Source organism: Ixodes scapularis, unplaced genomic scaffold (assembly GCF_016920785.2).
Source record: "Ixodes scapularis isolate PalLabHiFi unplaced genomic scaffold, ASM1692078v2 PGA_scaffold10__122_contigs__length_95168666, whole genome shotgun sequence".
Classification (NCBI taxonomy): Eukaryota; Metazoa; Arthropoda; class Arachnida; order Ixodida; family Ixodidae; genus Ixodes; species Ixodes scapularis.
The window spans coordinates 34,758,508-34,901,765 of record NW_024609836.1 but is presented as its reverse complement, the minus strand read 5'-3'; the positions used below and the strand labels follow the sequence as shown (position 1 = coordinate 34,901,765).

At 47.6% G+C, this 143,258-nt stretch overlaps 5 protein-coding genes, 1 non-coding gene and 2 pseudogenes across 7 annotated transcripts; 2 read left to right on the top strand and 6 right to left on the bottom strand.

Annotated features, from left to right (window-relative positions):
* Positions 1–66,681: 66,681 nt before the first annotated feature.
* Positions 66,682–67,829, bottom strand: LOC120843155. The gene is made up of 2 exons (XM_040214390.1): positions 66,845–67,829; positions 66,682–66,781 (listed from the first exon to the last, which is right to left on the bottom strand). The coding sequence occupies exons 1-2, from the start codon at positions 67,624–67,626 to the stop codon at positions 66,682–66,684; spliced, it is 882 nt and encodes a 293-aa protein (XP_040070324.1). The 5' UTR covers positions 67,627–67,829.
* A 10,311-nt stretch (positions 67,830–78,140) lies between these two features.
* On the bottom strand, positions 78,141–78,317 carry LOC115312664 (annotated as a pseudogene).
* Positions 78,318–82,531: 4,214 nt separating this feature from the next.
* On the bottom strand, positions 82,532–82,649 carry LOC120843162 (annotated as a pseudogene).
* A 1,048-nt stretch (positions 82,650–83,697) lies between these two features.
* On the bottom strand, positions 83,698–83,770 carry Trnat-cgu. Its single transcript has one exon. It is a non-coding gene; the product is annotated as a tRNA-Thr (tRNA).
* Positions 83,771–90,117: 6,347 nt separating this feature from the next.
* Positions 90,118–109,745, bottom strand: LOC8030504 (CAAX prenyl protease 2). 2 transcript variants are annotated; one of them, XM_029971470.4, is made up of 9 exons: positions 109,544–109,745; positions 108,210–108,315; positions 103,914–103,994; positions 101,530–101,590; positions 101,402–101,460; positions 97,442–97,550; positions 96,598–96,666; positions 96,456–96,518; positions 90,118–94,307 (listed from the first exon to the last, which is right to left on the bottom strand). In XM_029971470.4, the coding sequence occupies exons 1-9, from the start codon at positions 109,657–109,659 to the stop codon at positions 94,108–94,110; spliced, it is 864 nt and encodes a 287-aa protein (XP_029827330.1). In that variant the 5' UTR covers positions 109,660–109,745; the 3' UTR covers positions 90,118–94,107. The 2 variants fall into 2 exon arrangements, with proteins under 2 accessions (XP_029827330.1, XP_029827329.1); XM_029971469.4 differs by having other exon boundaries at positions 101,402–101,590; positions 109,544–109,742.
* A 193-nt stretch (positions 109,746–109,938) lies between these two features.
* On the top strand, positions 109,939–114,778 carry LOC8038830 (cyclin-C). Its single transcript, XM_002412910.5, has 2 exons — positions 109,939–110,659; positions 112,244–114,778. Exons 1-2 carry the CDS (start codon positions 110,126–110,128, stop codon positions 112,550–112,552), a joined length of 843 nt encoding a protein of 280 aa, XP_002412955.2. The 5' UTR covers positions 109,939–110,125; the 3' UTR covers positions 112,553–114,778.
* Positions 114,779–115,449: 671 nt separating this feature from the next.
* Positions 115,450–124,354, bottom strand: LOC8030638 (phosphatidylinositol-glycan biosynthesis class F protein). The gene is made up of 4 exons (XM_029971538.3): positions 124,002–124,354; positions 120,899–120,993; positions 117,941–118,060; positions 115,450–116,817 (listed from the first exon to the last, which is right to left on the bottom strand). Exons 1-4 carry the CDS (start codon positions 124,224–124,226, stop codon positions 116,610–116,612), a joined length of 648 nt encoding a protein of 215 aa, XP_029827398.2. The 5' UTR covers positions 124,227–124,354; the 3' UTR covers positions 115,450–116,609.
* Positions 124,355–130,343: 5,989 nt separating this feature from the next.
* LOC8030621 (ATP synthase subunit s, mitochondrial) lies at positions 130,344–140,339 on the top strand. The gene is made up of 4 exons (XM_029971539.4): positions 130,344–130,611; positions 131,127–131,329; positions 133,148–133,310; positions 140,130–140,339. The coding sequence occupies exons 1-4, from the start codon at positions 130,478–130,480 to the stop codon at positions 140,263–140,265; spliced, it is 636 nt and encodes a 211-aa protein (XP_029827399.2). The 5' UTR covers positions 130,344–130,477; the 3' UTR covers positions 140,266–140,339.
* The last annotated feature ends 2,919 nt before the right edge of the window (positions 140,340–143,258 follow it).

Below are 143,258 nucleotides of genomic sequence, written 5' to 3'. Positions count from 1 at the left end.
TGAAACACGAAGAAAAGCACGTACGCAAGGCATACGCCTAGGCGCAGAGAGGAGAGCAGAGCGACGAGTTGAAGACACCTTATGGCGAACGCGTCGTGTGATTCCAAAATGGCAGATTACCATTATTCCCGACGGAGGGTGAAAACGTCTGTAGAAAATCCTGTGACTGATGATTCGTCCCTCAGTGGTCTTGTTTCCTGTGGGCTTAGCTTCCCCCCTACTTTCGATTTCAACGATCCTCTAGTCGGCTCGTTCTTGAACACAAAACTCGACCTACGTTCAATGCTACCCCAGTCTGCGACCTCTTTACGGGCACAAGAAGATTGTTCGTACCAACTGACTTTCGCGGGCATGCTTTTGAGTCCATAAATACTCTGTCCCATTCAGTCTTTGAAGCCACAAAATCTTGGACCCGGAATTAATAGAGACGTTTGTGGCTGGACCAGAACATGCATGCATACGATCCCAAAATTCTAACCCAGGGAGCACACAGCTCTGGGCCAAAATTTAGTTTTTGTTCGGGAGCTTAGGACCTTTAATTAGCCCGAATAAAGCTAAATTCGACCCAAACCTGACCATGTTTGCAACAGTCTGGATATCTTGGCCCAAAGTTTCCGAACAAGTAACTGAGTTAGGTTCACTGTCTGTTATGCTCCGGCTGACATCTGGCATCTTTGGGCCCAAATCTCCAAACAGGTGCCAAAGTTCGGGTTCACTTTCTGATAGTTCGGCTGTCACCTGGCCATATAGTAGTTGCCAAACAAGTGCCAAAGTTTGGATTAATGCCTGGTAGTTCACCTGTCACCTAGCACATTTCGACTCAAATAGCCAAACACGTGTCAAAGTTAGGCTTTACTTTGTGACAGTTCGGCTGTCATCTGGCATATCGGGGCGTAAATCGCCTAACAAGTGCCCGAGTTAGGATTGCTGTCTAGAAATTCGGTGGAAATCTGACGCCTTTGGTCTCAAATCGCCAAACAAGTGTCATAGTTTTGTTTCATTTAATCCGGTTAGCATCTGACATCTTTTCACCTTTTGCCAAATATGTGCTGCCACTTAGAACGCGACTGGATTTAGAAAAAGTGGCTAGACTCCGCGCCGCAAGACTCTTTGCTCGGACATGACGAAGAAAAGGTAATTTATACTCGGACCGATATTTCCGCAAGGGCAAAGTTAGGCAATCAGGGTGGGTCCCATTGGCGCTAGTTCATTTATGCTAGGGGATAGATGACCGATGAGGTATTGGTAGGGCGCGGGCGGATGCGACTTAATAAAATTCAAATCAAGTCCAATTCTGACCGCAACTTTTTTTTATATTATTTTCGGTGCCTCGTACTTTCTCTACCCCCAAAGATGGGCGAATGTTTTGCCGCGTCTGGACAAGAACGCCAATGTACGGTCGGAGAGTTACACGTTCTCTAACGGGCGCGCCGTGAGACTGGTCTGATGTCACCGCAGCTGCTGCCATTGAGCTAGTGCTGCGCGAGACTGAAGTTCCCAGGTCTACTGAAAGCATCTACTTATTAAGAGGTGTTTATACTCCCATGTCGACGAACGCAACGCGCGCCATCGCAAAACGGCGTTCGTCGGCCACTATACGTCGCTTCACGCCACGCCCTGTTCCATTCACGACAACCTGTTCCATTCTGCGCACGCGCATCTCCATGGCACCCGCGTCGTATCGAGCAGCGTATTTTAGTTTCCAGGTCGGTATCAATCATGCGATCGGTCGCTGTGGGGGTAATGCTTTCAAGCAGAGGTTTGGAGCAATGTTTTGCTGACCGAAGAAAAAAATTGAGATAACGAGTGCATACCAGCGTTTATTTTCATCGAAATGTCAAACAAGTGTCGAAGGAAAAACAAAGTTCGAGAATACACTTAAGACTGCTTGCGTGTAAGAATGCGAAAGTATTCGTTAGACGCAGCTCATTTCTACAACCAGCGCGCCACGTCTTTTTCACACTGCGCACCGGAGGTTACCTCATGCTACTCCGAAAATATCTTTAATCAACTCCGCATAGTGAAACTGATCCTGGTTTGTATATATCCATATATCTGCATATAACTATGTATATAGTTATATGCAGTTACATCTATTTGCACGTTCCTCGTCAGTCTTGTAGACTTCATACTTTGTTTTATCCTATAGACTTTTATCATGCTGCACCCATAACACGCCTACAATTGACTTATAACCATTTAGAACAGATTTGTGCGAATGCTAGCCTTGATATATTTGATGAAAAGCCTAAATTTCGACAGTGTGTTGAGGCTATTGTTCTTTCCTAACGTTTTGCTTTTATCCTGTTTAGCGTTGTATTTCTGAAGGAATAAGTGCACCACTAAGGAGGCGTCAAGCTGTTGGTGGGTCACTGAAAATAAGAATAAACAATAGTTATATGCTTGTTATAAAATTTTAAAAAAAAACTCAACAGTCGCCATGTCGAAAAGTGTGCTAATTTAACAGAAAGGTTTATACATATATTCAACACAAAGTATGAAACCGTGGGAATACCATTTATTAGAACAAATTATGGTCATTCCACAATAAAATACACTGTTCCGATCATACTGAAGCAGCTTAGCTTCAAAAATATTGAAATTAAGAATATATCACTGAGCATCTTACGCGATATGTTTTTCAACCCTATAGTCAGATTTAAACGGCTCCTTGCTAAGTCAAATTTGTTTTGTCTTTTTACGTGTATTGTGTGCGTTCTTATGTAAAAGTTTACCAATTTTTTGTGTTAAATGCACATGAGCTTGGATTTTAAAACGTGCTTTACTGCTGCTACATTTTTGTTGCATTGGCACCAGTGAAGCTGTTAGTAGACAGCTTTTCTTCCTCGGTTCTGTCTCAACAATCTGTTTGACGCAAAATAAAATTCTTAACTCTTGGACAAGAAGAATACAAGCACTGAAATTTTGACACCGGGTATGTATCGTAAGTGCTACGTTCGGGAGGAGAGCAGCAGATGACAAATCCAAACATCCCCGGTGTGGTAGGCATTCTGGAGCCGTACGTTCAGGAGTCGGTAATCCGTGGCGCTCTGAAAATAGATTCCTAGATTGGCGTGACGTCACTGACGATCCCGTGACCTTTGGTTTTACCCAGACCAAGGATAGCAAAGTTCTCTCCACAGAACAGAATAGACCTCTTGCAAAACGAACAGCGCCACGACGGCAGGTAATTTCGGGAACCCTCGGTGCAGATCACGCGCTTTCTCGTTGCGCCTCCGCGACTGCGCGCGCGTCCCGGCAGCTACCGCCTGCAGCCGTTGCAGCCATCCGCCATCCCGCCGTATCTGTGGCAGCGTAAAAGCATCGGGACAGGTGAACTTATTTGCACGCGTTATTCGTCGTAACTTACCTTCACGTATTGAAGTGTCACCGAATCCACTTATTTTGTTGCACCGCAATCGTGGCGGCTTTTCGACCAGGTTCGACAAAGCTTTGGTGCAGCAGACGACAGAGCCGGTACAAAGCAGAGGGATGAGAAAGAGGCAGCCGTTGGCTCGTCGCTCGTCCGACTCAGCTGCTCAAAAGTTGTTGCCGTGGTAACATGCGCTTGCTCGCGTATGTCACGTGGTAGCGGGAGGAGAGACGTTGGGAGGGGCGCACCGAGGACTCCCATTAATCGTCGCGTGGCGCGCTCGGTCTTTTGGGATTTCTGCAAAGGGTCTATTGGCGATTGCTCATCCCGCGATATGTGGGTAGTACGAAAAGTATACACGCTCACCCCAATAATCAATCAATAAATATTCTGTCTAAGATAATCGATCAATTAATATTGCGTCATAGAATTTGTCTCTCGTGAAGCAATCGCCGGTCAGAGATCCTCGTGACGTCATCGCTTGACCCTCGCGACGTCACGTGGTCACGCGAGAACTCCGTCGGCGCGCTGCCGCCAGGTGTCGTATCCCGCCAGTGCGTGGCGGCGCCCTAATTGGCGCATCCCTGACCTCCCAACTTCGCTCAGATTACGGATGGCAGAAAAGGCGAAAGGTCGGAGACTTTTATGACACGTAGGATGATGGGAGAGGTATTTACCTGACACGAACGATCCTGTCTGTGCACTACCGAAGAATATGATTTTTTCTCCCTACCACCGACATCGGTCGCCCTTGAAAAAATGGAATGTTTACAGGTTTTTTTGTGTTATTTTTCTGTCACCACGACAACGCCCATAGTCAGTTATATAAATTCACGTCTCCCCCTTGGTACTCACTTTTACGATCTGAAATCGAGCTTCCGGCACATTCAAGCGGCAATCGTGCGAGCCAATGGGGATCCCGCAAGCAGCGTCGCAACGGACGGAACGGTCACAGACGAGAGCCATACCCATTCAGGCCTTTGGAAGTTCGCTCTTTCAATACCTGCACCTTTATCTGAACAAAGGGTTGTTAACTCAATACGAAAATACAAATACCGTTCTTATTTTTATGTTCCGCTTAACGCAAATAAAACGAGCATGTATCATGCTTTTTTCTTGGATGCTTTACGAAAAAGACCCATTTAATACGCCTGAGAGGTTGGACATTTCGGCAGAGGAGAAGGTTTGCGCCGCTCGTTTCAAGCGTACCAAGGGCTCGACCCTGTGTGATATGTACTCTATACCCGACTGTTTACTGGCTATACTCAGCAAAAGAGACTTCTTCTACACGGGGTTGACATTCGCCTGGTATTGCGACAAAATATTGCCGCGCGCGCAGCTGTCTAAGTAGGCAGCGCGCCCGTGGCCTAACGGTTGTCGTGCTTGGTTCCCACACAAAGGGCCACGGCTTGATTCCTGGCAGCGGACGTACATCTTTTATTATTTCTGTAACTCTCGCATTATAGCACATTCGAGAACCCTGCTGCGTATTCGAGGTCCGAATGTTCTACGCGCCGAATGTTCCACACCGAATGTTCCAGAAGCCCACGCGTTTACATGGGGCTCCGCGTGTCGAGCCAGAGTGAGTCTTGCTGCCCCAGCGTTCGATCCTGCTATTACGCCAACTTCGACGCCCGCGACGCTTAGTTGTTATCTTGTATTTCCTTTGTGTTTTGGGAAGAAGTTCGCCCCATTAAACGTTTCGTTTACTTCAGTTTTCGGCGCCTCATCAATCGTCATTCGTGACATTTTTGGTGGAGGTGCGGGGTGCCGCATTCTATGCCACTAAAACGTACCCCTCTGAAGATCTATCGGGCACGATATTTTTCAAGTCCCGGAGAGCTGATCCCCGTCGACGAGCCCGAAACCCGAGCCAGCCGCCACAACCAAGGTCAGCCCCCTGAGTCTGGACTTTGACCCGAGAAGTCGAAGACCCAGGGGACGACGATGACCCAGCAGAATCCGGTTCCCCCTTCCATCGCCTACCTGCCCCTCGACCCTCGTACGTCAACTCCCTTCCACGGCGAGATCCACGAAGACGTCGAGGACTGGATCCAACATTACGAGCGGGTGGCGCGCCACAACGAATGGACTGCGGAGTAGTGCTTGCAGAACCTCTACTTTTCGCTGGAGGGTACTGCCAGGCACTGGTTCGAGAACCACGAGGCTTCATTTCCATCTTAGGAAATGTGTGTGGCCGAGTTGCATCGAGCGTTCACCACCCAGCACCAATGGGAGAGGGCAAATGATCTTTTCCGGATTCGAACCCAAGGCCCCAACGAAGGAGTCACAAACTCCGTGGAAGATTTACTGCGCCTGAGCGCGCGTCCCGACCCACAAGCCACAAACGACAAGAAGCCGCGGGTCATTATGCGCGGTGTGAGGGACGGCATCTTTGAAGGCATCGTCCGAGACCTGCCGGCACCCGTCGAAGCTTTCGTTCCTGAGGCAACTAACATCGAGCGCGCCCTCCAAACGCGCGCTTCCCACTACCAGCGACATCCAGGCGTTGCTGCATCCACTCCTGGTACGCCGGACTTCGGCGAAATTATTTGGGAGGTCGTCCGGAAGGAACTGTGAAGGCTGCTGCCAACCGCTAGTCGTCCGTCAACCCTCTCAATCGCCGAGGCTGTGCACCAAGAAGTGCATCGGGCGCTCCAACCAGAGGTTCTCGTCACCATGGTGGTGCCAGAGGAGCAGAGCTGAGCTACGCCGCCGTGGCCCGACGACCGCCGCAAGCTCCTTGCCAAGCCCCGGTGCCACCCCGAAGAGACGCCCCAATGCCGCAGTATCCTCAGCGTCAGGAAGAACAAGCCCTCTACATTCACCCGATACACCGAGATAGACCGACGTATGGCGAACGGCCGACCGTGGCCCGGTCGGATACCACTGCGGGGAAGCCGCCCATATCTACCGTGGATACCCCTACCGTCGACTTGGGCTGCGTGGTTTCCACCCGAACGACCCACGTCCGAGGTACGGCGAACGCCCTCGCGTTTTCGAGGAGTACCTCCGACACTCGCCCTCCTCAGCGCCGTTTCTCCGCCGTGAATCCCGCTCACCATCGCCACGACGTCCAGTGTCTCCAGCTCCACGACCCCGCCGAGAGAACCTGTCTCCCCTGAGTCGCGGGGAAAACAAACCGCGGCAACGCCTGGAGGTGGCATTGCCGAAGACAACCAAAGAAAAGAGCCTCAAAGAACGCCGGAGCGCTCCCTCTCTACCGACGCCACGGAGCGCAACGATGATCCTGCAACGGTGCCCAATAACCTAAACATTATTATCGACGGCCACGATGCATCAGCACTCGTGGACACCGGAGCAGACTACTCAGTCTCGAGTGGGAGGCTTTCTCGCCGTCTTCAAAAAGTGACGACACCGTGGGATAGGCCGCAGATACGAACAGCTGGAGGAGACCTCATCACGCCTCTGGGAAGGGGCCATGCTCGAGTCGAAAATCCACGGTGAGGCGTGCCCTGTGAAGTTCGTCGTTTTGCAAGACAGTGCGAGGGGCATTATCCTCAGAATGGACTTCCTCTGCGAGTATGGCGCCATTATCGACCTTGTAGAGAACAGATTAACACTGCGGACGCCTGTTCCGCCTTCAGAGAAACCGCCAACAGCGTCAGCCGCCGACCGAGTCCCTGCCGACCACGCGTGAACCTGCCGACGCGGTCAAGTGTTGTAACCGTCGTGACCGATGCAATGACCTGCGGTGAAGTTGTTCTGGAAGGCAACGTTTAATTGCTCCTGGGAAGAAGAATAGGCGTCGCAAGGGGGGGGGGGGGGGGGGGGTAACTGAACTTCAGAATGGAAGCACTATGGTCCTCGTGACGAACTTCCGACAAGAAACTGAACACCTCTTAAAAAGTACAGCTGCGGGCCACGTCTAGGAACTCCTGAACTTCGCCGAAATCGCCGCGATTACGGAAGAATCCTCGCCACCTGAGCGAAACAGAACGTCGCCAGCGCAGCTCGACATCGATCCTAAGCTTCCAGGCCCGAAACGGCGGCGGCTGATTAACCACCTCACCGAATACCGCAACTGCTTAGCGACATTGTTCAAGGTACGCCAAACCGCTCTTGCGAAGCACCGCATCGTTACCGAGAACGACGCGCGACCTGTGCTTCAGTCGCCGTACGGGGTCTCCGTAAAAGAAAGGTAGGTAATCCAGGAGCACGTTCAAGAGATGCTGATCGACGACATAATCCAACCTTCCAGCAGTCCGTGGGCCTCTCCACTCGTACTGCTAAAGAAGGACGGAATGCTTAGGTTTTGTGTGGACTGTCGGCAGCTAAACGCGGTGACGAAGAAAGACGTCTATCCACTTCCCCGCATCGACGACACGTTAGACCGGCTGGGCTACTCTCGATACTTTTCATCGATGGACCAGAAGAGCGGCTACTGGCAGATCGAAGTTGACGAACAGGACGGAGAGAAGACAGCTTCGTCACGCCATATGACCTGTCGAGTTCAAGGTGATGCCCTTCGGACTGTGCACGGCGCCAGCAAGTTTCCAGCGTGTCATGAACACCATACTGGCAGGACTGTAGTGGCAAAGCTGTCTCTTCTACCTCGACGACGTCGTAGTGTTTTCCGGCGATTTTGACGAGCACTTGCGTCGACTCCGAGCTGTTCTCCAAGCCATACCGACGGCCGGACTCACCCTCAAGCCGTCAAAGTGTCGGTTCGCCTATGACGAACTGTACTTCCTAGATCATGTGGTTAGTAACGAAGGCGTTTCGCGCAGACCCAGGGATGACTCGTGCCGTCGCAACATCTCCAACGCCGATAGACAAGAAGGCCGTGCGAAGATTCCTTGGACTATGTGCGTACTATCGACGCTTCGTCCGCGATTTCGCTAGGATTTCCGCACAGCTCACACACCTCACGAAGAACGCCGAGAAGTTCGAATGGGCCGAGGAGCAGCAGCAGGCATTCGACGAGCTGAAGCGACGGCTCCAGACTCCTCCTGTTTTTGGACACATCGACCAGGATGCGGAAAACGAGATTTACATGGACGCAAGTAACGCAGAACTTGGCGAAGTACTGGTTCAAGTTCAATATGGCGCCGAGGGAGTCATCGCCTACGCAACTAGGACAGTGTCCAAGGCGAAAACAAATGACTCTATGACTTTAAAAGAATGTCTTGCGGTCGTATGGGCAATCACGAAGTTTCGCCCGTACTCGTACGGGAGCCCGTCCCGTGTAGTCACGGACCACCAGTCGCAAGCCTCAAGAGTCCTTGAGGCTTGCGAACCTCAAGGACTCTTCAAAACAACCTCGCTCGATAGAGTCTTCGACTGCAGGAGTTCAACATAACAGTGGTAAACAAGTCAGTCCGCAAGCGCAGAGACGCCGACTGCCTGTCAAGAGCCCCCGTCGAGACACCTCCCGGCAGCAGCGACCATGATGACGACCAGTGCTTCCTATGTGCAGTGAACACCGACGACATGGCACGACGCCAAAGACAATCTTGAGCTGCGCGCGCTAATCGAGCACCTCGAAGGACGATTGTGTACTACCCCCGGCAGATCTCCGGCAGCCGATTCCTTCCCCGGCACGCCGGTCTAGCAGATCGGAAATGATTTGATTGGCCGTTTTCCGCCCTCCACATCGGGAAACCGCCGGATAATCGCCGCCACAGATTATCTCACGCGGTACGCCGAAACGAAAGCCCTTCCTTCAGGAACTGCTTTGGAAGTCGCCAAGTTTTTCATCGAGTCCATCGCCCTCCGCCACGGCGCTCCTGATGTCCTGATTACAGATCTCGGGTCATCGTTTATGGCGCAGCTGATGCAAGAGATCATCCGTCTCAGCCACTCTAACCACCGACGAGCCACAACGTACCATCCTCAGACTAATGGGCTGACGGAACGCCTAAACAAGACCATCGCCGACATGATGTCGATGCACGTCGACTGTCGACGTGGAACACAAGACGTGTAACGAGGTCCTGCCATATATCACATTCGTCTACAAAACAGCGGTTCAGGGAATTACTGGTGTTACACCACTCCAGCTGGTGCATGGTCGCAAGGTGACCACGATGCTTGACGCCATGCTACCTCACGAGCCAGCTGGCGACAGAAGTGAGGACACCCAAGTGGTTACGAATGAGCAGAAGTCCACCAGCTCGCCCGAGTCCGGATCCAAGACCAGCAATGTGTCGACGCTGGCCGCTACAACCTTCGCCGTCTGGACGCTCAATTCCAGTCCGGAGACCGGGTGTGGGTGTGGACACCGATATGACGTCGTGGCTTCAGCGAGAAGCTTTTATTATTTTTGTAACTCTCGCCTTCTAGTAAGTTCGAGGACACTGATGCGTATTCGAGGTCCGAATGTTCCACGCGTGGAATGTGCTACGCCGAATGTTCCAAAAGCCCACGCGTATACATAAGGGGCTCCGCGTGGCGAGCCGGAGTCAGTCTCGCCCCAGCGCTCGATCCTGCTGTTACGCCGACTTTGACGCCCTCTGCGCTTTGTTGTTATCTTCTATTTCCTTTTTGTTTTGGGCACAAGTCTGCCCCATTAAACGTGAAGGGACGGAAGGCTCCTTGAATTTGTTTACAGCAGACGAACGATATACAAGAAGCTATGTAAATAAAAAGACGTCCGAGATCCCCGAACGCCGGTATGCTCCTTCGTTCTTGAGCATTCCCTCGTTTCCTGTCTCTTGTTCCTCGTATTCTTTTGGGACCGGTTAGGTCACCGGCTACAAACACTTAGTTTACTTCCGTTTTCATCGCCTTATCAATTGTCATTCGTGGCAATATAGAAGATTTCCGACACTTGGCAGCTTTGACAATTAAGGGAAAACGCGTTACCCAACTCTCTGCCTGGTTTTCTACATCCAAGGTGTGCAGGTGCTTGTGGGAATCATGATAACGTCTGCAGCCCTCTCCCGCAACCTACCTGCTTCGGGGCTTGGGGGATCAATATCAGGAGTGTTTCTCTGGACGTGTCGCACACCGTTCCCGGCGATCTCTATCCTCATGGGATGCCGTCCAAGGTCGTAGTCGCCTTCGTCAAGAGCGAAGCTTTTCAGGGAAGTCGCGAACAACGATCCCTCTAAATTTGAACATTTCAATTTCAAAACTACCGTTCTGGATGATGCCCGGTTACAGTGGACGGAACATATCGATTTCCAGTCAAGATCTCTGCATGAGAACATATATACGCTTTCTGCATCGTCTCAATTAAAAAGCCTACCCCTTTTTCTAAAGCTGCCTTCTCAAAAGAAGCTTTTCCTTTTTACTACATTTTAACTCCCGACAGAGAAGAACAGAGTTTGTGGCGGAACCTTACAGCAAACGTGAGACTCGCCCTGATTTTTAAGCAACAATTAACTACAGCCGTCACGATTCTCCTTTTTTCCCAAGACGCCTCGTGTTTTGTAAATTAACAAGGATAGAAAAGTCAAGTCCGCCAATTCAGAAGATTAAAGAATACGAATTCTACCCAATGTTTGCAGGGAACCAGTTTACGCGTTCGTGGTTTCACAGCACGTTTGCCTAAGACGAGATTGTTCAAATGATGCCGACGACGGGCTTCTCCGTGGTTAACACTGCGCCGAGGTCGTCTTCTAACGAACACTGGGTTCTCTTTTTTGTGCCCTCAAAGAAGAACAGTATTAATTATTTTGACAGTTTGGGGATGATTCCGGTAAAGGGAGAATCTACGATTTTACTGGCAATGTTTCCAGCTACTTCTACGGCATAAAACGAATTCAAAGATCTTTGTCGCGGACCTGTGGCCTCTATTGTTTATATGTCGGGGCGCTTCTTTCTGTTGATATACCACTCCGAGAATGCCCGAGAAGTCTCCGTCCACCGATTACGAATAAAACAAACTACTCATTTCTGTGTTAGTGTGGAAATAGTTTCCTGTCTCACCGTTAGAGATGTTCTGCTGCAGTACTCTGTGACCTTTATTTTAAAATAAAAATACAAAAACGAAATTAAAAATTAGTTGATGTTTTATTATATTCGCTCTTCAATATACAGAGCAAAAAGGGCAAAAAGGGCGGATGAGGAAGCGGATGCTTCCGGCAAACACTGTGTGATATGCCGCGAGTCGTTTGGCAAGCTTCATTTCATTGTAGCCTTATAAGGCAAACGTTTTTAATCGTTTGATTGTTGCTTTTGTGTATTTATAAAATCAGATGCACCGTTTTTTTTTTTTTGTTTTTTTGTTTTTTTTTACAGATATCATGCGAGATAATGATTGTTTTCTATAGAAGTTTGACCCCTTGACTTTTCACTTTCCACGTATTGTATTTTGAGTGCGCCTCGTGTTGCGGAAGCTCTCGCAGGGCAAACGGGAAAAAAGAAGGAGGTTTTCCGAACCGAAGGAATGCCCTTGTGTCTGTCTCCCTCGAGGTTTTCAGTATTAATTCCATCACATAATACTAGGTTTGTGTGTATGATATTTTGTGCTCTTTAATTCCGTTTATTGTAAAGTCTTCTTGCTCTGTACATAGAAGAGTGAAGATAATAAAATATCAACTCGCTTTTAATTTCGTTTTTGTATTTTTATCCTAAAATAAAGGTTACAAAGCATTGCAGCAGAACATCTGTAACGCTAAGGCAAAAAACTACTTCCGCACTAGCACAGAAATCAGTTGTTCGCTTTATTCGTAATCGGTGATTGGAAACTTCTTGGTGCATTCTCGGAGTGGTATATCAAAACAGAGGAGCGCACCAACATAAGAGACAATAAAAATCACAAAATCGCGACTTTTTTTTTTTTTTTTGTGTTTGAACAGTGACTGTTTAAAGTCATGAAGGAACGCAGAATCCAGAAAAAGGCGTGCGCTGTCAACGTCCTGCGATCCCGACATGGCTAATGTATTGCAGTTCATACTCTGTATGTTAAAATCCCTAGTGGGCACGAGTCTTTGATTAGTTTTGAGTACGCATTCTAGATGGCCCTCCAAGGATTTCATGACTGACTCGGGGCTTTTGGGAGGTCTGTAGACAACGTCAAACAAAGTGGAAAATTTCTGATAGCTGATCTTGCACCAAATGCTTTTGTGTTCCGGAATCTCTTCAGGTTGAACGTAATTAACTTCCTTTTATTACTTTGACTACCTCGCCACCCCCGCGTTCTTCCCGATCTCGTCGTACTATTTTGTGTGAAGGAGGCATAGTTTCGGAGTCGATTATATTGGGTGAGAGCCATGTTTTTGTAGTAGCCAAAATGTAAGGATCATACAGAAGAATCCTATCCTCTAATCGGGATACTTCGTTGATAATACTTCTTGCATTCAGCAATATGATGCGTAGTGTTTTGAACTCGTGTCAGGAGGATGCTTGTGCCGAGCTAAATTGCAGAACTTGTTGTGATCGGGAATTAGTTGGGTGGACTTGTTTCGGTCGGGAATTCGCTTCGTGCCATGCATACACGGCATCATCCACACGTAGCCTGTACTGTACTCAAGGGTAACTTTGCGGCCCTGTGCTTTGAATGTTTTGCCATGCCGCCATAAATCGGAGCGTTTCGGTAGCGTAGGTTTGCAGTAGTCGCGACTAATGGAAATAGGTGAACCTTTTAATGTAGAACAACTCTCCAATACAAGCATCTTATCGTTATGGTAAACACAATTTACCATAACAGGCATTGGTTTATCGGCTTTCTTCTTGCCTATCGTGTGCACCCTTTAACGGTCTTCACCGCTACGCCGAGTGTTTCACAAAAGACTTCCTCAAAAACGTGATTTTTTTTTTTTTTTTGGCGTCCCAGATTTTTGTTTTCCATTTCAAGGAGGTCGAAAATGAGCAGTTGCGGCGTAAACTCCTGTCTTCAAAATCGTCCGGTTTTTTTTTTTTTTTTTTTTTTTTTTTATTTATTTCGATATTATAATTTTTACATACGAAACTTCAGTTTCAGTTGGCTGATTTCTTATGTATGCTATGTTAAGACTTCAAGCGTGTTGTTCGATTCTGGAAATTTGGTTTTCATTGTCTCGTTTATTGCGGACTGATTTGGGAAAATTTTATGTATCGAGTCCTCTAGAGCAGATTTCATATTTCGAAGCAGCTGTTCAATTTGAATAGGCTTGGGATTGCGTTCAACATCGCCAGCAAGCAAAATCAAAAGCACCCTGAACGCGTCGTAAAGGATAAGAAGACACTTTGCCGGGTACGGTCGGACAATAATCCACCTATTTTGGCTCCGAAAACAAGATATGGCGTATTTCGAGCGAACCTGTATGAAGAACAGTAAGGGGTTCGACGGTGCGTCCGAGATGGTCCTGCCGTGTCCTCTAAAGGCATCGGAGCCGAGATCGGGTATATGTCTCCTTGTAGATGGCGCTGTCGTCGAAGTAGATGCCTGGTGAACCGGCTGAGTCACCAGGACAATCCCTTCTTCTGGAGGCACGTGACCTTTCTCCAGGGTAAACGCAGAACTTCCATAATCATTGCCGGACGGGGCACACTTGATTGCTGCACACAGCGTGACCTGTATGAAGAACAGTAAGGGATTTGTCTTTGCATCCGAGATGGCCCCGCCGTGCACTCGTGACGAATGGCACAACCTTCGTTGTACCGTTCGTCACAACGAATGTTCCGCTGTGACGAATGGTCGTGTTTCCTGTTGATCTATGAACAATCGGCCTGTGACGAATGGTCCGCATTCTTAGAGTCACTATATAGCGCGTGTATAAGTGTGGCGCGTGTTAACCTACCCGGCCCTCCAGTTCACGCCGCTTCCTGGCGTTAGTGTGCGGCGGCTTAGTATACAAAAATGTTAGCCCTCCTGGGCCACCCTTACATGCCGCTTCTTCATCTATCCTATATATAATCTCATCACGGGGGCTCCGCCTTCGTTCCCCACTGCACCTCCAGAAAGGGAGCCCCATGCCAAATAACCTGCTCGTTCAGTAAATAGAGTTTGCGTCGACTTGTTTTATTTTAGCACAACATGCGACGCTAATCGCCGAGCCTTCGTCTTGCTGAAAATGCAGCAGAGGCAATTTTAAATTTCACGCGAATAAACACCAAAATAAAAATTTATAAGTCGCTCACTTCTGTGCAAAAAAATTGGGTTGTGTGTGTGTTTATACAGCCTAGAACTTGGTCTGCCTCAGAGGGGCGACGAGTCTCCCAGCTGTAGATGAGAAATTTAGCCAGTGCGGTACAACCGCTAGCCTGGGGTCTTTAACGTGCATCACGCAGTAGTGATACACGACCGCACGCCGGTACGATTCTCATCCAGATCGAAACGGGCAGGGGTGGGGCTCGAACCCAGGATCCCTGGGTTCCGCAGCGGGAGCTTTCGCTCCACGTGCTCCGAGCTGGTGTGCGCTAGACCACTCGGCCACCGATTTTTTTTTTTTTTTCTTTATTGTCGGCCATCGATCCCCCTCACTTCTCCCCCTCACTTCTGTGCAAATCGTGATATTGCTGTATAGTATCCATATAAGGCTGGTTTACTTTATGTGCCATCACTGGGCATTCGAAACGCGCATGCTGCATTGCAAACTTCCCGAGTATAGCGTGAGGGGGGGGGGGGGGGGCTTTGGAATTTGGAAAGGGGTGCGTTTCGACTTCCGAACCCCCTCCCCTCTTTCTGCCTATGCCACTGTACAGGTAGAATGGTCAACTGGTTAATCGGCAATCGGCCATCCACAATCGACGACTTTGGGCTCTCTAAGCCCACGTTTATAAAACCCTCCGAGGGCGAGAAGGCCCGTGCAGAGAGAGAGCAGCCTTCCCCGGGCGTTCGAGTGTTCACGCGGTGCTCGAAGTTCGGGGGCGGCTGATGCAATTTCCGGTTGTTCTATCAACAAGAGGCAGATGATGCAATCCCTCGGCGTACTTCCGCGCTCCTGTGGCTGATGTAAGGATTCCACGTTCTTGCTGAAACCCAACACCGACAGACCCACACACACACGCACGCACGCACACGCACGCCGGTGTTTCTCCTTGCGAGGGCTGGCGGTCCCAGATGGTCTCGCGGCCTTCGGAAGACCTTTTCGTTCTTGGAGCCCTCATCGAAGGCCACCACCGGCCCGATGACTCAAGCGTTGGTCTCGGGAATCTGAGCAAGCGGCTTGGCTGCCGTTGGCGACAGGTGAAGGCCAACTCCAGGACCGAGCCAAGGAAGCCAGTCGTAGCGGGGGCTCCGCGGGGCGAGGCGAGGTCAGTCTCGCCCCAGCGTTCGATCCAGCTGTTACGCCGACTTCGACGCCCGCGATGCTCTGTTATCTTCTGTTCACTTTTCGTTTTGGGCCCAAGTTCGCCCCTTTAAACGTCTCAGTTTCCTCAGTTATTCTTTGTTTCATCTCCTCATCATTTGTGATGAGGTGACGAAACCTCATATCCGAAACGCGGGAGTGTCCCGACAGGCACGCGGTTGAATACTGTCCTTCCAATGAAGATTGACCCGCAGCCCGCTTTTAGCAGACGCTGCTACCCGCGCTCCCAAAGCGCAAAACAAATATACAAAAAGAATGTAAAAAAATATAACTGCATCGTAACGCGGGTCCTGTCCGCATATTATTAATCGAATATTGTCATCATCAGCATGACCAATCTTAGTCCTCTGCTTCATATCTGTGTAATTTGCGTCCTCATGTACAGCGCACCCAGAACTTAACGCCGTCACTGGGTTCCCAAACATCGGGCTCGTGTCGGCTACTTACTGTAAAATTTGTCACCAAAACGTTCGGGATGCCTTCTCAGGATGGGATAAAATCGGGAACCCAAACAATCTTCACATAGTTCAATCGGCCGCCGCAGGGACTGTCAGAAACGGCAAATGCCGTGGCGGCGTTACGTTTGAGACGCACTGTACATTGTGCCCTTTGTCTTCTGTCACTTCCCTACTCCCGGCATTAGTTTTATTTAGGATGCCTCGACGTCCTTCTGTTTAGGGAGATGCCACCCTCTGTAGCACTTGATGGCGACAGCACGCGCTCCCGGGGAAAATACAAAGAAATCGACGAAAACAAAATGTCGCCATAGCACAGTCAGCGCCAGAAACGCGTGCAGGGACACGCTCTTTCACTCGCTTCGGAACAAAAACTTAAAATAAACGTGTGGGACAAAATGGCCAGATGTCTCCACTCTAAGCAAAGCACGCATCAAGGCACCCTAGTTTTATCTTTTACACTGCTCGAACGTGCCAAAGTTTAACGCGCTATGATTTATATCTGACTAGTTTTCTTAGTCACAAGTGTTATGCAATATTATAGGTAGTTAATATGAAATGTTTAATTGGTATACGACGGAAAGGGGGGGGGGGGGGTAGAAAGCGGAATGTATTTTTTTACAAAATCGTGTATTAATTTTTACAAGTTTAATTTTTTGTCATCTTCACAACGTTCGCCACCTGACGCAATGCACTTTACGTGACGTTTTCTGCGCTGCTCAAAAAAGCCTTTAAACTCGTAGATTTTGATGCATTTCGGTGCTTCTGCCGAAAGAAATGCTATCACATTTAAAATATAATTTTAGCTCTATTGAGACGAAAACCCAAAGAGTTAGCTGCTAAAAAAATGAGTCGGAAGTAACAATTGTGCTTCCAAGATGAAGTTGCGTGAGCAACTTGCGTCGGCGGAAACTATTGACCGGTCTAGTTCCCAGAAACAAAGGGTATTGTGAAAAGCTCAAAGATCACAAGTTCAACACGGCTGAGAAACGTGCAAGCAATGAGCGATGACATCTGAACTTTTCTTTTTAGAGAGCAGCTCTTAGGCGCCCGTCTTCGTGTTTCGCGGCGTCGGCGTAACCGCGCCAAATTTTGCGGGAAAATGGACGTCACGTTACCTCAGCACCAATTCTATTCCCCGCTAAGTTTAGCTGGGAATTTTGGGATGTATTGGAGCTTGATCACAATTTTCCCGCTAAATCTCGCGGAGAAACTGAATTTGTTTATATATGACGTGAAACCAAGTCATGTGACGTCCTTTTCCCCGCTAAATTCAGCGGGGGAAACTGAAGTGGTGTTGAGGTCACGTGGCGTAAATTTTTCAGCTAAATCTAACGGGGAAACTGGGAAGAGGGGAGGGTGCGGAGGAGGAGGGCAGGAGGAGGGTAGAGGAGGGGGAGGGGAGGGGAGAAGAGGGGGAAAGGAGGAGGAGAAGGGAAGGAAGAGGAGAGGATGGGAGAAGGAGGTGATGGAAAGGAGGGGAAGAGGAGAGGGTACGGTGGAGAAGGAGGGGCATACCCTCCCCTCCGTACCCTCCCCTCGTCCTCCTCGAGAGGTGCGCTCTAATTTCGCATATTTTTCGCGGTTTCAATATTTCGCGCTTTAGGCCACAGCTGAAGTTTTGGAATAATTCGCAGGTTCTAATTTTCGCGACGCGGTAGGTTCTCAATATAGATTCCAATGTGTTTACTTTTTCCCGGAATCGTTCGCGGGACCTATTTTTCGCGAATTGTAGGCGATTCGCAAAATTCGCGAAAATTAAGTCGTTAACAGTATATATATATATATATATATATATATATTAATGCGTGAATACTCTGTTTCTTGAATCGCTCTTTGAGAGGATCGGACTCCTGGTCAGGGGTTAGTTCTATACGGAATAGATGTCGCTATGATTAAGAACCAATTAAAAGACGATTGAATCTCCTGGCGAGGGGTCGCTCCTCTCAAGAGGTTTTATCCTCTACCCAAACATGGGGTAATATAATGACTCCGCACTTCTCCAGGATGTCAATAATTTTGCACGTAGCCTTAGGCTTCTGGAATTTGCCTTTGATAAGCCCCACCAAACTAAGTCTTCCCTGCCTTCGACATTGTCTGGTTGGACTCCCGGTGCTAACAGAGACAAACATCTAGAGTCCTAGACCTTTGTATTCAGGCGGTTCAAGAGGACATCGAGCCAGCTTAAAAAAATCAGCAGCCTCATAACTACAATATCTTATTTCCAGAACGCAACGCGCTAAAGGCTCTTAGCATTAGAAGGAATTTTATTACGACACCTGCTGACAAGGGAGGCATCACAGGCATACTCAAGATCAGTGATTACCTAAAGGAAAGCTTCAAACAACTCAACGATACCAACCTTTATTTTTACCTACGCAATAATTAAAACAAGCGGCATGTCGAGTTTATTAACGCGCATATCATGCAGCTCAAGACACGAGGAAAAATTACCGTTAACAACTTAAAGGTCTAACTGCCAAACCTGGACGCTTCTAAATGCTACCTGAAATCCAGAAAGAAGGAAATCGCGGCAGCCCCATTATATCTGGGTCAGGAACGCTCACCGAGCCAATTTATAATTGTATTGATAACTTGATTAGAAACAAGTGTCCTACTTTTCCGTCGTAGGTTTGCGATACAAATCACTATCTAAAAGAAATATTAAAAATGAATATAAACAAAGACTCCTTTGTTGAGTCAATGTATGTGTCAGCCCTGTGTAAAAACATTCACAATGAAGAGGGCATAGACGCGCTTGTAAGGGCACTTCACGATTCCACAAAAGACTACTCCACGAAGGGCCACGTTCTGGCTACCCTTCATAGCCTGATTCGTGAATTAAATAGGTTTGAATTCGACCTAGCGTACCACGATGGGAAAAAAAACTGGCCCCAAACTCTGTAAATACCTTTATGGGCGACTTGGGATCAACTTTTCTCGCATCCTGCATCCTCTAAACGATGTTTTATAGAAGTTGCATTGGCGGCGTATTTCTTACCTGGTCACACGCAAAAAAAAAAAAAAAAAAAAAAGACAGCTTCTTTAAATTATTGCAGATTTTAACTCCGCGCACCCTTCTATTCGCTTCACTCAAACATAATCAAAACTGATATTAATTTTTTAGACTTTAGAGTTTTATTTGAGGACACAGGGCTGGTCACTCAACTCTATTCAAAGTCCACATACAGCCAGAAATATTTTCACTTTGAAAGTTATCGACAGTGTCCTTGCAAAAGTGGTATACCGAGCAGTCACTCCCGTAACTTTAAACGGGTATCCGTTGTAACAACGATGCCTTTGACGCCAATACTCATCATTTGCGCGGAGTTTCGAGGGAAGAGAAGTACCCCTAAAAATTGTAAATGAGGTTCTTATTAAGGCGCGCGTCATTGAACGCGACCTCGTGTTATGCGGACGCGGCTCTCAGGTGGAAACATGCCGACAAACCAAACTCGTGCTAAACTTTTCCAAAAAAATTGTCCAAATGTCACTGCTGTATTAAGAAAATCATTGTAGATTTTACAGCAGAGTGAACATCTCGAAAAGAGTATTGCGAGTGTCCCCCGAGTGGTGCACAGACGCTCGAGTAACATTAAGAATGACATAGTTATGTCCAAGGCAGGCGTCGCTGAGAGCAATGGGAGGGGGCCATGCGGAAAGAAAAGATGTGGGGTCTGCAAGCACGTGACGTCCAGAAGCGATATAGAAAGTAGAAATTGCAGCTTTAGTTAAAACATTTATGGTGACTTAAATTGCAACACCACTAATTTGGTACACCACCTTAAATGTGGTGCTTGCAGTAGCAGTACGTGGTCCAGACAGAGACAGCTTTCTGATTAAGTTTTATTAGAGCGCACGTAAAATACATCTGTCTTAAAACATGTGAATATACCTGGACATTTATTCAATAAGCTTGAGGTTACATTCTTAAAATCGGGTTTTAAAACTAACCGCAAGCGCGAACAAAAAGAATCCTACTTAATCCACAAGCCCAACACCGTAGGTAGGTAGGTATTTTAATGCGAAAGCATTAACTGTTCCCTGGAGCGGAGCCGGCGTTCTCCGTAACCGCGAAAAACGGTAGAGAAATTCCCTCCGCGCCGTAACGGCTCTTAAAATGGCTGCGACGCGGCCCGCACGCTGGATACTTCCAAGGAACGCCACTCCACACTCCTGGCGCTGCTCCCGCGCGGCGCCACAGGAGCGCACGCCCGCCGCTACCCAGAGCCCGGCCGGACGGTGTCCGTAGAGGCTGCCCGGCCGGCCCCTGCAGAGGATAGTGCGGTACGCAGCTTGTGGGAATGCACTACGTATACGAATGATTTCGCATTCCTACACTTAAGCAATCTTAAGTGTCCTCCTGTAGTTTTATGGAAAGTTGTCGCCTTCACGGCACTTGAAGATTCTAATCAGAATCTTCAGATTAAAGATTCTGATTGTGCACTAACTTCTCCCAACAATGGCAATGCTAATTAACCTGTACTATCAAAATATGAGACGTCTAAGAACCCAAACAGACATATTTTTTTACAGTGCACTTGCCTGTGATTATGATAGCATTTGCCTGACGGAAACATTGCTCAATAAATCTTGCTAGAGCAGTTCATAGTTTTCAAGTCACTTCTCTGGTTTTAGGGCAGAAACAAATCGGTCAAATGCGGAGCTGGTGTTTTTGTAGCATGTGAATCTACATTTTTCCCGCTGAGGCGAAATTACCTGGTTTATTTAAGTGCCTGCCAACAGCCAAACGGCCTCGGCAGCAGTGCACTGCCCTGTGAAATACAAGTACAAAGGTAAGAGCAGAAGAAACTGAACAATCAAGTCACACAAAACTGTCTACGTTAAAAAGAAAACTAAATATCGAAAGTCTGTTGCAGACGTGTCATGGGGCAAATGGCCCGCCCATCGGGATGAAAGGTGTTTGGGCACTTGGAAGTCTGCCCTTATGGTACACGAAACTTTAGCGCCGTCAACAGTTCCGCGCAGTAAACTCAGCCACGCACAATTTGGCGCAGGAAATGCATATCTCTCGATTTTACGACCGCACAAGGGAAAAACGATCGACGTTCACCACGATATGACTTTTGTCGTAAAAACGACGGCGGCCAATGTGTCTATCATACACAATTCTAATATATTTGCTTTGAACATTTTCAATTGAATTATTGTGCGACACCTCTACATGGTTCCATAGCACTGACGAGAATTCCCAAGGCGGGATCTAAGGAGTGCACAGTACAAGCTTAAAAGACATTCGGAATTACGAAGTGTTCTCGTAAGCCGCAAAAGCCGCAAAATCACGCCCAGGTTGCATAGCCCTTGGTTTACAATGCGCCTGTAGACGGAGATATAATCGAGAATCCACAAAGACATCCAAGATCATGCACGTCAAGCACTCCCCGCATTTTTTTCACAAAATGGAAAATAGTAAACAATTAAGCTCCCTGTCTTCCTAGTAAGGGGCATTACTAGCGTCTTTACTTAGGATTAGTTGGAGCTTACGTATTAAACACCACTGCTCACTCAAGCAAATGCCATTTTGCATCAATAAGCAGTCATTCGCATTGTCTACCCTGAAAAACAGTTTTAAGTCATCGGCGAGCATTAGCGTTTTCAAATTCAAAATACAAGTCCGTAAATCATTTACAAACACCAAAAAACAAGATTGGTCCTAACTTAGAACTTGTGGCACGCCAGATAAAAAAGTAAATGACTTGGACACAAATTTCATAAATCTAACCTGATTTTGGCGACTACCGCTATAACGCTCAAACCATGCGCAATGCAATGGTCATAACCCATATTCTTTCAATTACAACAAAATTATCTGCTGGTCTACCTTATCAAAAGCCTTTGCCATGTCAAAGTAGATTCTGTCCACCTGACTAAGGTTGTGTACGGCAGGTTCGCTGTAACCAAGGAAAGCAGTTAAATCTGTTTCTACTAATCTGTCCTTGAGAAACCCGTGTTATACAGCCTTTTCTTTTAATAGGAATGTCAACGTTAACGAACCACCATTCCAAGAGCTTTGAAAAATCAACCAAAAAGGAACACAGGACGAAAGTTATTAGCATCGCCAGGATTCCCAGGTATTACAATAAATATTTTCGAAGGGGAAGGATAAATCCTATATTGTAAAAACAAATTAAAAATAGATAGGAAGTCAGGGACAAACACTTCAGTACAGCCTTTGATCATAAAACTAGGAATGCCATCAAAGCCAGTCAACAGTTTCGGTTCAAGTTTCCCAACAGAACACACCACCTCATCCTCTGTTACATTTTGGCATGCCAAATAGTCAGCCATACCTTTAAATGCGACAAGAGGTGGCGTACTATAAGGCGTGAAAAAAAAAACTCTAGCTAGTACTCAGCGAAAGTTTTGCTCACTTTATGTGGTTCGAAACAAATCAAGTTATCAAATTTTAACACGGGAGCGCTGGCATTATCTTTGGTTTGTGACCGCGCATAACGCCAAAAACTACTTAATTATTTTCTAAATTTTTATTCCAGATGGCCATGATAGCTCGCTTCGTCTCGAGTATGGAGCTTCTGACTGTCATTCTGCAAATTGAAAAATGTTAATACCAATACTCACTTCTTAATTGTTATAAAATCTGCGGTAAACGTCTGATTTTTATGCACACAATGCTTGAAGTCATATGAAAACCAACTAGGAAATTTGAACTGCCTTGAACTCCGTTTGGACACATTCTTCCATAGCCCGCTGGACTTTTGATGTTAGCCATTCAACACAAGTGTCAGCGTCTGTAAGGCACAATAGGTTAAACCTATCATAATCATGGAGACTATTGTACAGGTCCAAATAGTTGCCACGTGTATACGCGAACTTTGGTATAGCCTGCTCAAGTTATAGTTTAAAAGACAAAAAGAAAGATAAAATAATCGGTGGATGAAAATTGTAGACCGGAAGAAGCGCCTCATGCACCGCATTCACTTCAAAGATGGGCACGTTCGATATGGTCAAATCCAAAACGTTTCCAGCAAAGTTTGTCGTTATATTCTGCTGCTAAATCGCATTAAAATTGACTAAATCCATCAGGGACTGTGCTTTCTCTCGTTCTGCAGCACAGTCACTTTTTCCTGCAGCCTGCAGGCCAGTCGATCTTTGGAAGAATAATATCACCATATATGTGCACTTCCCATTTAAAAAAAGAAATCAATTAGGTTTTAAAGGTCTGCAGAATGGTCTACAAAAGTGATAATAGCAGAGTTCCGCGGAAAATGGGAGCACCGAACAAGATAGTTCAAGCTATAGGCTGGTATTTCCAACCAAACAATCTCCTCATATGTCTCAAGGTAAATCCGTCGCAGCGGGGAAAACGTAGCCTTACATGCTACAACAATACCAACTCGCAATTTTGCCGATTCAGTATAAATTATTTTTGCCCTAAAAACACAAAACTGACTTGAAAACTATGAACTGCTCTAGCAAGATTTATTGAGCCATGTTTCCATCAGGCAAATGCTATCATAACCACAGGCGAGTGTACTGGTAAAAAGAAATATGTCTCGTTTGGTTCAAAACCTAGTACAAAATCGGAATATTTAAAGTGCCGCGAAGGCAACAACTTTCCATAAAAAGGGCGAAAGGCACGTCCGACAGGCGACACTTAAGGTTTCTTGATCAGCTGAAAGAGTTCCTTTTCCGAAGGGATGTGGAAAGAACTGTTTTCAGTTGTCTTGTCCCAAACAAACCCAGCCAGTTGTTTTTGTACATGCGATGGTTTGGTGCTCGTGGCCAGCCGAAAAAAGAAGCCTGTAGCCATGGACGGCTTTGAGGCGACCTCCAGCACGCACTGTTTAGCCGCACTAATCGTGGCAGGAGGCCTTGGTGACCGCCTCTTCGCGCCAGATGAACGGAACAGAAATCAAAGAACCGTTTTGCTGTAATCCAATTTTTCATGTCAATTCTCACGACTTGAAGGCATGCGCTAGGCAGTTTGGATTGGACAAAGTGTTTAGTTCAAATTTTAGGTTAAGTAAATTGACGCCATTTCAAACAGGTGTGAGTGAGTGCCAAAAAGGCCCATCGGGAAAAATCGGTATGTTGCGAGAGTGGTGTCGTGTATGAAATACCATTCAGGTGTGGATTGAAGTATGTAGGACAAACGTCACGCTGCATCGATGACAGATTAAACGAACATTAAAAAATGTGAAGACCAATGCACAAAAGTCGGAAATTGCAAAGCATATTCATGAATGTAGCAACTGCATGGTGCTCTGGTAGGAGCCTGAAATCATACACAAAGAAAGGTACGATGTAAAGAAAGTAGTAAGGGAGACCCTGCGGATGAAGTCGCAAAATAAAGCGCAGTTTGCGGGCCTGTTGCTAGACAAAGAGTGGTGATACCTGCACCCCTGCGCTAAAAGACGGTCTCGCTGTGACAGGTCCACCGAGGATCGGCTTTCAAGGAAAAGCGTTACGTCCAGAATGTTAGGTGGAACACCTCAGTGATATGCCTCGTATGTGACACCTGCCTTCCGTCGATGAAGAAGGCGCCGTACATGATATCGGCGAGGTTCTCGGGAAGCCCCGGAAGCGTCATGGGCGGCAGTGGTAGGCTGTCGCTTGCAACCTTTGGTGGATGCGCAATCTTTCCACCCCTCGTAGCGATCGAGATTGACGTTGTTTTCGTGTCAGCGAACACAGTCGGCACAAAGTCTGGATAATTTTTGTAGAGCGATGGTTTTTTTGTCTTATAAAGCGTCAATGTAACAATCATGCAATTTTCTAGTGCGCTTTTCTGAAGTACCGTTAATGTTATTAACCTGCGACTAAATTAGCTCCGGATACTGTGAACAACCTTATTTTTGCAGGCTTGATATTTCACAAATTTTGGGAATATCTCGCGGGCAGAAACTTTTGCCAGGAGTGGTGTGCTATATCTTCTTCACCATGGTAGTAATATATTCGCAGGATCTGTTTTTTGCGGCAATGTCTAAGTCAAGAAATTCGCAAAAAATTAAGTCGTTTACAATAGTGGGGTATGCTCATTTGCCTCCCAGGCCTTTGTAAGATCCGACGGATCAATCTCCTTCATCGCGCGAATTCACGCCGCTCTTCCATCAAGATCGAATTTCTCCGAAGGAAACCGAAAAAAAACTCGTCCTATACGCTGCCGGGTCGTAGCTGCAAAAGGCGGCGTAAATATTTTCTGCTTGTGTCAAGGGAAAGGCGAAAGAAATGGATGACGCGAGGTAGGCCCTCTCAGCAACATTGTCGTCTCTGCTCTACCTGTCAACCCAGGGTTTTGCAATACGTGGTCACCAAGACACAGAGAGAAATTTGAGGCAGTTGCCGGAACTCCGTATCCCGTCCCTGCAATCGTGACTTCAACGAACAAAATACAAATATATTTCCCATCAGATTCTGAACGAGAACTTGGAGCTCGTGTCACAAGATGTCCTCCATTCACTCACAGATACGCAATGCGTGAGGCGGAGCACATTTCGGTTATCGTGGACGAGACAGTAGACATTTTTGACAAAGAACAACTCTCAGTTTGTTTTTGGGTAGTTACAGAGAGGTTTGAAGTCCAGAAGTTGTTTTTGCTGTTTCTTTAGCACAGTTGACACTACAGCCAGCGAGCCTCTTGTCTGTTCTAAAAGATATTCTTTGTAGATTTAACTTGCAAGTGCCGCGGCCAGTGCTATGACGGAGCAGCAAACATAGGAGGGAACCATAGAAAGTAGAAGCCCTCATGCAAGAAGAACCACGGGCGCTGTATGTACACTGCCTGGCGCACGTCCTCAACTTGGCCTTGCAGCGGACGTCATCCAGAAAATAGACATGTGTCGTGACTTTTTGTACGTTGTCACCGAACTGATAAACTTCGTGGCCTGCACGCCAAAGAGCACGGCTCTCTTCAAAACCTTCGGAGGGAGGAGGATGTGAACTTGCGAAAATTTTGTCCCACAAGGTGGACGTTAAAGGCCGCTTCCCTGCGGTCAGTTCTTTTAAATTATGAAAGTCTTATCACATGTTGCGGGAGACAGCATATAAAGAGCGAAATGAGGCTGGAGCGAAAGCAAGCGGGCTTCTAAAAATGCTCCCCAAGTTTGACACATTTTTCGCACTCAAGCTTCTTACGATGGTATTTTCACGGATGGAAGCCCTGAACACCGCCTTGCAGAAAAGGACGCTCAGATTTCACGAAGCAGAGAAAATGGTGAAAGCCGTCAACGAAAGCATCACTGAACTGCGGCAGATCTTTTCCCGCTTTTGGGAGGAAGCATTGGAAGAGGCAGATAAGTTGGACGTTGAGGATCCTTATGTTATTGTTGTCAGGCAAAAAAAGACCCCACGTCGTTATGCGGAAGATTCTGCTGCTCGTGTATTTCCATCGGCGATGGACATGTACCACCGGTGGTACAACGAAGTGCTTGACCCCGTGCTGTCTTCACTGTGGAACAGGTATCCGCCTGGCGTCTGGCAACATATGGCCCCCACATCGAGCAGTTTGTCGCAGAAAATTAAGATCTCACGTATGTCACGAAATTCCACGGGGACGATCTAGAACCAGGACGCCTGTTGCTACAGAGACATGCTGATGGATATTGTAAAGCATCACAACTCTGCTCACCTACAGACATTCCCCGACGTAGTGCAAGTATTTTCGGGCGACAAAGGAATCTTTTGCTGGAAATGGCGAAGTTAATTAAAATTGCGTTGGCCATACCAGTCACGTCAAGCACCTCAGAGAGGTCATTCTTTTGTCTGCGGCGACTCAAAAGCTATTTACCGTCGACGATGGAGCAGACTCGACTGAATCACCTGGCACTTCTTGACATTCAAAAGAGCTCTCCCGCAAAGTAAATTTAAATGACGCCGCCGACAAATTCATTAACAGATAAACTGTACGAATGAACATGTTCTCCACATCAGCGAAATCCTCACGGACTTTCTGATGCGGCATTAGGCAATAAAGTGTTTGTTGTCCGCAGCGTTTGTTTTTTTGTTTTTTTTTTTTTGTATTACTCTTTACCGATGATGTTACATATATAATGCACAGGCCGCTTAGTAATGCAGCTGAAGCAGTTTACGTTTTTGTTTAATTCCCCAGAAAGATAAATGCAGAACATTTGCAGGTAGTCAAATTATGCCAGTGTATTGCTTAATTTTATATTATTACTTCTAGTCAAAAATTACGCCGTCGTGCAATGTAAAAGGATGACCCATAAATTGGGTATAGAAATTGTGATATCTTCTGCAATGTGTGTACATATGTGATATGTCTTTTTGTGACTTTAATCTTTCTCCGAAAAAGGTTCCATGATCTGTATTCGATGTATGTGTAGTGAGGCCTTCAATGTTGAAGAAATAAGAGCTCCCTCATACACACAAAGCAATGGTGTATTGGTTAGGCTGTTACTTTGTCTATTTTCTCGGAGAGATAGTGCATCCAGCCTCTGCTGCGTCGCGCAATGACAGCACAGCAGAGGTTGGTTGCACTATCTATCCACGGGGCGCGGTGCCGCCCGGGCTGAGATGCGCTCCGATAGCAAACCGAAACCTAAAAACACGTCGATTTTGTGCGGTTTTTCAGAAAGCCGTAAGATGCTTCGCGTGCCTTCTATCGTTCTGCAATTTGTTGATTTACTGTTTTTCTATCATGCTTGTAATGTATCCCGGGCGGAGCTCAAGCCACGACACCGAGGAGCGTCCAGGGGGGCTAAGCTCGGCGCGGCGAGATCGAGGCGAGTTCTCCGCCAAACTCGCCGACCGCCGCGATTGGTCGGCGCCGTGCATGACGACACGCGCCAACACTCCCTAGATCGTGACGTTAAACGGAGGGTTTGAGGCGGTCGGAGAGTTGCATATTCGGAACTCGCGGCGAGATGCGGTGACGTCACTGTGACGTGGCAGAAGCCACCGCGGATAGGAAAAGCTTGCCGGCTCCGATCTAGGCGAGTTTGGGCGAGTTGGGCGCGAGATCAGGGAGAAGCGTTCAAAATGGCAGCGTTTTCGTTCGTGTTTTGCCGTCGGCAGGTATTTAAGCCCCGCCAATGAGTTTGACATGGACGACGTTGATTTTAAACAAAACTATCGCCTCTCGAAAGACGTGGTAAGGTGGCTGTGCGATGAACTGCGTGGCGAACCGGGCTTGAGGCGATGGAGCCGTGAATGAACCGTCGCCCCCGTCGTGAATCCTACATCCAAATTCTACAAAGTGAATCCTAGAAACAAATGTGTTTTTACGGCAATCTGCAACCAGGAACGCAATTTACCATTACCTACAGGCTTTTACAATTATTTTGATGGGTTGCTGTGCTGCGTAGATGCAAGATAAACGCACTTGATAAAATTCAAACTAAAAGAGATGATTGAAGAAAAGCAATATACATGAATGGCGCAGACTAACAACTGTGTAATTTCTTTCTCATCTTTCTTCTTCCACACCGTATTTTGACAAACAAATTGACGGTTAGTTATTTATACAACAGGAGAACATGCCAGAACATTGTGACATTGTCACCTACTGTAGATAAGCAATTTAGCCAGTGCAGTATGACTGCTAGCCTAGGGTCTTTAACGTGCACCACGTAGCAGTGATACACGACCGCATGCCGGTACGATGCTCATCAACATCGAAAAGGGCAGCGGTGGGGGTGAATCCACGATCCTGGGTTCTGCAGCGCGAGCTTTCGCTCCACGCGCACCCTTATCTGAAAAAAAAAAAAAAATATTGTGGCTGTGTGGCGGTGTGGAAGGAGAAAGATGAGAAAGAAATTACACAGTTGTTAGTCTGCGCCATTCCTGTATGTTGTTTTTCGTCTATACTCTGCTTTAGTTTATATCTTTATCAAGAGCGTTTTTCTTGCATCTACGTGGCGCAGCAAACCATCACAATGTCTAGTCAACTAGCCCACATCCAAGCAATGTTTGTATAATTAGCATCCCTGCTATTACCTATTCTTATTTGTCATTTACGATTTAAATAAAACAAAAAACCCTTCACTGCCGAGCGTAGGGAAAAATCGGAGCTACGCTGGGGAACTCGCCGCCGCCGGGGGGGTCGGAAATGTAAGAGGGGGAGTGGAAAACTCGCCGGGGCGGAGTCAAAAGAAGCTCCTCCCCTCCCTCGTGACGTGGCATCGGAGAGATTCCCGCCGGAGGCGAGCTTAGCCCCCCAGGTCCGTGCTCTTGAAAAGCGCGGGATAAGCGTGAGTGCCCGGTGACGCCATCTCTTGGCCGCCAGCTGATACATGACACTTCCCCCTCACTTGGCTGAGAACCCGAATCTTTCTGGCGGCCGTCGCACGCGAGTGCTGGTGCGTATGATCGGCTGGGTGGATCATGAAGGTCCTGTAGGTTGTGTAGGAGCAGTAGCCGGCCCTTGAGGGGTGATTGACACCTCACAAGGCTCCATGGCCAAGTCCCACACAGGTGAAGGTGTAGTAGTCGTTCTGCGCGGTGGCATGGAACTTCTAGGTCGTATATGTTCCATATGTCGCCGTGTCTGCCCCTGATCGGTGTCGATCATCCACGACCGAGGGCCGATGCGTCTAGTGATGGCACCCGCCATCCATGTTCGTCCACTTGAAAACTTGCGAATCCACACTGCTTGTCCCACCAAAAATGCTTCCGGGACTGTCGAACTCGTGGGTTCATAGTTGGGTCCGTGGAGGAGTCTCTCGAGCGGAGACGGCAACTCTCGGCCAAGTAGCATCCACGCGGGAGTTTTTCCCGTCGCTGTGTACGGTAGTGTGCTGCTTGTATAAAAAGCGTGCCAACGTACAGTCCAACGTGCCTTTTCCGCCCTTCGCCAACGCCTTCTTTAACTGCTGGACCATTCGTTCAGCTTGGCCGTTAGTTGCAGGGTGATAAGGGGCGCTGGTGACCGCTGCGATGCCGTTGGAGGAGTAAAATCTCTTAATTTCTTCCGATACAAAGGCGCTCCCGTTGTCGGACATTACTTTCCGTGGTATGCCAAAGGTTGCAAACACGCTGCGCAGTTCTGAAATAACCGTAGATGACACCATATTCCGAACTGCGCGAACTTCTAGCCATTTGGAATACGCGTCAACAATTATAAGGTAGACTTGCCCCTCGATCGGCCCGGCAGAATCTAGATGGATGGTGTCCCATGGTGCCGTAGGTCTTTCCCAGGTTAGGTTCTCGGTCTTTGGTACTGCTCTCTGGTTCACTTGGCATGTGTCACATTGAGCTACACAGAGTTCAATCTCTTTGTCGATCCCAGGCCACCACAAGTAGCTCCGACCGTATGCTTTCATGGCAACGATGCCCCGGTGCCCCGCATGTAGAAGTGCTATGGCCTCAGATCTCATTGACGCGGGAATTACCACGCGCGATCCCCAGATGAGACAACCACGATGAATTGACAATTCTGCTGCCTTGAGCTTGTATGCGACGAAGCGATCACCGTCCAGCTTTTTCACTTCGCCATGTTTGACCGCTTGGAACACCTTAGCGAGTATGGAATCCTCTGCTGTGTTGTCCGCCAGTTCTGTTGCAGTCATGGGAGGTTTCGTGAGCGCTTCCAACATCAAGACATCGCCTGGAGGATGTTGCTCGTCCTCAGTTTCTGGCAATGGCAGTCTGCTTAAGGCATCGGCGTTTTGATTCTGTTTTCCTGCCCTGTAGATCAAATTATAATCGTAAGCTGTCAGCTTAACACATCAGCGTGTCATCCGTGGCGAAAGCACAGTTCGTACTGGAGATTTTTGGCCCATGATCCCCAACAGCGGTTGATGGTCTGTTGTAATCGTCACGTGACGTCCCGCGACGTAGCGATGAAATCGGTCCATGGCGAAAACAATTGCCAGCCCCTCACGATCCAACTGTGAGTAATTCTTTTCGGCTTTGCCGAGCGTTGTCGAGGTGAAAACGATTGGAGCTTCGTTGCCATCGGCATCGAGCTGAGCTAATACCGCCCCCAGTGGCGTACCAACTTGTTTTTGAGTGGGGGGGCAAACCAGGCACCCTGCTACCCCCCCCCCCCCCCCGCCCCTCGGGGCCGGCGGACACTGAAATTTGTTTTTATTAGGGAGGTAGTTTCTATCTACCAACGTTTTTCTAAGCACTGAGGTGAAGACAAGCTTTTACACACTACATAGTAATGGTGGGATGATGACATCTGCGTTTTGAGGAGTATTCGTTTTTAATTTTTACTCGAAACAGCAATTAGGATTTTGAGCGTTTATTAGAGAACAGGATATTACTGATGATCAGATGAACACTTGCACGCGGTTTAGATTGTTTTATTGTTGTTTTTGGGTGGTCTCCAGCACGAGCGCAGCGCTTCCACTTGCCCGTCGGCTCCGCGTCAAGTCAGCGATCTCACACTACAAATTCTACGACAGAAGAACACACGCTCAGGTTTTTTGGTTTGTGGGCAAAATGTTCTTTGTTTTAGGTACTCAGGCTTGGTATACTTCGAAAACCAGAGATGATCGATGTAAAACAGAATGAGGCCTGTTCGTACTAAGCGCAAAACACGCTCACCCTCCGCCTTGCAGCGTCGGATGTCGTCAAATATAGGCGCATTCATTATCAAAATATAGTCGAACGTAAATAACCCTGCGCTTGCATGTTTGCCTCCTTTCGCGAAACAGAAAGAGGACAAGACAACCCTCCACACCCGATGCGTCGCCCTGTTTCCGCCGGCACAAAGAAAGCCGTTTAACGTGCCGCCCTTGGAGCGTTGTGTAATGAGTGTGCACCCATACTGAGCAGCTCCGGTAGCCGTCAGCCATTCTTCAGATACTCTTACAAAAGGCATCCAATGTTTTCCTTTGAGCTCAAACAACCATATTACTGACGACAGAACATAAGCAAGGTAAAGGAATCACGAAAAGACAAAAATCAGAAGTTACCAGCTATAAACAACACTTACTTGGAGCAATCAGATTCCGAGACAGCAGCACCGACGCGATGATCTAGGCGTTGGGACCGAGAGGTTCACCCCGTTGGTGGAAGACGGCTCGGGATGGGAGCAGGATATAGAAGCAGTACTTCTGGAGAGCCCCGCGTCTCGATATAGACACTGCTTAATTACATGTGTACAGTGGTAACGTCAACATCGAAGAGCACATTTCGACGGAGCTCGTTGCTCCTTTTTAATCAGTCTACTTAACCCAGGTCACCAGCTAGGGACTTTAGGGGAGCCAATCGACAGCCTATGTGGGCAAGAGTACAGCTTAGAGCAGTCAGGCTCCGCCCCCATCACTTCCGAAAATACACTCTCGCAGGCGCAGACAAGTAGATGCGTCAAGGACGCGTGGTTCCCCGATGCCGTCGAAATTTGGGAAAAGCGCACGCTGACCTTGTCGGGGGGGGGGGGGGGGGGGGGGGGGGGGGGGGGGGGGGGGGGGGGGGATAAAAGCACTCATCGAGTGGGCCAGCAGCGAGGTCGAGACGAGCCGGTTTCTTCAGTGTTCCTTTGCACAGGCTGTCCAGACCAGGGTGTCGAACCGGAACCGAACCGAACCGAAAACCGGAACAGAACCGTTATTTTTAGCCGAACCGGAACTGAACCGAACCGAGAGCTTCGGCGCCATCTTGGAACTGAACCGGAACTGAACCAAAAAAAAATATAACGGTAACCGGTTCAAAACGGTTCAAGGTAACTTATTTTTTTATTTTTTGTTGGTATCACCAAAATGAACATATGAAAATAAAATATTGGCGGCTGTATTTCTATCTATTGATGAAATTGTCATATACAGAATTGCAACGTGGGGTAAATTGTGGATTCTCCTGGTGCTTTTGTATTGGCGCTATGATTAACCATGTGTCACGTTGTCACGTGACGTCATGGTGTCAATACATATTGTCAAGTAATGTCACGTGACGTCACGTGACTCACTGCAACTCAATTTAATTTGAGGAAGTCACTAGATGTATCAGATTTGTTGACAGCATGACGTAACATGACATCACGATTTCGCTCCGAGAGTCACGTGATACGGTGAGGTAAGCGATTTTCATAACCCCTAGTCGAGTGCTGGGGTTCAGGACAATCAGCATCGGCAAATATTCGGATAACGGCTCATGTCAAATAAATATGATAATCAATAGCCCAACTCTAACAATATCTGAAGCTCAGCCCAAGCCTTTGCTTTCCAAACCCTAGCCGCCTAGGGCATGACTATGATGAAGACTGACGGTATATAATTAGTGTCAGATCACGTAGTCGCTTGTTCAAATTGCGAGTTCAGGAGGGGATCGACAGCTGTCTCTTTCCTTTAATTTTTCTGCATCTGCTATTGCGCGGAAAGGAAAACCAATGGATGTTTTCGCGAGCCATCAACGTCAGTGGTTACTTCTTAACAGTATTTATTGAAAGTAGAAAAAAATGTTGCAAGACCAATTTTACACCGTTGAGGCAGTCAAAAATGTGTTTGTTGTTGCTGAACTGCATCCGAAAGATGTCCCCGAGAATCGAAGTATTGAAATGACTAAATGCGACTTATTAACATGACGTTACATAGAACTACATGTGTGTTCGGAAGGAATACCTAAAAAAAAAAAAGATTTTAGTGACCTCAGAGGGACGGCCGAACGTTGGCAGTCGCCGTAAGTCTTACACGAGCGTGGTTCTCAAGTTACTGCCCAAGTTCCGACCCCCTCTAAAAAAAGGTTTCTATACATCACTAAATTCTACTCTGGATCACTCTCTAACATTAATAACTGACTGAACTTGGCTTCGCTCTTTTTTCTAGAGAATGGCAGTGGCCAAAAAATTAGAGAAATATTAGCATCGTTCATTCGCTCAACTCGGAGCCAGAAGCGGCCACGTGGCCTGGTGCCTGTCTTATGCCGCCAACGTTAATCATACCCCCGCGCTGGGGTTCGAAAGGAAGAAAATGTGTGTTGAGCTCCAGGCATTGTTAGTGTTCGGGCATTCTCATTACCGCAGTGGTTGGACACGAGCCACTACCCAAGTGTCCGCCGAGGCATTGCTTGTTACGAGCCGATGTACAGTGCTCACGTAGTTCTCCTGTCCAATCCATGAGCCGCGCTCGACTGTCGTCAGGCGGGTGGGTTTGATCCCACGATTACGACATCAATCTTTGCGGAGGCAAGACTAAGAGAAATAGTCTGATTTCAGCCTCGCGATTTCACCGCGACAAAGAAGCTTCTGAATCAGTGGCGGCCTGTGCGAGTATACTTGGGTCAGACTAGGACCAGTACGCTTCGGAAAAGTCATGAACATTCCAACCCGATACCCCTTTAAACTTCACGGGATGCAAAATAAAAGCAATGAAGAGTTGCTTTTAACAAGTGACAACTAAAATTGTCGAATTAGCACACACGAACGGAGGAGGCAATTTTTCAGGAATACTATCAGCCTTCTCACTCCGGTGTAGAGAAGTAAGACCAGCGAAGCTGTACTATGGTGGGAATGAAGTAATGGCCGGCCGCAATTCGGCAAGCCAGAGTGGAAAAGCTGTAGGGGTGGCCACCATCTATGCGTGACGGCGGCAACCAGACAACCAGGAAGCCGGTTGTCTGGTTCCCGTCGTCACTTATAGATGTCGGTAGCTGTCCAGAGTTTAGTGTCATCATTTGTTTGCTGACGGGCACGATACTGGGGAAACTAGCCCTTAACAGCTCCACTGTAAAAAGAAGTGTGTTTGTGTGTGTGTGTGTGTGCGTGCGTGTGTGTGTGCGGGGGGAGAGGGGTTAATTTTAAAAACCTACTGTGTTGTAAAGGTTCCTCTTCCCCGCATCTTTGGCTCAGACCAAAAAGCATAACCCCGGAAACTACTTTGTGTGCAAAAACGCTCTTGCCAAAAAGCACATTTTTGTCGTTCCAGACGCTCGCGCCGTTCCTCACGACGATGCACTAAGAAAAATAATACGTGCCTTTAAATACTCGGCTTTCACTGAGCTTGAACCTCCTGCAGCGTGCATTTTGAACCATCGAATTCGATTTTCTCAACAAGAAGAAATCACAATGACCACCAGCCTATAGTGTGATGACGTCACGTTCATTCCATGTTAAGCAGTTCAGCTCTCTGGTGAAATGTGATGTTGGCAACACTAGCAATAGATGACCGAATCGTAAAGTTGTGCAGTTTTTAAAGCAGTCTCGCGATGATATATGGCAGCCTAGAGAAATGTTAGAGCGCATGACTATTCAAGCATAGGGTTCTAAAGTGAGGGCCCAAAACAAGTGCAGCTAAAACCGAATATAACATGAGCCTCCCGAGTCAGCATTTCGCGGATTTTCGAGCTCATGGAAGCTGATGAAATCTGATTTATACTAAAATTTTAAAAATCTTTGGCTGTCCTTCGCCCTATTTATGTAAAATTATAAATTTCATTGCGTGCATCATTACGCATCTCTTTTTGCAGTGAGGCGTTCTGTAAGGGATTATTTAGAAAAATAACATTAATGACCTCTCTTTTTTTTAACATGTTTGTGTATTTGACTTCCAATCTATAATGTGAGCACAGAGCCCCTTTTGGCGTACCCTGCGATACGATGTTTCACACTGCCAATCAGCAAACAGAAAGACACGTTTACGCAGACTCCACAGATAGCGTAGTTTCAACTTTCAAGTAACGTCCTTCCGCGTCGGTGTCAAGCGCTTATGTGAACTTTATAAAGTAAAATTTATTGTTAGTTATAAACATATATTTAATTACTTACTGGATATTTTACAACATAAATAAGTGGCCGACCACCTTAAACCAATGCACCCCAAATCGTCTGAAAAATGTTCTGCCAATCTTTTCCGGCGTTTTTATCGTCGACAGGCACGTTTTAAGTGATATGGGAGAGCCTTACACACATTCCTTATTTTGAAGCTAATTTAAACAACTATATGTTCCTCACAGATATAACTTCTCAAACTTATAGAAGTCTGCTATTGCCTCTTTTATGTGGTGAACATTACTTTTATGTGCCTGTGGGCTGGACAAAAACAAAGTAAACAAGGGCGCGCGGCGGAACTATGACGATTACGCCCGCAAACCGTCAGAAAGTGTCCAATTAACTAGCTGCCATGTCGAGTAGAGCGTGAAATACTAATGCGTTTTACTTAACCAAAAATAATCTTGGAGGACGCTTAGGCTTCGCCTTTAAAAGTGGAACTCGATAACCTTAACGGGCCTCGTTTGCATCGCATTCTCATTTGCCACGAAAGCGTGCCTCGCGTGGCCTAGTCAAAAGCGTCTGACTCGCAACCGAAAGGTCGTGGTTTCAAATCCCGCATAAAATTTTTAATTTTTTCTTTAAGGCATAGGAATTACTTTAAGAAGTGAAATCATGTGAAACATACGGCGACCTTTAATTCGCATTACATGTCATGTTTTAATCACTCTCATTCCACGCGTGATATCGCGTTTTACATGAACATTGTGAGTTGTTTGAAATTCTTGCGCGAGGGCATGTAGCTCTGACGTCATCGCCTTATCGACCAATCAAAATTTTCTAGTCACGCTACCGACATCGGCTTTTCTGCGACATCAGCTTCCTAACGCTATCGCGTTAAAGTCATCAATTAGAAAGGGTGATGCTCATTTGCAAATTAAATTGACCCGGCATCTTGTCAAGAACAAACCTCAACAGCCAGGCTATGCCAGCTTCTCCTGTGCTATAAGAAAATGTTCACTTGGACAAGCGCTATTTTTGGCCAGATTCGATCTGAGTGCATGACTAGTCCTATGAATGCGGTGCTGAGTATGAACAATGTTTGGTTAGAACAACAAGCATTTTGATTGCCGCTCGGTGTTTCTACACAAAAATGTCTGAAAGGAATTATTTAAAACTTTTGTGACATTTTGAAAATTTCATTGCTTTTAGCTCAGTTGTGTCGTCATCTTATACGTATATATTGTAAAGCGTATTTCGTAAACCATATCTCGTAATATATATGGCCACGAGGGGCTAATATTTAATTTTATGTGATGTATTTAATTCTCTTGGTTCAAAGACACAATCACGATTTCACTTTTAATACTGCGACACAACGTTGTACCAATCAAGTTGTACCACGGGTATTTTAGGCGACGTACCACATTTCGCGACAATATGTTATACCGTGTAAATAAATCAGCTTGAACTTAAGAATTTTACTTAAACACAAAGAAAGGACAAGCAAATACAGTATAGTTTTAAATTTCAAGCTGATCGATTTACAGGTATGTACCAACAAGCTCAACTCTTCCCTCTTGTATTTAAACATTTTGATTCAGGTAAAATATATGTTACTGGTAAACAAAAGGATGTTGAGTCACATGAACACGACCTTATGTAAGTTAATGTAGATTTTCTGCTACTCCTGCGTCAAAATTAAATAATTGAATTTCATATTTTGGTATCTAAAAACAAAAGTAAATTGCACGGACGATCGAAGAAACTATATAGTTAATCGTTTCACGGCATAAATATTGTCTATTGATAGAACAACGCGGAAAATATATTTTCAATTTAGCGGTTCAAACCGGTTCGAACCGGTTCGAACCGGTTTGAACCGTTATTTTTTGCTCCCCGGAACTGAACCGGAACCGAACCGAAAGCCGTGAACCCGAACCGAAACCGAACGGATAAAAATTTCGGTTCGACACTCTGGTCCAGACGACGCGGAGCCGCTAGGATAATCCCTAAATTGTTGGGATTTCCATTTCCTCATCCTATGGAAACTCGAGCCGCCACCTTTCGGATTCTTGGCTTAGGCGGCACGAGGTGACAGAGCGCTCTTCCGAACGCTACTCTGCCAAATCCCTTGGGCGCCACCGGCCAGTGCTTGCCCGTCCTATTGTACTCCCTGAATTTTTCTTAAGTTCTTAAATTAGGCGGCGGTCTGGAGAAGAGACACCACGTCGTAGGGCGAACTTGTCAGGCAAGAGCGGCAATCCTCAGCGAAAGACCAACATGATGCCGTGTGGTGCACTGGTCAATAGGTTTTCAGCAGCAAGCTTCCTTGTCGCGGCATTACGTATAGGGTTCGAGTTAATAAGTTCAATACATACTCTTTGTCACTATCCGGTATTAACGTGACATCTATGCACAGGCCCACACTACGGTATGACGTCACGTGCAAGCCATGTATCAGAAGTGGCCAAACTTCAGCTCGCGAGCCGCGTAGGGCTCTTAATTCTCCCGCTGCGCGGGTCTAATGATATGATGGCTCTCAAATTACAATAGTTGGAGCCAAACTCTAAGCTTGTCATAAAAACAGCACACTAAGAAACAGGTACAAAATATGACATACAAAATGACTGGGCTGAAGCCGTGGTTTCCGTTGCTGGTAAGCATATCAAAATAATATTTAATGGTCAGTTTTTAATATTGGTAGGTTTTTCAAGCCTCTCGGCCTGCTAGGTTCAGGCAGGGTTAGTTTCTGAGCGGAAAATTTTGCTCAAATTGGTCTCTGACTCTGAGCTACTTTTGTTAATCGTCATTTTTCGTAAAATGCAATGCAGCTGCCTTATGAAACAAGGACTGTAAAGTTGAAAGTTGTATCTAGCGGCATATCGCATCCTTTTTATTCCGCTTGATAAAAACGTCTGGGTGGCAAGAATTGAAAGTATATAGGCACCAATCAGGTACGAACCACAAGGTAGCTCCGAAAGCATGTGAAAGTGATGATATTCTCATATCCCGCCCCCCCCCCCCCCTTTCTTGAGCACTGTCAGTTTCGCCCCCCCCCCCCCCCCCCCCTTGACAATAATGGCAGCTGCTTTTCCTTGGCAATGCACTCCAAGCTACAGACGACCATGAGCGCGCGCCCAGGGCGCCGATCAGGCACGTAGCCAGGATTTTGTTTAGGGGGGGGGGGGGGGGGGGGGGCGGCGGCCATGGCAAAATGCTGTATGATGGGGAGGGAGAGAGGAGGCCCCATCAAAATGGAAAATTTCGGCGAGGGGGGGGGGGGGGGCGAAGAGCAGGCCCCATGCCCCCCCCCTTCCCCCCCGCCACCCCCTGGATACGTGCCTGGCGCCGATCATATCCAACGTTGCTATACCCCGTTTACCCGTACAGCGCAGCGGAGGCAAAAAGCGTGAACTGGGCGTACACGTCTCGAAGCTGCGATCTCGTGCTTAATAGTGAATGGAGTGCAGGAGCGATCAAACATATGTGTGTGCTCTGTTTGGTTCTTTTAATATGGCAAGAAATGTGTCCCTGAGTACGGGACCGACGAAAAAAAACAGCCTTACCACTTTTCCTAGTTACTGTTACATTTTTCTCAGAAAGGACCTCCACTATTTCAGGGGGGGGGGGGGGGGGGGCAAAACACATACCTTGCCCCCCCACTCTGAGAAGTGGGGGGGCAAGCGCCCCCCTTGCCCCCCCGGTTGATACGCCCATGACCGCCCCCACGCCGAACAATTTTTTTTATTTAAACCATGCCCTTAAACACAATGTTTAAAAAGTTAGTTACGCAAAAATAATTAACAACTTAATTATCCCGGACTTTAATCATTCTCCTAAATGGGCCCCTGGCCCAGGACCAAAACGCCACAAGCCTTTTTTTTTGTTGCGATGAGTAGTTTTCGCAGGAGCGATTTGGCCTGCGTTCTCTGAAACACCCAGTATATATATCTTAACAGGTTTGTTTAAAAAAATCCGTGAAAGTTACACTTATGCGGTTTGCGCAGGAGAGTTATGCGGCCAGTGGGACATAGTATAGGGGGCTAATCGTAACAATCAGTAGGGTAAATAATTAAAATGCGTTAATTAAATTTATAATAATGAAAATAGACTAATGGTTCTAATTAGAAACTTGCTCAACAGGACCGCGGCCGCAAAAATTCACTTCGATAAGGAACGAAAACCTAGAGACGCGCCGGTCTTATATCTTCATAAAAAAGCACGAGGTGCAGCTAAGCACTTCTTATGAGTTGTGGATGCGAAAGCATGCAAGCCGCTCGTTCGCTCCCTTTTTGGTGTAGATCCCTGAGGCGGCGCCATTTCGTCGGTGTTCAGACGAGCAGAAGCACCGCCGACGATGTAGATGCTGGATGCGGCGCCATGTTCGTCGACGACGAGACGGCGGTCGGGGAAACTGACGCGCAGCGCCAGTTTCAACGGCCCGCCACCCCACGGCGCTGCGTGTCCGGCCATTGGGAGCTTCGTCGACGAGCGTCGGCCAATGGGACCAAAGTGTAAAGGGTGCCGTTAGCTAGCTTTGCGTGTGGTTTCATAGCTGGGAGCTGGCGAGGATTTAAGAGCCGTTTGGTGCGGTTTCAAAGCTGATCACGTCAACTCGCTTCATGAGACAGTTAATGCTTTCGCATTAAAAAGAGTTGATTAAGTTGTTTTCGATGACGCTCAGCAAGTTTCTATTTGGGACCATATGTATATTTTCATTAATTAAAAAGTTAATTAACGAATTTTAATTAATTAGCCGACTAATCGTTACGATTAGTCTCTTAAACTATGTCGCCCTAGCCGTATAACTCACCTGCACAGACCGCACAAGTGTAACTTTCACGACTCTATTTTTTTTTTAGCAAATCTGTTAAGTTTAAAAAATGTGTGTGGGGAGGAGGGAGGGGGGGGGGGGGGCGTCCGTGTCAACCTTCCTAGGGGCCCACGGGGTGGTAAAATGGGCCAGGAGCTCGTCCAGTGACTCTCGACAATGAGTCTCACTGCCCGGCGCCGGCTGTGGGAAAGACCCGTGGGCAGGTCCACGAGTTCGGCGACGCAGCAAGCAACTGTAAGCCAAGAGGCCGAGAAGCGAGGGACTACTTTTCGTCTTCGCCAAAAGGCTGAGAAGCCATACTGCACTTGACCTTAGCCGAAAGGCCGAGAAGCGATCGATGTCTGCGTCGACCATTGCTATCCAATACACGTTTCAATTAGTGATGGGACGAATCACCGGAGATTTGGATTCGGACAGATTCGGAAATTTCCGAACTTTCCGCGACGAATATTCGGCAGATTCGTCGCTGGTTGCAGATGGCAGCGTGAACCTTGTCGTAAACCTCGCGAATGCGGCCAGATGCTTTTTTCTAGGTATTGTTTCGAATATAACTAGATTTCGTCTTGTTTATTTCAACGTATGGCATGTACTGTACTGTTATTCTAAACCCTGGCACGCGCCCATTTCCAGCAAGTATTGGTCGAGCTGAGCTGATCGGTGTGGTTGACGTAGGCCTAACGAATGCACGGTTTCGGTGTCTGTGCGGTTTCGGCGGCATGGGCGTCGGCAGGGGGGTGCAAAAGGGGGCAGTTGCCCCCCCTTACTTACCCAGCTCTCTCGTCGTCGTCTGACATCGAGCCATAACTTTCCTAGCAAGCGGAGAAACCGAAAGCAATCCTAAAAATAAAATCCACGCACTTTCGTTTCCTTTGCATCCTTCAGCAATAAATACAAAAAAGAATAAGTTCTCCTCTCAATTCATCGCCTAGCTGGCAACCAGCCGCGCCCAGCTGAAAAAAAAAAAAAAAAAAAAGCACAGGGATGGGCATCCACGGACCACTTCCGAGAACATCGCAGTCCTGAGTTGTCAAGAATCACAGACATTCGGGTGAAAGTCGGTAATAGGCCCCCAAAACAGAGCGTCTTCTACACAGAGCGGAATTCTTCCAAAAAGCCCAACAGAAGAAATCGGCGTAGCTATGAGCTGGAGATAGTCCGCGCTCCCCCTACGCTTCGTGCCCGTCGTAAAACCGTGAGCAGTGGAGCGAGCCGGGGGCGGGGGGGGGGGGGGGGGGGGGGGGGTTCGATTCCTTAAACAGAGCGCTGCTCACGCCAGTGCTTTGTTTTGTATATGTGCCTTTGGGTTTTTCTTGTCCTTTTTCCGTAGTATGTTGTGGTCATGGGAAAGGAGAAGAGGGGGGACAAAATCGGGGCCAGGCGTCCTCTTTCGGACAATGCAGTTCTGCGAAACTCTGTCCGCACCATGTCAACAACGATGCTCCCCAGGGCCATAACTCAAGCGGGAGAGGCGTGTCGGACCGTCCTCGTTGACACCTTCGTGTTCACACACGTGACACTGTCAAATATCTGTGACAGAGGGACACACTTTGCTTTTGCTGGCTCTCTCTTCCTGGCCCAGTTGCTAGAAAGAGCCACAATCCGCACCCAATCCCTCTTCTTTTTTTATATAACCGCGGGCTGATATGAGGGGTCAGAAGTGAAAATGGACATCAGAAGCTTTTTTAAACGGAAAGCTGACAGTGTTAATGACAATAAATCTTGTGCAACGAAGAAGCACGTGACCTCCGAGCCGTGTCATGACCCGGAATCTATCGATGCACCTGCTGTTTCCGTCACTCCTGATCATGCTCCGGCTTTAAAGAACCAACTGGACATTGGCTTTGCCCTCAACTCGACTCTCACAGGTATGTCAAACTCGTCTTTAACTGAGTGTTCATGCAAAGCTGAGCTTGATCAGATATATAAAAAGTGAAAGCCGTTTACAACTCTCTGTAACGCCGAATTGGAGCGCAGCTCTTGAGTAGGAGGAGGGAAGGGTACTGAGGGGAGGTTATATTCCTCCTCCTCCCTCGTGATCATGCCTGCTAGTCCTCCTCCCCTCCTCCTCCCCCTCCCCCCCCCCTCCCTGTCCTTCACCGCCTCCTCGTCCTTCAAGCTCCTTCCGTCGCCTCGCCTCTGTTTCCTCGTCTCTCCTCCGCCTCCTCCTCCACCTTCGTACTCCTTTCCTTCTTGCCGCTCAAGAGCGGTCGGAAACAGGGACAAGAGATAAGAGCCTTTTAAAATAATTTTTCCGAGAAATGAAAATTCGGATTCGTCCGCCCTGCTCATCCTCCCTGCTTTCCTGCGTTCTCCTCTTCCCCTCGCGGGGGCCACGTGATCTCGGGGGGGGGGGGGGGGGGGAGGGGAGGGGGTAGTTGCGTGACCCTCCCGAGTCCACGTGACCCCCCTCTGAAGTCACGTGACCTCCTCCCCCCGAGGTAACGTAACCCCGGGGGGTGACTCCCCTCCCCCCGCCGAAGTCACGTGACGCCCCGCCCAAGGTCATGTGACCCCCTCCCCCCGAGGTCACTTGACAACCCCGGACTGCCCTCCTCCTCCTCCCCCTCCTCCCCCTCCCCCCTTCTCCTCCTCGCCCCCCAAGGTCATGTGACCCCCTCCCCCCGAGGTCACGTGACCCCCTCGGACCATACTACATAATGGGAGGAGGGGAGGAGGAGGGAGAGGAGGAGGAGAGGGAAGAGGAGGAGGGGAGGAGGCGGAGGAGGAGGAGGGGGAGGGGTGCGGTTACGCCGACGCCGACGCCGACGCCGCTCAGGCTGGAAACGGGCCCCTAAGAGCTGCGCTCTAAAAACCAAGGTAAAGATAAGAAGCAGCGGGCTAAAATTTTACTCTACTTCTGAAATGAGACAGAGCGAGCATGCATCTATAGCGAGCCCAATCAATGGCCAAATTAGGGGATGGGGGGGGGGGGGGGGTGTCCTCATTAAATGCCTGGTACATACAAGGTGTACTCGCAAATGCGGGCCCATAGAGTTATTATAATGTACGCTAGAGGTTCAAGTGGCGCTAGTGTGCTGCTGCAAATTGAAGCAGACAGCAACCAGTCTGAAATTGACTTCCGGTAACGCATTTCTATGGGAAAAAGCGAGTGCATTTTCTCGCTCTGCTTGATTATAAGAGCAAATATCACGAATATTTCGTACGTACGGGCACATTGGAACATTTTTCAGTCACGCAGACAAAATAATAGGTCAGTTACGGCGTTTTTTATTTGAAATTCGTGGCATGAAAAACGGTGCTAAAACCGCTTCGTACATGTATTTATGTGCACTGTCGGACACTGTTAGCGCGAACACGGCATCGGCGCTTTCCACCATGGGGGATATACGTATCAAACGAACGAAGGACATGTGGAAAACCAAGAGAGACGGCAAGAACTACGCAGTAACACTGGATATGTAACTCATTGTGCATGCAGGCAATCAAAATAAATTGAAAGCCACGTAATATAGTCCGATTTGCAATAAATAAGTACTGCTTTATTCTTTCTGCTCATGAATATGTGCAAAGATGCATGTTCTGGGTTCAAATCATCAACCGCGCACGCTCTAAATATTCGCAAATAGGGAAAAGTCGGAGAACAGGTGCCCGATAAAAACTGCCCGCCATAGGAGATAATAAAAAGGCACACCTTTCGCAGTCCACGTGCTTTATTTCTTACATTCGAATGTTTTTTTAACCGTCGTAAAGATGCACGACGGAGTCATTTTCATAGAGTGACCGGACGGGCATATTAGCAATATATAAGCGCCACCGCATTGCTAGCGAACCTTGAACACACTCTACATTCTTTTCGATCGTTAGTTTGCTTAGAATCGTCGCTTGTTTTTACATACCTGCCATGGAACATAGGTTTGGGCCTGAAATATAGCGAAGCTTAACATCGTTCAGTGGTAAACAAAATGCTGTAATTAAAGCAATCGCACTTTTACAATATTAATAAATGTACATACTATCCGGTACAACTGAAATAATAAAAGTTATTCATGTTATTTTCCGGCGAAGAGACAAAATGCACGCGCGTTTTCCCATAGGAGTGCACAGGAGCACCGCAAAAGTAGACTGGTTGCTGTCTGCTTCAATTTGCCTCCCGGAAGTTGCATAGACACTAGCGCCAGTTGAACCTCTAGCGTACATTATAATAACTCTATGTGCGGGCCAACTCGCTTCTGCGAAAACTACGCATCGCAAAGAAAAAAAGTTGATGCCGTAGGATTATGTGTGCCAACGGCACACACACACACGACACGACACACGCACACACACATATATATATATATATATATGTGTGTGTGCCGTAAAACCCTAATATATATATATATATATATATATATATATATATATATATATATATATATATATATATATATACATATATATATATATATATATATATATATATATATATATATATATATATATATATATATATATATATATATATATATACATACATATATATATATATATATATATATCATGAAATAAATAATGAAAAACTAATTTTCTAAAACGTCTAAAGATAGATATATATTATCTATCTATCTATCTATCTATATATATATATATATATATATATATATATTAGCGTTTTAGAAAATTAGTTTTTCATTATTTGTTTAGGAATTAACTTTGTATTAGGAACTAGCTCAGACGCCCGTCTCATTCTCGCCTGCCTCCCCCCTGGGAAAGAAGGCGGAGGCAGGCGAGAGAAAGAAGCTATACTCCGTCTCACCTTACGTCCGGACGCAGCGGACGCTACGAGCTATCCCAGCCAATCCTGCTTTGTGAACGTGGCCCGTGATACACTTTCCGCGTGTCGCTGTGCCCCTTCTCCAAGGTCACGTGAAACCCACACGGCCTTGGATTGGCCCCGCTGGGTCGTAGTAGCGCGCGCAGCACCCAGATGTCAAAGCTCAACCTTGTATTGACGTGCTCATTCGCATAGCGAGGCGTTTCTTCTCGCCGGGGCACGCGCGCGCGCGACTTTTCCCATCTTTTCTTACGAGAGGGGAGGCAGCCGAGGGCTAAACGGGCGAAACGTCTGTACCGTGGTCTCATGGCCTCCAGGATCGGCTCGCGTCACAAGTAGACTACTATGTATGAGCGCGCCGATCTCGGAGGCCGCGGTGGCCTGCACCTAGTTCCGCGTTTCGGCCACGGGAGGTCAGAACGGCTGCCGCCAAAATAACCAAAACAAGCAACAAAAAAAAAAAACAGAATTAGAGAGTGCGTTTAAAATTGAAGGGTTCTTCAAAACGTGGTAAAATGCAGGGAGTGCTTTATAAAGGGTATTGTTCATTCCTGCAACAATTTATTATGTGTGCGCGTAACTTAGACACACTGTCTTGCTATTTTATTGTGTACAGTACATATGATGCCAATACTTGCATATAAAATCTTCGTACTTTTTTTATCTCCGAGGTAATTATAAACTAAGTGGACTGTTTTGCTGTTTTGCCGCGTCATGGACTATATTCCTTACTTTTTTTCACTGTGTGTACATAACTATAGAAGTGTTTTTTTTTTTCTTACGTTGAAATTACTGATGCATAGTACTTTTTAAAGTAATTGTTTAATAAAAAAAATATTATGTGCATCTTGCAAGCTGTATTTAGCTTTTTCGTATCTTACTGTTAAACGACCTCCCCCCCCCTCCCCACCCCCCCTTGGGCGCACATGCCGAAGGGCCGTTCATTTTGCCCCCCCCCCCCCCCCCAAGACAAAATCCTGCGGACGCCCCTGTTTCGCGGTGATCGGTAAAATGTAGCGATATGCATTTTGGCTTGCTTTGAGATGCTGTCGCCCACGGGCTCACTGAAGGTATCTTATTGGCAAGGTGTGCTCATTGCCAAGGAAAGTGCGGAGGGGACGTACCAAGAGGAGACGTTCCAGGGGGGGGGGGGGGGGGGGGGGGGGGGGCGGGGGGGATGCAGCTTGTACAACCAGGTGACCAATTACTTTTCTTCTCAACTGAGAGAGGAAGCAAATGCTTTGGGTACAGTGTAGTTGGGTCACTACCAGTTCAAAAATACTCCAGAAGCCGGGCGAAGACATGATAAGTGTAATAACGAAAACGGCTTGACATAACAAAAATAACAATTTAATTAAACGTTTCGCCTCCCATGCGGGAGGCATCTTCAGTAGAGCACAGAGCGAGTGAGAGTCGCACAAAAAAGTTCGGCTATTTAGGCATAAAGTTTGCGTACACCTCCGGCAGGGGGCCACGGTTCTTGTTTACCAGCGATGAATCACTTCCGCGTTTGTCGTTCTGGATAAACCAAGATTCCAGCAGCTTCCTCGGTCCCCACCTTTGATCCCTCGCCAAGGTCGATGCCTTGTCAAAGTCAAATTGATGTCCTGACGTCCATGTGTGGTCGACGAGTTCGGACTTGAAGCGGGTGGCGTTCGTGGAATTGGCGACATCCCGTGCGTGTTCTTTTAGTCTTGTTTTTCTTTTTCGTCCCGTTTCTCCAATGTAGGAAGCGTCACATTCCTTGCACTGCACCTGGTAGATCACGCCCCTTTCTGCCTCTGGCGGGGTCGGGTCTTTTGGCTTGGAGTGTTATCTCCAAGCCAAAAGACCCGACCCCGCCAGAGGCAGAAAGGGGCGTGATCTACCAGGTGCAGTGCAAGGAATGTGACGCTTCCTACATTGGAGAAACGGGACGAAAAAGAAAAACAAGACTAAAAGAACACGCACGGGATGTCGCCAATTCCACGAACGCCACCCGCTTCAAGTCCGAACTCGTCGACCACACATGGACGTCAGGACATCAATTTGACTTTGACAAGGCATCGACCTTGGCGAGGGATCAAAGGTGGGGACCGAGGAAGCTGCTGGAATCTTGGTTTATCCAGAACGACAAACGCGGAAGTGATTCATCGCTGGTAAACAAGAACCGTGGCCCCCTGCCGGAGGTGTACGCAAACTTTATGCCTAAATAGCCGAACTTTTTTGTGCGACTCTCACTCGCTCTGTGCTCTACTGAAGATGCCTCCCGCATGGGAGGCGAAACGTTTAATTAAATTGTTATTTTTGTTATGTCAAGCCGTTTTCGTTATTACACTTATCACTACCAGTTCGGCCGGCCCTCGCGGAAGGGCCAAGCGTGGATTAGGGGCCGAGCGAACAGGAACTGCCGAGTGCGGGGGCTAGGCCGACGACTGCGAAAGGGCCGGGAGGGGTGTCAAGGCCGAAAGCGGGGGGAAGGCCGGGCACGGCGGCAAGGCTAAGGGAGGCGAAAGGGCCGAGAACGGGTGTGGGGATTAGAGCGATCAGCACACGCGTGGCTACTCCGGCGTCGCGGGAATTCGTTGAAAAGAAGACCGATAGATGGCGCGCCCTGTTTTCGCTCCTTTCTGTTTGGAGACCTGTTTGGTCTGACAAGTTTAGTCTGGAAACCTGATTTTTTTTTTTCTTTTCTTTTTTTAACGCACAGTTTATTAGCAAAACTTTCATAAGGAAAAATATGAGGGAAACCAACCCGTCCTGGGTTTTGAAACCCAGGACGGGTTGGTTTCCTTAATATTCTAATTGAAAATCCACTCGCTAGGTAGGCCAAAGTGGCAGACCTCTTATCCGCTAGGCCATGGGTGCATGAGAGATTTTGCGTCAACTTTTTAGGAATATAAATAGAAAAAATGAGAATGCACATCTGTTTTTTTTTTTTTCATTTCTTTCTATTACCAATTTTAGCCATCTCAAATATACTTGCCGCAGCTAAAGTACAGCAAGCTGTTTACTTTCAGTCGTGATTAAAACCTGTTGAGTCCCGCTACGACACCGGAATCGCTTAGTGATTGCACCATATCTGTTGAACAGGGTATATCTGATCACTATTTGGTCCTCTTGACTTGTTTACTTGAGCGCTTTTCACCTACAAAAAGAGTTAAATATTCGCCTTTCAAAGACTACTCGCGAGCTGACGATACTAGCATACTCGATTATCTTGACATAAATCTTGATAATTTCACTGATACAAATGTTGATACCCTTTGGCTAAAATTTAAGAACTTATGTGAATACTGCCTTGACAAATTTGTACCTACAAAATACAAGCGTATTAATCGTAATAATCCGTGGATTACCAGAAAAATCATACATCTCAAACGCAGGATAAAACGAGCGAAGAAATCAAGGCCAGTTAACTGTGATGTCACCAATCAGCAGAGCGATCTTCGTAGCCTAATTGCAGTGGCTAGAAACAACTACTTCTCCGGTACGCTTCTAAACTATCTTAAACATGACCCCCAAAAGTTTTGGCGCTACTTGACTGAAACAAATAAGCCTGTTGAACAAATCGTGGTGAATGACACTGTCTCAACTGATCCTGGTGTTATAGCGTGCCATTTCAATGAGTATTTTCAGTCGGTTTTTTCCGATATCCGTAACCATGATTATGTGATTTCCACCACATCAAACTATCACTCCGAGTTCATAACTTATTACGGCATAGTTTCTTTGCTGTTGTCACTGAAAACGAAAACAAGTGCTGGTCCCGATAAGATTCCAAACACGTTTTTACGACGGTACGCTGAGTCCCTAGCCCATTATCTTCTCATTATTTTTCGTGCATCATACTCAAACAGCTCGCTGCCAGATGATTGGCGAACTGCCATAGTGGTACCTGTGCACAAAAAAGGGGATCGCCTAGCAGTTGAGAACTACCGTCCAATTTCCTTGACTTCTTCTTCGTGTAAATTAATAGAGCATATCATCTGCAGCCAAATCAATGAACTGCTGGACAGTCGTAATTTTCTAACAGAATTTCAACATGGCTTTCGCAAAGGCTTATCAACTACGACCCAACTCGTCACTACCATCCATGAGTTTGCGCAAATCCTCGATAGGGGAGGTCAAATCGATGTGCTTTTCCTGGACTTCAGCAAAGCTTTCGATAAGGTGCCTCATGAACAACTGCTTTTTAAACTTGAACAGCTTGGTCTTCCACATGGTTTTGTTAACTGGATTGCTGCATACTTGTCACATCGCACACAGTCTGTTTCCGTCGGAGGTTGCATCTCTCCAGTTCTGCCTGTAACGTCAGGGGTCCCCCAAGGGAGCGTTTTAGGTCCTCTTTTGTTCTTGGTGTACATAAATGATATTGTTTCAATCATTGACGCAGGTGTCCATATACGTCTTTTTGCCGACGATTGCATTATTTTTAAAGAAATAACTTCGAGCTCGGATCAGTTATTGCTAGATCATAGTTTGCATTCCGTTGTATCATGGTGCGATACGTGGAAAATGAAGCTTAACTCTGCTAAATCAACACTTTTACGTATTACAAAAAAGAAGCAACCCTTTGAATACATTTATAATATCGCGGACACCCCGGTTACTGTGGAGCGAGAATGTAAATATCTTGGTTTAATTATATCGGACACACTTTCTTGGTCTCCTCATATAAAACATATCTGTACTTCGGCATCCAGGAAGTTGGGTTTCATTAAAAGAAAGTTGAACGACGCTCCGATTCAGGTTAAGCTACATGCGTATTATTCATTAGTCAGATCCAAGTTGGAGTATGCCAATATCGTTTGGGATCCATTCACTCAGAAAGATATCCAGAAGTTGGAGATGGTGCAACGTCGAGCGGTTCGGTTTATTTACGGAAAGTATAGAAGGCTGGATTCACCATCTCAACTTATGCAGGCTAACGGAATACAGACTCTTCAGGCCAGAAGGAAACTAGCGCGGTTGAAATTCTTGTTTCATCTTCAGCAAGGACAGACTCGCATAGACCCATTGCAATATATTTCCCCTTTAGCGTCAAGAGCTACGCGGCACAGACATCAGTTTTCACTAACACCCATTTTTGCGCGTACTAATATGTTTAAGTTTAGCTTTTTCCCTCGCACTATTAGCGACTGGAACGGTTTACCTCTCGAACTATTTATCGACACCAACTTTGTAGAAGGTCTCGAGCGTCTTGACAACTAACATGTTTTGCTTTGTACATTGCTGCACCTTCATCTTTTTCGCATGGACATTAGGATTGTATAAACCCTCATACTACACCTGGATAGGTCATTTTGTATTAGTGCATGATGGAATTACATACTGCTTGATGCTTGCTTTCCCCCTCCCCCCTTTTTTTAAAATAATATATCCTGTATATTTGCTAGTTAGTTGTAAACCTTTTAATGTCGTGTTATTTGCTTTCGTTTTATGTGTGAATGTATATGTTATTTCCCACACCTACATGGGCCTTCGATGGCTTGTAGTATCCTCTAAATAAAAAAAAAATAAAAAAAAAAAAAAGTTTGTAATCGGTGCGAGAACAGTAGCCGTGGTTCCAGCCGGCCCGTTACGCGCCCAGGCATAACTACTCCATGGCCGATCGCACCGCTGAAGTATCGTATCGAAGGTGCAAAAACGGTCTGCTAAAACTGAGGGATCACGGATGGCAAAGCATGCTTGGAAGTAACTACACACTAGAGTCGCAGCTCTATATAATGGCTGTAGAAGTCACCTGCGTCGCAGACGGAATCTGCGCGAGGAAGACCGATCACTCAACCCAGCCAGAACGCGCTTGAGACGACAAAACACATCACTTCCGGCAAGAAAGAAAAAAAATACATAGTGCGTTATCTTTTAGACGATTACTGCGCCCCAACTTCCAAGCAGCATACCATTGCTTGACCAAATAGGCCCGCAACTCGCAAATATTGGCTCCAATGTTGGCCTAATGTTGATTTTCTCGAAACCGCTACCCAATCCAACGTTGGACCATTAACTAATGCCAATGTAGGACCACGATTCAACCAATATTTAGGCTAATATTGGACCATCATTTATGCCATCGTTGGACCGCCTTTTAACCAAAATTTAAGCCCGACACTGGGCCACAATTTCACCAACACCTAAGCCATCATTCAACCACTATTGATTGTGAATCCTATACAACCAATATTGGCATCAAAGTTTAGTCACTGGCTTATCCAATATTAGCAACCAACCTTACGCCCTGGCTATTTAAATTTTGGCATCCGATTTCAAGCGCGGGTTGTACTATTTTCGGCAGCCATATTAGCGGACATGCAGCTTTCTTTTCAGATGTATTTATAGTGATCAGTTGAACACTACATATACATCTGAAAAGAAAGCTGCAGTAAAGAAGCCACATTCACTGTGGAATTTTTTTTATCGCATCCAGGTAAATACAGAAGCATGCAATTCAAAGTGTACCGTCAATTCATTTTATTAAGTATTACAATTAAAGACAAATTAAAGCAAAAATGAGTGCCAGGATTCACCCCTGCAAGCATTGAACCGGGCAAGAACGTGGTGGGATCGCACGCAGAGTTCTGGGCACAACGTTCTGAAAGAAACAGAAGCGAGGGCCTCGATTCAGGTGCCAGTTCCCACTAGGCCACCTCATACCACTGTAATTTTAAACATTCATTTACCTTTCATCTTCAGTCACTGTTAGTTCTCTCTTACCCTTGTCAATTATGAATATCGAAATAAAATATAGCTTTATTATTCGTCGCCATTTAATCAACTGTTCGATTAATCGATTCAGTTGCTCTCTGACATAAAATCTCAGAAAGGCCTACCGACTCTTTTAATGTTTACTTTCCTATAATGAAAACTTTCTTCTCCAGCGAATATTTTTCGTTATTTTGTATACAATAAACTTGAGTATTCTAGGAGATAGCAGTACTGCCTTATATAACAAATAGATGAGCAAGTAAGACACCCGGGCCGGCTTGCGACAATCAGCGCCCCAGCCGACAATGGGTGAAAAAAAGCACTGCAAAGGGTGGGGCGCGCGAGCGTCTTGAGACGAGATATGAGTCGCGCTCAGCTTCTGCGCTGGCTTCGACAGTGCTTTCCGTAGTCTCAGCTGAGACGCTGTTTCCAGCAAGCCGGCATAGGCGTTAACTGTTGTTTTGTTCGCCCGACTTGTCCTAACTCAGAGCTCAACCGATCTAGTATTAAATATTGATAGTGATTAAAGAAATTAATCAAATAGTAGAAAGGTTAATCCATATATTGTTTAGTCCTATTCTTGCAACATCACAGGGTTCCTCAACCCTTCATCTAGCCTTAAGACCTGCTAATTACAATCTCACCATTTAAGTTAACACCTATATCTCTACGTTGATTTGGAAAAAAAAAATTCTTTACATTTACGGCATTTGCGGCACAGAAATATGTAGTTACAAATGTACTAATATTTCCTCCGTAATATTTACAAGTTATAAATCAAATCGCTGGCCTTTTTCAGCTCACCAGTGTAAAATGTACTACGAAATTAACAGTTCAATAAATAGCCTGTTATACGAGAGGAACATTACAGTTGAACATAACATAACGCTTGAATCAATCAAGAATTTCAAATAAATCACGCACGTAAAAAAAGCTTGACGAGTAAAGAAAATTACAGGCAAATACTTTCACATAGCGCGTTGACATAAATTAAACTCCACTTCCAACGAAGATACCCATATTTTAACAGGAAAAATAAAATAAAAATGACTTCGAACTTAAAAAATAACCAATCGGAACGTCTCTAATAGTCTATTCAAATAAAAAAAAAAAAAAAAAAAACTTACAATTAGCGTTGTACAAGGCCTGTCGGGCCGATCTCTGGGTTACAGGCTGGGCAGGCTGGACTCGTCGGAGATTCCTGTCACAGAGTTCGACGCAGTCCAAACTCATCGGATCATGACAAAGCGTACATTGCGTAGCAAGAACACATGTCCCCGATGGTCAAGAGGTCATCTCTTTGTCACTCACATGGAAGGAAGGGCGGTCCGTCGCGTCTTCGGTCCGCCGAAGCTAGTAGTGACATGAATTCACACAACAAAGGAAGGTCACAGGTGTGTAGGGGCTGCCGAGAGTATATCCATGGTTTTGACTAGAGCCACTAAATGAGCTGCGTCTAGAGTATCGGCACTCCGTTCGCTGACATTGTTGTGGGCGCCGCCATTTTTGGTGCTTGTGCAGAGCAGACGTAGCTGCCGATCGTCATGATTCAAAAGTGCGACTTCCTCAACATTAGATTCGGTGTAAGGAAGCTCATGTAATGTTGCTTTGCTTTGTCGCGAACTGTGTAAACATTTGTGGAGGACGAAAAAGCATTCTCTGTGATTTCAGATAAAGCTTCACATAACTGCCAACCATGATTTTAAGCCGCAACACGGCCAAGTGTCGTTACTCTGAAGCGTAGCTTATTTAGTGGCACAAGTTTTGACAATCCGCATGTTCAAGATCGCACTTGGCATTAAGACGGAATGCGCTGCTGGTGATCGGAGCTCTAAAACCACCGTTTTTGCCGTTTCCAGTAGAGGTAGCGTGGATGGTGAAGATGTCGAGCCCCTTCGAACGATAAAAATAGTCCGCTAAGCAATAAAATGCACTAAAACAACTTAAAAACTGGCACCACGATGTCCTGATATGCGCATGTTGATCTTGCAATTTTTTTGTCTTGGAGAAAAGAGCTGTTTCTGCCCGTTTGTAGTTCCCGGTTGCGCAACACTGTTCACGATGGCGAACTTCGTCGAATTTTTCCGAAAGTTCCCCGAACCGAAACAGTCGAACAGTCCCCACCGTCCTCCAGTCGACCCCTACCTTATCGTGTGGCCTTGGTCAACGCGACCTCACTTTCTGTGTGTGTTTCGCTGGCTGGACTCCGTCACCCCTGAGCTGAGAGTGTTGAGGAAGCTAAGGTGCTCGGTGAACCAATCGCGCGTCTAACTTTGATCACGTGATCACGCTCCTTCCCATAACCACACGCAGAGAGCGGGTTAGGTGATGACTGATCCGGCGGGCGCGTAGCTCCCCCTGTACTGTCAGCTTAGGAATGAACGGATTCCTTGTCGCTCAAGGACGCCGAGTCCTCTTCGCCCACAAAGGAGATTTGTGTGGGGAAAACGGGAGGGTAAAGGCCCGTTCACACTCTTGCGACCGAGTACGACTGAGAGAGACGAGATCTCTTACAACTTCTTAAATGTTTCTAGAATGAGGGAACACACTGACATTGTGGCGCCATCTATGCGGTGACCCTAGAACTGCGTTTCACGAAAGCGAAGGTTTTGCGGGATTTCCGAGGTCAGATGTGCGTAATACCCATAGATTGGCTCGTTTATAACATTGACAAAAGCTTTTCAAGCCAAAAAAGAAAGGATATTGCGCGAGAAATAAAAAAAAAAATATGCCGGACCGCCGAGTTTACACTGCTTCCCAATAGATGGCGCCAGTGTGTTCTCTGGTTTAAGAAGTTTTAAGGAACCCAGGTTTAAGAGGTCGCAAGCAGTCGCAAGAGTGTGAACGGGCCTTAACTGTTCTCTCATCACGTCTCTCGCCCTTCCTGAGGGAAAGAGAGGGTGCGCCATGAGTTTAGCCGGGCGACCTTGGTAAGCAATCCGTTCCGAGGCCGTCAGGCTCGCCCCTCCCCCTGTACTCTCCCCTCTCTCAAATACTTTCGTCTGTCTCTGCTCAAATTTGCTATCCGGTTCAGAGCCTTTTATACTCCCAGTATAAAAGGCTCTGATCCGGTTGTCCCAAAATGAATGTGGTAAAGTTTGCTTATATAAGAAAAACAAAAACAAAAAAACTCTAGAGCAAAAGGACAAAGAGCGACTGAGAGACACGAAGCTCGAAACTCAACTTGAAGCCTACTGTCAAAATTAAAAAGTGACAATAAAAAATAAAATGGCTACCAACGAACAAAAAGGGGTCGATATAAATTTCAAGAAAAATTGTCGGCCTTGTTGGCGTTCCCTCAGAATACCATTGAAGCTAACTAGATTATGCTTCAAAATAAACAAAACAGAAGAGCATGCGCACAAAAAAAAAAACAACAAAAAACATTCACACAAACATGTGGGATGCGCTACATCGGTAGTCTAAAATATCAAAGACAGATGGGCGTTCGTACGTATGTAGCATGATAGCCCCACGTGCAGAATCCCTGTGGAAGCTTCAACCAGCATTGTTCCAATGACGGCATGATTACGTTACACACGCTCGCGTGCCCACCTGTTGCCGCTTAAAGGGCCTCTGACACGCCCCACCCCCCCCCCCCCCCCCAATTTTTTTTTTCATGCTAGGCGTTAAAATGTTGTATCAGGATATCACCGAAGAATTGTTACACTTTAGAGTTGCGTAGATTCTTTATAGAAAATAGAAATACGAAGCCAATTCAAAGTTCCCGCCAGTGCACTGTGACGTAACAGTGTACCGCAAAAGGTCGGGGCGGTCGGGGCGGTCAGAAGGGAGGCATCACTGGAAGTCACGTGAGCTGTCTCACTCCTCGTGCTCACCGCGTCCGCGCGTAATATCGTTTTTATATTTTTGTTATTCTCCGCACCTGCGCGAGAAATTCAAGCATAGAAGGTTTCTTTATTTGCTTTTCATCGTTTAATGACCCTGTAACGGTAGAAGAAGAGGAGTCAGTGAGCCTAGTCAACAAGCTCTGCTCATGTTCTAGACAAAACACGTACTTTATACTCGACGTTTACTTGTACTTGGTACACTCACCAGCTCGTATTCTCTAGACGGTAAACATTTTCAGCCTGGAGAGTATCCGATGATTCGACGACCTCGGTGTCTGAACCTTCAGCAATGCGATCGGGCGTGTCGTATGCTACACCTCCTAATTTCTGCGAGCGTTCTAATTTTTATTTTCAAAACTCGATAGCTTGTTTGGTCCCCAGTATGGCTCTGCACGATCGGACTGATGGCATGCACTCCTGCACTTGCTTGTACTCGCAACGCTTTGATCATTGACCTCCATCACGTCAATCTACTGACTCTTCGTCCTCAACTTTTACAGCGCGCAAACTAACAAACGGTGCAGTGATAAAAAGCTAGTAGAACTGAAACTTCGTTTTCTACAATCGCTCGTGGAGAAGACAAAAAAAAAAAAAAAAGTCTTAAGCACGGTCGTGGGGAGCACGAGAAGCGACACTCACGTGACGTCCGGCGAACAGAATTTAGTGACGTAAGTCAATGCTTCCCTTCTGACCGCTCCGACACCTTGCGGTACACTGTTACGTCACAGGGTACTGGCGGGCACTTTGATATTTTTTGGCGTGTCAGAGGCCCTTTAATTAAAAGCAAATGCTCCGCCGTCACGGTGAGGACCCGGCCACCTGATCTGGGGATTCGCGTCATTGGCTCCTGATGAAACTGGCCATTTTAAGGCGGGGCAAAAGGGCAATGTGTCAGTCGTGGTCATTTCACACGGAGCTTTTGTCAACGGGTGCTTTCGTGCACCACCCGATCGTACATAGATCATCAACATTCTGTAAAGCGGTCTCCTTCGTGGAATTTCGAAGTCCACTGTAATAAGTGTTCGTGTGATCCTTTGCTGGACAAAAGTTAAAACACAGATTCCGGGGAAGTATAGGAACCCAAAACAGAGGAGAAATTTTTGAGGCGTTCAAAATCAGTGTAAATGAGTATGACGGTTGCATCAGTGCGTCGTCATTCGTTTCATCAGATAAGGAATTTAGGTTCATTTGGGGTGAGGTATAATAAAGTGTGTATATAGGTTAGTCTTTTTTTTTTTTTTTTCAAAATAAAATTTAGTTGCTTGTAGCGCTCCGAGTGTGCACGCCTACTTCTTTGTGCTCATTTTCTTTGCGTCTTTAAATATAATAGCGAGTTCGTTTCACAACACTCGTGTCTACGCATGCCCACTCGCGGCGTAAAGCGAGTTCGTTTCGGCAGGCACTCCACGAGTGGTTGCACTCTCCGAGTTCGTTTCAGCGGCGGCAACCCTGCGCGTGCATGTACTCGCTGCACCGAGAAAATCGGGCGTGCGCCAAAGTGCAATCCCGTCATGCCTCGCTCCGGCAAGGCCGGCGAGGAGCGGGAGCAGACGACGAGGGTTCGTCTGCTACGATGTGTCGCGGAACCGAAAAGAAAAGAAGTAGATTTTCTGATAGAAATCGCGTCCCGCGTGCAACATAATCAAACGCGAGCTTGAATTGTGAGCGTCTGCTATTTCATAAAGAAACAATTAACAACCCGTGCTTTATTTGCAGGTTTTAAGTCGCTCTGTTACCGTAAAGATGCTGAAATATACCAGTGTGTCAAGAAATGCTCAGAACAAACGCATCAGCGGCCCCCGAGATGTTTATCCCCATCCGTGTGCGGATGAAAAATTTAACATTTGTCGACAAAACTCCCCCAACAGATACCACAGTCTGCCCAATAAGCATACGAGAAAGCTAAACATAGTGACTTTACTCGAGGCTTGGGCAACATCATCATGTTTAACACTTACCTACGTCAGCTAACTTGCCCCGTTGTATTTTGTTCGAGAAAGCTCTCATTCTCGACGTCCTCACCAAGGCTAATATCTGATCCTCCTGTAATGACGATCGAAATCGAAAGTCCCACGAAAAGCTTTGCTGGATATTCCAACAGACTAGTTTTAAGCCATATCCTTTCAGTGGGTCACGCATAATAGCATGCTCGAACGGATCAAGCTTCTGCTCGGACAGCCTCATCAGTTTTCTTCACTGTAAACGCGACCAGCTGCTTTGCAGACAGCTGCATGCGGAAATTTACGCCGTCTGTAACTATCTCTACGACAGCCGAGTTGTTTGAAGTCATCGCAACTGTGAACGACGGGTTGCAGCGTTCAACGTTTGTATAGATAAACGTTGGTAGTGACTACACTCTCGCATTCCCACCCATCACTCCGAAAGGAAAGGCGCTAGTTTCGGTTTGAGGTCGGTACTCTTTCTACAACATAGATGGCGGCATCATCAGTCTTCTGCACTCGGTGCACTTGGCGTGTTCGTTTGAGTCCAGTTCTCCGTGCAACACTCTGCGAGTGCGATCCATTCTGGGGATTTTGGGAGAGAACTCGAACGGTGCCAGTGCGTGTGAAACGAACTCGCTATTAGAGTTTGCACCTGACGTCACTTCCGGTTAGACTCGAAATCGAAACGATCGAAACCAACATTGTCGTCTGCTATCAGTGCCTTGATGCCATGTTGGAGGCATTCTGCGTCTTAGTGTGGCAGCGGTAGTGCCGTAGTCAGAGAGCCGTCTTTTTATAGTCACATTTCAGAATATATTTTTTTCTATAGTCGGATGCAACCTGAGAACAATCTTTTAGCTCCACCCACAAATGCATTGCGCCCATCTGAAGTGCCTCCGCCGTCGAGAAAGTAGTTCGCTAGCAACGTTGCTTTTTCTTCCTCCAGGAAACCTGTCTTAAACTACTACAATATTTATTTAATTCATTCAGGACATTTAAATAAGTTAGAATACGTTTTTGTCAACGAAATAGCTGTTTAGTAAAGAAAGAAAGTCATGTCCAATGTACCGTTTTCCCAATTCATTTTCTGTCCAAGATACTGTCTAACATACCGTCTAACATACCTCTCAGCAGTGCTAAGCCTCGCGCCCGCTTTGAAATTTTCGTTGGCGATAGCGTCGCTGGATTCTCACGTTGTCGCGCAAAAACTGCTGCAAACGCTAGCCGATACCATTAAGATTTCGTGGCGTAACCTCGGGTACGTAAAACACGGTATAAAAAAGCAGAATAATTGTAACAAGAAACTAGCGTCGCGTTGCTAAAGCCAGCAGCCATGTTGAGCTTCTTTTTTTTTTTTTTTTTCAAAAGGATCGCAATTGGTCCACGGAATCGTGACGTCATGAAAACGATTGGCTGGCGTTTCTCGGCGTAGGATTACATTTTCCTCTGAGAGGCATTTCCGGTTTTTTCTTAGCTTGCAACTGACTATTAGCCCCGAGAGCGAACACAAGCGTCGCTGCGGTCGCCGCGCCCTGATTGGGTGAGGTGTACCGTGACGTCATGGGGAGGACTCCGCTCCGCGATCTCGCATCGGCTCGCTTCCCAGCACCGGTTTCCTGGTTTGGCGTTGTGTGCCGCAAGCTCCTCGAGGAGCTGGACTTCGTTTACCCGATATACAAGACGTGGAGTTAGGCCGATATTGACGTGCTTCCGTACATTTTATAAGCCTGATTGTCCCTTTTACCTTTAAAATTGGGTTACAAATCTCGAAAGCAATCGGCGGAGGCAATTCCGCCGATGGACCTCCCCGTCCGTCCACACGACACAAGACAATCTTGCGAGGGGTCGGTGAAGCGGTGGCGCAAGTGTTTCAGACGCTGGAATTGTGTTCCTTGCATGTTCATGATTTAGGACGATATTACATCCCGCTTTCAAGGCATTTGAAGTGGCATTCATATCATCGGCCTTTGGGTGGTAGGCAAATTAGCTCGCGACCCCGACTCTGCGCTGCCACTCTGCATGCGCTGGTTCACAGATGTTTTAAAGGCCCTGTGTCTGATTATCTTGCACGTGGAACAGCTAGGTTTGTTTTACGAAGTGCACGTGGAACAGCTAGGTTTGTTTTACATAAATGTAGTTTCTTTGTGAATTAATTATATAGTTTATACACGTATGCAGGCATATTTCTTAGAAGATGCACAATTACTGGAAATTAGTTTGTACATGGTAGCAGCAAAAATGGCCGAATTGCCCCCAGTTGCTTGTATGATATGTATTGAACTGCCCAAAATATGCACAGCAATAGTGCCGTAATTTGGAATGTTTATACTCTTTTTTCCTGACATTCTTTATTCCAGTCTTGGGTATTCGGAAAATACATTATTTAGTCTGAATTATCATCTCCAATTAAAAGAGACAATCCTGTAGCTTGTTCGAGGTCCGAATGTTCTACGCGTCGAACATTCTACGCCGATTATTCCAGAAGAGAGAGAGAGGAAAAAAAAACTTTATAGAGAAAAAAACTTCATTATTCCAGAAGCTCTCGCATGTACATAAGGAGCTCCGCGCGGCGAGCCGCAGTCAGTTTCGCCCCAGCGTTCGACTCTGCTCTTTCGCCGACTTCGACGCCCGCGACGCTCTGCTGTTATCTTGTTTCCTTTTTTTTTTTTTTTTTTTTTTTGGGGGGGGGGGGGGGGGGGCACAAGTTCGGTCCTATTAAACGTTTCATTCGTCACAATATAAACAAGTCCACACATACCACCCGTGTGGTCCATTGAAATACTATTTGAATCCAGCAAAGTCCAAATGCGAGCAATGTATATAATAAATGTTCCTTGTTTTTCTTTTTTTTTTACTTTGCCCCTGCGCTTAAGCTGTTTTAGTTGTGATTCTTTTACCATGGCCCAGGCTGTATTTAGCATGTCGCTCGAGCAGCATGCAGCTCTTCTGCTTCGGCAATCTTATTTAAAAACAGAGATACAAAAAAAAAAATAATGTGCATAACCTGCCAATTCATTCAAACCATCAGCAGCATTTATTGTGCGAGATGTAAATCTATAGTGATGCTCCTGCGATTGTGGCCATACTTCTTTATTTTCATATACCAGCTGTGATTCATGCGTTGCCTGCCTTGTCAACCATGCTTAAAATGTTGCTTGAAGTTTCGCCTGTAGCTGCAGGCCATACCTCAATAAAGGCGCATATAAAAATTTACACTCCCTACGAAAAACACGCCAAAAAAATGAAATAGAAAGGAGCGCACCGACAGCTAGCGTCGTCACAGCTTCCACAGGGCGAGCGGGGCGAGTCGGGGAAAAATTCTCTCCTCGCCGTGACGTCACCCCGGTTCGCCGTAAGGGGGCGCCACGCGAACTTCTCGGGGCTAATAGTCAATCGCAAAGAGGTTCCTCATCCGACACGAAGTGTTGTCCATAAACCCGCAGTTGGGGTACGAAGCTTGTCTGTCGGGATGATAGAGTCAACATAATAATCTAGAGCGAAATTCCCATGCATTTGGCCAGGACGGAAAGGCGAGGCATAGACCTGTGGACATAACGGCGGCCCTATCGGTCCCGATGAACCCATTTTAATTGCGACGCCTTAATATGCACAAAGAAACAGCAATTTTTTCTGTACCACGCTATTTTCTTTTTTAGTTTGCAGAAATTCACCTGAATCGCGCGTTGACAAAATTAAACAAAGTTTACAAGCGCTCGAGCAACTTCAACTTCTCGAGGCAAAGCTAACACGCCTAAACCGGCCTATTTAAGCATGCTTCCAGTAATAAGCTAAAGGTATTTCCAGACTAACACTGACCATTATATGCCACTGTGTTCTTGCAATGTCGATGAGTAGATTCTGCATAATTTTTATGTGCGCGTTTAGCGTGACATAAGAACATTGAAAAAGCGGGTTCAAAACTTCGATCCACGAAGTTCCTTCAGCGTGGCGCGAGGGTACTCCGGCATACCTTAAGTTAAAGGAGGACCAGCAGAGATATTCTTCAGCCTGGCGGAAAGTCCTCCTCGCCCTCTTTTTTTCCCTTTCTCTCCTGTCTTGCAGCACGGCGAGGCGGGGGGAAGGGTCCCTTTTTGCGCCGGCTTCTTCTGAGAGGATAAGCCGAGAAAATCCCCATTGTGAGAGACGGGCGATGGGTTTGGCAGCAGCGACCTCGTGACTTACGGGTAGCTTCAGCTCTTATCGCGTAATCTGCCCTATTTTTTGGCGCTCGCCAATCACCTTCCGTCCGAGCACAGCGGACGCTAGGAGCCATCCCAGCCAATGCGGCGTTGAGGGAGTGTCATGCGACCTTGAGCTCCCTGCGTCGCCCCGCCTTACCGGCAGGTCACGCGACTTTCTCCCGGCGCTGGATCGGCTGGGATGGCTCGTGGCGTCCACTGCGCTCGGACTGAAGGTGGAACGGAGTATAGCCCCTCGGGCGTACGGTTCACGGAGCTGCAAGGCTGCGCCCTTCCAGACACTGAATTTGAGCTGTCGAGGTTGTTTGGCTGTAGCCCGTGGCAAAGGAAACATACTTCGGAGCTGCGGTGCATCCCCACACCCATTGAAGGTACGTTTCGTAGATATTCTCGGTTGATCAAGGAGCTTAGAACACATGCGCGAGATGTGGTGACTTCAATATGTGATGTTGACTGACATATTCACAAAACATTCCATCTTCAAGAGACAGGCTTATTACGCTCAAACCTGCCTCAATTGGGATCGCTGGAAGACAGAACTATGTACCAGGCGCGGGCATCTTGTAGCGGATCTCTGTTTTCTAGCAGCGAGCACAAATTATTGTGTGCGTAACTCACACTATATGATGGCCAACAAATGTAGATGACATTTATATTTACACATCCCAACAACCGCATGAGGTGAGAAGGCAGCAGTTGTGTGTGTCGATATTAAAAAAAGTTTTAGTGGATCGTTTTAGCTCTTGGATAACCGTATCCTACATCAATATATAAGCTATACCCTTTCTGTGAACATTATTTATCGAGTGCGGCTATCGAAGCGTGTCGTGTTATAGTTCAACGTTGCTAAATCGGTGCTATAGCACGTGCTGCCGCTTTAAAGTATTTTTGAGCCATCAAAATAAAAGAATAAACTAAACGTAGGCGATTTTTTTTTAACATGAAACGCGTTTGTAATTTTTCATTGCAAACAGATTTTAGGTATACTGCCACACAGTTAGCAAGGACAAACTATCGCTGGTTATTCTCGTTTTGTTTTCTTAGAAGTGAATGATGTTTAGAAAACTGTTAATGTGAGTATTCAACCTAAGTGGCAGAGCTTAGTGCTATACAATACATGTTGCTGGGCAGAAATAGTAAAAAGCGCCAATGTCGCGTTCGGGCTAACACTGCCACGTAATGTACGAATACCGCTTCAAGATCAGCGCAAGCATATTATGGGAATGGATTTATTACAGAATTTGTTTTAATAGGTGAAAGGTTGCATTCTTATACAAGCAATTCGAAAAAGAATGCTTCTATTGGGCGCCGCCAACGGTTCGGCAAGCTGGGCTAATGAATCGGGAACAATGAGAGCAGCATGCCGGCAGTCGCCATTTTCTCTAAGCGGAGTTTTGCGGCGATTCGACAATCTGTTGTCGCTGAGACGGCGTTCGTTAAAACGAGCCTCTCTAAACCGCATGCCACAACTTTGCGTACACTGTTTATTGAGTCGCACCTCCTTTTTTATCAAGCTCAACAGAGCGCTGTAGGGAGGCAGACAGATGACTTCGTTCAATGCAAACTTTTTTCTCAATTAGTTTTGTTTCAATCGAATTATATGCCTGTATAACTAACGTGGTTTCTCTATACTCCCTATAGGTGTATAACGTTCAGCGGACGGCCAGATGGAGTGCACCGAATGTTTTTGCGCTCCGTGTATACTGACCCAAGGCCACGTAAGGGTGGGGATGGGCCAGGCACCGTCGTCCAAGCATCCTGGGGTTCGCAAAAAGTATTACAGAATGTACTGGGCCTGCCTGGCAAATCTGGCCGCTTGGCGTGACCCCAGGTACTTGGAGAAGAAGAGACAAGCCGGCCAAGGAGTATATACTAAGCGTGAATTGATGCCAGTGTGCGTAGTTGCACACTTCCGGTGCCTGTATCCAAACCCACCTGGTGTTCCCTACATGGGGCACATGTGGGAGTAAACTATTTGTGTATAAAGTCTCTGGATTCAGCGCCTTTCTTTCTGTGCCTAGTTATTAGTGCAGTGTTAGCACGTTAAATGTCTCAAATCTGTAGTCCACCTTTTTTTCTTGAAACACCTAGTGCGCATGCCCTCTATCCATCGTCCCTGCGTGGGTTCGGGAAAGCGTTTTGCCCCACCAAATTCGCCATATTGTTTGTTCCACTCTGGTGAGGGGCGAGCCGCGTGAGTAACGCTGACTCGTGTAGCTCTTAGCAGGCTCTCGCCACCGAGTCACAAGTCGGTGCCTGCATCGCGACTGCTGGTTTAGGTGACCCGCGTTTCGTCAAGCTGTTTTTACAGCTTTCTTTCCGTGTCACCTTTTCAACATTGTTTTTCTTGGAAAAAAATAGAGGTACTATTATTATTATAACCTCGCGTAAAGTTCAATAAGGGAGCACGACCTCGAGCGTTTTCAACAGCCGGTGGTATAGGTAGCAATGGGGCTGTACAACACTAGAGCGCACGTTAGAGGAACGCCGACATTAGAGCGCCGACAGTAGAGCGCCACGACGTTAGCTCGCGCGACATGAGAGCGCCGCAACGTTAGAGCGCACGACTCGAAAGCGCTGCGACGTTAGCGGAGCGACTCGAGAGCACATCGAGAGCGCACAACCAGTCAAGCGCGAGTGGCCCAACCACTTCTTCGGGCATCGCCTGTTTTATGTGAAATTGGCGGGGATTTACGCCGTGGCATTCGGCAAGGACATTGCGAAATGAGTCGACGAATTTTTTTCGTGTAACAAACCAAGAAATGTTTCAAAAAACTGACAGAAAAAAAAAACAAAAAAAAAAAGGATTATCTGTAGCGTATATTTCCGCAGAAAAAAAAAATGCAGCTGATCTATATAGCTTCATTAGTTTTCTGATGTTATATCTCACAGATTTGAAGGGGAGGTTTTCCTGTATCCGTCAAAAGACTGGAAAGCTTTGCATCCGATAAAACTGCGCTGAGCTTTCCTTCGATGAGTGTTTTACTGAACTTTTTTAGCGGTGAGCTTTTTCCATTACGGTCATGGACGTCAAAATACTATTAAAGTTATGCGAGAAACGTCCCAATAACCGCCAAAATGATAGGGGTCCAAATGCCTGTCAAAAATAGACCAAATATAGCAAAAAGCAAACATTTATTGTATATCCGAGAGACGCACCGCACCACCGTGAAGAAATCTTAGACTCGCTGCTCCACCCAACTGCAGGCATTCCCGGTACCTATATGGCCACACCCTTGCCCCCTTCTCTCTTCTATGTCAGCAAACAATTGGTTAGAAGGAGCCGTACCCTTTTTATTTTTATTTTTTTATTAAAGGCATCTTTAATAAATCGAAAATCGCCAATGCTCCGATTCGATGAGTCGCACAATTTAGTTCTGTCTGTGGAGCCGCGGGTACATCCCACAATTTGCAGTGTTCGCTCAACTGGGGTACGCTCTCGTGACATGCGCTCTGGTATCAAGCGCGCTACTGTCGCAGAGCCTTCGCGTCGCGCGCTCTAACGTCGGCGCTCTAGTGTCGCGCGTTCTAAAGGTACCCTCCCAGCAATCGGCTGCCTAAATTACTATTGGCCGGATTCGGAGAAAAGCTTTTCTTTCACTTTCCGTGCGCTGATAATTTTCCCGTCATACAGTTGGCGTGGATACGTGACGTCAGCAGCGAAATAACACCACACACGGTCCCGAGTAAGGCTCGTACCGTCGGGAAAATTACGGACTTCCTGGTCCGCCTCAAATGCGAACAGAATTTCCTCATCTCAAAAAATCGCAACACGACAGCCCCGAAACGTAAATAACGTTTGCAAAATGCCGACGACAATATATACAACGCAAGCTAAAAACCAAAACTGAAGAAGCCATGGTTATGGTACCGCGGTACAAGAGCGCGATTTCTGGTGCGGATCCGTCTTGAACCCAGCCGCATAATTCTACAAATATTCAATCCTCTTAGGCAAGTGCATAAATTGCAAAATTATATTGCACATTTATTTTCAAAATAAATAGGGCATGGTGCGCAGAGGAATTGCTAGCTTAGTTCGTTAAAAAAAAAAAAAAAATTGGAAAAAACAAGAACGGAAAAACAGTGTATCACTCACTAGCAGACAGATATCGAGCCTAACTTAGATAAATATACGTATAACACCGAAACAAATATTGCCAATGCCAGAACACGCGCGGTGCGTCAGAAAATACTCGCAATATACTGTGCGTAAAAGGCTGTGCTTTTCTTGTGAGTCTCGACTGCAATCAAATTAATTTTTCTCTTCAGCTAATCTATTTTTTTATCGAAATTATTAATATCTCGTTCAAGACTCACGAGAGGCACAGCCAAGAGGTGATGTACATTCTGCTGAGCTCTGATCTATTTATGCGCTAAGTGTAAAAGGGTGAGCACTTTATATACTCCGAACCCCTCGACGGGCGTTTATTCGGAATTTGTACTTCGGAAGATCACACCCTGGTTGAAGCTCTGTCGCAATCGTATGTACCGGTTAGCGTTCACTTTCTCTTGTGTGTCATCTGTATTTGGCAACGACAAAAGATTGTCATGAAAATTGTATATTTGCATAATAATTACAGGTACATCTTTGAGTCCGCGGAATGGCTTTTTCTGTCCCTTGTCCAGTGATGTCCCGAGCTGGGAAATAAAAACAAACAAACATGTAGAAGTACACACAACAATTGCCCAACTGTTCTAATGAAATAAGCTTGCTTGTTATTATACGTCAATGGTACTAGTTTAAATTTACATTAGGCATACCTATAAGCTATACACTCTCGTCATTCACAAGGGAGTCGTCATTCACCGTGCTGGCATCTCCCAGGGCAGCAGACCGAAGCACCAACTCCCGAATCTTTTGAACGAAGCTGGAGGAAAAGAATAGAGGACTAGTATTCCATGGCAACACTGTACACTTCAAAATATTCTACCTGTATGTCTTCCTGAAGTACTTCCTTTTCCCGCCTTGCCGGTCTGGATGACGACAGTCCTCAATAGAGTAACGTGAAGTGTAGCCTCGCCCAACATGCTCATTCCAGTCTAGGAGTGCCAAGCTCTGCCTCAGTTTGTAGCTTCTGTCCTGGTAATGAATCCTCTTCTGGAGGTAAATTAGCATAGTATTATTGAATGACTCTACATAGAATGTATCCTTCGACTTTACGTAATCTTCCGCGTTCTTGTAGATGGTTGTTGATTTCAGAAATTTTGTTAGAAGTTCCGACGCTAGCGGGTCTTTCACGAGCAGCGTTGTCGGGACATGTCCATTTTCTTTGCAAATTGATTCCTCGCTGCATTTCTCGTGTTTACCTTCAAAATGGTTTACGCAGTTTATGAAAATATCTCTTAGCTTGGTTGGATTCCCCTCACAAGCGGCCATAGCATAGTACGCGTGGTTACGGACCGCTTGGCACTTGTCGGACAGCTCCACGTGCCATGTCTTGCCCTCGTTCCTCTTCGGTCCAGATGAAATTGCAAGAAATCCTTTCTTGAGGCTCTTCGCAGCGTGCCAGCGGTCGTTGGAGTTGGATGGCCCGTTTTTTTCTCTGATTATTTTATTGACTGTGGTGTTGCGGTCGTGTGCGTGATCTAGCACGGAGATCTTTTTAGAATCGAAGTACTCGTACAGCTTTTTGGTACCGAACGCTTCGTGCTTTTGGGAAGATAGTTCATCCTTTTTGTTTACGTGAACAATCCCTACAACTTTGTGGGTCATTTGGCCAAGCGCGACGACATCTGTGTGAGTGGAGTTCTTCCGGCAAGCGTGCCGAGCATCAGTCTCGACACTAATTGCTGTCGAAGTGGGGTCATGTTGCTCGGTGGCCCTTGATTCGCCCTCTTGCGCGGCTGCCAGGCTTTCAAGCTTGAGCAACTCTACAGCACCTTCGATATCTACAAGCAATTTCTCCACAGTGCGAGGGGAGTATGTCAATTTGCTAAAATTGCAAAACTTTTCAAACTGCGTCGCCAGAACTCCAGAGGAGGCATACGCCACCGTCAGCAAACAGTCTACAGCCCGGACGGAACCGACAACCGTGCTTGTGTTGAGCACCAGTGAATGGTTAATACACTTACAATGTATTCGTGATGCGAAACCCCAGGCGGTCACTTTCTCCAAAATAAGACTTTCCTTGCACTCTGAACTATGCTTCTCTACAGTCTGAATGACATTCCATAGCGCGGCTTTGTCGCAAACAACTAGGCATGGATCCCCTACAGGGTCAGGCGTGATCGCGCGCGATTCCGCTTCTTGATGCAGCGGCTTCGGTGTGTTGCACACAGCATTCGACGATCGTTCTTCTGAATTCCGTGTTTCAAGAAATCGTCGCAGCGCCTTGATTATCACAGCTGACAACGAGTCACACCTATTAACGGCTTTGGCTTGCTTTATCAAGTCGTCAAAAGCAGTCATCTCCGAGGTTTCAGAAAAAGTGAGGTTCAGGCTTCGTCGGAGATTGCTACGGTTACACACGTATACTTTTTCAGTTCCATCTCGCATACGCTTCTTGATCAAGTAAACAGGGGAATCTGACTTTTCGCTCATCTTGGCCTTTGGCGCGACTGTTTAAAGTTCTGAAACAAACAAAGCAAAAGTGATTTAATTAACTGAAGATTATAGGTTGAGCGAACTATTTACAAAATTTGAGGTTCCCTGAGCAGCCTTTTGTATTCAATTCCCCCTCCCCTCACCACCCCACTTCCTTTCCTCTAAATAAACAACGTAGATTATTTCATGAACCACCAGTAATAGAGCGTACTCGCAAAATGTCTATTTGATGTAAGAAAGGCCTTGTTTAAATGTTCAAGCAATGAACTGGTCTTATTACTGTGCGTGACACGCTAAGCACGAACACAATATTGCCATTTCTACTCAAGGGCCATGCAGAATTTAGTATACAAGAACAAACTGATGCCTCGTAGGTTGGTGCCCAATGGAAGCACTCCTTACCGAATTGATTATATAAAAATAACTACTTTTCAACTATAAAAAAATAACACCACTTTTTTTTCCCTAACTTTGCTGATTTACTCCGTTTCCGTTGATTGTGTAGCGGTACGCGTACATTACGCGACACTGTTCGCGCGAACAACATCGGCGCTTTTTGCTATTTTCCACAGCAATGTATTGGCTCGCACTAAAATCTACCGCTTAGGTTGGATACTCGTATTAACAGCTTTCTAAACATCATTCCTTTCTAAGAACAAAAAAAAAAAATAGGAGGGAGGAGAAAGACCGGCGATAGTTTGTTCGTGCTAACTGTATGGTGTAAGGCGCCTAAAATGTTTTTATAATGTTAAATTGCAATTCTGTGCCACATTAAAAAAATTGTCTGCTTTTGCTTTAGTCTTTATTTGAGACGCAACAAATACTTCAAAGCGGCGCGCGGCCCGTGCTATAGTACCAATACAAGCAAAGTTGAACCATAATACGACACGCTAGACTCGCCAATATTGCGTTTCCCACTCCATAGCCGCACTCGATAAAGGATGTTCACAGCGAGTCTAGCTTACATATCGTTGTGGGGTACGGGCCGTACGGTCATCGAAGTGCTAAAAGCGACCCACTAAAACTTTGATATTGACATCCACACCAGAAATGCCCTCTCACCTCAGATGGTTGTTAGAATGTGTAAATATGAATTTCATATATTTTGCAGGCCATCATGTTCTGCGAGTTAGACACACAACAGGAGATTCTAGTAAATCGTTTTCAAAGGCCCACTACCACTTTAGACGCGCGCTTCAGAGAATGCATCGAAGTGGCAGCGCGAGTTTCCGCTAAAGGCCCTGTCACACTGAGGCAACAGTTGGACAACTCTATCCGGCAACACGGGGAAGTCGTGTTGCCGGCGACCCTGTCACATCGAGGCAACAACAACAGTCGGGCAACATGCTGCTGCCGCCCGGCAACCGTGTTGCCCGATTTGTTGTCCGACAACCCTGTCACACCGCGCTGACGGCGAGGACAACACGGGTAACACTCCGCCATCTTGATTGTTTACCTTCGTTCGTGTGCGGCGCGGAATCGCTGGAAATGTGACTCTACAAAGTGCTAGTGCGTTCGAAGGGCCGGGAATTACCACGGTACGACATCAACTAGTGACTGTGATTAGAAAACTTGACACAGGGAGTATTTTTCGCTCTTTATTTTATCGAAATGTTCTTCATTCGCTGACAAAGCAGATAGCCCTAACCGAGGAAAGTGGCATCGCTGATGTATTTTCGGGATTTACGCCACCGTATGAAGTGATTCTGTCCGGTTCTTTCATGTAATTCCTATTTCTACTGTAAAATTGCGTTAGCACCGGAAGTACCCCAAAGCGTCTTTTGTAGCGTGGTGTTGAGCTGAACTGACAGTGCTTCAAAACTGCGACACCGACACCATCGGCCTTCATAACAATCGGTGAAATAAATATTTTTCAACGCTGTCTACTGGCCTACCGCTGCTACGTGATCGCTTCATTCGCCCAAAACGTCCTGGGTATTTTTAAAACAAATCAGGTGTCTGATAGCGGCTGTTTCCAAGTTCCAAGCATCAACAATCATGATCAGAGTGGTCGTTTTATGCTTCGATTTTTTAATCTTAGGTTTTCTGGATTATTTTTATTATACTTTATTAGTGGGTGAGTAGGCATGCCATTTTATTTCACTATCCGTAATGTGCGCTGGACTCTCGGGAGATCTAATTTCAAAACTAGTCTGAACGTTCACGACCGTAGCTGTGACCATTTCGAAAATCGCTTTCCGTAACTGCGCCGCAAAAAACATTAATCGAAAATATTTTAGCTGCACGCCAGCCCTAATTATTGTTAAATAACGTTTTCCAAGCCTTTGTTTGAGTAAGACTTTATTGATAGGGGACTAGCTCTACCATCGAAGCTATCTATGTTGTCGTGTTGCCGGCCCGAAATTCGCTCAGCCAGCGATCAGGGCAACACTCCTTGTCCAACACAAGTTGCTGCTGTTTTTGTTGCCGAAAGCTGTCATACCGAGGCAACATTTTAGTTGTCGTCCATATTGTCGTGCTGTTGCCGCGGTGTGACAGCTTTGTCGGACAACACGGGGAGCGAGCAACAAGTTGCCCGACTGTTGGACAACGTGTTGTGTTGCTGTTGCCGTCGTGTTGCCTCAGTGTGACAGGGCCTTAAATATAGCGTGGCCTGAAAACATACTAAAGTTCTCCAATAATTTGTGCCCGCTGTACGAAAACAGAGATCCGCTACAAGATGCCCGCGCCTGGTACATAGCAATTTGCGGCAGGTTTGAGCGTAATAAGCCGGTTTTTTTGAAGATGGAATGTTTTGTGAATATGTAAGTTATCCTCACATATTGAAGTCCCCACATCTCGCGCATGTGTTCTGAGCTCCTTGATCAACCAAGAATATCTATGAAACGTACCTTCAATGGGTGTGTTGATGCACCGCAGCTCCCAAGTATGCGTTTATTTTGACACGGGCTACAGCCAAACAAATTTGACAGCTGAAAATCGGTGACTGGGAGGGTGCAGCCTTGCAGCTCCGTGAAACCTGCCCCCGAGGGGCTAGGCTTGGCGAGCGCCAAAAAATAGGTCAGAGTACGCTATAGGAGCTGTAGGTACCCGTAAGTCACGAAGTCGCTGCTGCCACACCTATCGCCCGTCGGTCAGAATGAGGATTTTCTCGGCTTATCCTCTCAGAAGAAGCCGGCGCAAAAAGGGACCCTTCCCCCCGCCTCGCCGTGCTGCAAGACAGGAGAGAAAGGGAAAAAAAGAGGGCGAGGAGGACTTTCCGCCAGGCTGAAGAATATCTCTGCTGGTCCTCCTTTAAGCAAGCTTTATGTTATCAGCTCCACTCAATATCGGTGACCTAAATTTTGGTCCCAAATCGTCGCTTCGCCTGTTATGGCTTATCTGTCGACACCTTTGTACGGTAAGGGGCACCAGTTATCCTAAAAATGGTGCAATGTCCATCGTGTCCGCACTTTATCCCAGCCTGTCTTTTGCCCTGGTAGCCGAAAAAATTAGGTGAGCTTTTGTCGGTGAGCTTTTGTCCGGTGAGCTTTTGTCCGGTTACCTAGTGAGCTCGTGCACAAATAGAAACTTAGTGCGACGTCATTTGCTTTCTCATAAAGACGCGGTTAATTAATCTTAATTCTTTTTTTTTTTTACTCGCCTTGCAATTTTTTTTACATCTCTTTTAAGCATCTCTGATTGTTCTTCCCCACCATGGCAATCCCGTCGCTTTTGCTTTATGACATACCACTCCCGTCTACGTAATCTTTCGGGATTTTCATGATGAAATTGATACCTGAACGTTAAGCCATGGTCACACTGCTCATAAATCCTACGAAGGACGGTCTGCGGACAGATTCGAACGCGAGTCACCGCGAGGTCCATTCTTCGAATGCTGCATGGCAATGAGTTGAAGAAGAGACATGGCACGCGGCATTCGAAACACGGATCTCGCGGTGACTCGATCGTGTCTGTCAGACTGTCTTTTGTATGAGGTGTAAGCGGTGTGAGCCGGGTTTCAATTTAGAATTCCATGTCGGGCCCCTGGATCAAAAAGGAGCAAATCCCATTCCGTAGATCTCCTCATTTGTTTTGTATCCAAACGTTTGCTTAGAAGACTTTTTCTTTGCAAATTACCTAGTAATATGTGCGATAGGCTTAGCTGCCCTCGTAGGAGTACTTTGCACTTTCTTTTTGGCCACCTCAGACACCACACATCAAGTGTACTCCGAATTTATCCGTGGGATCATGGTAAGTTTATTTTTCTTCTGTTGGAAGGGGCGCAGAAAAAAACTGAGGTTCTGCCTCTTGCCTTCCACTGTGAGGGCTTATAAAGTCGGAAGTAGTAGTACGCGACGAAACGAAGCTCCTGACCTTGCTGCGTGAAGACACTGCGCCAGTCAACCTAGAGGGGAGCCAAGAGGCTTCTATTCAAACAGGGCTTGTGCCCGCGCCCTATTGGGCAAGCACGTAGAAGACGAAGATGTTGAGACAATAAACCGATCTCACTAATGTTTGGCGCATGCGTGACGCCGCCATAACTTTAGTTCACATAAAGCAAACGGCAGTGCACGAAAGGGCTCGTGCTGCACACGCGCAGAGCTCCAGCGCAGTTGTCGCACATGCGGAAAGACTAAAGTTCCCTCGATGCATTGCGGCAGCGTGGTCAAACTGGCTGGTGAGATCGGTCTATTTAGGAGCCCCCTGTATTATAGCGAAAGCTAGAGCACGAATTCATAGCACTGCAAGAGGATCTGGCTGCACGAGAGCTCATGCAGCGGGATTAAGTTGTTTCGCTTTTCCAGACTTCACTCTGTCGTTACAATCGCTCGCTCAAAACGTGTGTTAAAAAAAAGAAGGTTTTTAGGCCACGGTGGAAGACATTTTTCTTCCACCGTGCTCCACGCCAGACTCGTCAAACCAAACAGGTCTCCAAACAGAAAGGAGCGAAAACAGGGCGCGCCATCTATCGGTTTTCTTTCCAACGAATTCCCGCGTCGACGAAGGAGCCACGCGTGCACTGATCGCTCTAATCCCCACCCCCGTTATCGGCCCTTACGCTTTCCTAAGCCTTGCCGCCGTGCCCGGCCTTCCCCCCTCTTTCGGCCTCGACACCCCTCCCGGCCCTTTCGCAGTCGTCGGCCTAGCCCCCGCACTCGGCAGTTCCGGCTCGCTCGGCCCTAATCCACGCTCGGCCCTTCCGCGAGGGTCGGCCCAGGGGGGATGCTGCCGGTACGACTTCTCGTGGCGGGAAGCTAATAAAAGAAAGATAAACGGTACAAGCACTCTAAAAGCTGGAGGCTGCTTACACGGGGTCCTCAAGCCGACGCCGTGGGCATTTATTTGTATACAATGCCGTTTCAACTTAGGGTGGCGGGACATATTTTAGGAAAGGCGCCCGCTACCCCTTGTCTCACCTTGACGCCGTCTTTACTTTTCGAGTTAAACGCGGCTTCTGTGGATTGACGGCAGAGCTTTCGCGCGGCTTTGCAGGAGCGAATATGTGTGTGTTGAACGGAACAGAGGGCGGGGCTCGCTGGTTTGCAACTGCGGCTTCGAATTCCCTACCTAGGGACTTGGGAAAAACGAGCCCTTTTAAACATGTGACTGTACATAAATTAAATAGACAGTGCCTGTGCTCCTTCGAGTGAACACCGACTTTCAAACATCCATGCTGCAGTCGTGATCGGCCTTTAGCCCAGTTGAGATTCGCCGACCGGACAACCGCTCTCCCCCATCATATCTCTGCACCTGTCCTCTCGACCCTGACGAATGAGCTAACTACCCAGAAATAAGTAAGTGTTCCTTTCATACAGAAAATATCCAGACGAAGTGCAATTGAATATAATTTGGAAGGATCCATTGCAGGTTTAAGGTCTTGTCTAAGCTTAAAAGTTATAGATGCCGAACTGCAACATGCTTTCCAAAATATTCAACAATTATTCGCTTTCGTTCTCTCGAGTTGCATCCAGAACACGTGAAAACACGAGTTTGGGTTGGCAATGCCGCATGTGCTGCGCTCTGGACATTCCAAATACACGGCGAACAACCGACGAACTTGCCTGGCAGCGTTCGTTTCGCTCGCTACGTCAACAGCCGCTATAGCACCAAACATTCATCCCCAGTAGTTAAAGTTCTTTTTCTATTTCTAGGGCGCTGCCACGCGAATGGAGTAATCCCGTTTCCTATGAACTACAAAATTCCTTGCGTTATGGTGTTCAGAAAGAATAGTGCTACCACAATTTTCTAGCTACTTCCCTCTAGCGTGGTCACCCGAAAGGTTTAAATTCAGAGTTCAGCCCCGACAGGTAAACCGATACAAAAGCTCTCAAGATCTATAATATGTTATCAGAGTTTAGTAAAAACGATAACTCCACAAAAAATATAAACACTTCCCCCCCCCCCCCGCCGTTTTACACCGAGGAACCGCCCCCCCCCCCCCCCCCCCCTAAAATGGAGGTCTGGATCCGCCCCTGCCCCCCGCGGGCATCAGTTTACCATACCTTTTGCACAAGTCTAGGGACTCCTTTCCCCGATGGCCGCGGGGAGCAGTGACAGGCCGTGCCTCTTAAGGCCCGTTCACACTCTTGCGACTGCTTGCGACCTCTTAAAGTGCATCTCCGCCGTAATTTTTATAGTCACCGATTTCTATAAAATTTTCACCATGTATTAGGATTCCCTTCCTGAGCATGTGTACGAAATATCTCGGAAAAATATTAATTTTCTTAGAAGAAAATGAATTTTGAAATTTACACGTCCACACCCAAATCACTTGCTGCCGCCCTACTGGCAACACTGAAGAAGAGCGGCACACGGAGGCTGCCATGATGGCACTGACGTTGCCGTGACGTCACATGTTGGTTAGGGTGCTTGCTTTGGAGCTTGTTGGTGCTAGGACTGTCTGCTTTTTGCTTATTCTATTGGTTTATACAGTTATGTTAGAGCGCGTAATGGCGACTGGAGGGAATTGGTGTAGTGCCGTAGGGTGTAATAACACCACAAAGAAACGTAGCAAAGTGACATTTCATAGTTTTCCGACCGACAAGTCGACACGAAAGAAGTGGGTCCTGGCAGTCCGACGTGAACGCTGGCTCCCAAGTAAAAACAGCCGAATCTGCTCCGACCACTTAATCTCACCGGATTGCTATGACGCTAGCGTGCGACTGAGGGAATCTTTCGGGTTGGGCGGGGACGGGCGCAGAAAGAAGCTACACAAATGTGCCGTGCCTACCGTGTTCGCGCACACACAACCCGGACAGCCGCCGATCGAGCAACGAGCGTTTGCAAAGAGGAGAAGAATGAATCAGACGAGCTTGATGAGTCCATTTTCATCCGCGGCAGGAACACAAAACAGTGACCTGCTGCCAGGCTGGCCAGGCTCAAACTGCACACGTGCGAGTGTTTATACCATATGTGACGTCACATCAAAATGGCGGACCAGTCGTGTGGCAAGTTGGTTTCGGTTTCGGTTTCAGCGTATTTTAACGATTATAAATTATGTAAACAGTTTTTTAATGATTTAACCGCTGCTATAGGCTAAATTTTTAGTACCCTTTCCGAAAATATGTTTCGATAAAGACGCTCAAATTGACGGCGGAGCTGCCCTTTAAACCTGGGTTCCTTAAAACTTCTTAAACTAGAGAACACACTGGCGCCATCTATTGGGAAGCAGTGTAAACTCGGCGGTCCGGCATATTTTTTTTTTATTTCTCGCGCAATATCCTTTCTTTTTTGGCTCGAAAAACTTTTGTTAATGTTATAAACGAGCCTTTCTATGGGTATTACGCACATTTGACCTCGGAAATCCCGCAAAACCTTCGCTTTTGTGAAATGCAGTTCTAGGCTCACCGCATAGATCGCGCCACAATGTCAGTGTGTTCCGTGTGTTCCCTCATTCTAGAAACATTTAAAGGGGCCCTGCAAGCACTTTTTTACTGGTTTTTAATTTGCACCAAACCTGAGCGCACTGACCGTAGTAACTTAGTGTAACTTTTCTTTTCTCGAATTTCGCTTTATTTTAGAAGTTATAGGCAAATTAAAATTACAAAAACAAGCAAAAAACAACCTCCCTCATGACGTCCTTGGTTGCCTGAGTGGCCGTGAACTAGAGGAGGGATAGTGAGCTCAGCGTGTGCTCACGGCTGCCGCACTCCGTGTCGACGGCGCGAGAGGGCGCCACTAAGGCGTGTTCTGGATAGGCTGTATACAGCGGGCAGCCAGAGCGGCTCTCATTGCATTTGCTGTGCGATTAAACAATAATTCGGCATGGCACTTCACTGGCCACAAACGACAGCAAACACGGGGTAAAGATTAGTTCAGAATGGGAGCGACTTCGCGCTGCCATACCGCGAAATGGCCAAAACGCAAGACAAACCTACTCGCCGAAGGCCTTCGGAACGCTCGGAGCCCGTCAGATCCTCCAGTCCGTAAACGACCGCAGCGCCGCCGCGTACATCCGGGGCCTTTCCGTGTCGGCTCCTGATCCCACTACTCTTTTCTAGTATGCGCCGCCTTTTCCACCGCTTGGTGGCGGGTACGTCGATGCGTCATTTCTTGTTTCCGTACTTCATAAACTGCATTTCTTTCTTTTCTGATCTAAAATACAGAACAAAAACTACTTTTAGAAATAATTGAAACGGTTCGCGCCACTTATATTTTGTATTTCGACTAAAAAGAAGCTTCTAGCGGCTCTGATCAGTAGAAAGCCAAGGACCAAAGACGTCACATTTTGCGCGCTTTCGGTACCGCGGGTCGCCCCCGTCGGTGGAGGAGGTTTCCGCGTCGCCCGGCTAAAATATGATGCACTGATATTTAGTTACTTTCTCCGTGCGCGCTGGCTTGCCTGAACCCCGAGGGACGTGGAAACCGCAAAAAAGGTAGACGCTTAAATATGATTGCAGGGCCCCTTTAAGAAGTTTTAAGAGATCTCGTCTCTCTCAGTCGTACTCGGTCGCAAGTGTGTGAACGGGCCTTTACTCCGAGTGTGCAGCGGCTCAAGCTGGCCGGTCCGCCAGTTCACACCTACGTGTGTACGTGAACTTCATTTGACGAGAAAGAAACACAACACAGAGGTGTCCAACGCGACTTTATTGTTCGGAAGCAAACACAACTAAATCGGACATAATTAACCAGAAAGGTACAAATGCAGCACAGGAGAATGTAATGAGTTTCAGATTGCTTCCCGTGTTCCGATAATAATACCTCAGTGAACTCACGTTGAAGGTAATCGAATCAAACGTACTCACTTGTGCAGTACACGTGTGCCACTATGACCGTAATTATAGGCACGAGATGTGTCTGTATCGAACAGCACGTATGGCATCGATCATTTGCAGCGATGAAAACACGTGCACCAAGCTCGCCTATTTTGGTCGTAATCCGGAATCGAAACCAATTTTCCCGCGATGTCTGGCTACCATTTTCGACGAACATCCAAAATAATAGAAACAAAACGGAATATTTTTTACTATGGTATTATATTACATAATTATTTTGTGCACTTTGTAGAATTTAGTTACTTTACTATCACGAAAAGTTGGAACTCATCAACGTGATCTGGCAACCATGAAAACGCTCCGATTCTTTCTGAATCGTTTGAGAATCGGCTACAAATCTCGATTCACATAGATTCGTCACATTACTATTCAGTGCTTCCCTGATTCGGGATTGCATCAGTGTGTAATGGATACATAGCACTTTAACTTTAGATCTGACTTTGGAATTCGTTATTTTCCCCCAGAGGGGGACGGGCCGTTCCCGGAGGTAGTGCAATACCGGGCCAACCCTGGCGACCTCGAAGCAAGCTTCGGAGAAACACCGTTCACAAAAATAAGTTTAATATCTTGGACCAATTAGGTCCATATCAGATATTAAGCTGATAAGAACAGATTTTTATTGATGCTTGTTACATAAAAAATTACATCTCTAACACTTGTTCATTGCATAAAATAAGCTGTAACATTCAAAAACAATAAATGAAAAAAAAAGAAGAAAAAAAGGGGAGGGGGAAGATGTGTGGACATCGATGGTCCTCACTTCCCGACGTGTTTTACGTACATGTCTCTCGATTTTGCTATAGTCTCGCTGACTATCAGTCTCTTCAGGGTCCGTGCATGTGGTTTGCTACACAGGCGACGCATGACTCGGTCGTTAGCAGGGTCCCACGACCCGAGCGCCCCCACCACCACGGCCTCCACTGCCACCCTCTGGAACCGCCGCAGTAGAAGCTGCCGCACGGGCTCGTACTTGGTGATCTTCTGTAGGCGAGCTTCCTCCAGTGCGGCGCGACGGTTCTCGAAGGGGCAGCAGACGTCGATGATGAGGGCCTCTTCACCCCGGACGAGCACCAGGTCAGGTCGCAGGCTTGTGCCGCCGACGGGCTGGTTCTCATGAGTTATGGTGAACCGGCCAGCGGCTGCAGCCCTGATACGGCTCACCACTTGGTCATGCCTGTCCGTGAGGGCCCGGCTCTGCACCATGCAGTGGCAGAGGACGTGTGGCAGCGTCTCCCGGGGATAGCCGCAGGCTCTGCACCGCTGGTCGGCAGCTCCGGCCCACGGGCGTGCGCCGTTCAAGGGAAGCAGGTTCAGCCGGGCACGGTGCACAAACCTCCAGTCGGCGAACCGAGTGTGCCGCCCTGACCTCATGAAGTGGGAACTGGTTGGGTCAGAGGCGACACACTCCATCACCTTGCCCTGGTTGGGCTTCTGCTGGAGGGCCGTGTCCCGTGCTGTTGTCAGGATGAGCCGGAGGGTCCGGATCACCCTGTGGCGATGTTTGGCGGAGACCGACACGTCTCCGCAAGTGATTCGGGCACCGTCGGGCTGCAGCTCCCACCCCACTTCAAGGCGGCGGGAGGCCTTCCGGGCCTCGGTCCACACAGACTGGACCTGCGTTGAGGTGGCCCGGAAGTCGCCCTCGGTCTCCCCGGTCAGGTACCTCTCGACGTCCTCTGCAGCCGCAACCCGCCGTAGGCGTTTTGACACCACCTGGGTCACGGCTCGGAGGGCCATGTCGCGGATCTCGGCGTCGGCGGAGGAGAGGAGCTTGAAGGCTCCGTCGACTCGGCAGGCATCGCTTGTGTCCGCCGCTACAGGTATGCCCGCCGCACCTGCCGCCGCGCTCCCATACAGGTATTCGTTGCAGGCGTTGCTTGGCAGGTACAGCGTGCGCTTGAGCAGCGGGCGCAGTGCGTCGTCCAGTCTCCGCCATTCCACCTTTCCTAGGATGCCCGCCCTCATGGCAAAGTTGAGCGCGGGAAAGAGGAACGTCTTTACCGCATCCAGCCTCTGCCACGGAGCGAGCACAGAGTTCAGGAGGCGCTTGCCGAGGTCCACGGCATCGCTGATTGTTGCATCCTCGTGGAGCACCCTGTACCCGACGGGTCTGCCCAGGAAAGCGTGTCCCACGAAGTCCCCGATGGCCGGGACAGGCTCACGCTCGATGAGGAAGCGGGTGGGTCTCGTGCCGACAGGGTGCTGGCCGGAGAGGTGAAGGGTCCTGCACTTGGCCGGGTTCAGCCGGAGCCCAATCCGGGAGGAGAGGGCCGCCACGATGTTGATGCGCTGCTGCAGTGTCCCTGGGTCGTCGGCCAAGGGGGTGAGGTCGTCGGCGTAGGCGAGGATGTTGTGCTGCCCTTCGCCTCCCTGCACCGCCCTGATGACAGGATCAAGAACCAAGTTGAACAGCAGCCCGCTCAGTGGGCAGCCCTGTCGGATCCCGGCTGAGATGTTGATGGGCTCCGTGATGCCCGCCTCACCGACGATGGATGTCGTGTTGCCGCTGTACAGGTCTTCCACTATGGAGGCGAATGCCTCCCCGGCACCAGCTCCCCGGACCGCGTCGACGAGAGCATTGTGGGCGACCGACCCGAAGGCGTTGGCATAGTCCAGGAACGCCACACAAAGGTCTCCACCGCCCGTCCGGGCCGCATCCAACCGCTCCTGCAGCACGAAGTTGTGTTCAAACACTCCGTCGTGTGGCATGAATCCTTTCTGGCACCGTGACAGGACGCGGTGGTCAGACAGCCACTGCTGCAGACGAGCCGCAAAGCATCCGGCGTAGAGCTTCGCGACTGTGCAACCGAGGGAGATTGGGCGCCAGTTGGCGGGGTCTTGCCGATCTCCCTTCTTCTAGATGAGGATCGTTCTCGACTCCCTCCAGGTGTCTGGCACGCGGCGATGACGTAGGCAGATGTTGAATGCCGCCGCAAGGAAGGAGGCCTCGGGATCGACAGTTCGCCAGTGTTGGTAAGTCAAGCGGTCGCCCCCGGGTGCCGTACTCTCGCAGCGTCGCAGGCGGGTCGCCACCTCGTCGTCGGTGAAGGCAGCCATGGATACCTCGCCTGCCGCTGGCACTCGGGCCATGAGGAGGTCCGTGTCGACCTCCCTAGGGGCCCATGTGGTGGTAAAGTGGGCCTGGAGCTCGTCCAGTGGGACTGGACACTGCGTGGAGGGACCCTCGACGATGAGTCTCACTGCCCGGCGGCGGTTGCGGCGGTACAGGGACTGGATCTGCTGCGGGCAGTTGGGATTGACTTCACGGCGAGGCCTCCCTCCAGATGTTGCGGAGGGGAGCTTCACGGCTGTCGTCACTGCCTCAATTGCGGCCTCAAGAGTGGTGGTGAAGCTGCTCCAACCCGCAGCAGACACCGGTTCCCTGAGTAGCCTCCGCAACCGCTTTGTGTGTTCAGAGAGCACGCAGGACTCGTCAGTTGGTTCCCATGGCACTGAGGTGCCGGCAGGGTCCTCACAGTGGCCGACGTCACCGGTCTCGGTCACGTTGCCGGCGTCAGTTTGGTCGTTGGGGGTTGAGCTTCTTGGTGTGCTCGTGATGTCTCGGTCCCCGGTGTTGGTGGGGACTTCTTCATTGGCAGCTTCGGCCCCCACGGTCACACTGCCGGCCTCGGTCTGGTCGTTGGAGATTGCACCCATTGGTGTGCTCGTGGGATCTTGGTCCCTGGTGTTGGAGGGGGCCTCCTTGTGAGCAGCTTCGGCAGCTTCGGTGTCACTGCCATCCTTGGCGGGATCGTTGGCGGTGAGACCCAGCAGTGGTCTCGCCGGAAAGGTGTCCCGGTCTTGTGGTGTGCTCTGGGTTGGGGTGGTGTCCCGGGTCGTTTCTCCAAGTGGAACCTCGGCCTCAGGTGGTAGCTGGGGGTTGGGGCTCGGCAGTGCCATGGGTGTGAGCTGCATGTCCGGCGGCTCCACAGTTGACCCCACAGGGGCTGGCGTGCTTGCGTAGCTGGCCCGTGTGCGGCTGGCGCTGGACGGGGTGCGTCGCGCTGTCTCACATGGGCCGGCAGGTCGACAGGATGCCACGGTAGTGGGTCGGCCGTGGCTCACACCGTTGCTACTGTCTCCGTGGTTGGCAGGGACCCCGAGGTCAACAAGGGCCTGCCGACCGGCCCGCTGTTTGCGGTGCCACTGGTGGTGATTGCCCAGACCCTTCCTGGACGGAAAGGAGGCAGCGCATTCCGGACATTGGTGACGCTGTTGGGTCGGAGCAGCAGTGTGGTTGCCGTTGGCGAGACATGGGTGCGCGGACGGCCGGGCTCCCAACGTAACTGAGCAGAGTGCGCAGTGATTGGTCGTTCGGCGTATCCGCACACCATGGTCGCCCTCCAAGTGCCGCTGCAGGGACTGTCGCCTGCTTGTCCAGGCAGCCGCGGAGTAGGCAGAGGAGCACCCCTCTTCTGTGCATCTAAACACATGTGGTGTTGGGAAGGAGATGCCAAGGGTGTCTCCCTCCCTCCACGGCTGCCGTCCTACAGCTGGGCTTCTGCCAGCCGGCGCCACGGTGGGTGGCGTCCGAATCGGTATGCCACTCCTTCGACATGCAGGGCCGGCAGGGGAGGCTGAAGGCTCTGCCATGGTGGGGTGGGTCCCCCATCCAGCTCCTGGTCGACCAGATAGATCCCGGAGGCAGGTCCTGGAGGCAGGTCCAGGAGGCAGGTCCAGGAGGCAGGTCCAGGAGGCAGGTCCAGGAGGCAGGTCCAGGAGGCAGGTCCAGGAGGCAGGTCCAGGGGGCAGGTCCAGGGGGCAGGTCCAGGGGGCAGGTCCAGGGGGCAGGTCCACTACACTTGATCTTAGCCAAAAGGCCGAGAAGCGATCGGTATGCCACGCCGAGAAACTACAAATGATCTTAGCCAAAAGGCCGAGAAGCGATACTACACTTGATCTTAGCCAAAAGGCCGAGAAGCGATGTAAGAACAGACACTACACTTGATCTTAGCCAAAAGGCCGAGAAGCGATACTTTGGCATGGAGAATATTGAGCCCCACCCAGAACAAGCTTCCCACGATTGCGAAGTACCGCATAGTTTAATATCGTATTTCCCGATTTCTTCAAAAGAACCAGTAACAATATTCTAGATAATAATCTTGCTACAACCTAGCTAGTTCTATCCATAAGTTACATTTGATAACAAAATAAAGCCTAGAGCTACATTCTCGATATTTGTGCACACCAGAATGTGCAGCTTCTTGTGCACGTGATGGGGGGGGGGGGGGGGGGCGGGCGATGTTTTGTAATTTTTACGTTACTAATATCTAGCCAGAAAAATGGGATGGGAAATTTCACAACGGAGGCATTAGGGTGTTTTAGGGAACTGTTTTTGCACATCCTATACGGTACGATGGGCCCTCCGGCAATAAGTGCGCATACAGTGAAACCCGTTTAGAACGAACCCAGGTACAGCGAATTATTGTCGATATCGAACTCACGGAAAATTTAAATAAAAATGCATGCAAAAAGTACTTTTTATAACGAACAACATATTGGCTATATCGAACTTCCCCCCCCCCCCCCCCCCCCCCCCCCCCCGGGAAGGCTTCCAAAAACGTGCAAACAACCGCCTTGTATCCTGTCCCTTCCCCTCCACAAAAAATCCAGGAAAGAAAGCAAACTCTAAAAGCTCAAGCCGAGAAACAAAGTTGACAAAGAGAAGCGATTAAGAAGAAAAAAAAGCTAAAAAAAAACTGCAGGCACTAAAAGAGAAAAAAACTTCATTCCAAAGCGGTTGCCTACGAAGAGAAGTGATTCGGAAGGGGATATAAGCTAAAAAGAAAATAAAAACTCTGCAAGCATGCAAAAAAAAAAAAGCATTCCAGCACTTTGTTACAAAATAGAAAAGAGATGAGAGAGAAAAAGAAGCTCTCGTCTTACAATGAACGCAGCGTGAAAGTTCGTTGTAAATGGTTTTTGCTATATCGAACTACTTGCTATTGATGAAAATAATCCCTGGAGAAGGGGAACAAATCTCCAAACACAGCTAGGTGACTGGTGAGCGACCGGAAAAATCCGCCTGGTCCGGGTATCGAACCCGGGACCTCTCCATTACGAATGGAGCGCTCTACCAACTGAACTAACCAGGGGTTAGACGTCAGTAGGCAGGAGATCGAACTATAGGGGGCGCTATAACCCGTTTCTTTTCCCCACGCTCGGTGTTTACTCAACACAAGGCCTGTGCACATGCCGACAGGCCCTATGGGCATGTCCATGTCATCTTCTACAATAGAGCGCGGGGCACAGTTTAATGTAAAAAATACTAACAATCGACGGATCTATCCTCAGAGAGTGCGACCTTGACCCACTTCGGCGTTTGTGCTGAGCTGGGACCGTGCATGCTGCAGTGTTCATGCAGGCCGTAGTGGAAACAAAACAGCCCCTCCTACCCGTCACCGGAGAACACGAACTCCAGCCGAACGCCGATGCCGCGTTCGGTTATGTGGGCCGAGCGCCGAGTCATTGTATTTGTTGTCCCTATCCGTGTAGTTCTAAAGTTAACCGCTTGGGGCGTCACTGTCTGTCCTCCTCCCCAATATCGAACTGATTGGAGCGTTTCCTGCTGTTCGTCATAAACGGGTTTGACTGTATGCGACTCTTCTACGGTAGCGAGTGCACAGTTCGTACCGGAGGTCCCATCGAACCGAATCGGATGTGCAAAAATGGTTCCTTCAAACTCGCTATTAGGGAGTTTTAGGGAAACGTTTTTGCACATCCGATACGGTATACGGTGGGCCTTCCAGTACGAAGTGCACATATGCGAGTCTTCTGACGTAGCGCATGCGCAGTGCGTACTGGAGGGCCCATAGTACCGTATCGGATGTGCAAAAGCGGTTCCCTAAAACTCCCTATTAATTTCAGATTTTACGGTAGTCTGAACTCACTGGGATTGCTTATAATGCCCCTTCAATTTGAAGCAGCCAAAATATATGGGAATATGGCAGATTTTCCCTCTGGATTAGGGGCCTCCAAACCCCGGCCCGCGTAAGTCTCCTGACTGGCCCGCCTCCAGCAGGCCTGCTGCCGCTGGTCCCGGCACAAGATGCACACCTAAAAAACAGCGCTGCGACGCGTTACGAACTAAAACAGATACCAGAAAGATGGAGAGAAACTGCATCGTAACAAAGTTCTCTAGCATCACCACTCTTAGTCCCCGGCTTCATGTCTGTGCAACAATATTAAAATTCTTTTGCATTCTCACATGCATTGTTCTTAGTGTCCTCTGTCACAACTATATTGAATATTTTGTGAGCGTGAGATCTATCATTCTCATTCGTCCTGCACTGCGCGAATGTGCCGAGGTTCCGACGCACTTTGATTTATGCCTAGTGAGTTTTCTTGGTTTGATTTGTTGTGTAATGTCATAATTAGCAAAATATAAAATTTCCAAATTAGGTTAGTTTTAAATACTCGCTTTAATCATAAACGAATTCTAAGCTCCCCAAGCTCTTTTCACTCTACCAAAGCACTGAGGTTGCCTCCTCTACAGCATTCGCTCTGCTAAGGGAAAGAGGTGGGATTGGCTTCCACTGTGTTTTTGACCTGTCTTTTGTAATTACTTTTTTTTTCCAGCCCTCGAGTCTGTGACGGTTCCCTAATCCGGCGCCTTAGCCAAACTGTCTGGAGACCCCCTGCTCTGGATCGTGGGTTCTCAATCTGGGTTCCTAAGAACATTCCCCAGAGTACCCTCATGGGTGATCCCCAAGCTCACAATTATCCTTACTTATTCTTTCCATAACCATGTCGTTTTTAAGTGCTATTTCAGCAGGCCCGAGTCACTCGGGATGTATTTAACTATGAGCCACACACTCCTTAGCGCAGTGGTTCTCAAATGTGAGTCTTCAAACCCCTTTGGGCCCTTATGCCCTCAACCGTATCAGTCAAGCCAAGCAATAAATACACTAGTTTTTTTATTGATGCTGGTTGTCCCAAAGAGCTAAATAGACCAAACCATGCGTGCCAAGCGAGCTGGGTTGATATAATCTCCTCCATTTCAGAGCTCCAAAGTTTGTTTGCGTGCATTTACTTTTCTCAATTTCACAACCCCCACTCCCGGTGGATTCAGGTCCCCCAACACATTGACCGGTTCAGAGGGGGTCACCGAAACATCAGTGCTTGAGAACCACTTCCCTAGTGTGTGCCTTGTTGCATACAAGGTCTGTAAGCATCTGGCTTCTGCGCTGTTATAGTGGATCAATGTCGAGACTGGAAAGGGTTGCTCAGCTGTCATTCAAAGCTAATAAGGGTTCATTGAGATTAAAAACTTGGAGAACAGTTTCCCTGCTGCAGAAGACGTGGCAAATGGGGTGGAGCACCTGAGCAGCGAGGTGGCAGTGTGCAGGCAGCCTTAGCAGCAGCTGCAGGTCCTGCAACAGACCCTGTATCGTGGCTCCAAAGCTTATGCCAGGGGAGCTTGGGGTTCTATGATGCCTCTAGTTTTCTAGGCAGTCGATTGCTTCACTGATGATATGCGAAGTTTTTTCGTCGCGAGTTCTGGAAGCGACAGTCCTGACTATACTTCGTTTCACCTTATGTGCGAGCGAAGGCAAAGCTGGAAGCGCGAGCACGAAAGCTCCGTGCGTTCAGGCTTTGCTCGAGCGCGCGAGCTGGGGAGAAACGCAAAAAGCGCTGGTCTCGCGCTTCTAGCTTTGGCTTCGCTCGCACATAAGGTGAAACGAAGTATAGGACCACTTTGTCGATGGGTTCCAGCCGTGGTTGTGGAGCGAACTCCGGCCTTTGCTCAAGAACTTGCTTGGCCTTGGCAGAAAAATTCACATCCCCGATCATCTGAAGTGGCTGTCTATGGGGAACCCGATTGGCCTCCCTTGCCAGATGGGGCTTCAAAGGAAGAAGCCGGCTTTTCCTGATGGTCTCCGTTGAGCGTGTTCGTGGAGTATGTATTCAATCCTGGGTAGCTTCTCACCTCTGCGATGCATATTTCGCAGCTTATGGCAGGATCATTGAAAGCGTACTGAAGTATAGCAGGATCAAGGCCATCTTCCGATATGTGGATCTTTTTTGATTCAGTGTAAAACTGAAGTGAATGAAGAAGAGGATGGGCGTAAAGCAAAAGCTATGCGGTGCTTCCGAGAATGTTGCCCCGAATTGGATTTCACATATGAATTACCCGTTGCAAAGTTCATCAGGTTCCTTGACCTGGTGCTTCAGTTCAAAGAAGCCACACGTGCTGGAGATATGAGGCGCGCTCGTGCCACGGGTGTTTTCTATAGAACTCGGGGCATTCGAAAATCATAAAGAGGAGTTTTGCCACAACTGCTCTTATTTCCACCCTAAAGAACTCATGTCACCATCAACATGAACCAAGTTTTGAAAACCTGATTAGGCGTCTACGTGAGTCTGGTTATCCAGAGTCTCTCCTGATGGCCATTTCTGAAACCATTTGCTGAAATCGAAACACCAGCATGCAGTGAATGAGGCTTCATCGAAAGCTACAAATCAAAGAAAGATTGCGGTTATACCCCACATTCATGGACTCACACATAACCTAAAAAAGATTGCTGGGATGCATGATATTCGGGTTGTGTGCTCGGCACCAAGCAAGGTGTACTCCATGTGCCGCAGAACTAATCAAAGAACAAATCAAGAAAAGAAACGATGCACAATTGCTCACAGGACGAAGTATACCCCGTGCCAAATAGACGCTGTGTACCACATACCACTTTCCTGTGGCAAGTGCTACATAGGGCAAACTAGGAGGTGTGTGAGTAATCGAGCTAGGGAGCACGCGGCTTCTGTTAAAAGAACATCGGCTTGACATCTCTCTGCACACTGCCGGTCTGCAAGTGCACTCCTGATATTAACATCACCACCATTATAGGGCGACACGCGGGGTAATTGAAGCCTTGGCCATTGAAGAAAATGGCCAAAGCACAAAAGAAAGACAATACTTGGGGTGTGGCACGACCCGCTTAACGTCCTAATGGGTGCAGCGCGCGGACATGGGGGATGGTTTTGATTACTAGTTGTAAAGAAAAAAAAAAGGAAGACGAAGTATTAAAGGAAGCAAGTTGATAGTCAGCGGTGTGTATGTCTTTTCCTCTCTCGGTTTTGTCTAATTTGTAACTGTTCAGCTGACCCTGTAGTAAATGACTGGTATCGCTTTAGTGGCACGAAATTTGATCACAACTGAAATATTACGTCAAAGTGAAGCGTACTCCACTACAACCGATTTTAAAGATGCAATGATCTGCTCTTTAGTGGGCAGCGAGTGGGTTAGCTTTTAGTCCAGGAATACTGGCGCAGCACCCTTGTGACGTCACATAGTAGTGGAGCTGCGGTTGATTGGTTGTACCCAACGCTACTAGATTACCTGATATGCGGAACTCCCGCAAAGGGGGTACCCCCCTCCCTCACTTCAATATGCCTCTCGTCGTTTGAAGCGACATCTAGATTTTGTTTCAAAACTGCATATTCCATAGAGCAGAGCTGTACATTGGGAGAGTCTGGCCAGTGGATGTGGCGATGGCTCTGGAGGAGAGAAAAATGGAGGAGAGGGAGGAGAGCGCCGAAGGAGCGAGAGAAAATGGAGGCAGAAAAGAGGAAACGACCGCCATTTTGACGCAACACGCTTTCGGCACAGAGCATTGTTGAGGCTACACGTCGTCTGCTACGGGCAGACTTATTTTTTGCCCGAATCAAAGTGTGTGGTCAAACGTCGAGAAAACTTCCTTTGTTAGCTTCTTAACCCACTGAGGAATAACACTATATCATTTTCTTGCCACAGCCAGCGATATAGAAGGAAATAACCGAAATTCGGATGCCGATCCCATGCATTATACCGGGCAAATTAATAAAAATGGCGGCCCTCCCCGCTCAGCTGGGAGCAGCCGGAAGTTCACGCGCATGCGCTCACGCCTCTCACTCTGTCCCGCAGGGCGATTGGCTCACTTGGAAGCAGTGAGATCATAACCTGGCCGAACTCTCCCAATATACGGCTCTGCCATAGAGTATGGTCGAGCACCATCTAGACGCTGTGCTTCGAAACATATGTAATCCACAGATTCCATAGAACACACTGCAGTTACCATAGCAGCCATCCGGCTCGTCGAACGATGGGAGGCGAGCCGTGGTGAGTGAGGGGGGTGCTGCTTGTGCAAACAGCGTCTATGAGCAGTTCCGTAACCATGCTAATCGGTTGTACCACGTACCGCAGCACCCCGTTGACATCACGTCACGGCCGTACGACTGATGATCAGTGTTGCCATCCCTCTAGCAGATAGTTTCGGACACACAATATTGAGAGAAAAAAAATGTACCTCGTAATTCGGGGACACTGCTTTAGCTGAAAGCAGTCGGAGTCCCAAATTCAAAATAATTGACCGGAGTTGCCATTTAATAAATTCATGGTACCACTCAGTCACTTGTTTTTATTCTCGGCCCCCCCCCCAAAAAAAAGAAACAAATTTCTCGGGGCGTGATAAAGAAATACAGTTGTATTTCACCCACGACCTTTCCGCAACACCGCTAAAGCCGAACTGGGGCGACATAAACAAGCCAAGAGCACCCTTCAAGATGGCGTCCACTGCCCAGTGTACACAGCCAGATTTAGCTTTTTTTTTTTTTTTTCACTGTTGCGAGACGTTGAAAGGTGTCTATCCCATCCTCTCATATGGTGTCCCCCAATGTGCCTACCTTCCCTCGTGCCCCGTTTATCTCCCCTATTTTCCCCAACTCTCTCCAGTTCCCTCCCTCTCTGCTACCTTCCCCTCCACCTCTCTCTTCACCCCGACCCCATTCTCCTATGTTGCCCTCCCTCCTTTCCCCTCCTTGGTCAAGTGACCACACCAACTCAGCTTCCTCGCCAAAGGTAGCGGAGAAATATATGTCACGTGACACATCAATTCCCTCTGCCCATCTCTCCTACATTGCCCTCTTTCCCTTCCTTCCCCTCCTCCCCCCTCCTATGGTGCCCCCCCTTCTACCCCTCCCCCCTCTCTGGTCACATGACACACCAATTCATAAAAAGACTAAGTGCACAGGTGAGCTGGTGGTAGCTAATCATGTCGTTTAACACACGAGTTTGAGACATTCCCTTATGTGTCTGTTCCTTCTAATAAACATTTTTCCTTTCCTGCACCACAGTCTCAGCTGTTAAACAACATGATTCGAAACGCTAGTTCAGTATCCCCCAAATTTATAAAAATATGTTTTTCACTTCCATAACAAGAGTAATGTCTCCAACACAACTGAAAAATTCGCACCTAAATACTGCATTTCCTGCATTATAAGACTTTGGAGATAAAGGCTGCCGCCTATTTTTTCTCTTCTAGTTAAGTCAGGACTACTCCGGCGAGACATTTTCAATGAGGAGCGAAACTTTTTAAAACAAAACTAGGAGTTAGTTTAGGTTTCGTTCCTAACTCAAAATCTGACCTGCGGAGTAAGTATTGCACTCCAACACTGAAGACAACAAATGACTCGGCAAATAAATATTTATTCATGCGCTCTGAACACGTAAAGTTTTGGGTGAAATAAAAAAGAAAAAAAAAAAGAAAGGGGTATTTTGGGCATATACAGGTGTGAAAATATCGAGTATGGGTTCTTGGACATTGAAAAAGAACTAGTATGCCAAGAGAAGACAAACTTCTAAGCAGGGGAAAACAGGGAGTTTGACCTGGGTGCACAATGGCACGGCTCTATTCCTTAGTTTCTCAGAGTTCGTCCATGGCACATCTTCCCCAACAAAGCGGCGGGGTCCGACACACAAAAAAAAAAAAAAAAAAAAGTTACCGCATCGCACAACCATGACTCTGCTCCGCACAAATAAATAATTGCACGCACTCACGAGCAAAGGTGTTAAAAGGCAACGTGGCTTCTGGTTTAGATGAATGCTCGGAACTCAAATAACGCCAACAGACCACGTTTTGAGTCCACTCGTTCAAGATCACAGAAATGTTCCCAAAAAGAAAAAAAAAACATTTTTTTCACCGCAAAAAGAAATTATGCATTGCCCAGTGTCCGCAAACCTAAACCACATTTGACATTTATGGTTAGACGGCGTAAGGTTGGTCTGCCTTTGAGGTACGTACGGCCACACTGGCATGCGCTGTAAGTTGAGAAATTTAGTCGTTGCAGTAGAAAGTTTCAGCAGATCGTTCCGATACCTCCGATAACGATACGATACACGCACAAAGGCGGTGGGGGAGTATCGGGTTTTGTTATCGGAGCCATCAGAATGATCCACTAAAACTCTCCAATGCCGCTGCTCCTAGCCTGGGGTCGTTGATGCGCACCACGCAGTAGTGATGCACGACCGCACGCCAGTGCGATTCTCATGCAGATTGAAACGTAAAGGGCTGAGGATTGAAGCCAGGATCCCCGAGTTCTGCAGCGCGATCTTTCGCTATACGCGCTCCGAGTTATGGTGCACGGTCGGCCACCGATACCCCCACCCGACGCCCATTCTCCTCCCAAAGGTGGCACTGGTCCGGACGAGACTATGCCCAATAGTTATGGGCTTGTTGTTACCTTATTCAAAAGTTACGAGTGATTTTCTTAATCTTCCACTGGAAAAATGGGCAGCTTACTTCATTCATCTCTTATCAAAAATTTCCGAAAATGGATTTACAATTTTTTAATTGGATAATGGCCAGCTATGAAACCTTGGCATCTTGTTCGGGCTGCTATCGCTACGTTTGGGCGGAGACTGAGCTTCGGGTGATCCATAGTTTATTGTTGCGGTGGAAAAAAAAAAGACCATAAACCTTTTTTGGGGACACATTGTGCAGCAGTTGAAGCGCCAAGCATGGGTAAGGTGTTTATGTCTCGTGCCACAAGAGCACGAGTGCAGTTTAAGCCCAAATTTCTCGTCCACGACTTTGAACTGCAAACTAAAAAAAATCATCTATGAAGAGTGCGCCAATTCCTCTCGTAGGAAGTCACTACCAAATAAATATTGAAAATGTCAGAAAACTCCCGACGCAAAATTTTTTTTAAAGTCTGGATGGAAAAAGAATGCCATAAAATAAATTTACAACGAAAAGAAAAAAAGGAATTTGTAGTTGGTGCCCGTGGGAGCTTGCTGAGAAGTGGCGACTAGCAGTCATGTGACCAGCCACTAGTCAGCGGTGCTTCCGCTCTTTCGGGAGCTTCTTATGAGCTCTAAAAGTTAGTTATTAGTCTTTGTTATAAGTGCACAAAAAAAACAACTGAAGATTATTAAGTAAACTTTAGAGCCCATAGGAAGCTCTCAAAAAAGCGCAAGTGCACAGTCACGTGACTGCTAGCAGCCACTTTTCTGAGGACTCCCGCTACAGATTTGTTTCGTACCATAAACATACTCTAAAATATTTTTTCTTACGTTGTAAATTCATTTTATGACTACCTTTTTCCATGCAGGCTGTTTAAGAAAGAATTTTACCTTTGCATATGTCCTTTAAAGCTAGTCTTTCTGCGGCAATACAGAAGAACCACACGAAATTAACTGACAAAATTAACACCTCTTACAAGGTTTGTGTGTTCACAACGCGAAGCTTGCGGTTTTAGAAGAGCTATACAGTTGGCCACATACACCAGAGGGACATCCGATAAACATTCTGCAACTGTCCTACTAGTGTATATCGTTTAAATTCCCCTGCGTGGTTCAACTCCATTCTTCCGTGCAAGGATCCGGTATGGTCTATCTGAATCACAGATGTGCTGTCACGCTTTCTTGCGGATGCCTTAAGGTGAATTAGATGACAAGTATCAACGACGCAGCCATAGTGGTGTTTCTTCCCGCACCCCATAGGCTGGTTCAGAGATTTGTGCTAGAGCTTGACCGACCGAGTTATGACCTGTCGTGACTGCTTACGACCAGATGGTTGCTACGACGATGCAGGTTCATGCAGGGTGTCGTATTGGAACGCAAAGAGTCATAACACGGTTGATCACAAGTGCCACAAATGACAAATGTCGCAGTCGATCACAGATGTCTGAACTAGCCTCAACGTTCCTTCATTTCTTCGAACCCAGAGCTCTAGCCTCACAGTTGATCACAAGTGTCACAAATGACAAATGTCACAGTCGATCACAAATGTCTGAACTAGCCTTAATGTTCATTCATTTCTCCAAATCCAGAGCTCCAGCCCAAGTAACCACTCGACCAGCGGGAGATGGCCATGGGCCCATGTGCTGGGGTCGTTCGAGTCAATACAGGGATGTCTCGTTAATATTTACACCTCCATTACTACCCCCCTTCCCTCCCCCCCCCCCCCCCCCCCCACAGCATTCATAATGCAAGTTGCTCATAATAGCAAGACAACAGTGCACGTATTTACCCATTTTGTCCCCGAATATGTTTTCCACATAGTGGGGTATCCATACTAAGGGGGTCTCCATTACCGAGATGACTGTGGGGTTTCGGCATAGCACTATCCCACCCAAGCGGCATTGCTACCGGGGGATCACACTGCAATTTCACGGCATGCCCTCAAGCGTGCGCCCTGAGCACTACCGTGCCCATGGTAGCCTGTGCTAGAGCTCTGCTAAGACTCTCCCATTCCTCCCTTTACCCTTAATCCTGTCCTACTGCCTCTCCAAGCACTTAGTGAGCTCCACTTGTCAAAACTGCAGGTTTATTCCAGTTTTCTATACTTTACCCCTCTTGCAGCTTTCCTTGGTGGCATTATTGGGATTACCAACTTCACGCTGAGCTACTCTCTAGCCGGGCCCACCTACCGAGAAAACCATATGCACCCGTACGACCTGCCTCCCATAATACCCTACGAAGTGCCCATATGAAGAAAAGTCTTTAAATGAAACAGTTTTGCCACCAGACCTCGCAGTTTTATGTGATTTTATAAGATTGCCCTTACTTTATACACGTAAAACACACAAAAAAAAATTTGTAGGGGCTGTGTGTCCCATTTCTTTTCAATAAAATATTGATAATTTGAAGATGATGAAAAACAGGCAGAAAAAAATAAAGTCATTTATATGCCATCTGACAGGGTATGTTAGGTCACCATGGCCCGTGTGTTCTTCACTGAGGAAAATGCATATATATCATATGGTTCTTTCAAATGGTATTACAGGATATGTGCTGTAGGGATGCGTACGGTGTTTTTCAATGAGGCCTCGAAACCCAGACAGAACTATAAACAAACAAGCTGCAACATCAAGATTCTATTACTCGAGCAACCACAGCCCGCAAGACAACAATCACATAGAACAAGTTCCCATAGGCCACAGCAATTTCGAAGGAACCCCCAAGGTTGCCCCAGGCACACAGACGTGATGCATTCACAACTGGGCAACATTATGAAGAAGCTCTCTCTCAAGAAACCGTCAGGTGGGCCGCAATCGTCGCTTCAACCGAGGCCTAATTCTGGAGCGAGACTTCAGCAGCTAGGGAGAGCCGCTGACAAGGAGAGGCGCCATATTTGATCTCACTGCTGACTGCCCTTCAACGTCGTGAATGGTGCTGTCACGAGGCGTACAGGCTATTATGGTAGATGTCCGGTTGGGTGAGTGGCTCCAGCAAGGAGGCCCACGCCACCAGGCCACCGAGGAACGCCAGGAGTAACAGGGACAGACGGGGCTGCTTGTAGCCGAACACCTCCGACATGTCGGGGAACCCCATGTGGTTGCAGAAGGCGTGAGCCACGAACGGAGCCACAAAGTGTCCTGCAACGAAAAATAACGCCGGGTGTCAGCGCCCAGAAACTGGAGGTCCAGGTGACCATGCAATCTATGCAAAACCTTATCGTGAACAAACAAATCATTACACATTTGTCGCAACCAAATCATTCGCTACAACGAACTGCTGACCTAACTAGAAACACTACTGCATATGAAGTGCGCAGTGCCAGGACCTGGAGAGTGCCACGTCCTAGAACAAAACTACAGCAGGCGACAGATGCTTCAGTCCATACGTGCTACCTACACTACTGAACTTTATCGGATAAACAAGGTGTTCACATTGAGCTTGCAGACAGAAAACTGTTGTAGCAATTGCTTTCCCTCAAATTGTGTATCATTTCTCGTTTATAGAGTTTTAGTACATTGTTTCTACACCACCGATAACGACACAATGCATGTGCAGAGGCATCAGCGGAGTATCAAAGTTATCGGAACAATCTACTTAAACTCCTTATTAACATACTGATTCCCATTGAAAGGTTTTTGTTACTTCCCGCCTGTCAAGTTGCCGAATGTAGGGGGCAAGGGTCCTGTCAAGCTGCATTATTGCAATTCTTTCCTCGTGTTCGTACCTCCATTGCATACTCTGCATATAAAATAAATAGAATTAAATATTATAAAACACAGAGCATGGCATCTATGTTGCAACAAGCGCTAAACCCTTACTTCTGAAACGTTCTAAATACAGTATAGACCACTTACAACGTAACCGCTTATAGTGCAGGACCGGGTATAACGCGGTTTATTCAAACCACCGGTTCGCCTCCTATAGAACTCCATGTATTTACATACCGCTTAAAATGCAGGCGCGCAAAGGGAAATACCGGCTATAGTGCGGTTTTTGGCACAGCCCGCCGACCGCGCCAACAACCGGAGCAGCGGGCACGCTTCCCTGTGCAACACTAGATAACGGCGCTGACGGCGCGGGGCGAGGATGTTGCTCGAAGAAGTGGGGAGAAGCGAAGAGAGAGGCTTCAGTTGCCGTAGCGACAGAGGGACGCACGCACGTGTCATTCACGTGCGTGCGTCCCTCCACTGCGTTTGAAACAAAGAAACAAACAACCGCACCGACAGACCAATCGCAGATCGAGGAGAAGTGTTCGCGCGCGTTGCATGCTGGTCGCGGGCCGGCTGCTTCTATCCGCAAACATGGCGTCGGTTGTGATCGTCGTCGTAGACGGCGTTCATCTCATCGTTCTGCGTAAAAGCACTATCCTTGACTGTGAATTTTCGTTGTGTGTCGCTATGATAACCCAGCACGTACTAGAAGGGAAGATCCACCTACTCGTGCGGCGATGTCGTGGCGGCGCTCTCAAGACGGCAGAAACGCCCGTGTCGTCGTGTTTGTTTACTTCGACTACAGTGGTGATTTCTAAGCATTTGTGTCCTCGAACATCGCCCGGATTTCTTATTTGGCGCATTTCATGCGTGTGCTCAAGTTCAAGGTATTACTGGCGCGTACCGTACGAAGGATGCGAATTTTCACGCGTTTTCATCTCCGGAGAAAAGTGATTAGGGTTAGCAATCCTGAACGCTCACAACGTCCATTTGCAACCCGCGACGCCGTTAAAAGGCTGCGCCAGGCAAAATGCCGCTAATTTCTTTCAAAATATGTGACACACTTGAGACAGAACTGTACTAGTCTGGTGAAATAAAGACTTTCCTCAAACTAAGCTTTATTTTTCATCTAACATAAAATAAATTCTTTTACAAAGGTAAGTTGTCTCATGGCATGTATTTTGGCCTGAAAAATTGATGTTTTGGTTATAATGCAATACCGCTTATAGTGCGGATTTTCGCGACTCCCGCGACATACGTTATATGCGGTCTACACTGTATAAACGAAGGACATATCAAGCGCCCACCTCAGCAAACTCCCGAGCCCACCGCGCGAACTGAAGTGTTCCTCCACGTTGCTACTTCTCGAAGAAGCCGGTGCAAAGCGATGAAACTTTCTATGTGTGTGCCCGCAATTGCCAAATTGTCCTATTTGATTAAAATTTTTAACCGAATATATAACAATATTCGCTTGAATAATTGAAAGTTTGCACAACGACTACTTGACTTACCATCGAGTATGTGTACTGCATGTTCCGAGCAAACCACATTTTATATCTAAAAAAAAACAATTACCTGTCCTGAGAAACAGGTAGACAGAGTAGGCACCAAAGATGGTTGTGTACCCAAACTGGAACACTGTGTCAAAGAAGAAAAGAAAGCCTTTAAAATTAGTTTTATGGGAGCTCTGAAAACAAGATCAAAGTATGCCACACACCCGATCGCATCACAGCTAACTTGACGCTGGACGTCCTGGCAAGCTTCTCAGTCAGGTGGTGGAAATGGGCTGCAACGAACAAAAAGGTCGCGCAGAGCCACAAAATATGCCTGGGTGCAAGCAATCCATTCCCCGACTGCCTCGTGAGCGCCACCATTTTGTCATGCAGTGCAGAACGGGCGAAATCGGCGATGGTTACATTAGAAAATGTGACCTTCAAATATAGCGTCAGGAAGTGAGGCAGTATCGTCCGTTCTAACTATATAGTTAGTAATATAATAGTCTGCCCATGCACTTCAGCCGCTTTGCAACAGTGGGGCATAGACGTACACGTCGGCGGTCCCGAAGGAACCGTGTTGCTGGCGATGCTTTGATGTATGCAAAGCAGCGAGAAAACATCCCTGGCAAAGTTTGTGCTCAGTGTTTTTCGAGCTCTATTTTGCCTGAAAACGCCGGGGTTGGGCATGTTGTATAAAAATAAATCAAGCCGACAAACACTCCGAACAACTTTAACTCATTGCGGCAAAATGAATAAGTCAGACCGCTCTCTTCGTCCATTCGTCTGTCCCTCTCCTTCTCATTCTTTCTTTGGGACAAGCGATGTCGGCACCTACGATTTGCCTCATTCTACTCCCATCTTTACCCCCCACCCCGGTTTTAATGATTTTGGAGGACGGAAAGGCATTTTCCGCAATTACAGACAAAGCTAGAGACGACTGGCAACGATAATTTTAAGGGACAAGATGGCCGAGCTGTTGTTACTCTAAAGTGTAGCGTATCTGGCGGCTCTAAGGTCGCCCACCAAAATGTTGTGCAGGGGAGGAAGTCACTCCACCGAACTTACCCACGCCGAAGAAGAGGGGGCAGATCAAGATGGCCGCCCGCTGGCCCAGGCAAGGCACCAGCAGAGGCAGCATGCAGGCACGGAACGTGAACTCCTCCGACAAGGGAGCCTGCGCGCGAAAAAGACTGTCGTCGGAATTCCTCCCGGAATGCTGGACTGCTGCTCGGAGGGCAGGATCTCTGCTGTGACATGGGTGAACATGAGACAAGGAAGCCAAAAGAGGAGACCCATAGAAAGAAAGATGGAGGCGGTGCGAGTTGTCCCTCTTTCATGCGTCTTGCTCATCCTTCTCCGGTTCAGTCACGTCTAGCTTTCACCAGCTTGCAGCCGCACTTGCTCTTCTTTCAGATCTCTGCAGTGGTGGCAACACATTCCAGCAAGCCATTACAGAGGCCTGCGAAGAGTGCAAGCGTCTCCAGTGCGAGATTCATTTTTTCTTTCTTCCTAACAATGTGTGGTTAAATACTCGCCAGATGAAATCAATAGTGAAAGAAGAGAGATCGGAAACCGGATATCATCAAATAAAAGTGCTGGGTTCCTCCCGACTCAAGAGAAAGCCTGCGTACATCTGATGTAAAGTGGCCCAAAATATGAGTGGGAACAAGATGAACTGCTTTGGTTCTTGCTTGTTACAATATTGCCGTTACAGGCAAAAGAGCCGATGCCAAGTAGAGCACGACAGAGTCTGCAACTCAACTATTGATTCAAATATGTGGTCCCAATGAGGCATTGCTATCAACCTTGCTTGTTCCAGTCCATATTAAAGTCTATATTACCACATAAAGTAGGGTGCCCAAATGTCTATGCATCTGCCTTGGAATGGTGACGTCGGAAAATTTTGCTCTTGGTTTGGAGCGCATTAATGAGTGCCTCTCGGTTTGAGCTCTTGGCTTTGACCTGTACTACAGCAGCATTTTGTTTCTCACTATTTATTTGCATCTTTCTCATGATTTTGTGCCATTCACTTTGGGTACTACAAAGGGTAGCACCACCTTAACTGCAATTAATGCCTGAACTTTGTCTTTCTCCGACAAACAGACCTTCATTGAGCCAGGAGTCCTGCATCGGCAACAGAAGCTTCTACTCGAAACTGTAATTCCTGCACAACAATAGCGAGGCAAGACGGGGCATTGTATCGATTGAACCGCCCATTAAACACTTGCCGAGTAGCCGCCACAGGCTTCATTATGACGACAAGCCCAACAATGCAGAAATACAGTTCTGTACAAGCCAGCCCTCAATGGCAAACTGAACTCCAATACAAAAGCTATTACGTGCTGCCCCACAGGCGGTGCTGCTAATCTATACCACCAGAAATTCCCATTACCTTTCGACTTCCGTTAATTGGACTCCGACAGGACATATACCGTATTTACTCGCAGAATGAACGCACTTTTTTTCCCAAAAAATCGATGCTAAGTTAGGGGGGCGTTCATTACGCGAAGTAAAATTTTTGCTTCAGTATTTACTTGCATAATGAGCATAATGAAGGGACCTTTTATCCTGAAAAATCGAAGTAACTTCTTATCTCTTTGCGCGCGGCGCCCGACCCCGTAACCAAACTAAGCTGTAAAAAAAAAAAAAAAAAAAAAAAAAAAACTTTTTTTTTTTAGTGTTTTGGGTTTTTATTTTATTTTTTTGCTGCCTTTCCCAAGCTGTTTTGTTTGCTTAGGCGAGGGCTCTCCGTTTATCTTTCCTATCTCCTTGCGCGCGGCGCGCCACGCAAGACCCCCCCCCCCCCTCCCAACCCCCGTAACCAAACTGCGCTGTGCAAAAAGAAAATAAGAAAAAAAAGCTCTTCTTTTTCTCAATTCCGTGGAGTTTTTTTTTTTTTTTTTTTTTTTGATGCTGTTTGCAAGCTGTTTTGTTTGCTTAGAGGGCTTCTCGGCTCCTCTTTCTTACCTCCTTGCGCGCGGCCCCCCGTAACCAAACTGCGCTGTGCAAAAAAAAAAAAGAAAAAAACTCTTTGTCTTTGTTTTTTTTCAGTTCCATGTTGTTGCTTTTTTTTTTTTTTTTTTGCCGCCTTTCGCAAGCTGTTTTGTTCGCTTAGAGCACTTCTCTTTCTTACCTCCTTGCGCGGGGCGGCGCGCAAAACCGAAGTCCAGACTGCGCTGTGCAAAAAAAAAAGTCCTCTCCATGTTCTTTTTTCTTGCTTCCGTTGGACCTTTTCGAATTTTTTTTACGCCTTTTGCAAGGCGTTTTGTTCGCCCACGCTGCCCATGCGTTCGCGACCTTGCAGCACCGGGATAGAAAAGTGCGTTCATTTCGCGCGCGTGGGGGGAGGGGGTCAAAATTTTGACATCCGAGGTGGGGTGCGTTTATTACGCGAGTGAAAAAAAAAATCGAAATTGTGAGAGCCGACTTGGGGGGTGCGTTCATTACGCGAGTGCGTTCATTGTGCAAGTGAATACGGAAAAAATTAGTGTGAATTATCCAAAAATTCAATTAAAATAAACGGCGGGAAAAGGGCTCGAGCCAGACTCACTTTAATCGGAAGCAGTTAGTGACGCTTTCTTGCCACTTACGCCTGAAACACACGTCGAACAGCCTGCTCCAGAGGGCGTTGCCACACTTAGATGCACTTTCAACCGCACTCATCCACTCGGTTAAAATGCTTTCAACAGCCTCCTCCTCCCTTCCGTCTCATTTGTCCATCCCACGGCCAATCACATTGACCACAATGTTGTAGTCTGTGGTGCTCCGCAGATTTCGACGCCAATGTCCACGAGTCTTTAAACAAGACACCATCCAGGGTCCTAGGGAGCAAACCAGTGTTCGGAAAAAATACAGCTCCGTTTCAGGGACACGCACATCGGCACTCGCAGAGGCTATGCATCTGCGTTTTTGGTGACCTCCTTTCTTAAGCGCCATCTTGAAGAACGGCTGTCTTGGTACCGATGGAGAGCGAGGCGTAACTTCCATGCAATACCATACACAGTTGGCGCTGCGAGACGCTCTAGCTCGAGCATGTGGCAGAACTGCAGCCCGTGGCTGGCTCAGTCGAAAACGCACAGACTCTGCTCCTACACTCTCTTGCATTTCCTTTGCACTTCCTGTACAATGTCCACAAGTGTGCTTGCAAAGATTGATGACATTTCCATGCAAAACAGAGCAAAACCGAGCTCAGCCAGTTAAACACTCCTTACCACCGTTGACGAAAATGGACTATTGCGCAACAACCCCGAGAAATTGCACCCCAAGCTAAAAAAAGAGAGAAAAACCCTCGCAAAAGAGGAAAAAAGAAAGCTCGACACTAGCGGCGCCTGATGAAAGTAAACGAGCAATCTTCAGTCATGCGATGCTCGTCGTGCGCCAGCTTCACCTAATGCGGCGCATGTCCCCATGTTTCCGATTAAGTCAAATTAAACGGTGCGTTCAAACTATTGAATTTCTTCCTCCGTAAAAATGTATTGGTGCCCGCCAGGCCCTTTGAACACAATCAAATTTAATGAGGAATCAAATTGACCGAGGTCAAATTAAAGTGAGTTTATTGTACAAACGTGGCTTGTAATTACAACATTTTTTTTCGTCAGACTCGTCTGAGTTGAAGGCATCGCAAACAACCGCCAGTCCTATCGATGTACAACTAATGGGCTGGAGACTGCGGCAAGCTACAAGAACTGACAGCTTGAAAGGCAACAGCTTATTTTGTCCGATAAAAAGCCGGTGCAGGGGCTTTTAGGCCACGCCACTCGGCGATAACGGCGAATCAACAACTACGCGTTGGCAAACCGGCGCGTCGTGTTGTTCTCCGAGGCGGGCAGCGGCGAGGGAAATCCTACAGTTCTCGGTGCTCTCATCAGCCAATGCGGCAATCTTACTGGCTACAGTGCGATAATGAGATGCAAGACTCGCCACACCCGGCGTGGCTGCGAGTGTAGCTAGGCGAAACTTTCACGTGGTCGTGCGTGCACACAGACACCTGCTCTTAGAGCACAAAACAGACTGAGCTCAGCTTACCACAATGTGGTTCCTTAGCCAGATGAGGTTCTTAAGATTGGAGTACCAGTAGCGTGGCTCTGCAAGACAAGGGTCGTGGCAGCTCGGACACGCCGACGGTTTGCAGACCGCGGAGGGCGAGGACTTGCCTATGTACAGACTCCAGATGCCGTCGAAGTAGTGTAGGACTAGCGGCCCGGTAAAGAGGACCTGCACGACGACAAAAGAAAATGGCCAAGACCGCATGCACGGGCGACGCCGACCGTCGGAACTCTGGACGGGCCGTGTGGCCTAAATGTCTATCAGCGAACAGTTTTCATGGACTACTTCCAAATATCCGATAACACTAAAAAGTTTTCATAGATTGCATGTAAAAACCAACATGATTATCAATAGCAGGGTATGTTACCACCGGGTAAGAATGAAATGCGAACGGCGTGGCCTACGATACACGCTGCGCAACCTAGAGAGGCAACTAGGAATTGATAAAACTGCCGAGTGGAGAGAGGGGCTACAAGGGTACACACGTAGGAGTAGCCCTGCAGCCCCCTTTCCACCTTGTAGTTTTATCCGTTCCTAGTTACCTCTAGGTAGCACAGCATGTATCACTTCTTTGAGAGATACTTCAAATTACGTGAAAAAGTTAATTAGACAGTAGCCAGTTTTATATCTTGAAAACAATTAACTGTGCTTACGCAACATGAAAGCCAACATATAATTTTTTAAATAATGTAGCCAGTTTTTTAAAAATTCTGCATCCTTTTCTATCAGGGGGTGCGAGCTCGTTACCTATTCCTGTACGTGAGCAATTATAGTTAAACTTCTGTCAGACGTTCGTGGGACTTTGGCTTGAAACTTACAAAAAGTCATACTCTGTCCGTCTCGAACTGCGGCAGGCTTGCGTCATTTCTACTACATTTCTACCTGTACTCTGAGAAAATTTGTGCAAATACTTTATACTCTATTCTCCCTTAAAGGGATGGTGAACCGAAATTTGTATTTCAGAAAAAACAATGCAGGAGATGTAGGCAGGACGCTACAATCCCTACAACACTACTCCTAGGACGACATCTCGAACGGATGGCCCTATTTGTGGAAAAAGAGGTCAAGATTGAACCAGGCCAACGAGGCGCGTGACCGTCAAGATACCTAGTTTCCTCCTCTCTTCGCTTCGCTTCCTCAAGGCGGCGAGGCGGAGAAGACGCGGGGCCATTCTCTCTCCTTCTCGGAGAAACGTGACGTGAACATCTCTGCCAAATGCGCCTCCTTTTCTTGAAAAATATGGTCATCCGTTTGAGATATCGCTGTATGAGTGATGTTTTGGTGTTTGTAGCATTCCGTTGCATGCTTTTGCTGCGTGTTTTGTGGAATCAAAATGTCGGTTCAGCATCCCTTTAAGCTAACGTTGTGGTGGGAGCTGTGTGTGTGCTGGACCAATCAGAGCCACATATGTGGAGAGTTCGGTCATTAAAAGGTAAGAACAGGGCAAAAATAAGGGCACGTCACTGGCTGAAAGTGTTTCAATGACCTTGGGCACGATGATCGACAGCTCTTGTGACCAACCACTAGCCTCAAATATTCCCCTAGCGGAGGTATGAGCTTAACAAATACCCTTCAATCACAATTTCTAGGTAAGGATTTATTCAAGTACCGGAGAATACCGCCCATCCACCCATTCCACATTAAGCGCCCATTACCAAATTTGTAAAATCTGAGACAAAACACACAGTACATTTATATTTAAAATTGATGACCGGACAAGCGCTCATCCCCCATTTTTTCGTGATTATGTCCAAAGTTTGAGTGGGCGCTTGCCCGGTATTTTACGGCATTTCACTTCAGCCCGCTAGAGTTCAAATTTGTGGCTCTTCGTAACTGAAAGGGCAACGCACGTGACGTCATCACGGCAACATTCAGAACGCACTCAAACTTTCTTCTGACTGCACTCGTGACCACGGCCACGACAGAATTTGCAGTAAAAACTGTGGATTCGGCTGCATGGGAGTTTTAATCCAAACCCCGAACGCGCACCCCAGATTCGCAGTGTCGCCTCATGTTTGAGGAAATTATTCTCGTTCATGCCACCTTTTCTGGCTCAGTAAACGCACTCAGCACCTTGAAACTCCCCTTTTCCACCAATCTCTTACAATTATACATTCATGTACTTTCAGCCTCATCCAGAATCAAACGAAATACCTGCGCCACGCTATGCCAATCCTTCAAGGTCATCCCAGCGCATTCTTACTTTGCAAGTTCGTCATGGGGGGAATATGCGGCGCCACCGCTTTCGCCGCTCCACACCGGCTTTTCCCGGCTTCTTCCATTGTCCAGACTCTCCCTATACATGGCTTTGGGACCAATGATCCACCTCCCTTTTGTCACCTGACCCTCCTCTATGTGCAAAGGGTATGGACGGGAGTGTGATTGTGTGTCAAAAGATACAAGACTGGTACAATGAATGAATAGCTTACACCACACTGTCAACCTAGGGGTGAGCGGAGTGTACGTCAATTGAGCACAGGCATGGACTCACCATCGTCAGGACCAAGGGCAAGAGCACGGCTTGCGCGAGACCCTCCAGGCGCAATCCCAGCAGGGCCGGAATGGTCATGCCCTGCAATGAACGGCAGCCAAGGCTTCTGCACTCTGTTCATACCGGCCACTGTGACCCCTTTCCATGTCACTTACCTTCGTGTGTCTCCTTTATTTTTATCGTCATTTACATAGTACTAAACAGTGTCCTTTTTGTGTGTGCCTTAATAATTCTGTTAACTTAAGACGTTCAAAAATATGTCGCTTCTCTACCTCTTTTCTGATGCTTCTTTACTGAATAAAAATTCTATTCCATGTTGTTGCTAGCGTTGTATTACACTTATTTTTTGTTTGTTTTTAAACGAGATAAAGTCTGACCTGTAAAGGCCAGTTCACACATTTGTGTTTGACTGTGTTCGAGTGCATTGCACACGCTGTAACCACTTATAATGGGATGGATGCTAACGGCTGTTCCCTTTATAACGGGCAGTAGCTTGCGCCACCTAGCCTAGAAATTAAAAACCAAAAGTATGATTCCTTTCTTCGCCCTTCTAAGCCAATTTGCTTCTCCTTCGCAATTTTTCTAACTATCACCAGGCAGTGTGCAATATCACCAGGATGAGCTTCGGGGGATCGGGCACAACAACTGAAAACATCACCCCCTGCCCCTTTCTCCTGGAGAGGCAGTCAATTTTCCTCCAGTCAAACCTAGTCAGCATTACCCCAGTGCCAGGCCCACTGGGAAACAGGGTTGAGACTTTGGGCTGGAGCCACGTGGAAGGAAGTCCCAATTTTTCTCAGTCATGCCTGTCCCCAGCTGCGTTAGTTAGGTGTACGTTATTCAATCTTCCCTGGATAATTTCCGCCAGTCTTCCAAACTCCTCTTTGTCATTAAATTGCACTTATCATCCATTCTTCCATTCTCATCTGCAAATCTCAGTGCTCCGCCACTGGGGTTTGCCCTGTGCACCTCAACACCATATGTTCTATTGTCTCGTCTTCCCCTTGGCATACGGCACACCATGTATCAATTCCCTCATATTTTGTCCGAACTGCCATAGTCCTCAATACTCTTGTTCTAGCCTCAAATTACAATGAGATCCCCAGAGAATGATCATACAAATGTTGCTTATTTTCTGTTTTTGTTTCCTATACATAGTTAAAGCTGATTTTCCCTGCATTCTTTCCTCCCACATCTTTCTTTTGGCTTCTTTTACATCTTTTTTTCACAGAAGTAGTCTGTTCTGCACCACCACTTGACTGTTGGTATTTAACTTTAATTGAGTCCGGCTTTTTGTTCAAATTTCAACTTACTGATCGCCTCTCTAGCCTCAAAAGATGCCCAGCCCATGTCTCCCTGCACTCCTTCATTTAATGCATTCCCACGCTCCTCTGCCAGGGCTCTCAGCTCGACTCAACCTCAGATTTCTTGCATAATACCGCCTTGCCAAAAGACAACCCCGGCAACATAACTCCTTTCCATTGTCCCTTAACAACTTCATATCTATTGTAATTCCTTAGTGCTCTATGCTTCATAATTGATGCACTCCTTTTTCCTTTCCTTAGCATAATTTCTTCCGGTTCTTTTAAGTATTGTTTTCTCTCATTCAGCCATACTGCTAGATATTTATACTTCTCTACGTGTTCTATTAAAACGTTTTAAATTTTAGCGGGCTTATCATCTATAAATCATTCTTCCCGACTTGTCGCCATTGAAGTTCAGGCCCAGACAGTCTCATTCCTCTCCACAGCTCTTAAAGGGATACTTCAACGAAATTTGAAATATTCCCGTCGTGTTCAAAAATAGGTTGAATATGATCCCCAATATCCGTAAATGACAATCGCACGTTTGTATTTTGATCCTGGTGGCTGTATTTTTCGTTATAAACGGCCCACTCTGGCAAGCGCTCGGAGAAGGCCCAGCTTAGAGCACGTGACATCCAACGCAATCGTGACGTAGGTCGTCTCAAGACGAGCAAAGCTGCGGCGAGGCTGACGTCGAGAGGATGGCCTAGTCGATCCAGCCAACGAAGTGGCTGCTTTTGTACGAATTTTGAGTGACGGGTTAATCTTCTGTAATCTTGTAGGGGGACAATAGCGACTTCTGCAACACACAAAAGGGATTCTCGAGAAGAGGGTTCCTCCTTCCCCTCTTCTCTCGTCGTGGCTGGAGACGAGACAACCTCCGTCACTAGCTGTCAAGGTTCCTAGACGAGCATTACAAACGAGGCGTTAGCAACATCCACCAGGTGCTCTTTGCTAATCGTTTAATTCGTTTTAAAATTCCTTTTCGAGACTTTTTTAACAAGATATTGGTATGTTCCATGTGACACTGCTTTTTTGAACACATATAGACCAAAAAATGAGCGCCGAAATTTCGTTGTAGTATCCCTTTAAAGGGGTTATGACACAAAAATTAAACAGAGATTCTTCTTGAAATGGAATGCTCATAGGCTACTTAGTATATACACCAAGTTACACAATATTTAGAGCTCTGGTAATTGCAATATTCAATTTACAAATTTCTATCATTTTCATCTCGTGACCAGGCAACACTGCCCAAATTAGTCACACCATGGTGTCCATAAACCACGTGATCATGAACGCTCTCTCATTCTAGGCGCCCCCATGGTCGCCCAAGCCCTCCCCTACCGCGGTATGATCAAAACCGCTCATGCAACCCGGAAACCCGAATGCTGTTCTTGCTCTCGCCCCCGGCCCAGTGACCTTCCACCCTGCATGCGCTTGCGAGATATTCCCGGACGACGGTGACCGCGGCGAGTTTGTCCGTAACTCGACATCGCTGGAGCTGGTCGCCAGCGGGCTGCAGTCAAAATGAACAGCTTCCGACGCCTTTTGATAGCAATCACTCTCATCGCTGCTGCGATCAATGCCGAACACTTTGACAAGGCGAGCGATGCCGTAATTGTCACGGACCGCATTCTCGATACGTGGAAGGTAAATGAGGAAGCTGAAGCTCAAACGCAAAGAGAGCCAAGTCTGTGAGTGCGTCAAGGGGACACCACGCAAGAGGCTGGCAACATAGCCAGCCTCCAGCTCCGCCCGGATCCGCCCCTCCGAGGGACCCGCATATAAATTGATTTATTCATGTAACTATCGCGCCATTTTCAAAACAAATTTAGCAGGATTATAGGAACATACAATGGGTCCTAGCAGTACTGTTATCTCATATTTTATTTTTGGCGTGTCATGACCCCTTCAACCCTTCGAAGACGAACGTTGCCTACAGACAACAAACCACATAATTGTTTTTTGTTTAAAAGTTTGGTGGTATTAATTTTTTTTCTTTAATCTAGTAGTCTGGCAATAGATTTGATGGCCAAAACTACAGCACCATCTAGTGAATGGATATGCAAATAGTTGATGAAAAATAAAAAATAAGTTTGGCGAGCAAATACGCGACAACCGAGACTGGCGGAACGGCAAAAAATATTGAAAAGTGTATTTTCTCTTGCCACTAATATTTTACGATAGGTGACTGTTTTACTTGAGGATACTGTAGGTGCAGATATTATTGAGATTTCATAGTGATCCATAAAGGTTATGCAACGAAACCACCTTGGAACTTTTGCCTGGTGTTGCCCACAGACAACAAAGCTATAACTTACAACTTTACCTTACGATTTTTTCGTCTTTCAGCTCTTTTCTTTTGGTTCATATTGTTAAACATTAATATCTTCAGAAATAAATGTTTTAAGCAATTTTTATATATCTTGTCAATAAAGGGTTGATCAGTCCTGTAACCTATCCCAACTATCTGCTAATAGTACAATGTAGCAGGAGAATAAACTGACACACTGTTGCCACCTATCAAGAAGCCGAGAAACCCTTCCTATCACCTTAAATGTTTTTTATAACTTCTTATGCGTCATTCCTTTACCGCAGACTCAAAATAATTCTGATAACTTTATAAGCAACCCTTTCTTACAGAGAGTGCGTAGATTCGACATCGCAAATACTGCAAAATCCTTTAATCTAGATAAATGCAGTTCCAGGGCTGTCTGATCGATGGTGTCAGTGCACCAGCGTTATTCTCTCATTGTAAGCAGTTGCATTGCACTTGAACATGGTCGATCAAGCAAATGTCTGGACCAGACTTTTTTACTGTGTACCTGCAGTGCAATTATCTTTGTGATATCTTTATTTTCACACTGTAAAACCGAAAAAAAAAGGGGGGGGGGGGGGGGGCGTCTGTCAGGCACCTTGTCTTTTTCTCTGCCCCTCCGTGTGTGACGTCCACAAAACAAATAAAGAGAAAAAAAAAAGGCGTACCGACCTTTTTAAAGTAGGCCAAGTCTGCCCCGAATACCACGAAGAGCGGGGAGATGCAGATGATTGCAAACACGCTCACGAATCTCTTCTTGATCGTGGATGGGTGGTCCCTGCATCAAAGGAAAGGTTGGCACGGCATTGGACGTTCGGAGTAACCGCAAGACCTCCGACTGCCACGGCCAAGACGAAGCGTAAGGCAACGGAATTTTCTTTTCAAAACTCGGTCGAGCAACACTGACGGTTGTCATTTCTTGGGCACGAGCAATGTGACTGGAAGTGAGACCTCACCGAATGCTGGTGTTGCACTCGTTCTCGATACAAGCCGAATTTGTGCAAAACGCTGACGCAGCTTCCGTATCCAACATGTGCTCGGAGCATGGGTCCAAACGACGACGGAGTCGGATAATTGGTGCAGCCGCTACTAGATGGCGCCAACTTTCGAAAGGGTCTATTACGGCCTGGATTTCAGGGATATCCGTTAGATCTTTTGTAGACTGTAAAACGAGTTGTACCTTGGAGAAAGCAAGAGCGGCAAGTTGCAACACTCGAACCGGGGTGCATCCACAAAAGTGAACTAGAACTTCGAGTGATAAGTTACCTTCCCCTTTGGAGCTTCTCGATGGAAGCATGGAAAACGCAGGACATCCAAAGAATGTCATTGCAGAATGGATCTTTTCTCAATTTTCCTAAAAACAGTACGCAAACCAAGCACTACCAGAGCAAATTGTTGACTACCATTCATTTGTGAGAATTCACGCAGCAGTATGGATGATAAATAACTCTAGTTGTAACCATTCCTTTTAACCAACATGGAGCCATATTCGTGACTTTTGAACTGGTTCTTTGAAGCTATCACTACCGTGTAACCCTGCTTAGGCTCCCTCAATGGTAGTATTCATGACGCCGGTGTTCGGCCCAGCTCTGTTGGGTATTTTGAAGGGAGAACAAGTTTGCTTGGACGCGTCTTAGGTATATTCGTGCATGTGCTGCTAGGTGGTGTCCTCATTCGCTCCCGATTCTGCCTTGGCCACACAGTAAGAAGATTCATTTTTGCGGGATATATTGTCGAAAATAGCGAAACTGGCGCAGGACATCGCAGGCGGTCTTTTCCGCACGACACCCAGGTCATCCGGGTTTTTGACCTCTGAACGCAGCTGGGAACGCCGCCGCCCAAGTGCGATCGGCGGGGGCTTGTGGCGTACCCCGCACATTCGTCGACGGTACGCATGCGGGTCCGCCGCACAGCGTCCTTTGTCACCGAAAGGCCTTTTTATGGGAATTTTCATTCATTTTCTCCCGCGGGCGGTGCACGGGAAGCCGGGAAGAGAGATCCGGTACCTGTGTTCCTTGGTCCTCCAGATGTAGAGGCTGCCCACGTAGGTGAGAGCCAGCATGAAGGCCCACAGAATGGGCTTGCAGCAGCTGCCCCCAGAAAGATCGGCCGCCTGGGCCATCGTCTCATGCTGGTCGCCGCCGCTGACCGATCACCAAACCAGGCGCACAGGACGCCGCCATACTTGTTTCGAGTTGTCTCCCTACCTCCTCTCCCTTCCTCTCTTTCCCGTCTTCTTGGTTCTTTTTCTTTACGTAATTAAAACAATCAGGTTTATTTTATTTTATTATTTTATCCGACACGTCAAATTACTGATGTGCATTTTTAGAATCCTGTGCGTCACCATATAACTGATTCGGTCGTAGTTTAACGGTTCAAAAGTTTAAAAGGTTGAGCATGTCATCTCAATCCAGTGCAATCCAATGCTATCCGGTTCGTTGTGTGTGGTGTTTTATTACCGGCGTCGTTGACATGCTCTCGGTGACGGATTGCTCTTTCGAGCGAGTGACCACCGATCAGGCGTATCAATCACCCAATTAAGGGCGAACCTAGGTCGGTCCACAGATTAACCGAGGGCCCGGTGGAAGATGGCGGGCAACTTCTGGCAGAGCTCGCAGTACCAACAGTGGCTGCTGGACCGGCAAGACCTTCTGCGTGAGCGGCACGGAGACCTCCAGACCCTGACCGAAGAAGAGTACCAGAAGCTCATGATCTTCTTCGCGAACCTCATGCAAGCACTGGGGGAGCAGCTGAAGGTCAAGCAGCAGGTCATCGCCACGGCCACGGTGTACTTCAAGCGCTTCTACGTGCGCAACTCGCTCCGCTGCGTGGACCCGTTGCTCATGGCGCCTACCTGCATCTTTCTGGCGTCCAAAGTGGAAGAGTTCGGCGTGATCTCCAACAGTCGGCTGGTGTCCACCTGCCAGACGGTGGTGAAGAACAAGTTCGCCCACGTGTACCCGCAGGAGTTCCCGTACCGCATCAACCACGTGCTCGAGTGCGAGTTCTACCTGCTCGAGATGATGGACTGCTGCCTGGTGCTGTACCACCCGTACCGGCCGCTGGTCCAGTACGTGCACGACATCGGGCACGAAGACCAGCTGCTATCCATGGCCTGGAAGGTACTACGTCTGCAGAGCGCGCTTGAGCGATCGTGGGTGCATACGGCGAGCAAGTGTTTCAAAACCGGAGAGAGGGGGAAGAGGGGGGGGGGGGGGGGGGGGGGACAAAAGCATGTGGGCGAATTTGGTGTGTAAACGCATGCACGAGGAGCGCAAACAGCAGACAAACTTGAACGCTGTATATAGGACGCATTCACTGACGTAATTTCCTTTACCATTTTGTTATGAGCCGTCTTGTGCGTGCCGAAGGCGAGCATCCTAAGGATTCACATGACACCCTCAAATACGTGATGCACAGACGCTTCTCATCATGCTCAGATTAAACAAAATGTCGGATTAACGTCATGTGAATACACCCTATGGACGATTGCAAACAAGGCACCTGGATGCCGCCATGTTCTTGCTCGTGTGAGCAAGCACGTGCAAGTGCAAGCCTGCCAAAGCTACCTCCATGCGCATGCGCATGTGCTTGCACGCATGGGGCACCAGTCTGGAACCCATGTTTACAAACACCTATAGACGTTACTGAAAGTGTAAACACGGGGACAGAAAACACATTGTGAAGTATTTGTTGCCTTGTCCATCCCCGTGTTTTATACTTTTAGTACATCCAATAAGAAAATAGAGTAATGAGTATGAGTACACTGTGAGCAGAGAGCTCCGAGAAGAAAGGGGGGGGGGGGGGGGGGGGGGAACTGTTTTTTTATCTTGCAACACACCTTAAGATACAATATTGATAAAAACCAAACTTTACCCCTTAGGTTATCGCCAGCGTTACTAGATCAACTCAGTTACGAAACTGTCCATAGGCGCTGCTTCTACATGCAGTACCCCCTCCCCCAAAGGTTCGCCTCCCATCATAATAAGTGCCATGGTTTTGGAGACGGTTATGTTAACTCCATAGAATGCACAGGTTTTGAAATATAGCATCAGGATGATGCATTGCTGCAGAGGTCCCAAGAGTAACTATTTCGAAGCACAACCTCTAGATGGCACTTCAGAAAACTGGTGGCTAAGGCCCCTTGTTAGGATTACCGCTTTCCGTTTCTTACACGTAGTGGCAACCATTGTTATGCTACCATGCGAAACTCGTGCCACAAGCAAGTGCTCTTCCTCCATAAGTCTCCAAGGGTTGCACGAGGCATGGGCCTCATGCACTGGCGCACTTGAAGCTTCTTGAAATACAAAACGTCAAGGGGCTTTAAGGGTGGCAGCCTCCAAGGGTAGAGGGGATTCGCTTCTCCACAGGAGTCCCACAACTGAGTTGATCTAGTAACTTTAGTTACTGCCCTAAATAGCAGCTTTCTGCCACATAAGGTTGGTGGCAGGTTAAGAGTCCAGAAGAAGCTCCCCTTCCTACTTCAGCAGAGTGAATATTGGAGAGGAGGCAACTTCCTGTCCAGCATTTGCTCTTCTAAACTGGAAAGAGCTGGGGGGAGCTTCCCCTGGACTCTTAACCTATCACCAACTTTAGTAGTTTCTGTTGCAGTGGTTCATTTTAAAAAGAAACGCAGTAAAAACCGGCAATTGCTTGTTCGTGCTCCGAGCGTCGGGCCGTGTTGATCGGTTCATCCACCTGCGCAGGTGGTGAACGACAGCCTGCGCACAGATGTGTGCCTGCTGCACCCCCCACACCAGATCGCCCTGGCCTGCCTACACGTGGCATGCGTAATCCTGCAGCGGGACTGCAAGCATTGGTTTGCCGACCTGTGCGTGGACATGGAGAAGATCCTGGACATCACACGCCAGGTACTGGGCCTGTACGACACCTGGCGCAACCTGGACGAGAAGAAGGAGCTACCGCCCATCCTGGCAAAAGTGCCCAAGCCCAAGACACAGCCCTCCAGGCCTCCATCACAGGGGCCTAACGACCCGCCACCCTCCCAAGGATAGGTCTACCCATGCCATCCCAGGGATGGGTCCTATGGTGTCCCAAGGATAGACTTGACGTTGTCCCAGGGACCGACCCAATGTTCCAGATATGAAGCCTGTGTTGTCCTGGGAACGAACCTGATGTCCCAGGGGCAGACTCAGTTTTGTTCCAAAAAAAGATCCAATGTCCCAGTGTTGTCTCAGGGACAGATGTGATGTCCCAGAGACAGACCCACCGCCCTCCCAGGGATATGCCCCGTCGTCCTAGGGATAGACTCGATGGTGTACCAGGGTTAGACCTGCCATTGTCCATCGGATGGACTCAGTGTCGTCCTCGGGACAGACCTGCTGTTGTCCCACAAATAGGCCCGATGTCGTCCCGTAGATGGACCCAATGTCATCCCAGGGATGAAGTGGCTGTTGTCCCAGAGAGAGACTCGATGTCATCATGTCGTCCCTAATTCCAATACGGGTCGCCCAAGTTACGGTGCATAGAATGTATCTCCAATGGTGCTCTCAGGTCATCTTGTTTCCGCTGTGATCCTGGTGGTGGCAGAGGTACGAGCAGCGTACACCTGTTCTGATGTAGGTTGCCCTCCACCTTGACGGCCCACGGAAGCTTCGGCAACCAGGAATTGGGTCGTAGTGACGACGCTTGCGTTTGCTCCTCTTTTTTGTTGGAACTCCGACTAACCGCTAGGGGGGGGGGGTTGCGACATCCGTCAGCGTGAGGGGGCAGCTTCCCGTTACAGAATTTGTTGCCACTTCGGGAACAATTTCGATGTGTGGGCAGTACAGGACGCCGAACACGCCGGTTGAAGATGCGTTTCAGGCACCGTACCCGGGTCATGTTTTCATTGTGCATTATTTGCTGAGAAAAGAGGACGGTTTTTAAGGCTTTTTTTGAGTTAATTCTGCAGAAAAAGGGAGGGACATTCCAGCCCATGCTACAAGACCCACAAACCACATGCCTGTGAACAGTGTTGGTGATGGACTCGCTCCAGTGAAGGAGCTGCTTCGAGAATTACCGGACTGTGTTCAGCTTTACGCAGGTTCAGAAAAGTAGTCTACAATAAATACTTCTTTTTTTTATTGTGATCTACTGTTGATACACTAGGGATCACAAGCATCCAAATGTTTCTGTCGGTTAATGTTCAACTCTTAAACGTTTTTCAGTTCCTTTGTAGTTATTTTCAAGTATAATTCAAAAGTTCAAGCTGATATATTTACAAGTTTCTGTCAGATCTGCCCCAAGGAAATGCTGGGCATCTTTTTTTTTTTTTTTGTGGCAGACGAATGAACAGTGCATCACAAAACACCGATATTTTAGTGGAAGCTAGGACGTTACACTTTTTGAGTTGAATGTGTTACCTGAATCAAAAGCTAGAAGAGGTTTTATGAATGCCTGAATGAAAGGTAGCAAACGACTGCCGGCTACATGACACGGTGGTTCAAGTTTTTCGTCAATCTGTGAGTAGCGCTGCCAACCAGACGGTCTGCTTCTATTTTTATTTCCTTGCATATTTTTTTTAACAAACCTACATTCACAAAATTTGAGTAGACAAATGCCACCATCTAAAGATACCTTTGTGAAAAGATTAATCACACTTTACCATTTACTTATTTATATGGCTTTAAAGGCTCGTAAATGCCTGTGCACTGCCGGATCGTTGCGGTAAACTTGTACAAATTTTCAAAACTTTCGGGTTCTGCTTAGAACAATGTATGTACCGTACGACGCTGTACCACAACGTGGTGTGGTACTTAGAACTTCTGCAATATATCTTGTTTGCAGTCAGTTTGGGCAGGATAGTAGCTTCGTTAATTCTGCTTGTTGCCGTGCACTGCGGAGAAGCTACACTCGCAAAATACTCGTCACAATTCCGCATGTGTTGCTCTGCCGCAGCAGGATGAAAACGCACCTTGGGTATTTTAAGAAAATGGAACTTGTGAATGTGGCTGCCGTGCACTAAAATTTTTAAAATAAGGCTGCATTTCCTAACGAGTGGTGCGTGTCGTTGGTCATGTTTCTTTTTTCGAATGCAAGATTCAAGGAAGGACGCTTTGGTGACTTGGGTATAGGAGAAGAGTTGATGAATAACCTTGATTATGTGTAGCTGCACTGCAATACATATTACTTTTAATTATGACTTTAAATAGGGTTTTACGTGTACGGGGGCACAGTTAATGACGTTTGAATTGAAATCAAATTAACTTTAGGAGTGGAATAAAACAAATGATCTCAAGTTAATTAGGTTGATTTTTTCGGCATATTTATCGTTCATGTGCTGAATTTGCATCATCATAAAATGCCATTGATGTGCATAATTAAATCTGGTAATTCGGTTATGCTTTGCAATGGATGCTAACAAGTGGTTGCACAGAAGTAGGGGTGTAAAGAAGCACTGTCTTTTAGCTAGATAGGTCAATACCAATCTTGCTGCAGTATTTCATTGGAATTAATGAAATGAAGCACGTGCTTGTGCTCTAAAAATGTTTTACTGCTAGAAATTGAGCCTTTGTCTGCTCTAAAACATGTTCCTAAATTACTCAAACTGATCAGATCGCTGTGCATGACGCCAGCGTTTATTGTTGCTGGAGGGTATCTGCACGAAAACCATGACGCATAGAAATGGCAGTTTGTGCCGTCTATGAACTGCAATGTTCACTAACTGGCTTATGCCTGCTGCCAACAAAGGGCGCTGGCCTTTTATTCGGTTATTCATAAAATTTACTACTATATAAAATTGGTTCTAACTTTTAAATAAGGTGTTGTATTGGGCCAAGGCTTTTAGATTCTACATTCATCGCCAAAGTTCCTTTCCGGTAATGTTTCAGCATTTATATGCTGTGAAAAACTCTTGCACATTTTGTCGGGCCAACGCGGCACATGACAAAGTAAGAGAATACACATGGAATGTGATGACCGAAGACCAGCTTTAATCTCTGTGACGATGACCTCCGACAGGTCGGGAGCGAACCAAGGTCGCACATGCCCAGTTGTTTTCTTCTAACCCCTTTGGACTAGAGGACAGAACACTGCAAGTCCTTTGGTTAGCGGAGTCAACATGCATTGCCTAGGTAGAGCCTTTCATGGCGAGGGCTGCCACCAAACTTGGTATTGGCAGTAATGGAACTGTGCACCTAGCTTTGCTACTACTTTCATCTAGTGGCTCCATGAGGGGTCGATATGTTGATTGGCACGATGGAATGAGTAGTATACAGAGAGAGGCAGTGGTGCCAATGCGTACTGGGGCAAACCTCCTAAAGGTGTTGCCCAAGCACACATAGCGCTGGATCTTCTAAACTAAACGCAAGTCCACGCTGAACGCTGCCGACACTCGTGTCCAATCAATGCCTTGTGCCCAAGCAGCTAATGTAGAAGATTCAGCACTAGGGCCCTGGGATCTAGGAGGGGTTGATTGGAATCGGCGTTATTAGGTCCTAGCTAAGTGCAGCCTAGCTCAACCACCTAAAGCATACAAGAACAACACAAAAGCTTGTGAATGTCCAAGCCGAGATGCTTGAAGGTGGTCGCACTGGAGTTTTGAGATTGAACAGTCAATTTCCAACCATCTCCTTAGTTCCACGAGACCCATTACCCGACAGCGTCTCTGTTAGGTGCTCGCGCTCGACCAATGCTGCTCGCTGATGCAAGGGTACCTTGTCGGCAACTTGGTCTTGTCTAAATGAAGAGCGCGTTTCCATTTGCCACCAGTTGGCAACAATGTGGCATTACAGGGCTGCCGGCAAAGTTACTGCACTAGGGTCGATGGGAACGGTTGTGGTGGCCACCAATTGGCAACACTGGCATTACAGGGTTGCCAGCAGAGTTACCAGGCTAGAGCCGGTGGGAACAGTTCTACCAGACTGGCATTACAGATTTGCAAGGAGAGTCATTGCGGTAGAGTCGGTGAGGACAGTGCGGTGGCCACCAGCTGGAAACACTTTGACATTACAGAGTTGCAATGGCTACCAGTTGGCAACACTGTAGAATCGCAGAGTTGCCAGAGAAGCTACTGGAGCAGAGTTGGCGAGAACTGTCTTGGCACTAGGAGCATCCTCGGCGAGCCCCGTCTCAGGGCAGTGCCCGTGAGCTTCCCAGGAAGCAGGCGACCATCAGCGTCCCTGTCCTGGCCAGACTGGCCCCCAGCAGGCACGGTATGGGCCACCGCTGCCAGGGACGGTCCCAATCCAGCGGGAGGGTGACGCAGCCCAGCCAGGCTCCCGCCAGGGCCCCGAGAGCGCCCAGGCGCTGCAGCGACTCTAGACGAGACTCGCAGCCCCTGTGGGTGGAAGACCGTCTCATTCCAGGTGCCCGGATGATGACAGTGGTCAGGGACATGGGAACATTAAGCAGATGCACAACTGAAGTTGAAACTTTTCCTGTCGGGTTCTAGTAATACTTGTTAAGGGGCACTGACAAGGGCACAAAATCTGCTAAGTGTCTGCTAAGAGTTTTGCTAAAACACTATTTACAAGGGCACAAAATGAACTTCCCCCAAAAATCTTTTTGGCACAATATTTTTGTCACGATACTCATCCGGGTGGTTCCCAACATCCTTCTATTCCTAGGTCCATGTCACAAAACAGAAGCATATTTTGGAATCGCTCCCAACTCAAAGTAAGTCTCGCAACATAGATATTGTGCTAAAATATTTCTTCCTTGGAGAAAGCTTATTTTCTAACATGCCCTATTCAGGTGCTTAAAATAAAGTTGCTGTTTCTAGCTCAGTGTATTTTTAAAGCCCACAAGCAGAAAGGATGAAACTCCTTTTCCTCTTCTATGCAGAGATTAACTCTCAAACCCATTTTCTTTGGGAGAGAAAGGAGGAAACTAGGAAAGGATTTTCTGCCCGGCAAAAAAGCACTGCTATCATATTGGCCTTTGTGGGGACCAAAAAAAAAGTACCTACCACAATATCCCGGGAAATGCCCCATCCCCGGAAGATAACCCACCCATATTTTTGGCATGATTTGCCCACTTCTAGTAGTTGCAGTGGCCATGGTCAATGGTCACCTCGGCAGAAATGGGGTTACTTAGCCACGGAGGGAGATAAGCGAACATTGCCAACTGGGATTGACAGTCGAACTTGGTTCGTGGCTCCACCTGCGGTCACAAGTTTCGCAGGTCACAAAATCTAAAACTAGCACTTTTGAACTCTTTTTATCGCACACAGAAAGTTAACCTACTCCATATTTTCGCCCCCCTCTTGCTTTCAATTTTAAGATGGCTATCTCTCGGTAGATTACAACAAGTATTCTCATAGCACCTACTTCGCAGGTTGAATGGCATTCAAGGCACAGCAATAGAGGTTGCCCGTTTCCTTTTAAACCCAGCACCAAAGCATGCGACGTCGGGAGTCAGTCCGGCAGACGGAAGAGGATTTTTTTCAAACGGACAGGCACCTGTGGTCGAGCAGCGTCTTGTGCAGTGCCGCCACGGTGGTGCGCCCAACACACAGCACCAGGGGTAGCACCGTCAGGACCGTCATGTGCACCCCAAAGCAGAGCGTCTCCTCCACCTCCCTGCCAAAGAAACGAGGCCGATAAATTAAGATTACGGGTTGCAGTCCGTCGTCTTGGCTCGCAGTGCAGTGCCCGCAGCATATCTCCGACAGGTGCGTCCGGCGTCCTATTCCGCCCATGCATCGAAAGTGGTTCCGAACTGGCAACAAACATCACGAAAACTAGGGTGTCACGCTGTCAGATGTTGCAATCTTGGCAGCTGGGCGTAAAAGTGAAGAAAAACCTTTCAGCCTTTCCACTCTGGTGAAGAAGGAAGAGCAGTGGAGCTGTAGCTTTTGTTCTCGGCGGTGGCTTCCCAGGCAAGCGATCTGCTCTTCTTGCGCGAGGGGAATCTGAAGCACTCGATGCAGTGTAACTTTAGGCGATAGCAGCCTTGCGGCGGTTGCGAAATCATTCGCGCTGCTGTGCACATCGCCGCTCATTCCGTTCCCGCTCTTCTTCCTCCGAAGAAATGCTACCGCGATCTACGAGCGACGGCGGCAAGCAGACAACCGGCAAACAACACTCTGGACAGCTACCGCCATCTATGAGCGACGGCAGCAACCAGAGTGTTGAGTCGGCCATGGGTGTCGACATTTGTTTGGTACTGGACACGATCCTGAGGAAACTAGCCCTTAACAGCTCCACTGTAAAAAAACCCCGAAAGCATGTGCAGGTGTCGCTGTCGTTGTCGTGGCCCAACTGCCGGCTGCCAAAGTTTCCGTGGATCGTCAATTTGGAGAGCGGCCTGTAGCAGAATGTGCACCTGCCACGTCCACCGCCGCTGCCCGCCGGAATTGCGGCCGGAGACGACGCGACGTTTCTACGATGTCGTCAAGCGGAAATCGAGGGACCACTTTTTAGGATGCATTAAATACACCGGTTGGATAGGTGTTCCAAGCACCGCACTTGTGCCCCAGCCAACATCGAGATCGTTAAAACGTCCAAATTGTTGGGGCTGGATGGCAGTAAGTTAAGGGTTATCTGCACGGGACACGATCAACCACAACTTGCATGAGTCATCTGCGATTTTTATTTAGCAGGAGGGAATTGTTGCTTTTTTCTCGAGCTCCACTATCAGTCCACTAATGAAGAGATTCTGGCGGAGGGGAGAACGGGCATTTGCATGCTTGCTTAAGAAAAACTTGTGCAGGATGCAGCCATTTTCACCTTCTGCTGGCTGTCAATCGAGGCCTTCGCTACTGTTGTATCTAAAAAAAAGAACTGAGTCAATATTTATAACATTTCAGAATCAGCCGGTAAATTTTTCTAGTCGAGAAGCTTGTTGCGTTTATATAGATCAAATGTTGTCAGGAATGCTCACGCTCTTCGCGCTATTAAAGGAACACGTACAACTCCCTGGAAAATACTGCGCATCCTCCGTTTCATTGACGACATTGTGCAACTCTAGGCATGGGGAATGAAAAAAGCTTTGTCTGACGACCTATATCAAATGATCTGTGGAAAATCAAAACAAACTTTTTTTCGTTTTTCTTGGGTACAAGGGTTATTGGCGATGCAAAAGAAGAGACTTAACGACCCCAGCAATGCTCTATTTATATAAAAAAAAACAAAGAATGAATAAATTGTTACGTACAATACACAATGCAAACAAGGCACCCCAAGAAGTGCCCCCTAGGTAATTTTCCACGCAATAAACGACAAATGCCAAAAACGCTCAAGTCCAGCCGTACAGCGATTTGACGTTGAGACACACCGCGGTAGTGGTACGATGTGTAAAACGTGTCTCCGACCAGCGTGTTTACCACGTCCTAGAAAAAGGTTGGTCGATGTGCACCCCGATGACATCGCCAGCCGTGGTCCTGGCGGTCTACCAACGGCGGTGGTGGACGTGGCAAACGCCAGATCTGCTACTGGCGGTTCTCCAACTCGACAGTCCACGGAAACTTCGGCAGCCAGGAATTGGGACGCAGCATTGAAAGCGACCCTCCCGTTCGCTCATACCTTTTACCGGGGCTTCTAGCACCAGCTGCAAGGACTGCGACATTCAGCAGGACGGCACAGAGAGTCTACATTACAGAGTTTCCAACTGCTCGACCAGGGTCGCGTAGTTTACAGGCCGCGTTTGCAATACTACTTGCGACAAGGCGGCGAAGGTGTCGGTCGTCTGCGAGCGTTTCCGCCCGCTTTCCTCCTCACCGCGCGGTGCATGCGCACTTGCGACTGATCTCCGCAGGCGGCGTCTGCATTAAATTTCGAGCACTCCCCGGGATGACTTGCCGGCTTCTGTGACATCGGGACCACTTCTCACGTACAGCGCATGTCCCCAAATCCGAGCGAAATCTTTAAAGTGACCGCATAAATCGGCCTAATAACACATTGCACCACGATTTACCACAGAGGTGTTTCAAGGTGGTGGAAGCATCGTATCAAACTTTCAAAGAACGAACTTACCCCAGTAAAAAGTATAAAAACAATAACTGCTTTTTTTCACCTACGGCATCCGTCTGCTAACCGCACACCCTCCAGCTGGTGCAACGACCGACGGAGGGCGGCAGCAGCCCTGGTAGCTTAGGAGGTCCTCCCTATGGCCGCTTACGTCCTTGCTTCCACCACCTCAGACAGTTCTGTGGTAAATGGTAGCGCAACACGTCACCGAGATGATTTCAGCAGTCACTTTCAAAGGCTTCCCCTGGATTCGGAGGGATAGGATGCTAACCGCAACAGTGCTGTAGCGATGGCATGCCCGGGAGGATCTCCCACTTGGAGACGTGCTGCCCAAGTCGCAGAGCCGCACGACCTGGACAGCTGCACCGAAAATGCGGCAGTGCTTCTCACCTGCCACTGACCTATAGGCTCGTGTCGCTCTCACAACGAAAGAAAGTCAAAGGGCCTCACTCGAGCAGGGGTGCCCCAAACAGCACTGCCAGGACGTGGAAGAAGAGCACGCTTGCAGCCAGCAGGCCCACGGCACGCACCAGCGGAGAGGGACCCTGCGACAGGTTGCATGTTCGTTTCCTTTGACCTAGAGCAGGGTTCTCGAAACTTTTGGGCTAAGGGGCCGGATCAAGGACTGTCTCGAGGGCCGGAAAATATGTAAGATATAAATGAAAAAAAAACTTAATTAATAATATTAGATAAGCACGTAAATACAAAATTGAAAGTTAGAGTAAAAATGAAAAAAAGGGATATATATGGTGAAACATCCACTTTATTTTGAAATCTAATATTTAGCTAATTATGACGTTACAGAATAAATGGGACCCAGTAAACTCAGCAGGCATAAATCAAAGCACATAGGGACTTTGGCATGTTTCAACAGAGCAGAAGACTAAAGAGACTAATAGAACCCATGCTGACAATATTCAATGCGGAGCGTAAGTTTGTCTGCTCCTTGGGCAGGGGTTGCGGTGACGTCAGAACGCCGAGCCCTGATTGGCTCTGATTGAAGGATAGTGGGCAGACCTCGAGGCTACTTGCTTTGAGGTCTACCCACTATCCTTCATTCAGAACCAATCAGAGCTCGGTGTTCCGACATCACCACAACCCCTGCAAAAGAAGCAGACGAACTTGCGTTCCGCATAGATTTGACACAGGACACTAAGCACTATATACATGGAAACACAAAATAATTTAATGTACATAGTTACACAGATATGAAACAAGAAACTAGGAATGATGATGTTGATATGATGACAATGTCCAACAAATAATACGATGAGAGAACACGCCTTACGGTAGGCAGTTTTTTTCTTCTTTTTCTGGTATCTCTGTTCACGCAGTTAGTGTGCGTTGCATTGCCATTTCTTTACGCGCGCTTATTTCTGTGCCGGTAGCAGCGGATCTGCTGAAAGCAGGCTGCGGGCTGGGCTTCATTGGAAGGACCGCAGCCACCCACGGGCTGGCCGAAAGACTTCTGCGGGCCGGGGTTTCGAGACCCCGATAGATGGATGGATGATAACGGCTGTACCCTTTGTAACGGGCGGTAGCTTGTGCCATCTAGCCTAAAAACAATCCCAAAAACCTTGTTTCCCCTTTCAAGCCAATGCGTTTCTCTGACTATCACCAGATCATGAAGGTGATTGCCAGGCAGACCTGTGGGGGTGGGGGGGGCGACCGACCTTTCACCTTGCAATTTTGCCCCGTTAATATGGGAACCCGCAGTTTGAACTACGGACAGCTATTTTAGAGAAAAATTGGGTAAATACAAATACTTCTCTCTCCCGCTTGGGGAAGACATGGGCGGGAGAGAGAATAAGCATGCCGCTCTTGTACAAATTTTGGGGGACAAAGCGACATCCAGGAGATAGAAAAGAGGGTCCTGATCCGAGTTCCTCTTTCCCCACTTCTCGAATTGCTCAATTGGGTTATGCGAAAGGCACCTATGCTCGCACCCATATTTTTGGTAAGGGCCGTCATGTGCTGATTTCTTATTATGGATGACTTGCACTATGGAAAAAGTTTGCTGGGGAACAGAGGCGTCCATATATTATTGAGACATGACTGTACCGTAGTTTTCGGTCTATAAGTTCCACCATTGCGTAAGTTGCACCTCCCTGTAAACGGCTGTTTTCGGAAAACAAAGTTGCTATATATAAAGGCTGGTTTCCACAATTGCAGCTGCTTATAATCGCAGGGGCTAAAAACCGGTAAAAATGCAACCTTTAACCCATTTGCTACCAAAGCCGGTGAATCGCCGGGCGAGCCGTCAGGGGCCATATTGCCAAAGCCGGTGATTTGCAGGGGTGCATAAATTTCTGTTTCGAAGAGCTATTCATAGATTGTGCGCTATGTAGACTTCGGGTAGTATAGTTAGATACGTTGCCAACAGATGGCGAGGGTCATTCTGTTCGCTGCGTTTGTTTGAGCTTGTTCTTTTGTGTGTTGTCTTTCCTGCTCGATCGCTGCCTGCTTGCAGAAGATGGCAGCGTCCAGTGTATGGTGTGGCCTTTCTGTAGATAAAATCATACATATCCTCTTCGATAGCTATGATGACGGGACGTCTGGTGAGGATAGTGAGTTTTCGAAGCCTTTTGTCGACGACAGGAGCGATTCCGACAGCAGTTCTGAGTCTAATCACGACAAGAGCGCACTGGTTGTGCGACGCCTAAGTGACCGAGGGTGGAGTGCTTCAAGATTTTTTATGTTCTAACGTTCCGGTGATGCCCTATGCATCCACAGGTCACCCCAAAATGTTATGACATCCTAAGAACATTCATAGAAGTAAGTGCGCTCCAAGCAAAAGGCTATAAGTAGGGGTGTCGCAACACAACCAGATTTTTAGGCCAAACTTTCGGGGTTCGACTGGGTCGAGCCGGTTCGACAAACCTTCGAACTTTTCACCAGATTCGACCGATTCGACTGTGGACAGTGTGGCCAGACCTTGATACAAGCATGTCTAGGTTTGGAGAATTTTTTTTTTTTATTTTTGTTATGCAATGGCTTATTTTATTTTATAAACAATTGCAATTAAAAGAAACCAATTCTGATCACTGAAGAAGTTAATAACTTAATGTTTCGTACTGTATGAACTGAAATAACCAATCAGGGCTGCCCTTAATTCATCCCTTGGCCATCACGATCCAATCCGAAGCCAACTGCCAGCCTGTCGCGCATGCGCACACGAGTCGAACCTCAATACAAGGTTCGTCGAACTTACCATTTAAAGGTCGAAAAAGTCGAACCTGGTCGGACCTCGGACCTCGGCCGGTTTCCGACACCCCTGGCGAAAAGTTGGCTTGTCTATGGCTGCTGGGTCCTCCCGCAAAGCCCCCCACTCATCCCAATTTAGCAGAGTGTTGGAGAGAAAGCAAGAGAGGAGACGGATCGCCTCCTTTCCAGCGTTCACTCGGCTAAAATGGAAATAGTGGAGGGGGTCAAAACCTCACGTAATTGAAATAGATCATAACGATCTATTTCAATATCACAACATCCAACGATTGCTTTTGACGATCCATCTCAGGATGAGACGCCTCCAGAGCATAGATCCCGTGTTGGTCACCTTGGCGTGCGTCGCCGTCAGCGGTCCTGCCGGCGACTCGGCTCTCCTGGTCCATCGAAGCCAGACGCCGGCCACCAGCTCCAGAACAAGAGAGATCGGAACCAGGCACGCCCGCTGAGCGCTGAACAGCGTTCCTGCGATGGCCACAGTCGAGCTCACGGTCATCCACAGCCCGTAGCAGACGCTCTCGCGAGTCTGCCTCGTATGGTCGCGACGGCCACGCATTACTGCCGAATTACGAACGCTCACGAGATAGACTGACTAAAACTAGAGTGATATTTAGTCCACACAGTCGTCACAGCAACTTCCTCAAGTTACTGTGCCCTTTCAAACCACGGCCCATGCTGCTCTGTGGTCGCCGCTAGAGCACTATATAGCTCCTTCGGAGCAGAGTAGCGCAATCAAGAACGCCGTCTCTCGGCGACTAGCGGCGAACGCCCGGAGGTTCCAACTGCGGTCAGAAATGCATGGAGAACGTGAGAAAATCGTTGTTTCTTCAGTTTTGTGGGGATGTGCGGAATGGAAATCATTTTTGACATAATAATGAAACATTTTAGAATAATATGCGATAAGTTTTGTCCCATACAAGGACGTAACTTTTTTTAAAAAATTGCCTGAGCGGCATCATGCAGCAGACGACACGGCGACGTCACACCATTCACGTGACCCGCTCCGGCCAACCCGAAAAGCCCATCTCCGCTGCGAGCAAAAATCGTCTGCTTCAAACGCCATTGCCTTGGAAATTGCCTTCTCAAAATTTGCACACGCATCCGATATTATTAAAATTTTGATAAAGTGTTTAGTGCTTTACTAACTTCACGACAGACTAGTTTTGAAAAGTGTGAACTCGCCGTTCATTTTTTAATCAGCCGTGTTGTATCGATCTCCATGTATTCTCCCATAGGGCGGGCCGCCTCTTGGAACCCTGAGTACCACGTGACTCGCGCCGAGCCGCTCTGTCGGCCATCTTGTCGGCAAAACACGAGGTTCAAAGGATTGCGCTACTCTGCTCCGTAGGAGCTATATAGTGCTCTAGTCGCCGCAGTCGCCGTACCGAATCTTCCATGCCAAAACCAACGAGGTAGAGGGGCTTAGAGCGATAAACCGGGGTTCCGGTCTGCACTCGAAAGTGACCCCCCTAAGGCGGCTGCCATTGTACGCAAATTTGACCACACGTCACATGACCAAACCAAATACGTGACCTCACAGGAAAGATGGCAGCGCCCATGCAGCGGCTGGCCCCAGCTGGGCCGGAGCTTGTCGGATGCTTTGTTGGTTGTCGTTCGTCTCGGCGAGTTGATTTCAGACGCGGAAGCCGTCATATGAGGCCGGTCGAAAGCGAGTTCAGAGTTCAGCGTGGTGTTTGACGTAGGTATAACGTGAAAATACGGAGGAACGGTGTGCATTTCGCTGGTGACCGACCGGGATATTGCCACGGAAGAGACAATCTGACCTACGTTGCTCGGACCTCGGATTGATTCGGATACCGCTAGGATAAAATTTAAGGCGACGTTTCTGTGCTCTCGTTGACCATCGGAATCTTCGAGGTTTGCAGTGAAGCGTGTGCAATATATTTGGATACACAGTTTAGCGACGTAAATTGCATGAGTCGTGCTTGGCGGTGTGCAATCGCGGTGCAGCTTCGATCAAATGACCGAGGGCTCACTTCGGTTGTGCGGCGCACCGGAAGGCTGCCTTGAAGCTGGTAGTTCCCGTGCCCCGCTGAATGATGCTGTGCTGCTTACAAATTGTTCTGGCGTAGATGTGCACTTTCACGGAGCACAGGTGTGCGACGCACCGAAGAGCTGCCTTCAAGCTGGTAGTTCCTGTGCCATGCTTTAGGTGATGCTGTGCTGCTTCCAAAATTGTTCCGGCGTAGACGTGCACTTTCACGGAGCACAGGTGTTGCAGTTGGTATTGATCCCGCTGGTCTGTCGCACGTTTCGTCAACACAAACGTTTCATCCACACTCGTTACGCGAATTGCAAGCTGCCCGGACATTTCATCGAGCGTGTTACGTACCCAGCTCACGCCGCTTTGTGGCAACAGTCTGCAGCGGCCCATTACCAGAAAAGTGGTCCCACATCCATTTCAGTTCAGTTCGTCCACGGCAGTCGCCAAACCCCGAAGGAGAGGATTTATTCGGACAGAATGCCACTAAAGCAATGCAGCTTCTTCAGTGGTCAGGATAGATTCTCTTCTGCGAGTTTTGTTATACTGTCACGGACCCTTGTTCCAGTCCTATCTTCTATCAATATTCACTATTCTGGGACACTGCAGGTCATGCTAAGCTGTAATTGAATGTTCAGGTGGAGGTGCTGGGCACTTTACCCAGAGCCCTTCACTCTGTGTGAACCCGGCGGCTCTTCAACCGAGTTACCCGATAATGGGACACGGCTGGCGGACTATCCTGCGTCTTATACCCCTGTCGAGCCGTAAGCAAAGTCCTGACCCGAGCCTGGCAGAACAACCGCAAGACGACCGAGTACCACAAGGAGTAAGCTCGGAAATACACCACGAAGCACCTGAAATCCGAGCCAGTTGCTGCTACCAGGAAAAACCACCGGAATTCGGTCTCCTGTCAGAAAATCCGAAGCTGACTAAGCCAACAATGACAAACCTGTAGCAGCAAACCGTGTCCCCTCCCACCATTGTTTGCATGCCCGTCGCAAATCACACTCCGACGCTTTTTCACGCAAGCTGTATGAAGACGTCAAGGACTGGATTGAACAATATGACAGTGTCGCCCGCCACATTGGGTGGACAGACAACCAGCTCCTGCAGAACCTATACTTCTCGTGGAAGAAATTGCCGGCGCTGGTCTGAGAACCATGGATCCTCCTTAACTTCATGGGAAGTATGCAAGATCGAGCTGAAGCGCGCATTCGTCAGCCAACATCAACGAGAGAGAGCCGCATTCTTGATTTTGTCCAGGACACTGCCCCAATGAGAGCGCCACTGCACTCGTGGAGGATGTTTTGCGCTTGATCGAGCGCCCACGCCCACGCCGACCTTGATGCTACAGAAGACAAGAACCTAAGAATCCCATGCCCCTCACGTGAGGGACAACACGTGAGGGACAACAACCCCCCCAACAACAGTCGGAGTGTTCATATCACTGAGGCTTCCAACATGGAATGTGCACTGCATGCCCAAGCCTGCCACTATGAACAACTTCGCGGCGTCTCGACACTCGAGTTGTCCAGCTACTACTTCGACGCCAGCCTCCCAGGCATCCACGACATCATTCACGACGTTGTCTGGAAGGAGATCAGGAAGCTACTTCCTGCCATCAGTTGCCTGGCTTTTATTTTGATTGCCGAGATTGTTTCGGAACAAGTTTGACAGGTATTTCAACCGAGACTTCTGCGAGCGAAGCGGCATCTGACAAACCGAGGGCAACTTACACCACAATGGCACGACGACCGCCACCGGCTGCCCCTTAGTATTCAATGCCAATTCAATGAGACACTCTAACGCCGAAGCATTCCCGACATCGTGTGTAGGTCTGTGCTCAACAAAGTATACCGAGGAAAACGTAGGTGATGCGAATGTACGACCGAAAACCACTTTGCTACCACTGCATGAAGCCGACCATGTCTACCAAAGCAGCCCGTACCAATGAATTGGTCGGCGAGGGTTCGTGCCAAACGACCTTCGATTACGTCTCGAGGAGCGACCACGGGAGATTAAGGATTACCTTCGGCGACCTTTGTCCCTGACGCCGAAGGTGCTGAATTGAATCCCTGATTACCCCAAAGCTCCTCATGTCCATCACCTCAACAAGAGGTAAGCACGACAAAGCAGGTGAGCGGCGATGCAGTGACAGTGGATTTGGTGTCGGTTGTCGTCCAAGGACATTACCTAAAAATTTGCTGACACCAATTTTCTGTGTCCACTCCACCAAGCACACAATTTCCAACTTTGAGGGAGAATGCCCCTGAGTGACTTGAAGGAATAGAATGGCTGGTTGCTCTCAAAAGTGAACTGCAAGCATCACCAGACTTGGATAGCAAACAAAAATTGTTGCCAGCTTTCAAGTCAATGGTACAGCAAAAGGCACAGCCACGTAAGCAATACATGCCCGAGCTTGCTACATTGATGCCGAAAACTACCAGGAAAATTTTCGGATTAGAAGCCAGCCCTGCAGCTTCAGTGCATCAGACGTCAGTGGCTGCACATGACGTATGATTACAAGACAGCATCAGTCGGTCAAAGTTGCCACTCGACCAAACTGAACACCGACGTGCCAGGAGCGTCATCCGACAACAAGGTCCACAGGTACTACGACTGAACGCCTGACACGAGACTGTCGCAGAAAGAACTCGTTATGGAACCATTCACTAAGAATCAATAATTATGTAATCAAGTGGAAATAAACATATTTGATACACTAACCAGATAAACATATTTCCGCTTGCCTTCATGCCTTGAGAGTCTACACACCGAGAATTGTGTCCACTGCACGCTCTGGACCTTACGAGGACACTTGCTTCTCTGACCCTTCAATATTAATTAAGGGGTCATACCAGACTGGCAGACTTCTTGCAAGGGGCTGCACCCGTTCAACCTTTCCTGAACATGTGGTGCATCCGAAAAGCAACTCCAGTGATGTGAAAATGTTATTTATTAATTTATTGCTTCCAGGGGCCTTCGTAGGCATTGCAGAGAGGATACTTAAAACTACACACATGATAATAGCATTAAAGCACACTGCTGTAACTTTTTAATTGGAAAAACAAACACACCTCTGAGCATATAGTTTAATAGTATGTGTTGATGCATTGTTATATAGCATGACACTTCCTATATGTATGACACAATAGACCCTTTGCAGAACCTTATCAAGCAACACAACCGTCACCATTTTTTTTTTGCGTAAAGCACACGAATGGGCCCCAGTTCACGTCGAACGCTAATGCAGCATTCGAGTCCAATAGGTGCTGAGCCAAATTCACAGGGATGGCGGACATAACATTCTTGTCGAACAAATACCCAAAGTATGAAAGCCTGAAGTAATTACAGTAGTAGCTACTGTAATTTGTTTCATCAGAATTTGGCAGACGGCAAAGACTACAGTCTCGGTGAGTCAATACACACATTGGAGAGAGGCACATGACAGCATATCACCAGAGTGCTCGTCTGCACAGATTTGTCACACACCTTCGCTCCGTCTCTCTGATTGGCTCGAGGGGGCTGTGGCGGTTGGCCTTTTCCAAGTTACGGTGATGCGAAGTATAGACAGCCCAAACTTTTAAAAAGAGTTTATTGAAGAGACCAAAAGGAATGGCAGTCAACATTTTTCAACAAGACTGCTCTCCAGGCAAGGGATGAACACAAATATGAATCATCTTATCCAGGTAATTAGAACAATTAAATAATTGACCGACTAATACAATGCACTCTTGATGGAAAAGAGTATAGCTGCAATAAATCCTACAAAACATAAAAAATACGCAGTTAATCTATGCATGCACCAAAACAGTTGTTCTTATAGCAAGTCGAATAGCTTTGAAGCAGGTGCCTGCAAGGATTTTTTCTTCCCCATACCCAATAAAACGCCAACCTCGTAGCTGAAAATAAGGGTGCACTTCGCACTCACACACACACACACAAAAAAAGGAAGAAAAGCGATCGAACGTAGAATCGTGGATTAGCACAAAAGGTTAAAATCGCAGGAGCTTCCTCGCTAAAAGTTGCTATGGTTGTTCGGTGACGGAGGGACGGAGGGCTGAAACAACTTCCCTTAGGCCCTAAAGCGTAGATTCTCAGATATTTCAACGTTCAAACAAAGCTAAGAGAATGCGAAAATTTCATGTTAAAAGCACTCAAAGTTCTATCGATCCTCGGACACATCCCGGAATCCGAGCACCGGTACGGCGATGCAGAGCTGATCCTGTCTCACAGGCGTTAATATCCAGATGATCCACAGCGATCTTGCGCAAAAACGGTATAAAGTCTCATTCCTTCATATTTTCACATTATACCTGCGTCAGCGAGCACGAAGAAGCCCGAAGTCGTCGGAAAGCAGCTGCACATCACGGCTACCGCGCACCGAACAAACTCGCATCCGCCAGCTCTGGGCGCTGCCATCTTACCCGTGACGTCACGGCTCTTGGAAGGTCACGTGACGAGTGGTCACATTTGCGTAAAATATGGCGGCAACCGGGGGGGTGCCACTTCCGAACTTCCGGTTTATCACTCTAAGCCCCTCTACCTCGTTGGCCAAAACCAACAATAGCACTAGAGCGTTCACTGAAATAATTTGTGCAAACCACAATGGCTAGGTGGCGTAAGACATCGTCTAATTCAGAAATACATAACTGTACATCTACAATAACAGTTGATAGCGGCTGTGTTTGACGATCAACCGTATTTTAACAAATTTTACGAGGTAGAACTGGTGCTGAAAAAGGTGGAACTGCAACTGTGTGTTCGGCATAGTGTGACACCTCTTCTGGACAGATCGCCAAACGATGATCAGGGCGCCCGTGGCCTGCTGCAGATCGTTGTGTGCGAGCGTGGGCATATCGCTGGCCCCTCTGGCCCCTAAGCTGACCTTCACTCCGAAGCGTCACTTCTGGCAATGGCTAAACGCCGTATTTAACAAGTAAGTGCATCAATTATGTACAAGTAAACCTGCATCAAAATGTCTGTCGTACACGCGGTTCATCAAAAAAAGTAACCTTATGCAATGAAACGGAGTTAAGGTTTCGGTTTCAATGCACGCAATTTTTAATGCAGTTAAAAAATAAAAAGAAAAAAACACAAAAGGTGGTTGTATTAACAACTACTTTATTTGTTTATTTGTACTAACAAGTACTAACTTAGAGGCGAAAGATAAGCCACAATGGGCAGGTTGTGGGGAAGCTCCCTCCACTCCTTTCCACTTCAGCAGAGTCTTTGCTCTCCATGAAGTGGAAAGAGGTGGGAGGAGTTTCCCCTGAACTCTTAACCTGCGACCAACTACAAGCCACCGTAGCTCAATGGAGCTAACAGGATCCAGCGTCCTCACTCGAAGGAATGTTTGCACTCGCTCCTGCCACGCCCAAGCAGCTTCATTCCCCTCAAACCTGGAATCTACAAAAAGGGTGGATTAATAATGCCATCATTTGTATCTGCCAGGTATGACGAGGCTCGCATCCGAGAGGTGGGTCCTGATCGAGCAGCGGCGGAATGGCTCATCCGCTGCGGCGCTTCCGTCCGGTGGGCCGGAGCGGAGCAGTTCCACTCGGACTACAACACCCTACCCGTGTCCCGGGCACTGAAGATCCAAGAGATTGACGCCACGGACTCGTCCATCATGCACATAGGCTTTCCCTACCTGAGTATGCATGCAGGCCAGGAACACCACGTCGAAGACAAAGCCTAGTTGTCTTTCATTCTCTAACAACATCACTAGTGGATTCGTGCAGCGCCATTCGCGTCTGCTTTGCCGCAACTGCCTCTTGCAGCGTCTCACAACCGGCGCAATGGGCGCGTTCAGTAGCGCCTCCTTTGCCTCCGAACGGAGTGCCTCGAGTCGGAGTCATCGGAGCGCCTACTGAACGGCAAAAAAACCCGCGGCTCCAAACCTGCTTCTACGCAACTTCCGCTTCCTCCCCTGCGCCAGACGGTCTCCGAATAAACTGGAAGCAGACGATGGCGAGCACGATCGCTTTTATTTGACGCCGGTTTTGAAGAAGTCTTTACAAGGTCGTTGAAGAAAAAGCGGGTGATTGTACACATCAGCGCTGCTGTTCGAAGCGATGCAACGCGATCGAGCCCTTCGTTTGGCGGTGCAAAGGCAGCTACTGTTATAAAAGCCGACAAAAATCGTCGTCAGCACACACAAAATACAGAGCTCAGCGAATCTACCCCGCCGGTTGCGATATTTTTATACGGCCATAAGTTTGTTCTGCCCTTCGTAACGAACTTCCTATAAAATGTATTCGTATACACACGGGAAGTTCTGCCGCGCTCGGCGATCAAGGTTTGTCGGCCGAAGCGAGCCTTAGCCAACGTGCACCCCGATTTAGCTACGCAAACAAAACATTAATCGGTATCATGCTCTGCGTGAGTGTCCAACCGGCTTCCAAAGTCGCGCTCATACCCTGTTTTGCTCTGTTGAGCGCGGACAGGACTATCGTCAATATTACTGAGTTTCCGTGCAACGGTGATCGAGACACGGCATTAAATGAACGTTTGCATTGTTTATTAGCATATTCAAACCAAACAAAATACGGTCCTATGCATTTTCCGAAAGAGCCTTACCTGAAAAATATATTCAAACGCGTTATTCGTCTTACCTTGAGCACTTTTCATTAACAAAAGCGAACAAACCGCGCACCCGCGATAGAACCGAAGCAGCTTATCCCGCCATATTGCTTGTTTTTTCCTCTTTTAGCGCCGGAAATCGTCACCAGTCAGGAAATGACGTCATTTTAGCTCCTTTGACTCTACGTGCACCGTCTCGGGAGTCGGTGCTTCGGAGCTTGACTCCGAAGCCCCGGAGTTACATGCACCGGAAGTGACTTTTGGCCGTCCAGTGGGAGGAGTCAGTGACTCCTTGACTCCGGGGCCGCTACTGAACGCGCCCATTGCCAGCACTTGCTGGGGTGCTTGGAACTCTCCGACTGGTGTGATCATGCTCAGATTTCCGCCCAGTGACGTCAAGTGGCGGTTTTTCGCCTGCGGCAATTCCAGCGATGGCATAGTGGCAAACGGGGACAAAGCAGACATTTGTTCTGCTGCAGCTAGACAAGCGACAAAAAAAAACTGCAGTAAAAACGAGGCGGGAGGCCATGACGACTGCGAATCCTGCGTTAGCTCGTTTTTTTCACCGGTTATGCTACAACCGACCGCCGGGATCACGACCTCCAACAGCATGTCACAACAGCTCCCGCGACATAATTTGTTGCCTCCTTGGGTCTACTTTTGATGCATGGGCTGGATAGGACGGTAAACACGTCAGTCGAAGACGTATTCCAGCATTTCGCGTGGACAGCAGACGACGCGCCAGAATGTCGGGTTTCGGCGTGTCTGTCGCTTGGGGGGCAAATCGAGGATCCACTAACGATGGCATAAAACTTGGGCCTTGCAATGTCTTCTAAGTGGTCTTGGCCTTGTGCCCCTTGCCGGCCCACCAAGTCGTTGCCTACTTCCAGGGGGGCTGACGAATCTCAGATCCCTGAACCTGAAGCGCTGTCACTACGTGAGAGACGAGGCCCTCCAGATGCTCGCGTGCCGGAAGGAGAGCCTCGAGGAGCTACGGGTGATCAGCTGCGGCAACGTGAGTGACTACGGGGTCAAGACGCTGTCTGAGCTGACGTAAGTGGGGTCCCCTTTCTTACTGCTATACGCTTTTCCGGCGGCAGTTTCTAACCAGGCGCTTTACGGCGCTCGTCCCTGGTTTTGAGAGTGTACATCGATGTCGTTCGACTGCACTGGGCTGCGGCAGCCTGCGTATACGCACTTTCAGACACTGGTGGCGGCTAAATTGCGCATATTTGGGACAGTGCAAATTAGCACATATTTTGGAGAAGTGCACCCAGGCAGGTAATGCAGACCCTTAAAGGGACAATGAAGGCAATTTCAGACATCTTTTTGGCGATTGAACTGGGTTCCAGGCACGTCTCGGGCCACATTGCCCAAATTTCAGCCGAAACCGGCGCTTGCGTGCCGCGCAAATCAATTAAACAGTCGCGGTAATAATCGTACCGGGATCGACTGGGGCGACGCCCCGAGAGTTGCAGGAGAAGCAAGCAGAAGCGGAGCTCACGTGACCGATGCGGGGCCAAGAGGCGCGACGTCGCAAGAGACGCGTCAGTGATTGGTCGGAACGAGAGACATGCCCTCGGTCACGTTTTGGTTCGCAGTTTTTAGGAATACTGTTCCAATTTCCTTTTGAATAACCATGAAACGTATAAATCGGACCGGAAATGGTTACTAAACCATAAATAAAGCAGCATAATTGTTTTTTTCTTTGCTATGCTGGACGCGAAACGGCCAACAAGCAACTATGGGCACTTTGGCATGCGGGCCGCTCGCAAGGGACGCTCGTTACCGGCTGGGCGGTCTCCGTCGGGTGATGCGGAGGCCGCCACACACTACTCCCGTTCCGTTTGTGTTGGGCCACTGAACGGAAGCTCGAACTCGCTCGCAAGAGCGGCATTGCCGTCCATGTTGACGGATTCGACGAAACAACCGCGCCACCGTGCTGCTATAACCCACCGCAGTAACCTGAGTCTCAATCTTCTAAATACTACCGATACCGACGTATTCACACTTGACGTCACCTCCGTTTTCGGAAGCCCAGAAACGAGCATGGAAATTGTTCAGTTTCGGTTTCTTTACTTTTTTCGTAGGCACAGAAATACGCGTCGCAAATGTCTACAAAAAATTGGGCAGCATGTTATGTTCCCAAGAAGCATAAAAACACTATTTAAAAAAAAAAAAAAAAATTCTCTTCATTGTTTTTTTAAAAAAAACACTAAAAGCAATTTCTTTTTTTTTAATTTGAAATTTTGAAGACGTGTTTGTGTTGTGACGTTGGTTGATATGTCTAGCTGATATATATTCGCCCTTGGGATTATAGCCCCCTTGATTGCTCGTACAAATGCTACATCTTCGAGGGAGGTGGCACCAGCCATTGTTAGTGGTGCCTGAACGTACATACATGACAGAGGAAAATATAGGCTCGGGTCCTCTCCCAGGTACTCAAATGTTGCATAATTTTTAGTAATGATTTGTAGGAAAAGTGTTCACCCCTATAATTGATTGACAGGTATTGCATCATCGATAATCGATCGATCATCAATGTCATCTCTCAATTGACCCTCGTGACGTCGTCACCAATCGACCAAGGTCATTGGCCGACCCTAGCGACGTTATGGCGGTCTCGTGACAAGGCACTGCTCCCACGTGGCGCATCCAGGTTGCCGGCATGTGCGCACTGCCACGAGGTGGCGCATCCGACGCAGTATAGTGAATCCGAGTTGCTGCTGTGGGTAGCCGGCGGGGAGTGAGTGGGTTTGCCTCTGGCGTCAGAGACAGTGACATCACATGCCTGCTGCCTAGAAAAGACTTCCCGTCCTCGCCAAGAATTGAAACCAACGACCGCTCCCTCTTTAAAGGGACACTGGTAGGGTATTTATGCTTGCCACAGTTTTTATTTGTACATGACATATGAGAGCCCAACTACCCAGAACACAATTTGTGGCTCTAAATTCATTTTCTTTCGGCCCGAAAACCGCTGATTGAGAACTGGCAGGTTTCAGTCGCGCTCACTCTCTTCTCCGTGGTCATGTGCCGTTTTCTATGGTTTAGACACAACCATCTAAGATAATGAAAGTCATGGTTCGTCGAAGGCACACTTAATACTAGAAATGGACAAAAAGCATGATACCCATTTTCTGTGACTTCTAAAAAACTGCAAATACGTTGATTGAAATAAAAAAAAATAAAAAATAAAGCTGCACAACCACGTCACTTTTGGTATCTTTCTCCTCCTTTATATTTCTTCTTCCTCCCCAGTCCAGTTTTCGAACAGTAGCGTTTTTTTTTACTTTATTAAAACTATACGTAACACTGTAGCAAAATATTGGTTGGCGTGATGACAAAGACACCGTGTCCTGTCTTGCGCAAAAATCAGTCAAGGAATCCAACATCGTCGACCTACTATGTTACGAGCTCTACAACGGATGTCCCTGGATGGGACGTGTAATTTTCGCCGTAATCAAGTGCCACCGGGATCTGACATCGTTTCGAGCTCGCTCCTACCGCCCAAGGGCAAAGAACATGCGTCACCGTCGTCAAAGATGAGGACCAATGCCGTCTCCTACAGAGAAAGTCATCCTGCATCCTTCGGTGGAATCAACAGACTTGTACAGCGCGCAGGACAGAGAAAGGTGGAAAAGTTTTTATAAGGCTCCGACACAAACACCCGATTTAGGGAAACCAAGCATCCTCGATTATACTGCAAAAAATTGTCCACGGGCCTCGGAGATGTGTATCGAGCAAAACTTTTGGAAATTTAGAAAATTGCCAAGTATAACGACAGAAAAAGGAGCATTTCGTTTGTGATCGACACGTTTTTGCAATTTCTCGCTTCTGTCCAATATCTCGAAATGTGGGTAAGGAGGTTTGGAGAGCACTTAAAATTACCTTTCGTAAAACAAAGAAGCGGAAGTTTTTGGGTACGGACCGTGATTGTGAATGTTACTGAAAATTATTGAGGTTTCTTGATAACACTCATGTTAAAGGGACACTGACAGGGTATTTATGCTTGCCAAAGTTTTTATTTGTACGTGACATGAGAATCCAACTACCCAGAACACAATTTGCGGCTCAAAATTCGTTTTCTTTCCTCCCGAAAACTGCCGATTGAGAACTGGCCAGTTTGAGTCGCGCTCGCTCTCTTCTTTGTGGTCACATGCCGTTTTCTATGGCTTAGACACTACCACCAAAGGTAATCAAAGTTGTGGGTCATCAAAGGCACACACACAATATTAAAAATAAAAAAAGAAATATGATGCCCATTTTTTTGTGGCTTCTAAAAAGTTGCAGATATGTTCCTTGAAAAACAAAGTTGCACAGCCACGTGACTTCCGGTAACTTTCTCTTCTATATTTCTTCTTCCTCCCCAGTCCAGTTTCGGTTTGGAGCAATTGCATTTTTTTTTACTTGATTTAAAATATGTGACACTGTAGCAAAAAAATGCTTGGAAGACACCATGATGGTGTCTTCCAACACCATCATGGATCGCCTGGAAAAAAATTTAAAAATATTTTCTTGGAGTGTGTTAGTGTCCCTTTCAAACTATATTCTGTCTATTCGAAGCAAAGGGCCTCGGAAGTGGAACACGTACAACAAACCATTATGAGGATCGGGTTTATAAATACTTTGAGTGTGCAAGAATGAGGCAGTTAATTGAGATTCTTTTTAAAGTCCTACAATTCCAGCCATCACAGAACATCACCCATTAACATCTGGGAATTTCCTTAACATGTTCTGTCCTCCCGGACATGTAAAAAAAATTTAATTTTAGGTTGCCGTTCTTGTGTGGATCTCAGATGCATGCTACATTCTCTCGAAAAAGTACAAACAGTCATTGACAGACGAGATAATCATTGTCGACAGAATTCGAATAGGCATTCCCACTACCTACCACCTCATTGGCACGGTGGGGAACGAACCTGTACTCGGGTTCAATTACGAAGCCGAGCTACAACGCATTTCGCTACCTGAAAACAAGACCTGGATTGTTGAGAGGATTATGAGGCGTGTTCCTGATTTGCAATACTTTGTTAAACAGAGAGGTTACGATTCCCAAATTGTTAAGTAAAAGCGAGCGATTTTGAAAAATAAAAATGGAGTAGAAGCTTGAAGGCTTCATTTCTTCTTTTTCATCTGCAGAGGGGCCTTCACGATGCAGATTTTTCCGCAAGACGCGACACATAACCTTTGTTATCGCACTTTGTTCGAAAAATCGGCAAGTTGCAACGTAGTGCCGTGATCCAAATTTATTCCGTAAAGGGAGGTCCATGGTTTGCCTAATTTGACAAACATTGAAAAGACATTGTCAAAGACAGATCGACTCACTTGTGAGGTGAGTGTCTTCACATTCGAGGTTGAATTCCCCAAATGCATGGTTATCTGCCACATTGAAGCGGGGTTTAGTTTCAATGGCTGATTTCTGTTTAAGTTTACACAACTTTTTTGGGGGGTAATTGAACTTCATTGGGGCGCGTATCAAAAACACGGACTCTAGGCATTGATGAATTTCGGCATCCTTGTTCAGGCTCAGTTCTACCGTTCAGTTTTTGTACGGTTTTGATTGAGCCTCGCCGAGATTGACGACGGTCAGGCAAACAATGAGAAGAAAGATTATGGTGGGAATTATCGGGGATCAGAGTTTCAGGTACCATCCATAATGATCAAGTGGGGCTGCCATCCGTGAACTACATAGGTGCGACTTGACCCCGACTGGATGAAGCGCAACAACAGCGCCAACGCAAATTCCTAGTGCCCGCAACGACGAGTACATCGAGCCGCCTCGTTAGCTCAGTGGTTAGAACATTGTATTAAAGGGAGAGCGGTCGTCAGTTCGATTCTGGGTGAGGAAGTGAACTCTTTCCTCTAGGCAGCAGGCACGTGGCACCACCGGTAAGCCCACTCACTCCTCGGTGACTAGAGTTCCTGTATAGGCTCCCTACGGGAGCCAGAGTTGCGCATTTGTTTTCCCCGCGCCGCCAAGCCGCTACTCGCCGAGATCCATCACGTGAGGAGCAAAGCATCCGTTGGCGTGCAAGAAAGCCACCTTTACGGTCGCTCCGCTGACGTTTCTCTTGCCCCGGCGTATGTTTCCCTGCTTTCCGCCTCTTTTTCCTCCTCTCCTGTTTTGCATGCGCGGCGGCGCGCGCGGCGCCGCTATTCGCCAAATTTAGTCACGTGAGGAGCAAAGCATCCAGCTCGTGCGGGAAAGCCGGTGCTACAGCCACGCGCCGAGGCTGAATGCGCAACTCTGCTACCGTAGATAGCTATACAGGAACTCTATCGGTGGCAACCTGGGTGCGCCATCTGGCATCAGATGTGCCAACTGGCGGTAGCACGCCTACACGGGCATCTTGTGACTGCCGTGACGTCGCGAGGGTCAACCGACGAATGACTTCAGTGATTGATTGATTATCGATGATGCAATACCTATTGATTGATTATTAGGGCAAATCATGTACACTTTTCTTACTGCATTACGGTGCAATTTGACCCCCTCTGACAGGGTGCATACTTTTTTTTCGCCATCAAGTACATTTGGTCATGCATCATCTGTAAGATTCCGTGTTTTCGGAGTTTATTTCTAGTGAAATTTGGAGGGTGTTTTTCGGAGTCTGTTTTTCACTTGGGATTCGGGGTTTATCAGAGTTCCTTTTGGTTAGATTCCCAATTCTTTGAAATTCAAAGTGTATGTTACTGTGTAAGAAAATCTAAAAAAAAAAAATTCAAAAACAAAACAAATAGGGTTTGGGTACCATCACTGTTGTCCCGAAAGAACCTTGGCGTGCTAAAAGGCAAACCCCTTTTGTCAGTAGTACTAGATTTCAAAGGAAACTGAAGTGGAATCTCCGTCTATATTGCTGTTTATTTTGTTACTGTGACCTCGAAATTCAGTTTTTCGGATATATCCGAATTGACGGAAAATTTACTGGCGAGTGTTTTTCGGATTTTTCTCGATTTATCCAAAAACACGGAACCCTAATCATCAGCCTTGACCAGTGTTACTTATGGCAAAGATTGCATCTGTTGATGCGATCAACGAGGTCTTTCCAGCTCACCCGAACCACAATGTGCAAACTATCTTCCGAAGGGTCTGCATTGCCTCTCTGGTCATTGGGACCTTCATACAAAATAAAGTCTAGATGAGCTTGAATGCATACAGAAACGAGCAGTGCGGTTCCTATGATTTCTCTAAAAGGTCTTCCGCTATATGTGTTAAGTTAGGGTGGCCCTTGCTTGCAAACCGGCAGGGATATGTTAGATTGTCCTTGTTTTATAACATATGTATTGACAGAAATGGTATCAAAAAAACACAATACTTGACTGAAAGAAACAACCTATGTGACCAGACCCCAGTACAGACCAGTCGTGAGTCGTGAATCCATATCCAGAATGAACATTGAAGTATGCATTCTTCCGTCAAACGATCCACGAGTGGATTAACCCTCCTGCTGAAATTGTATCTGCTCCTATTGCATTGCTACATTGACTTCTGTTAATATTTTTGTGCTCATATCTGTCTTTCTTTTCTTATATTGCCAAGTTGCCGTGATGCCATCTTAAAATCAAATCCTTTCGCATTGTCAATTTTTTTTTTTTTAACTTATTTGTGCTCAATTGTACTTAGTTTAAAAATTTTGAAATATCTACCCACCTACAATAATGTCCTAGTAAGGGCAATGTAGGTATTAGAATAAACAAATAAATAAATAAAATATGCGTGCTAACCTCTGGTAGCGGCATTACAGCCTTGCTGTCTAGGAGTTGTGTATAAGCTCATGTGCCAGTTCGGTAACACCTCGTAGCTCATAAATCCAACAGAAAGCACTTCAATTGCTAATTATCTCATGTACCGAGCAATTGACATTCTTGCAGGAAGCTCAAAACCCTGGAACTTTTCGACCTGCCAGAGGTAAAGGACAAGGACGGATGTGTTCAGCACCTCCGCCAGTTTCTTCCAGCCTGCAAAGTTGAATACCGGACTGACGAACAGTTGCCCAACACTCAGTAGCCAGACTGCCAAGGTAAATGTCAGTGGCAAAACTATGCTGTGATGTGCGAATAATAAACCATGTGACATCGACATACATTGAGCACTTAATTTGTTTTAATGGAACTACTACATACTATGGACCGGGCAACTCTATATCGACGGCGTGGAATAAATTAGTGACCCAGGTCGTTCTCCCACATTTTGGCAAATTTTGGTGGGTACCTCTCGTCTGAAAGGTAGTTCTTGTTAATAAAATAAATGGGACTGGTGGTCTCTGCCGGCAAGGTTAAGGGCTGCGACACTTCAGTGGCAACCACAATTGGGAGGGAATTGGTCAGTTCCACAGTAGCCAACATTGCTTGAGAGTCGTGTTTGCTGGTGTCGTCTTCCGTTATGCTTGGTGATTTTGTGGCGAAAGCCACGTGTGCTTCGGCGTCCGTAATGTTGGCGAGGTCAGTATTGGATGCGATAGCCATACTTGCAGTGCTTGCCATAGTTACGATAGGGTCCATCTCCGCTGTTGTTCCGACTGTGCCTTCGTCCGTAACCATGACACGTGTTACAACGTCGGTAACTTCGCCGAAGTCGATACTGGACTCGGTAGTTGTGGCTGTGCTTGCACTGTTTTCTGCAGTTATGGGGTTGCCAGCTGTCTTCACTGTGGTTCTAATCGTTGCTTTGTCTGTAACCATCGCCCGTGTTACGACGTCAGTAACTTCGCCAAGGTCAGCGCTGGACAATGTAGTTGTGGCTGTACTTGCACTGTTTTCCGCAGCTGCGGTTGCGCCAGCAGTCTTCACTGTTGTTCCTTTGTCTGTAACCATCGCCCGTGTTACTACGTCAGTAACTTCCCCGAGGTCAGTACTGGACAAGGTAGTTGTGGCTGTACTTGCAGTGTTTTCTGCAGTTACGGTCGTGCCAACAGTCTTCGTTGTAGTTCCAACTGTTGCTTCATCCGTAACCACTGCGCGTGTTACGATGTCGGTAACTTCGCCGAGGTCGACACCAGACACAGAAGCCGTGGCTGTACTTGCAACGTTTGCAACCGTTACAGTCGTGCTGGCAGTCTTCAGTGTGGTTTCAACCGTGCCTTCATCCGTAGCCATTGCTGTGGACTCAGGTTTGTCGTCTAGATCTGCAAGGAGGGTCACCGCGGGGAGTGCCGTAACTTGGTGAAATGCGAAGCCTGGCAGGCTCGGGCCTGCAGCTGGCAGATCGGAAGGATTCCCCGCCTGGAGCCCAACACCTTGTGGGAAGACGCCGCCGTACGGCTGCACCGAAAGGCAAGGCATTAAGACATTCGGTCCGCAGGGCCGGATGACCGCAAATGACGGAGCGGGTGGGGCCTGTTGTTCCGGCACGGCAAAGTCTTGGAACCCGTGAGAGAGAGAGCCTTGCAGTCCGAGCACGGGCCAAGGCATGTGTCCGAATGGCTGCTGCTGGTTCATCAGGCGGGTCCACGTCGGCGCTTGGCGGTCAATGTCTTCGCGAATCTTTTCCTTCATCTCGGCCAGGCGACGCAGAAAACTGGAGCCCAGGTCCAGCCCAATTCGCATGGCAGGAAACATCTTGGACGAGGTTGCGTCGCCGGATTGGCTGGATGCCAGAAGCGCACCAGCCATGCAGAGCAGCAACGTAGTGGCCCTCATGGTTGAGATTGGGGTTCCTTCCGTGCTGAATGCTGGAAAATAGATGACTGGAGTGAGGACATAGGTAAGGCTAGGCATGCAGACAGCAAGCCTGTGTCCCTGCTCCAGATTGTAACCTTTTTTTTTTAAATGCCTAGCATTTATAGATTAGTCTGTGGCATGCAGCGTCGACGTTGCGTGACACTGTGACATTGCTCCAAAGGTACTCTAAGCGCATGGTATTTATAGGCCTGCGACGTCTCGTGATGCCATGCACATATGACACTGACGCAATATACGACAGCGTGACATCATGCTGTCACAGGAACCTGACGTCCAACCGCTTAGTAACAGGTTTAAGTTGAGCTAGTTGGTACATAACACAAGGAAGTCAGCTTAAACATTGGACAAACATAGACGGAATGAACATACTGCAGTGTGTATGTTTGTTCCCTCTGTGTTTGTCCAGTGTTCAAGCTGACCTCCCTGTATTGTGTCCAACCGCTTGTTCACGTCATGTGAGCAAGTGGCGGACAAGTGCTAAAGCCGGATGAATTGATGGACACTAATACCTGTACCCTCTATAACAGGTGGTAGCTTGTGCCGTTTAGCCTAGAAACCACAAATGCGATTCCTCCCGTCGCCCTTTTAAGCTATTTTTCTTCCCTCAACCTTTTTGTGACTATCACCAGGCAGTGTGAGATATCACCAGGGTGACCCTGGGGGGATGGGGCAAAATAACTATAAACATCCCCTTCCCTCTTCTTTTCACTACCCGGCAAGGGAGTCGCCAATTTTCCTCCGGTCAAACCTTGTCGTGGTTGCCCCAACCCCGAATCCACTGGGAGACAATGTTGAGACTTTGGGCCGAAGCCATGCATGTGGGAGTCCCAATTTTCCTTTGTCCTGCCTGTCCCCAGCAGGTTCAGTTTTCAAAAATACAAATTTCCCTAGATAATTTCCACCGATTTTCTAACCTTTGTGACTGGGATTCTTTCCCTCTTTATTCCTTCATTCTTGCCAGCAAAACCCAGTGCCACCCCAAATTCGTTACCCCTTCAGGGAGGACAGTGCGAAGCCCCATGCACTTCAAGACCGAATGTTCCAATGTCTCAATCTTGCATGGCGTACGGCACGTAATGTGTCTGCCTTTTGGAATTTAGCCCTATACGTCTTTGTCCTTAGCACTCCCGTTTTTGCCCAAACAGCAAAGAACTTGATCGTGCATTTTCAAACAAATTTTACCTTATGTTGTTTTTGTAACGTGTACATTGTAAGCTGACCCTTCTTGCATTCTTTTTAGTCTGCCTCTTTTCACTTCCTTTTGTACTAAACTGGTCTGCTCAGCTCCATTACTGGTGTGCAGGCATTTAAATGTCAGCT

Excerpts from the sequence above, each read along its gene's own strand:
- LOC120843155 (XM_040214390.1), bottom strand. The coding sequence starts at position 67,626 with ATGACCCACAAAGTTGTAGGGATTGTTCACGTAAACAAAAAGGATGAA. Across the intron at positions 66,782-66,844 it reads TACTTCAGGAAGACATACAG|CTTCGTTCAAAAGATTCGGG; the intron begins GTAGAATATTTT and ends CTTTTCCTCCAG.
- LOC8030504 (XM_029971469.4), bottom strand. The coding sequence starts at position 109,659 with ATGGCCCAGGCGGCCGATCTTTCTGGGGGCAGCTGCTGCAAGCCCATT. Across the intron at positions 108,316-109,543 it reads TGGAGGACCAAGGAACACAG|GGACCACCCATCCACGATCA; the intron begins GTACCGGATCTC and ends CCTTTGATGCAG. Across the intron at positions 96,519-96,597 it reads GTTAGCTGTGATGCGATCGG|TGTTCCAGTTTGGGTACACA; the intron begins GTGTGTGGCATA and ends TCTTTGACACAG.
- LOC8038830 (XM_002412910.5), top strand. The coding sequence starts at position 110,126 with ATGGCGGGCAACTTCTGGCAGAGCTCGCAGTACCAACAGTGGCTGCTG. Across the intron at positions 110,660-112,243 it reads TGCTATCCATGGCCTGGAAG|GTGGTGAACGACAGCCTGCG; the intron begins GTACTACGTCTG and ends CCACCTGCGCAG.
- LOC8030638 (XM_029971538.3), bottom strand. The coding sequence starts at position 124,226 with ATGCGTGGCCGTCGCGACCATACGAGGCAGACTCGCGAGAGCGTCTGC. Across the intron at positions 118,061-120,898 it reads TTTGGGGCACCCCTGCTCGA|GGAGGTGGAGGAGACGCTCT; the intron begins GTGAGGCCCTTT and ends TTTCTTTGGCAG. Across the intron at positions 116,818-117,940 it reads AAGACGCTGCTCGACCACAG|GGGCTGCGAGTCTCGTCTAG; the intron begins GTGCCTGTCCGT and ends TTCCACCCACAG.
- LOC8030621 (XM_029971539.4), top strand. The coding sequence starts at position 130,478 with ATGATCAGGGCGCCCGTGGCCTGCTGCAGATCGTTGTGTGCGAGCGTG. Across the intron at positions 130,612-131,126 it reads CTAAACGCCGTATTTAACAA|GTATGACGAGGCTCGCATCC; the intron begins GTAAGTGCATCA and ends TGTATCTGCCAG. Across the intron at positions 131,330-133,147 it reads CATAGGCTTTCCCTACCTGA|GGGGGCTGACGAATCTCAGA; the intron begins GTATGCATGCAG and ends GCCTACTTCCAG.